The 143,196-nt window shown below is 47.9% G+C and overlaps 2 protein-coding genes and 1 long non-coding RNA gene across 6 annotated transcripts; all 3 read left to right on the top strand.

Annotated features, from left to right (window-relative positions):
• The first annotated feature begins 2,310 nt into the window (after positions 1 to 2,310).
• SLX4 (SLX4 structure-specific endonuclease subunit) lies at positions 2,311 to 49,134 on the top strand. Of its 4 annotated transcripts, XM_059716964.1 has the most exons (16): positions 2,311 to 2,458; positions 4,856 to 5,066; positions 17,326 to 18,070; positions 19,800 to 20,063; positions 20,852 to 21,029; positions 22,693 to 22,908; positions 23,520 to 23,734; positions 24,521 to 24,834; positions 25,977 to 26,244; positions 30,224 to 30,312; positions 35,348 to 35,494; positions 38,614 to 38,783; positions 40,253 to 42,762; positions 45,460 to 45,562; positions 45,855 to 46,352; positions 46,899 to 49,134. In XM_059716964.1, the coding sequence occupies exons 3-16, from the start codon at positions 17,713 to 17,715 to the stop codon at positions 47,233 to 47,235; spliced, it is 5,667 nt and encodes a 1,888-aa protein (XP_059572947.1). In that variant the 5' UTR covers positions 2,311 to 2,458; positions 4,856 to 5,066; positions 17,326 to 17,712; the 3' UTR covers positions 47,236 to 49,134. The 4 variants fall into 4 exon arrangements, with proteins under 4 accessions (XP_059572947.1, XP_014457832.1, XP_059572949.1 ...); XM_014602346.3 differs by lacking the exon at positions 4,856 to 5,066; XM_059716966.1 differs by lacking the exons at positions 2,311 to 2,458; positions 4,856 to 5,066 and adding an exon at positions 6,635 to 6,939.
• An 854-nt stretch (positions 49,135 to 49,988) lies between these two features.
• On the top strand, positions 49,989 to 91,890 carry LOC109283718 (zinc finger protein 345-like). Its single transcript, XM_059716727.1, has 4 exons — positions 49,989 to 50,031; positions 51,357 to 51,746; positions 71,016 to 72,122; positions 89,065 to 91,890. The coding sequence occupies exons 1-4, from the start codon at positions 49,989 to 49,991 to the stop codon at positions 89,994 to 89,996; spliced, it is 2,472 nt and encodes an 823-aa protein (XP_059572710.1). The 3' UTR covers positions 89,997 to 91,890.
• A 4,613-nt stretch (positions 91,891 to 96,503) lies between these two features.
• On the top strand, positions 96,504 to 118,236 carry LOC132244690 (uncharacterized). The gene is made up of 5 exons (XR_009456427.1): positions 96,504 to 98,844; positions 100,203 to 100,327; positions 101,130 to 101,546; positions 109,923 to 111,099; positions 115,652 to 118,236. It is a non-coding gene; the product is annotated as an uncharacterized LOC132244690 (long non-coding RNA).
• The last annotated feature ends 24,960 nt before the right edge of the window (positions 118,237 to 143,196 follow it).

Genomic DNA, 143,196 nt, shown 5'->3' with positions numbered 1-143,196 from the left:
CATTTTTGTACCCAAATTACAATTAGAAACAGTAACAGGGTATTTAAAAGCCGGTTAATAAAATGCCTCTTTTTGTTACAGTAAGAGCATCAGTCATTTTGCTGAAATCCAGTCACTGCAGCACTCAAGATAGATATAAAAATTAGCTTTACTTGTCACTAGCTTGGACTCCTACTTTATCCATATTAAACTTTTGCAAAAGTCCTAAGCTTTCCATTTAACACTGAACACACAAACCAGCATTCAAAATGCAGTTCCAATGTATGGAAAAGACCAGTGCATCAGTGGTGATTATGAAAAAATGCAGTGAAAAAGAAAAGTCTAAGCTAGTGATAGGTAAAGCTAAATTTTATACCCATCTTGAGTGCTGTAATGACTGGATTTTAACAAAATGGCTAATGCTCCTACTTTAACAGAGAGGCATTTTTTGTCTCATTGCAGAAGGATTTCTGAACTAAACATGGTAACAAGGCTAGCAGCTATTTTTTCTATTTAACCTAAAGAAGGGACAAAAAGTGAAAAATCCAAGATGCTTGTGTAATATTTAGAAAGTTTTGTTTGGGCTGGTTTAGTTTTTGCAGTATGTCAGTTCCTGAAAATTCAAGACAGTTATACAACTGAAGTTTCACCTTGGAACTTCAGTATCTCCTCCAGTATTTTTGCGTGTTTATCAGAATATTCCTCTTAATCCAACTGCTATGACTACAACATAGCAGTTTGTGAACTGTCTCTTACATTTTAAACATATGGTGCAGTCACTGGATATGTACATAAATGAAAGCCATTTAGAATGTTGCCACTATAGTCTCCCCATAAATGGTCTATCCAAAGAAGCAGAGATTCTTTTAAAAGTTAATTGGTGTTTCTTTGTCTAGAGGTGGGCTTTACCTTTTTTGCTGATTTTTTTTGTTCCTGTGTACTTCTTCAGTTGACGTGTTGCAGTGAAACCCAGTTGTCCAATGTGATTTCCCTTCCTGGCCAGTCTTACAGGAATGTCCAATGTTACATTCAAAGCACTGAGAAAATTCTGAAGCTACTGCAGGAGGCTGAAGCCTTGAAAAGCAGTTGACCTCCAGTGGCTGAGAGCCTCAAAAAAGGAGCCAGGCAGGCCAAATTCAGCCACGTGCCTTATTAATATTAGGCAATTAATAAATGTAACACACGTGGCTCCTAACATGTTGCATATATTGTTACACACATAAATTTAGACTGGCCACACATTCAAAGTAATAACACCATAAAAACATCTATCCAGTTATAAAAAAAACCAACCAGCTACGAAGTTAGTGCCTGAAAGTGTATAACAGCTTTACAGCTGGTTTCTTTCCAGCTTTAAGTTGAACGTGTCGCAGGGCTGTAGCATTTTAATTTCTGCTTAGATTTGGATATTCACTTGCAGGTTGCTGGTGCTGTCCTAAGACAGTCCACTCCACCCTCTGGGACACATCTACTGCTCATTCAAAGATGAAAGAACATCTGTTATTCATAAGATGGCTCCTAGCATTTTTTATTGGTCACAGGTGATTAGCACAAGCCCTAAAGCAGGACCTAGACTTCCCTCAGTTTAGCACCACAGCTGTGTCTTCCTGTGGCAGCAAACAAAAGAGTAAGTCCAGGTTGGAAAGAAAGCAGGTGGGACGAGGGCTGTCCTCGAGGCCTCCTGCAGACATTGTTTCCTGGGAGAATCGCTGCTCTCGCCGGGGAAACCAGAAGCCTGCTGAGTTCAGGCTTGTTTCTCCTACTAAAAAAGGCGGCTCTGGGAGAAAAGCGGCCCGGGAACAACCAGGATTTAGTCACTCCGGGGAGTCTCTCCTGGGACAACAAAGAAAGTACAGGCTGCTCGCCCTGTCTCCCGAGTCCCTGGCTCGCACTTCCCTCGCTCCCCGCTCACGAGCGCGGACCTGGCCCCCGCTGCCGCTGCTTGAGCCGGCAGTGGGGGCGGGCTTGAGGACAGCGGCTCCCGAACGGGGCGGCAGCGGCAGCAGCAGATGCGGGGGTGGTTGGGGCCGAGCTGAGGAATCGGGGCCATGAATGGGGCGTGCGGAGGAAGTTTGGGAAGCGCTGCTCTACGACTCGCTCCGCGGGCTGGTGGGGCCGGCCCCGACCCCACACGAGCCGCGGCCCCGTCCGGCCCGTGGGCTCCGCGCGGCCCGTGGCCCTGCCCCGAGCAGCCGTCACTATGGCAACTGCGCTACCAGCGGGCTACTCCGCACCCGGCACGGCTGCTGCCGCCCGCGGGAGACTTGTGCGCATGCGCACGCAGCCGAACGGGCAGCAAGACCCGAAAGTGGAAACGGGCCTAGCTCAGGGTTGTGGGATGCCGTCTTGGCTCTGCGCATGCGCACAGGGCTCGGCGTGGAGCTGCGCATGCGCCTGGGTTCGAAATTGGCCCTACCCTATGGTTTGGCCCGCGGGGCGCGCGGGAGCAAGGAGTGGACGGACCCGGCCCGCCGAGGAGGTCAGAGCTGCGGTCGGGGCGCGGGGAGCACAGGTGTAGCGTGGGGGGTGCTTTGCCCTGCCTCGCCCGACTCTGCCCGCCAGCTACGAGGGTCGGGCGCCCCCCCCGTCCTGACTGGAACCGTGACGAGTTCCCACGGGTCGGCACTGGGCAGCGATGTCATCGTCGCGCCCAAACACCTCATGTCTGTGACGTCACTCGCTGCCAGCTCATAATGCCGTCACTGGATGGGAGTGATGTCAGTGTGGTATCAGCGCGGGCTCGCTGGGATGGACCGTTGTGAACCCAGCAGTAGCTTTGCAGAGCACAGAATTTTTTTCAGTTACTTCTGATTTTTCATGCCAATGTGTCACAAGATTAACCTCATTTAGGTTGATTGTTGAGATGTGTAGGTCCCAGCTTGATGAACCACAGCAGTAATACTGTGGGGAAAGCATTAGTATGTACAAAAAACTAAGAACTCAGTTTATATATTGACGGGGCAGCTTGAACTGCTGATGCCTTTGTATATTATGTCAGTATAAAATTTGATGATGTAGCCACATATGCAAACTGTGTGCATTACTCATCACCCCATCTCAGAAGGGTACTGCAGTTTTGGGATGCAAGGAGGTTAAGAAAGAAAATTAGAGCCCTGGAAGCACTCTCAGATGAAGAGAGATTGAAAGGATCGTGCCCCTTTATCATGGGATATCATAAAAATACAGTAGAGTGTAAATTATCCTAACACCAAGTATTCAAACACAGGATATGCTGCTTACCTATATAGTGCCAGGGAAAAGAAAGACAACTTTTGACTGAGGAAAAAATTGAAATAATCAAACAATTGCATATGTATTGCAGGTATTCTGCTTATAAATTTTAATTTAATATGTGTTTCATTAACCAAACACTTTGATTCTTATGAGCATGTTTTGATCCCAAATAGTGTGATTAATTGACTCTCCACTTAGTAGGTTGAGCCTTAGGAGTTAAAGGTTGAAAACTGATGTTTTATGATGCAATAACATTATCCCTTAATTTTCCCTATGATTGGCGAAATAGATTGAGCTCCTTGGCTAGGGACAGAAATTACACATTAACTGGTATAAGTGATAGGAATCTGATTCATATCTGTAACCCAACAGAAGTTCAGTCCACATAGATCACTTTCAAAATGACTGAAACCAATTTAAAATAAACCTGGATGGATGTAGTGTCAGACTTAACATATTCAGGTTAAATTGGTTTATTGAACTTGTCCTAGATCCCTTCCAGATTCAAGTTCACTCTCGGTCCCCCAGCATCCCAGGATACATTGCATCTTCCCCTCAAACCTCCTTGCAGGGTGGGTGGGGTAACCTTGGCCCAAGCTGTCTACTCCAGCTGAGCAGGGAGGCATGCTGTAGTGCCCCCCTTGGCTTCTGGCTTTGGCCACTGCAGGCACGTGGCTGCATTTCCAGAATCAAAAGTGAATGTCTGTTCACTTGCTTATTGGTTCAATCTAAACAATTTAGACTAACCAGTGAAGACTGAATTGATTCAGCCGCTGGCTTTTTGACTGTCTGTACTTAGCCCTTAGGTCTCCCATTTTCATAGATTCATAGATGTTAGGGTCGGAAGGGACCTCAATAGATCATCGAGTCCGACCCCCTGCGTAGGCAGGAAAGGGTGCTGGGTTCAGCTGACCCCAGCCAGATGCCTATCTAACCTCCTCTTGAAGACCCCCAGGGTAGGGGAGAGCACCACCTCCCTTGGGAGCCCGTTCTAGATTTTGGCTGCTCTAACTGTGAAGTTCTTCCGATATGCGCAGTCTAAATCTGCTCTCTGCTAGCTTGTGGCCATTATTTCTTGTAACCCCCAGGGGCACCTTGGTGAGTAAAGCCTCACCAATTCCCTTCTGCGCCCCCATGATGAATTTATGGGCAGCCACAAGGTCACCTCTCAACCTTCTCTTGTGGAGGTTGAAGAGGTTCAGATGCCCTAGTTTCTCCTCGTAGGGCTTGGCCTGCAAGTCCTTAACCATACACGTGGCCCTTCTCTGGACCCTCTCCAGGTTATCCACATCCCTCTTAAAGTGTGGCGCCCAAAACTGGACTCAGTACTCCAACTGTGGTCTGACCAGTGCCCAATAGAGGGGAAGTATCACCTCCTTGGTTCTGTTTGTCATGCATCTTATCTGCTGGTGCATGATAAAGTGCAGTTAGCTTTTCTGATGACTTCATCACACTGACAACTCATGTTCATCTTGGAGTCCACTAGGACTTCGAGATCCCTTTCCGCTTCTGTGCCACCCAGCAGGTAATTTCCTAGGCAGTAGGTATGCTGGACATTTTTTCTCCCTAGGTGCAGCACTTTGCATTTCTCCTTGTTAAATTGCATTCTGTTGTTTTCTGCCCATTTGTCCAACCTGTCCAGGTCTGCCTGTCATTGTTCCCTGCCCTCCGGTGTGTCCACTTCTCCCTATAGTTTTGTATCATCTGCAAACTTGGACAGAGTACACTTCACTCCCTCGTCCAAGTCACTGATGAAGACATTGAAGAGTACCGGTCCAAGGACTGAGCCCTGCAGGACCCCACTGCCCACATCCTTCCAGGTTGATACCGACCCGTCCACCACCACTCTCTGGGTATGATCCTCTAGCCAATTTGCCACCCACTGGACTGTGTAATCATCCAAGTCACAGCTTCTTAATTTGTTCACCAGTATGGGGTGGGATACCGTATCGAAGGCCTTCCTGAAGTCTAAGTAAACTACCCCTACTCCTGCGTCCAGGTGTTTTGTAACCTGGTCATAAAAAGAGACTAGATTAGTCAGGCATTATCTACCTGCTACGAACCCATGCTGGTTTGCCCTCGGCATAATTTTTCCTTCTGGGCTCTCACATATATGAGCCTTAATAATCTTTTCAAAGACTTTACCAAGGATGGAGGTGAAACTGACTGGATTGTAGTTGCTTGGATCCTCCTTCCTCCCTTCTTGAAAATAGGGACCACATTGGCCCTCTTCCAGTCCTCCGGGACCTGGTCCGTGCGCCACGAGTGCTCGAATATTCTTGCCAGTGGCTGTACAATGATATCAGCCAGTGCCTTCAGTACCCTCGGATGGAGCTTATCTGGGCCTGCCCACTTAAACACATTCAGTCCTTCCAAGTGACTCTGCACTATCTCAGGGTCAGCACTTGGTGGTCTGGCGCCCTGCTGTTGTCTCTCTATGATCCCATTTTGAGACTTGTCTTGCTCCTTGTTTAGGAACACTGTGGCAAAGAACTCATTGAGGAGTTCAGCCTTGTCCCCCCGGCTGTCACCAATTGCTTTTGCCCATTCAGTAGTGGTTCTATACCGCCCTGGGCCTTCCTTTTACTCCCTATAGATCTGAAAAACAATTTTTTGTTATCCTTAACTTGGGATGCCATCCTCAGCTCCATGGTAGCTTTGGCCTTTCTAACTGCCTCCCTACAACTGCGAGCTGAGGAGGCATACTCCTCTTTAGTAATTTCTCCCTGTTTCCACAGCTTGTATGCCCCCTTTTTTGCCCTTAGGCTGCTCTGGATTTCTCCGGTTAGGCAAGGAAGCCTCTTAGCCCCTTTCCCCCTTTTCCCCCACATTGGGATCATCTCCCTCTGTGCCCAAAGGATCGCTTCCTTAAGGCACAGCCACCTTTCCTGGGCTCCCATCTGGCCAAATCTCTTACCCTGTAGTGCGTCGTTGGCTAAATGCCTGAGCTCGCTGAAGTCAGCCTTCCTAAAGTCTAGTACTTCCACCCTACTAGTTACCTTTCCCACTCAACGCCTTAAGGTGAATTCTGTTATTTGGTGGTCACTGTCCCCCAGGTGACCACTGATCTGTAGGTCCCCTACCATGTCATCCCCCATTGGCAGTACCAGGTCCAGTAAGGCAATTTTCTGTTCCTGTAATTATTTTAGTGGCTTTTCTCAGTATCCCTCTTTAGTTTTTCAGCATATTTGTTGAGTGCTAGATGCACATTTAGAGTAGCAGTTGTACCACCAGTAAATACAGAGGTAATAACACTTCTCTAACTCTGCTCACTGTTCCCCTGTTATACTTCCAAGAAGCATGTTCCCTCTGTATATTATTGTGTTGTGCAGGCAGCTTGCATTCACCTGGTTTCCTGTAACGATCTGCACATCTTTTTCAGTCACTGCTTCCCTGGATAGGTTCTAACATCATATAGGCATGGCTTGTATTCTTTATTCCTAGATGTGTAACTTCTACTTGGTGCATTGAAATATAAATTAATGCCTGTCCCAGCTTTCCAAATGATTCAGATTGCTACCTATCAATGATATATCTTCTTAAATATTTGCCAGTTCCCCAGTCTTTGTCACCTTCATCCTTACAGTGATTTTGTGTTTTCCTGCAGGACAGCAGTAAAAATATTGAACAGCAGTAGGGATAAAAATTGATCCTGATGGGACCCCACCAGAATCTCACTTGTTTGATAATGATTCCCCAGTTATGAATACATCTTGAGACTTATCAGTGAGTTAGTTTTTTAATCCATTTATTGTGTGCCATGATGTTTTTTTATCCTTCTAGTTAATTAATCAAACTATTTAACAGCACCAAGTCACATGCCTACAAAAATATAAGTGGATTACCAACACTGTTACCTTTTATCCACAACATGTAATTTCATAAAAAGATATCAAGTTAGTTTAACAAGGTTTCCATAAAACCTTGTTGATTGGCATTATTTAACTGAATCCACAGTGACTTTGAATTTAAGATGATTTCCCAAACATTAGATCCTGTACATGGAAAATGATAATTTTGTTATCATTTTCCATGTATAGAATCTAATTATCGAAGGGTTAACTTATATTTGGGCCTCCCACTGCTGCAGGGCAGTGGGGCCAGGGCTGCATGTGCTGGTTCCTGCCTGTACCGCCGGGGGGGGGGCCCGCAGGCGTGGACGCGGCGCTGGGAGCAAGCGAGTGTACAGGAGCCACCAACATCTAGGCGGTGCCCCAGGGCCAGCACTGGCGAGGCCCAGAGCAGGGTGGCAGGAGGGCGAGGCACGGCTGACAGGGCACTATGGAGTCAGGCTGGGCTGCACCAGCAGGGAGAGAGGGGATCCACCCAGTGCTGGGCCCCACCAGCGCTGGCCCCGGAACACGCGTTGGCTGCTGCATGCTCGCTCCCAGCCCTGCGGTACAGGCGGGGACCAGTGTGCACAGCCCTGACCCCACGCACCCCATGCTCGCCTGTCTGGGTGAAAGGATCTCGGCTGTTGCTGGCTCCTGCGCTCCTGCTCGCTTCTGGCTGCGTGACCGGACCGCAGAACTTACCAGGAGCTGTCCCGGCCCCGAGGACTGGGGCAATCGGCTGTGGTCCTCCCCTCCCCTGCCCTGCCCTCCACTCTTACCTGAATTTCCCACTCCAGTGCAGGCATGAGCAGCCCCACGGTCCCAGGCCAGAAACCTCTACTGGGCAGGGGCTTCTGGCTGAGGCAGCAGTGCCTGCTGTGCCTCATAGGAGCATCCGTGAGACTTCTCTATTGACCTTGCTGTTGACTGGGGCGAGGTGTACTTCCCTCCCTAGAGATGGGTGTACTTCCTCTCTAGCAACTCTACCTGTGGCTGGCACCCAGAACATGAACTGAGTTCAATTTCTTCCATGAAGAAAATAGTGAAGTAAATGATTAGGGGCCTCAGGAAACTTTCTTAGGATGAGAGATTAAACAAATGGGAATAGGTGAATAATGAAGGGGACATGACAAATAACAAATGATTTAGAAAAGATGGATCCAGGAGCAAATTTAGTTTTTACTGTCTCATAACAGAATAACAAACAGTGAAATTAGGAGGTGCAAATTTAGGAGGGATGAAAGGGTGCTTTCTTCTGCATGACATGACTGACCCTGTATGTGATCTCAAGGGATCCCGGTTTCCCCTGATAAAAAATCGCGCTCTGTTAAAACCCCCCAAAATCCGTGATTAAAACGAAAGCCCTCACAGCCCTGTTGGTGCCCATCACTCCCTCCCCACAGCCCCCTAGCTCTGTTCCTGCCCCTCACTCTCCCCACTCCCACAACCCCCCTGGCCATACCGATACCCCTCACTCCCCCACAACAACCTCTCAGCCCTGCTGGAGGAGGCTGTCAGCTGGCAGGGCTGTGAGGCCAGGGACCCGGGTCTGCAGCCCCCCACCTTTGGCCGGAGGCAGCTGCTGCAGCGAAGTGGAGCCCAGCTCCCTGCATTGCTGCCTGCCTACTGCAGGCTCGGGTGGTGGGCGGTCTGCTCCCAGCAGCAGCGCGCACTCTTGGAGGCCAGGGGGCCCTGTGCTCCCCACATATGTGTGTGGGGTCTGGCGCTACCTGCTGCAGTCTCCCATCCTGCTGCACTCCCCCAGGGCCTGCACAGCCCAGCGTGTGCAGCCCAGCACTGCAGGGAACAGCGGAGCAGCACAGGAAGCTGCTTGACGAAGCGTCCCCTGCCTGCACAGCTGCAGCAGGGGCGGCAGCGCGGGGTTGTATACAGGAGATGCGGGCAGTGCAGAGCTTGCAGCGGCAGACAGCTTCCTGTGCTCCCTGCCTGACTGCCCTCTTCCCACTCCCTCCAGCCTGCAGAGGGCTCATCACAAAACTGCAACATTCTCGGGTTTCTCTGGTAAAATGAGAAATCCACATTTGCCTCTGGTAAAAGGTAACATCCACGGTTTACTCTATTTTTCTGTGGAAAATGGAAAACCTGGATCCCTGGTGATCTCATAGCCCCATGTTAAGTATATTAGGTTAGTGGAACAGGCAAAGTCTCCAATTGCAAAATCTGGCATCTTTAGAGCTGTGTTCCCCATCTTGCAAATAGTTGTTACAAGAAGGAGTACATAACTGATTAAGTTTTACCTTTCTCCCCTTTCTTCCCTGGTTCTACCTTGTGCTCTTGTTAATCTTTCCTTGTATGACATCCCAGCATGTGCTTTTCTGATCATGTGAGATCAGTTATATTAGGGCTGGAATGTAAGTGCTGCTGTTTTTATTTTATGTTGCTAGTTTGCCTGGTTTGGGAATAATTTAGGATTCCAAAAGAGAACAGACTATAATACTTAAAAGAATCACTTTGCAAAACCTATGCCGTGAGGTGAAGGCAACATTTTTTTCAGGCCATGCCACAGAGGTTCTAAGATTCATGTGATAGCCTCAGCACAATTCACATTAGGATGTCACATAGGACAAAAGCCTGCAAATCAAGACTCAAAACTGAGGAATATAATAAGAGAGATCTAAGTCAGGTTTATGTTCTTTGTGCATCTCACCCAGCGTGTGTGGAGCATTGAACATAACAAGGTGTTTCAGAAAGTAATGGCAATTTCTAAACAAAACCATTTTGTGTGCAGTGATCATCTACTTGCCCACATTACTTCTCTATACATAGTCATAATGTGTGCACTTGACAGTGTTCCCTATTGCTGTGTAGTTTTCCACTTGTTGCACACACAATTATTTTATTTTCAAATTGCTGTTACTTTCTGAAGCACCCTTGTATAATGTAAAAGAAAAGGTGCTGGATTTGTTTGGTATTTGGAAGTCGCCATTAAATAATGTAACAGCAAACCTATATGTGAGTTCTCTTTGAAACCTCAAAGACTTCAAAGATTCATTTTTTTTCTCCATCCTGCCATTGTCTTAGAAGAAAATGAGCAATTGATAGTGATTACTGCCTGCCACAAAGTTCTGTCCAGGAAAATAAGTTTATAAACTGGTCACAAAAAAAATTATTTTCTGTCTAGCAGAAAATGTCTGTAAGATTTTCAGTAAAGTCTGCAGGTTTGGGAGACTCCTTTTAAAATACATAAATCTATTAACATCTGTAATTGCTTATAGGAAAGACTGAGCCATGAAAGTGTGCAACCAGCATTCCTTTGCCTTGCATGTGTGAAGCCAAGTCATTTGAGAAAACAATCCAGCTTGTGTTTTTCCTGCATTTTGAGTCTTTTGCTGCCTAGAACTTTACTGGAGAAATTAAGCCACAGCTGCTGCCATTCCAAAGGAAACAGTTTGAGTGAGGATTGACAGAAATAGAATTTTGGGGCAGTATAAAACCTCCTATAAAATGGTCAGGCCTATATAGGAGGGTGTAAATTGACCAGTAAGGTCTCTAGATTTTATTATCATAGGCAGTTCATTGTCACAGGCAGCAACAGTGTATTTCAGGTAGAGGTGGTCTACCCATGTCAGAAAACCCATGTTGCCAATCTGGCAAGTAGCATGTGTAGCTGCTATATTGGAATTCAAGATGGCTGCCATGAATTTACATTTTGGTCAATATTTAAGCCCCCAGTATGGTTAGAAAATTAATTCCAATGATGAAACCAACATTGTATGCACCAAGGAGATAAATTGTAACATTTTCCATCGTGGTAACCATATTGGATTCTAAGATGGCTCCACGTTTTGCTCTTGGCCACAGCAGCTGCCAGGTTCCTGGAGGCAGAATTGCAGAACACCTGACATAATAGTGCAGTCATAATGTTCGGTCAGGCATTGTATTATAAAGCAATTGTGTGGGCTTAGCCAGGAGAGACTAAAGGAGTAATCATTTGACTGGGAGGTTGCCATATCATCATGGTTTACCTAACAGGAATTGGTTGCATTTCGGTGCTTCAGAACTTGAAGACTGTCGGACAGAAAGCAGGTTATTTTCAGAAAACACTGCTACGAACATAATGAAAGGAAAATTGTACAACTGTGCTAGCAGAGCACACAAAATAACATTCAAAGCAATATGGCATATTTTGATAAATGAATTCATTGTGTGGTTGTCCAGTTCAAGCAAAGGATTAGATTATGATGCTGTTGACCAGCTCTAGTAGCATAGCTGTTGCATTCAGAAACGATGACTTCAAAGAGGGAAGGAATGTGATGAAAGAACTGTTAGTGCATCTGCTAATGACTTAGGCAGACAAGGTTCCTTGGTTGAATTTGATATCTTTTATTAGACCAACCCAAATAGTTGGATAATAGTTATTAAGCAAGCTTTCGAGTTCAAAAACCCTTTGTCAGGCTAAGGAAGTTTCAGCAGTTGGTGTGTGTTCTTCCTGGGTGGAATGAAAAGTAAAGAAGCCAGGGGCTGGGCTGGGGAGTCAGTTGCCAACCTATACATCTGCTAATGACTGTCACTCTACTTCCAGAATGTGTGGAACACTCCCATTAAGGTACATTCAAGTACTGAATAAATTATTTGGAAGTAATCATTACTCTCTTCTGCTTCATCGGGGCTGAATGTGAAGGAACCTGGCATGAGCATTTATGTGCCTTTGAAGAAATGCTTCTGCTGATAGCTGTGCATGATCATGCCAGTTACACAAAATGGGGTCCAGTATATCTTGCATGTATGAAGGATTTAGAAAATTTTGTTCTTATGGTGTATTCTGAGTTTGTGGAAGGGGATTCAGTGTCAAGACATCTCCTATTTGTAAACATTTCAACTGACCAGGCAATAGTGTATGTTAACAAGGTTTGCAAAATGCCGGTGGCATAGTAAACACAATGAATCAGCTAGAGAACGATAGGAGCTGAACTGCAATTAAGGAAGTCACCTAACTGAGTAAATCAAATGTTTGGGATCAATAAAACAATATATTTCAATCACAACAAAAGACAAAGGACATGACTGAAATGAGATTACAGTGATGTCAGGTTGTTACGAGAGCAGTTTGAAAGGCTCTGCTTGTTTAAGCTTTCCATCAATGAGCTGTTACGCGTTTCTGCAGGAGATGTTGTGCCGAAAGATATTGCATTAGACATTCTGAATGCACGAGATAAAGGAAGAGAAATCGTGAACACCATTATCCAGAAATGTTTTACTGCAGATACTACTGAGAGCTGCTATGCAAGTATATCCAAAGCATAACTGAAAACCTTTAAGGATGTAAAATCAACTGTAGGACAGTTCAGCAAAATAAAACAGAATGCAAACGAGATCCAGCAAAGGCTACTTGCGATGGTTGCAGCAGGTAGAAGGTTTGATGTTCACTCCCTCCTACAGCAGAAACTGTCTGGATACCTACCCTCAGTCACTTTTTAAACCTGACAAATCACTCAACATGGCCGACAAAGCAGCCTTGTCATGGATCTTGATTGGAGGTAAAGCAGTAACTGTTCTGCCAGAAGCTACATCCGAGAAATCAGCTGCTATTATCAATGGCATGGCTCTTGTAAAGAGACTAGAAAAGCTGAAAACTGCATAAACATTTGGAGATTTGACCAATTCCTTTGTGCAGCAAGTGTTTGCCAATTATGCCAACACATGCGATTGAGCTGACATTGTCTTCTATCGCCACATACCACCCTCCATTAACGCAGGCACAAAAATATTAAGGGCTCAAACTACTAGGCCAATTCGCAGAATCATTAGTAGCAGATCTCTTCCAGTATTGGCATCATGGGATAGTTTCACATCCTTACCAGCAAACAAAGAAAACCTAGCTAATTTTCTAAGTGAAGACCTTGTTAAGCAATCATGCCAATGTTTCCAAAATGAATGAGTGCTCATTGTTGGTAGTTTTGCAGATGGAAAAGCAGAGCACTCTGGCTCATCTGACATTTCCCACGTGTATTCGTATCAAGAAGAGGCAGACACAAAACTGCTCTTACATGTTGAACATGCAGTCGGTCAGGGATACTCCTCTCTAGTATTCCCCTGCGATGACACAGACATATCGGTCCTTTTATGGCATAAACTTGCATCTAAGGTTTGGATGAAGAGAAGCAACCCAGTAAGATCCATTCCAGTTCATGATATTGTGTCAAAATTGCCTAAGCCAGTCCTTGCATCTTTAATCGGAGTTCACAGCGTCACTGGTTGTGACACTGCCAGCTGGTTCAGCTGGCCACGCTAAGAAAACTGCTTGGAAAATGTTCGTTCAATATCCACATCTATTGGTAGGTCTAGGAAGTAGGCCTGATGTTAATAAGGATTTGTACAGTTGTGCCGAAAAAAAGTTTTTTGTGTAGCTGTACAAGTCGTCAACATCTTTGACAACGCTTCTGGATGTAGGGTGAAATTATTCCATCAAGGAAAAGCTCTGAATAAACTTTCATCTATATACAACTCCCTTGTGCGCCATGTACATACAGGCAATAATCAAAGTCTTAGGTGGCAAAGTGCGCTTGAACCTAATCCACCATTGCCATCACCTGACCAGAGTGGTTGGCAAGTTGCAAATGACGGTTACATGCCTATCATAAACACACTTGAACCATTGCTATCAGAATATCTTCAGATAATGAGCTGCAAGTGCAAGACAGAATGCCAGGGAATGCCAGGGTACTTGGACAAGCCGGTTAATGCGCTCTGCACTCCTGGCTGCGATTGCTATGTGACAACATGTTGCAATCCATATTTTAACCATGGGGATTCAAAACGGATTCAGAAACAGATTCAGGTGATGAAGAGCTCTAAAAAACTGCAATTATCCACTGTATTAATATTATATAAACAGTTGCATTACCATTGGATTAGACTATTACATATTCCTATTTAAAAACCCCAGAATTCTCTGATTAAAATCCAAAAATCTGTGTTTTTCCATGATTAACATTAAATGTTACTAATATATAGATATCAAACAAAATGTTTTATTTGTATATTTACAATTTTAAAGCAGTATGGAAGCCTGCCAGTGTCTCGAATCATTGTAATAAAAACATTTTAAATACCTACATATTTTGGCATTTGATTTAGATTTTTTTTTTTTTATCATGGAAAAGTAGAGTTGCTCTGGCTCCCTTTGCTCACAGAACACAGGTCCAGCTGCGGCTGTGCCCCCTCCCACTCCCTGCTGCTTTGTGGCACTGAGCAGCCTTGATATGTCAGTGTCCCTCACTCCCGACCTGCAGCCCCTGCCTACCCACTTCTTACTGCCCACCCGCACACCCTAGCCCTCCTGGCTCTCCCCACAAGCCCCCCTGAGCTCAGGCAGTGTCACCTGCATCCCCTGCCCTGCTCCTGCCTGCCTAGACAGCATGACCCGCACCCAACCCACAGCGCCCTCCCTCAGCTCTGGTGGTGCCCTTCATTCCTGACCTGCAGCCCCCTGCCCCCTGAGCCCCACTGGAGGGTTCCCCTAGCTGCCCTCCATCCCCAGCCCCCCTAGTGTGTGGTGGAGGGAACCATTGCCCCAATGTATGCCACTAGCTCCTGGTGGCTGGGGGGCAAAAACCACAATTTTAAATATGCTGTGGTTTTTGCCTCCTGACCACTCAGCAGCAAGTGGCAGGACACAAAAACCATGGTCTATTTAAAACAGTGGTTTTTGCCTCCCAGCCATCCAGAGTGAGTGGCATGTGGCAGAGCCAATGGGCTAGTCAGCCAATCAGTAGTGTGGGGCACATGGGGAGAACTCCAAAATTAAAGGAGCTACGGCACCATGAGCTGTGCTATGATTTAAATCAGGTGCTAAGGAGATGGGGGGGGCACAGTGCGGGGTGGCACAACTCTGTGCTGCTTCCGCCCCACTGCTGCCAGGTGCTGGCTCTGGCTGGGCTGCAGCCTCCTAGCAGCCCTCCCCACCTGACCTCCTGAGCAGCCCATTGACCCTCCTAAGAGCCTTCTGGCCACTGTTAACAGCCCCCCAGGAACTCTCTAGCGGCCCCCCCCACTTGGCCCACATCATCCCCCTGCCTGTGGGTGTCGGGGGGGGGGAGGGGGGCAGCCAGGCTGTAGCCTCATGCGCTGCACCCCATTGTTGGTACAGAAATCTGAGGGGGCATGTGCCCCTCCCCACATCTCCCCTGCATATTGCCAATGGACTTACCTGCATGGAGATGCTCCCACCACCCTCCCTGTCTATATTGTTGGCTGGGAGTGTGTGCATGCACACATGCATGTAGTACCCCCTGCCCTACAGCCTCTGATCACCCTCCTCCCGCTGCTTCCATTCCCAAGCAGGTCCTTGTGGGTTGGAACTCTTCTAGCCTGCAAGGGAAAATGTGTTGCGGGGGGGAGGGTCTTCTCCTTTAAAGGGGAAAATCTTGGGGGGGGGGGAAGGGATTGTGTTTTTCCACATGAAACTAAATCCAGATCCTTGCTAGTAATGAACAAAACAGTAAATTTATGGCAGCCATGTTGGAGTCCAATATGGCTACCATGACAGAATGTGATAGTTATCTTGGTTCATGCAATGTTGGTTTTGTCATTGGAATATTTTCTAACTCTACTGGGGACTGAAATATTAACCAAAACATGAATTCACAGTGGCCATCTTAGATATGGCAGCTACTACCCTCACTATTTGCCAGATTGGCAACATAACTTTTCTGACACAGGTAGATCATCTCTACCTGAACCATGCTATTGCTGCTTGTGACAATGAGTTGCCTACAGGGCAACACCTTTACCCTTTTTTTCTTACCCTACTAATAGCAAATTAGTGAGCTAGGAAGAAGGCAATCAAAAATGCTTAAAAACAGAGACCTAGTTTTACTACTACTTTGGGCTTGATCACATATCCATCTGGAAATGTGTGGATTATTCTTCTGAATAATCCCTGAGTCACGCTGTTATTCTTACTATAAGTGACATGAATTTACAAAGGTGTTTTAAAACATCTCTCTCAGCATTAAGTTTGTGCACTTTGTGTGCTTGATGGTACTTTGTAGTAGTTGTCAAAAGTGTTCCCTCTAAGGAGTAGTGGTCTGTGAGCGCGCCGCTTCGGTCCATGAGCGTACCGCTGCTTTGGTCCCAGAGCCGGCGGAGCAGTTTCACCCATGCTTGCCCATGCATGCAGTGGCAGGAGCTGCCCTACCCCCATCCCTGTGCCCTGCAAATGAGCTGCTCACGGCTCCATCCCACACCCGGTACTGGCTGGGGAACTGCTCCACTCCCCAGCCCTGATGCCATGTGCCTCCTCACTCCCTGAAGGGATGCAGGGTGCATAGCAGTTCCCTGGAGCTGGGGGAGCCCGCGGAGCAGTTCCCTGGAGCTGGCAGAGTCCACGCCAGCCCTCAGCCCTAGCCCCCGTCCCTGTCCCCGCCTTTTCTCGTGGAGGAGCCGCTGCCTGCCCTGCATGAGGAGTGAGGAGCTTACCTTCGGTAAGTGTCCCACACCGGCCCTGGTGTCTCCGGCACGCTCTGCGCCCAGCTCCTCTCTGGGCGGGTGTGCATCATTAAAAAGTTCGTGCACAGCCAGGTTTTTAATTGTGTGCGGCTGTGCACGTGCGCAGCTTAAGAGGGAACACTGGTTGTCAATGTACTGGTTTGCTGAGTGCTTTCCCCCAAGTCTCAAGGAGATATTTGCCAGGCGTGACACTGGCTGAGCTAGAGCTGAGTGTGAGCAGAAAGCATGAGGTTTTTGCTTAAAGAAACAGAGGGTGGAGAAAGGATGAGTCTATTTGGGCTCATCCCAAAGACCCTTCTAAGCACATGCCCTGAGCAGAGGAAGCCTTATGCATTTCTTTAAATTTAGGAATTTTTTTAAAATGTCAGGCTATACTGTTGAAGAGTGTTATGTCAAAATACTACTTTCATCTGAGGAGAAAAGTGCATTTTCATCTGAAATGTGTTTTTTGTTCATACCCTGTCCTGTTCCAGTCCTGTTTTTTTGTTTGTTTGTTTTTAAAAGCCAGGCCCAAAAGCCTCTAATTCTGAGCTCCAGCCAGTTCATAAAGTGGGAATCACGCTTTTGTGTCTGGACTAGTTCTGCCTGATATCGGTAATTTACTTTGCAGTGCTTTTGTCTCAACCCTTTTCAGTCCAGATGTTTTTTCTGTAGTTAAGTAACTCTCAGCATTTGGTGTAAAATATGGATTTTATCTCACCTCAGGGTTTTGCATGGATTCCTTAAAACTCTGCCATAACCATTTCCACATTGGGCTGCATAGACCACCCCATACCTTTTTATATTTGTTTTTTTTTTCCTTTGTTAGATGCTGTGAATTCTCTCCTGTGAAGATTACTTATATACCATGAAGGAACTAGGACCTGTCTGGAGAGTGCTTGCATCTTCTACAACAGAGTTCACCAGAGCAAAGGTGGCACCTAAATATGAATGGTAACAACTGGAGTGCTTGAAGATCATACTCAACCATACAGCTAAGCTGTAAATGCAGAGGAAAATTAATTATTGGAGCAGCCAGGAAAGTGCTTATCCTTGGGCTTGTTGGAGCCTGGAGCATGCAGCTGTTATGGATGGTGGAAAGGACTCCTTGAGGGCTCTCACTGAGCAAGGGGGGCAAACTCAAGTTGTGTCTGCTGCTTCACCACGCTTCCCACACACTCAGTCACACTAAATCCAGGCTGAGCGCTGTGAGCTAATGGATGAACTAGATGATGATTTTAAGGAACTTTGTACCAACCTGTTGAGTAGGGTGAACAAAAAGAGAGGAAATGCTGAGGGGGAGAGGAAGGTTCTGAACAGGACAAGGAACATGGCAACAAGGAGTAGGTTAAAAAAGACCAAGCCAGCAGCTAAGAGCCAAAGCCAACCAAGCATGATGATGACCTGGCCAGAATGCTTGGACCCCCACAGGCAGGCACTAACACCCAAAAAGGAAGGTGAACCTCTGATCTGTGGAAGTGAAGGGACTGCTTTAGAAGATGGATGTGGAGGCCATCTCCCCGCCATTCTGTTGAATGCTACAGCAGCTAACTGTAACCAGAACAGCCTGGCAGGTAACTTGTCTGAGCTTCATCTCCTTCCCTTGTTCTGAAATATAGTAGAGAATAGCCTGGAGCAGTGTATTTCTTTTAAGCACATAGCCTTTGAGCTGGAAAATAGGCTATGCACTTACCCAGAGAATGCACTTACCAGAACTTACTGAATGTAAACACTGCTCATGAAGGATAGACCACTGTCCCTTTCAAGGGATCTCATAGCCAGTTTCATGGCTGCCATTAGAAACCTTGAAATGAGGGGAGATGACTGGAGATAGCAGTTGTGACACTTTCTCCCCTTGTTTTCAAGGCTTCTAGTAACATGCCTCTGAGAGCTGCTTTCCCTTTACTGTTTCTAGCACCAATTTTGCAGTTGAGCACAGTAAAATTACATTACAAAGTAGTGGGGCTGAAAGATGCTTAGGCACCTAAGTGGGTTCTACACTTAACTGACATGCAGTTAATCAATGTTTGTTCTAATGTAACCAAGAGACAGACAGTTGGGACTGGCTTTGTAGTTAAGCAAATTATGCACTTACCCAGTATACACACAAGTAGAGTACATGGTACTGGAAAGACTCTAGTATTCATCTATTTCATAGACATTAGGGCTGGAAGGGACCTCGGAAGATCATCGAGTCCAGCCCCCTGCCCCAGGGGCAGGAAGTTAGCTGGGGTCATAGAATCCCAGCAAAACATCCAAATTTCTCTTGAAGGCATTCAATGTAGGTGCTTGAATCACCTCTGGTGGCAGGCTATTCCAGACCTTGGGGGCTCAAACAGTGAAGAAATTCTTCCTTATGTCCAGCCTGAAATGGTCTTGCAGGAGTTTATAACTGTTTGACCTTGTCATCCCTTGGGGCGCTCTGGTGAACAATCGTTCCCCCAGATCCTGGTGAACACCTCTGATAAACTTATAAGTGGCCATCAGATCGCCCCTGAGCCTGCACTTTTCCAGGCTAAAGAGTCCTGTAGTTCTCAGCTTGTCGTCATAGGTCAACAGAGGTCTTTTGAAGTTCGAGTGGAGCAGTGTATGGGGCAGTCGAGGAAGCTCTGGTTGTGCATTTGCTAACTCTGCTGGTATGATCCCCTGTACTTTGGTAATTGGGCTGAAGCTCCTGAGAGTGCTTAGTAGCTCCATTGTGTGGTGGGACAGGCCTCCTCAGTCAGGTGAAGTGTAGAGACAGGATGATTCCCCCAGGTGATGACTGGCAGTGTTGTACTGAAGCGTTGGCCGGGCACCTTCCTCTGTCTGTTGCATCCTATTTCCCATCCAGAAACCCTTCATTCCTGCTGCTCAGTGTCCTTGGGCTCCATGACTGGTAGAGTTTGAGAGTCAGATTCTGACATGGTGGAATTTGCAGGAGGCAAGATGATCCCCTGGACTGGGATTCACATGACTGGGGTTCTGTTTCTTGCTCTGTTGACCTCAGGCAAGTCACTTACCCTCTTTGTGTTTTTCTCCACTTGTAAGATAAGGAGGTCAGTGTCATTAACCTTAGCAAAGCACCTCTGATTGAAAGTGCTAGGTGAGAGCTAGGGTTATGATGATGACTATGTGTGCGCTGAAATTGTGCACCTCTTTCCTACAGAATCAGCATGGTGTGAAATCCAACATTGCTTAGACTGCTGCTGATTGGGGGCATCTCTGATACCCTCTCAGCAGGCAGCAAAGCTACATTGCTAAGGCAGATGTGCAAAACCTAGAGGGCACTAATCATTAGGACTGTTTTTTCTTTCTCCCCAGACTGTGTCCTGAATGGCAGCTCCCAAACAACATCATCCTTTCCTGCTGCAGGAGAACCAGAAGCCTCAGCCTCATCCCCTTCAAAGACATTGCTGGTTTCAGGATCCAGGGTCCGGGTAACAGAGTTGGTGTTGGAAAGGATGCAGCAGTTTAAGCGAGTAGCTCCAGAACAACTGAAACACACTTCTGACAAGAGCTTGCTAGAGCCTGTAGCTGATGAGAAGATCCCTGATGCAAACCAGGAGAAGAATGATCTAGGGAATGGTATGTCCTATTATCCAGAGGAGTGTGATCTAGTGGGTAGAGTGACATACTAATAGATAGCTCATAATTCCTGGGCCTTAGTCCTAGCTCTGCCAATGGCTTGCTGTGTGACCTTGGTTAGTTCACTTAGCCTTTCCCTCTTCAGCTGCCTGTACTTTCCCCACAGGATTGTTATAATGTGTAATTAGTGTATTTGCCATAGCATTAGATCCATGAGGGGATGGATCTAATGCTAATTTAAATATCCAGTTGGAAATTTAAAGGCTTCTGGGAAGCACAAATTCCCTTCAGGGTCAGTTCCCCCGCTTATCTTTCCCAGGTAACGATAGAACTAAACACTAATAGTGCATAAGCCTTATGTAGTAATTTTGATTAATAGATCTCAAAGTATTTAAAGTGAACTAGTCAGTCCTGTACATTTTTTTTTGTGTGGGACCATTCCAAACCAAGTTTCTCTGGGCTCTCTGTGGAAATTAAAGTATCCTTGGGTTTTACATAAGAGCCCTGATTTGTCCCAGCAGCCATAGTGAAAGTTCACTGTCTCCTCCACTGTAATTCATTAGCTACTTGCTACCCTCTGCTCCAGAGGTGACTGTATTTCAGTGGTGCTGTGAGGATTACTTTGCAAAATATTATGAGATGCTTTAGAATTGGAGGTACCAGAGAAAGTTCAAACTTAACTTTTAAGTACTATTTTAATAAAATAGTAATTTTTGCATATAGCAAATCCTGGTCTTTTATAACAAGAGCTTAGTGATCTGTTTGAAACAATCTCTGTTTCATCCTAGGAGTCAACCCAGATCTGCCAATGATGGAACAAGATGTTGCTCTGGCATTGACTGTCCAGCAGGAGTTCAAACAGGAAGTTCCTAGAAGTCTGGAAGAGTCAGGATTATTTTTTTGTCAAATCTGTCAGAAGGACCTCTCAGCCATGAACTCAACACGACGGGAGCAGCATGTTAACAGGTAAAAGGCACCCTCTCTTGCCTCCTATGCTAGACACACCTAGCTTAGCTGTTATAGAAAGGGTAAAAGCTGAGGCTGTGATTAACCTTCCAAGTGTAAAGAAACAGAAGCTACTGCAGGGACACAAAAAGAACTGACTTCCTTTTGCCGTGATTTTCCCTGGTGCATTTGTCATGTCTAACAAAGTTCGAACTGCACCAGGTGGAGGTGCACCAATACATTGGTCCGATATCAGATCGGCACTGATATAAAGAAAATTGACTGTATTGGAAATCGGCTTTTTTTTGCCTGTTGTGGCCAATAATGTGGCCGATAAATGACCTGTGCATGCGCACAGCCACAGCTACAACATGTAGACAGCAAGGAGCACAGCCCAACAGCATGGAGAGCTGCGTCTGGTTGGTAAGCCCGTTGTGGAAGAAGGGGAGGGGGAAGAGAAGGGGAGCAGGGGACGGGCAGATCAAGGCCCCCACAGTGAGGGGAAGGGAGTGGGGCTGGGGCTGGAGCAGGTGCTGGCCAGCTGGGGCAGGGCAGGGTGTGGGACTGAGTTGCGGCTTGTCTGGGGGACGCAGGAAGGGGGGTGGCAGCTCCTGCTGCTGCGTGCGCCCCAGGAGGGCATGGGGAGATGTGCCCTCCAGATCTGTGCAGGGCAAGGGCGGGCTGCCGCTGCAGGCTGGGGCCAGGGCTGCGCTGGGCTGTGCTTGGGGCAGGCATCAGCGCTGGGAGGAAGGGTTGGGGGGCTTATGGCAAATTCTGAGGTGGCTGCATCCCCCCCCAGAACTCCCCTCCCAGCACCACTGCCATGTACCCTTAGCACAGCACAGCCCAGCCCCTTGCTGGAAAGAGCCCAATGCAGCCCCAGCCCGCAGCAGCAACCCACCCTGTCCACGCAAATCAGGGAGCATATGCCCCCTGTGTCCTCCTGGGGTTTGCGCAGTGGCAGGAGCTGTCCCCATGTCCCCCGGATGAGCCGTGGCTCTGTCCCATGCCCTGCCCCACCCCGGCTGGGCAGCAACTGCCCCAGCCCCACTGCCTCCCTCACCGCAGGGGCCTTGATCTGCCCCCGCCACACGCCCATTCCCTTCCCTTCCCCCTCCCCTTCCACCACAACAGACTTACCAGCTGAACAGTGCTCTTGGAGCTGCCAGCCTGCGTATTAGAAATCCGATAGGTATCGGCCAATATGACTCCTTAAAAATCTGCTATCAGTATTGGCCCCAAAAATCTATCAGTGCACCTGTAGTACCAGGACCTGCACTTACCTGAAGCAGCAGTATTTTGAGGACAGAAGAGATTACTTCTTTCAGAGGCTGATTTTTGTTGAATGGTGGCTTCAGAAATTGATCAGGCTGTTGGGTTGTTAGAACTTTCCTTGAGAAAAAGATTATGTGATGAGATAATGATCTAGTCAAAAGCAGATACAGGCATACATTAAGTATACTTTTAACATGCCCCAGTACATTATAACCTCTGCATACATGTTTTCTGTCATTTTTAGGTCATAGCTCCTAGAGGGGGGAGGGATTTGCAGGTGTGTTAGACTGTTTTTTTCTCCTCAGGTATAAGATCTAATTGTACCAGCTCTTCTTCAATGTGGTTTAAAGGCATTCATGTAGGTGGATTATAACATACTAATAAGAGCAGCCCTTGCTGCCTTCCACAGGTGTCTAGATGAGACCGAGAAATCACAGGTGCCCTCCTCCAGTATCTCACGTGTCCCTGAGTGTCCCATCTGTGGGAAGCAATTCCAGATACCCAAAAGTCGAGCCAGTCACTTGAAACACTGTGCTGTCAAGATGCAGGTCCCTCCCCAGCTGCTTCTCCAGGCAGTGAAGTTGCAAGCTTCATCCCTCAGTGAGAGGCTTCCTCCAGCACCCAGGTGAGATGAATCAAATAAGAGATATTAGTTGCTTCCTTTAGTTTGAGAGATATCAACCCCACCCACACATATGTGAACTCTGTATAGGTCCAAGGAGAGTGCACACAGTGCCTGGGCTGGGAATCCAGAGGAAAGCAGGCAGGCCCAAAACCCAACCACTTATTTGGAGAAGGTGGTTGAATTGAAGGGAGCACACTGAAGGCAACTGTGGTGATGAGCTTGATGGAGCAGTTCACTAATGAACCAATAGAGGTGAAACAGGGATTAAATAGTCTTGCACTAATATGTTGGAGGTCAAAGATATATACAGTAACTGAGGTGGTAACAAAAGCTGAATGGTCTATTTGAGTTTATTAGATTTACTGGAGCTTATGCTTTATGCTAGTTCTACTGAGCATCCTGCCTTCCAAAGCTTCAGTTATTTTGCTCATGGCTATGTCAGGGAATACACACCCTGTACTTGACAAAAGTAGGGAATATATGTAAGAATTAGGGACACATGGGTTTCCTAATCCTGGAACCAGGAATTTCTCTAAATAGAACAGCTGGAGGGTGTGGCATGCCTTGTCTCTGGTCCAGTCAATTAAAAAATGTTGCCTGTTGCATTTCAGCACTCAAGTCAGCAGGTCAAAGAGAAAAGATGGCTCCAAAGAGCAGGCAAAAAAAAAGCCAAAGATGTCCAAGGCAGAAACTGCGGATGAGGATGTGCTGGTTGCCATGGCAATGTCCCGATCTCTGCAGGAGCATGAAAAGCAGAAACAAGCAGAATCTGTAACAGGTGGTAAACTGGAGAGTGCTCTGCCAATCAAGTGGAAGCCAGGATCAAGTAGGTGCTGATGTGACTGAATAGCCAGCAATTAGAGGACCAAAACAGTCTGTCCTGGGCCAAAAACTTACTAACATGCATGTGAATGGCCACCGTACCTTGAAATGGTTTACCCTAGCAGTGCTTAAACCACTGATTCTCACCCATGATCCTTTGAAGGGTGCTGGAAGGTGTGAGGAGATGAACAGAGCTGCTATGATTTGCACTTGGGAATCAGCTTGGGTACTAGAAGCTTGCTTAACTTTGTTAGTGTCATGCTCTGCCTGGGATAATTAGCCCTGCTGAGAAGCAGAGTATATTAACTTAGATGAATGGCTCAACAACATGGCTTCACTGTTTCTGGTACCCGAGCCAGCTCAGGTATCTCTGTATGGTTTTGCATTGTGCTATGTGGAGATACCCAGAGAGGTAAACAGTGAAATCTGCTGCCTGGGGCTATAATTTTTTTCAGCAGCCAGGGCCCCCAGCTGGTTGTTGCATTGGCAGTTTGACATACAACTGGGAGATGGCTGTAACATCGATAAAATAGAGCAGATTGCATAGCAAGTTAGGGCTTAGAGAAATACCCAGCATGTGGCAAAACAGCGCACACTAGGAGCTCTAGTCCCTGGCTGCTGTTTCTCTGTAATTAAGATGCCATTGGCCTCAGGTGGTCTTGTAGAGCTCTGCCTATAGACTGCATTTTGGCTTCTTGCACCTGCAGCTCTAGGAGGAACTGCTCTGCCATGCCCCTGTACACAGTTCTGTAGGTTATCTCAGATTTTCTGTCTCTCTTTTTTTTTTAAGAGAAAAAAAGTCGTAAGAAGCTCCCCCTTGCACCTCCGCCATTGTTACTTCAAGATCCAGAAACATCCTGTAAACAGATTCAAGACCGGGTGGCCATGCTGCTCACTGAGGAGGTAGAGTTCTCCAGTACCCCTCCACTCCCCTTCAGCAGGATTCTGGAGGATGAGCCAGAGAAAACAGAGTGGCTTCTGCCATTGCCTAAAGATAAGCGCTGCCTTTTGTGGGAGTTTAGTGCTTTGACTGGACCCTGTGACCCTGAAACCTTCTACACAGCAGGATTAACCCCTCCAATTTTACCTTGTAAACCTGTGCAGGTGAGGAGTCCTATTCCTTTTCTCTACTATTCACTCACATCCAGGTGTTCACCCACATCTAGGTGTTCCCCTCCACCTTGGGCATTGCCACCTTCATGCATTTGCCCACTCTGTGGCTGCCCCACAGGCACCACCCCTGTCTTTCTATAGCCAGACTTTCTGTTCTTGAACTTCCAATTTGGAAATCTCCTTTTGGAACTGAAGACAAGGCACCTGAAGCTCAGTGTAGATTGTTTTTTCTTTTACATTTCAGAAAGTGAGGCTATGTAAGAATGAAGGGTTGTGAGTTGAGGGTTTCTAACCTATTCGCTGTGAACCTAGCTGAGGTTCACTTGATCAGTTTTTCTCTTGCTATATCTTCTGTCTACCTGAATAATGGTTCCAGAGCATATGGAGCTAAACTGTTCTCAGTTGTGACAGATGACAAAACAGGGAGAAGTGATCTCAGGTTGCAGCAAGGGAGGTTTAGGTTGAATATTAGGAAAAAACTTTCTCACTAGGAGGATGGTGAAGCGGTGGAGCAGGTTACCTAGAGAGGTGGTGGAGTTTCCATCCTTTGAGGTTTTTGGGGCCTGGCTTGACAGAGCCTTGGCTGGAATGATGTGGTTGGGGATGGTCCTGCTTTGAGGAGGGGGTTGGACTAGATGACCTCCTGAGGTCCTTTCCAACCCTAATTTTGTATGATTCTATGATTATGTTTAATCATCCAGCCTGGAATTAGGTTACAGCTTTGTTTTGTGAATAAATATATCTATATTTCAGAAAAAAATATGGCAAACATGCTTTGTGGTTATAAAGTACAGGACTCAAATGTCAGCTTTGCTAAATCTAAGGTTGCTCACATGACCTTCACTCTGCCCTTGGCCCAGTATGTGTTAGAACACAATAATTAATCTCATAGTAATTTTGTCACAGGTCCCCTGTCTATTTTGTTGCACATTATTTAGTTAAATGATGCATAGAACCAGAGAGAACTCCTTCAGAGATCTCTCATATTTCGTACTTATCCCCCGAGAGGGATAATTTCACTTTTCTTCCTTTCACTTGTGCATCACCTTGAGTTTAATCCAACCACTGAGCCATTCCTGAGCTATGTGAACACTTAAGACAAGAACAAGTTTATTTTTTGTTTCCCACTTCAGAGTCAGAAGTCAGAGACTGTTTTTTCATTGATGGGATCTGACCAACCACAGCTAATCCAACAACCGCCTGTCATCAGTCATCTTGCTCCTGCAGAACTTGGAAACAAGCTTTCTGATGAACCTCAAACTGGCCCGGGTGAGGACAGCCCCAGCCCCAGCTGCAAGGATGTTCAGATTCTGCAGGACTTGATTGAGCTGGCTGGGGAAGGACTCACTCTCACCCAGTGGAACCATGAAATTCACCTCTCCCATACAGAGGAGCAATCAAGTAAGTTTTGGCAGTTTTGGTCTGTACTTCTACACTGATCGTATTGAATCACATTAGCCAAGCAGAACTGTGCCTGCTCAAGACTGGCCCAAGCAATGGCACGTGCACCTCCTGAGAGCTCCAGTGTACCCCCTGACAGGCCGCGTTCGCCACTTAAGGAACGGGCGGGAGGACAGGCGGGAGTGCTGTTGGGCCCCCCCGCCCCGCGAGTGCTGGCTGGGGAGTGGGCTTTGCAGTTGGCCGTGGGGGGACCTCTTCCCCTCCCCAGTCGCTGACTTGGGGGGGGGGGGGGGGGGGGGGGTTGGGGCATGTGCCGCCCCCCCCCCCCCGACTAAAGTGGCACCCATGGGCATAAGAGAGGCTAGGCCAGCATCTGCAGGGAGTACTGTTGGCTATTGCTCTTCCCACTGGTTCCTGAGGCTCTGGTCCTCATTGTTCTCTATCATCTGCCAGTTTTTGACACATTCATCTAGGTACTTTTAAGTGGATTAATTTTTCTAAGTTCCCAGTTTGCCTAGAACCCCTTTAACATGGTGTCCATTTAACCATATTTACTCAAATCCAAGATAAGATTTTTTCCCTCAGTTAACAGGGAAAAACAAGTCTTGTCTTGGATTTGAGTAACAGTGCTCTGGCTCTACACAGACCTGACTGGCTTAGGTCTACTGCTTCTGGGGCTGCTGCTGCTACTGTTTAGTCAGCAGCCATGGAGTTGCAGCAGTGCAGCGAGTATTGGTCAGGAGCCAAGGCTAGGGTCTGAGATTGGGTGCTAACATGGGTTTGGGATCAGATGGGGGGAAGGGCAGCAGTGAAGGTCAGGGATGGGGGATATGGGCAGCAGTAGGGGTCAGGTATTGTGGGGGGATGGGCACCAGTGTGGGTCAGGGATTGGGGAGAAATAAGCAGCAGCGCAGGTCGGGGATCAGGTAGGGGATGGACAGCAAGGTGGGTTGAGAATCAGGTTGGGGATAGAGTAGCAGCATGCATGGGAATGGGGCAGCAGAATGCACTACTGATTGGGTGGGGGATCAGGGAGCAGTGCAGGTCAGGGGATGGGGTAGCAGCATTGAGGAATGGGACAGCAGGACATGCTGTTATCCCATCCCCTGACCTGCTCTACTTCCCGATCCCCTGACTCATGCTGCTGCCTCCACCCTATGACCCATGCTGCTGATCAGCAGGGATCCTGGTTTTCTCTGTTTAAAAATCCAAAATTCTCCAATTGAAAATCCCAAAATCTGTGTTTTTCCGTGATTAACATGAAACACCACTATATATAGGTATCAGTTGAACACAATGTTTTGTTACAATTTAAAAGTAGTTTGGAAGCTTACCAGTGCCTTGATCATTATAATAAAATAAATTCTAAATACCTATATATTTTAGCATTTGATGTTGTTTTTTTTTATCATGGAAAATCAGAGATCCCCTGGTCTCTTTGCTCACCAACATGCAAATCCAGCTGTGGCTGTCCCACCCACCACTTTGTGGCACTGAGCAACCCTGATATGCTGGTGCCCTACTCCTGCCAATGCTATTGCCCCTTGAATCCAACCCACAGTCCCCCGTTGCCACGAATGCTCCTCACTCCCAACTGTCAGCCCCCTGGTTCTGCCGATGCCCCTCATACCCAAGCCATATTCTGGTGCCCCCTCCGGCCATGCTCCTGACCCACTGTCCCCTGGCTCTGCCAATGCCATTTACTGCCAACCCACATTCCCCTGCCTCCTCTGCCCATGTCAGTGCTCCTCACTCCCTACCCGCAGTCCCCCATCCCTGCCGGTGCCCCTCGCTCCTGACCCACAGCCCTCTGGCCCTGCCAGTGCCCCTCACTCCCAAACACACAGCCTCCCACCCACCGAGCACTACCAGAGGGGGCCCTTCACTTCCGACCCACAGACTCCTGCCCTCCCCAGCCCTGCTAGAAGCTGCTCCCCGTCCTGCTCCGCTTGGGCCTGCGTGGACTTACAGGATGGTGATCTGTGGTGACATAGTGGGGACAGCCTCCAGCATGAGGTGCATGCTGTGCATCTCATGCGGAAGCACAAGAAGCAGCTGAGGCACCACACACCACACTCCATAGCAGCAGCATGAAGTGGAGCACAGCTCTGGCTCAGGCCATGCTGCAGGCAGCAGAATGAGGGTGAGGGGCTCCAGGCAGTCTCTGTCCTTCCTGGGCCAGAGTGGTGACTGGCTTTTGGGGGCAGCAATGGAGCTTGTCCAGCCCCAGTGTGGGCTAGAGGAAGAAGGAGGGGATGCCTGTGGCACCTGGCTGCCCCACTCCCTGCCCCTCCACTTTCCCCCCCAAGCAGCATCTCCTAGCCACCCTGTGCCTCAGAGCATGGGCACCTCCCCCACCACGTCAGCCTGGCCATGCAACTCACCGCCACCCCTAATGGACCCTTCCCACCCCCTTCCCCCACTGGGGGGGCAGGTGCCTCTGGGCATGCCCTGCTGGCAGTAATGTGGAGCTGGGCTCACTGGCGGTACTGAGCACTGCCTCAGACCTCCCCTGCCCTGATGCAGCCCCTGTGCCCAGACACTTTCACCAAGCACCAGCAAACATCCACCCCACACCCCCTCCACACACATCTGCTCAACACACCTCTCTCACACACACACACACACACACGCCCATAGTTCCCCAGACGGTCCCCAATCCCTGGCCCTCCAACCCCACTCCCCCATAGAATTACCTGTATCCAGCTGCTGGGGCTGCTCTCACCACCCTGCCTGGTTGTATGCCAGCCATGTGTATGCACGCATGCACATGGTGCCCCCTGCCTCCAATTGCACCCCCCCCAGCCCCAAGCAACCCCTTTTGCAGGCTGGAAGGTTGCCAGCCTGCAAGGGGAAACCCACGGTTTCCTGTGTTTTTCTCCTTTAAAGGGGAAATTCCACATTTTTCCATGGGAAACAGAAAACCCGGATCCCTGCTGATCTGGTAGGAGTGCACAGCTGGGATTTGGCAGCAGCATGTGTTGAGATGCGGTGGCACCACACACTGCTACCCCTTTCTCTGACCTGCACTATTTCCCAATGCCTTGGCCAATGAGTAGTATGTGCTTCTGCCCCATCCCTTGACCTGCACTTCTGATTGGGCAGCAGCACAAGTTGGCTGGGGAGGCAGACAGCAGAGTTGGAGGCAAGGGGGACTAGTGGCAGGGGGAACAGGGAACAGGCAGCAGGGGTCCAGGCATGGCAGGGCATACTTGTAGGGGAGCAAGGTGCAAAGGTCAGGCTGCTTGCTCTCCCTTCTCCCCCTCTACTCCCCCATAGGTGGGGCAAAATTTAAGATGACCCTCCAATAATTTGATTTTATACATGGAAGACTAACAAATTTATAATTTTCCATGTGTCAAATCTAATTATTGGGGGGTCATATTAAATCCAAAGTTGTCTTGGATTTGTGTAAATATGGTATTTTTAGTATTCCTTAAACAGCTTCCTAAAGAATTTTCTACTCAGGCAGAAATTGTGTTGTATCTGTGATTTATGTATAGGTAGTGTTTTTAATTTTCTCATCCAAACTGCTGCTTGGTATTGTTGAACATGTTACACTACTGCTAGACTGTTTCAGAGGGGACTCAGCTTCTCTAGTGACTGATGTAATTGTGTGCATGGACCCTGTGTGAGGAAAGCCACATTCCAGCTGCAAATGTAACTGTGTACCAGTTTATGTAGACTAAGATTTCTTCTGCCCATTACATTCTGTGCACTCTGAACTACCAGAGAACTTGGTCTGTTTGAAATCTTGAAATCTTAAATTCCGGGCAAAAATCAGCAATATGTCACAGCCTAACACAGAAATTCCTTGTTAAGAATGGAGAGGAAGGCTGAAGTGCCAGGACTAGTTCTAGCCTGCCTGGCTAGAAATCACTGGTTGGGTTATCTGTACTGCAGAGGTACTAGTGGAAATGTTTACTTTGTAGTCTGTCTCACACAGGAGTTGTGTTTGATTTGTGTTTTCTTCCTTAAGGGAAAGAATCAGCGCCCACAGATATTCCACTCAGTGGCTTTGTCCCTCTATACACAGGAAAGAGGTGCCAGAGAAGCAGCCATCACAGAGTAAGGACAAATCCTTGTTTAGTTCTCCATATATATATTTATGGTTGGCAGAAATATGTAAGTCTGATGCCAAATGCTTTCCTTCCATGTTGGTAAAAGGATAGTGGTGCTGTATAGGAAAAGATTTAAAATAACAGTAGGCAGATAGAGATGATTGTGGAAAGAGAACCAGTTCATGTACACAGTGTGCTTGGGCTCCAAGTATTTCAGGGCAGAAGTGGTGTCTTCTTTCTTGTGTGTACTGTGCCAAGCTAGACAAATGATAAGTAAATGGATTTCTGCCTGGACAGACTGATTTACACCAAACACATGCTATCTGGTACAGAAGCTTATAGAGGAGATGAAATGCTGGGAGATTTATGGGAGAGCATCATTTTGTGAGGGCACAGCATCCTCAGCCTTCTGGGAAACTCAACACAAAGACGATAGCTGGATGGGTCAGAATGTCCTTTGAGACCTGCTGCCTACATTTCCCTGCACTCCCACAGGGGTGATCAGTGCAGTGCCATGAAGAATGCAAATCACAGATGGTTCCCCATCAGACCTGTAGTATTTCAGAGATCACAGTTTACCCTCCAGTGAGCACATCTACACGTGCAAATAACGTGGGATCAGTTTACTGTAGAGTAAATTAGTCTAGAGTAAACTGACCCAGGCAGGCATCTACACATGCTGGGTCTTGGGAGCAAGTTTGCTGCTCATGGCAGCATTCAGCTCTTGCCCCCGCTAGCTCTTTACTGGCTCCTGACACAGCCAAGGAGAGCTCTAGGCTCTCCCTGCATGCTAGTCCAGGGGTTGGCCGGGAGAATGGGGCCAGGAGACAGCTGTCTCCTGGCAGGGACTGGGACTTTGCACCAGTGACCGCGAAGCTGGTGCTGGGAGAGAAGGATCTCCCAGCCTGGATCCCCCACCTGTGGGACTCAGGCTGAGAGATAAGAATATCCCAACCTGGGCTTCCCTACTGCAAGGCTCAGGCTACAGGGTAAGGATCTCCCAGCCTGGGTCCCACAGCCATGGAACTTGGACTGAGAAAGAAGGGTTTCCCAGCACCAGGACCTGACAAGCATCTCCCGGCCTGGGTCCTGCCACCGCAGGGCTCAGGCTGGCAGATAAGCATCTCCTAGTCCTGACCCCGCAATCACAGAGTGGGGGCTGGGAGCTCCTTACTGCTGGGGCAGGGGGACATTGTCCTTGCACCCCATTAGCAAGCAGCTCCTGGGGGCAGGAAGCTCAGGGTCAGAGTTTACACATGTGCTACTGCACTGTTGCTAATCACAAGTAAATTTGCTACTTGCTTTTGCAGGTAGCAAATTTACTTACAATTAGAACCATTTACTGCGCAGTAAGCATCTGCATTTGCTTTACTGTGCAGTAGAGCATCTTGTGTAGACACACCCACTCAGTGGCTTTGCCTTGTAGAAGCATAATTAAGTACAATGTGTGTATATCTTTGTAGGGGTTCTTAATTCTCAGCAGTTATCAAGATAATCTACTTTATGTGGTGGAAATTTACTTTCTGTTATTGAGTTGTTGCCTGTCATGGATGAGTCTCAATTTTCAAGCTAAATATGTTTTGGAGATTTGGGATGAAGAGGCCCTTAACAGACTAGAGAGGCCCTCAGGGGGGATGTGAGAGTGGTGTCCAAGCAGTTAAGGCACTTAAATTTTATTTAGGCTTTTCTAAAAGATTGAGGTGCAGGTTTGACCTCCCTGGAAAGTCAGTTCTCTTTGTGAATAGGGATGGAGCAAGCACAGCAGGCTTTCCCATGTTCTGCTTGCTGCCAGTCTGCCTCCAGTCTGAATGGGGGAGACCCTAACTATTGTATGCAGGGAAATCAATTTCTGTGGTATTTGGCCTCGCTGCTGATGTGCTGGCAGTTACTGCTGGAGCGTTTCTGATGTAAACACCTCTTCACTCAGAACTGGGTTTGGACCCAGCTGTTTGCTTTGTCCAAGCCATGGAACAGTAAGGAGAAGGATTCCAGTTCTAATAAGTTTCCTTTTTTATGGGGAGGGAAGGCGTGTTTGATTCATGGTTTCAGCAGTAGCAGGAAATGTGACATCAGTGTGCTTTGCTTGCTGGCATCCTGAGGTACCATCTTGCCCATCTTCCTTGCCAAAAATAAGAAAGCAAAAAAATCTGACTGTTTTCAGCCTTTGCTTCCCACCTTTCCCTTGCAGCGTGGACTCAGGTTGCCGCAGTGGCACATGAAGCCTTCTTTAGTCTACTCTCAAGTCCTGAAAGGCCTTTTCAGGTGTGTGCTGATATTTCAGTACCAATTGATGTTGGACACCCTTGACTACATACTGCATTGAATCAAACATAGGTTTCCCCAGTCCTCTGAGCTCATACAGAAACCTGCTAACAAAGTAAAGATTGTGTTGTTCCAGATGGAGCTTTATCTTGTGTAGACAGGAATAATATTTTAGTTTCTGAAGCTACAGTAGGTTTAAAATGTATGAGATCTTATGACTAGGGCTTCAGGCCTAATCAGATTCCCAGCTGGGCTTGAACGGTGCTGAATCCTCTCATCCAAAGAACTGGCCATGGTTAGAGGCACAATACCAAACTATATGGATCCAGTTTTCTGGAAGGTCTGATGGTCCGAGACAGCTCCAAGGCAGAAACAAAATTTAAGACATTTTCTTTTTCTTTGAACATTATGCTTGTGAAAAACACATGATTGGCAGCCCAGGGGAATGAATTTCTGTGCTCAGAATAGGTGCAACATAGGAGGTAGGGGTATACTGATAAAGATTTTCTTGGTTGATACCGATGATTAACCAACTATATTGGCTGATGCCAATCTGATAACTGTTATTTAGTAATAGTGCAAGGTATTTCAAACTACTGACATAAATAAACCTTTTTTTGTTTGTTTTGTATTTATAACACACACACACACATACACACATCTCCTGTTTGCTCTGGCCCTTGATGAGGAAGGCAGTGACCAACTTATTCCCATTCATGTCACCCTGTCACCCATGGCTCCTACCTGCAGCCCTGCTCCCCACACAGCCTGTGCTGCCATCCTGGGCAGGCAGGGCAGACCCTCACTTGAACAGTAGTGCCAGGCACGTTTGGAGCCCAGAGCACGCCACTGCCTCAGTGCTGGGGGACCCCACCCTGTGCAGCCAACCTCCCATGGCCCCTGGGGAGAAGTTGCTTTTGCAAAGGCACCCGGTGCCCAGCAGAGCAGAATGTCCCTTGTGCGGCATCTTACCCCACCTGTACGCAGCCGAATGTCTCTGTGGCAACCCCTGCTGCACGCGCGCCATTTCTATGGCAGTGGCAGCAGGAGCTGGTAACAGTCCCTTTGTTGCTGAGTGCAACATCATGAGACTACCCCAGCACCCCCTCCCTCCCAGTGCTCGCCAGAACCTGTAGTCTGCTGTGGGCTAGGGCTGGCGATGGGGCATGGGGACTGGACCACGCTTGCCAGAATAGTCCAGGCACGCGGCTGTATTTGTCAGCTACAATGACCAAAAAAACTGATAGCCGATAACATAATTTCTCCTTTTATTGGTGGCAGTCCGATAGCCAACTGATATATCAGTGCACCCCTAATAGCAGGCAGCAAAGTAAGTTTCCCTCATGTTGCCCTATCAGTTTGCCACAGTTCTGGCCTGGTAGCATACCCATTGGCCATGTGAAGGCAGCTGATCTTCCAGTTTCCTCCAGCTAAGACTGCCAACAAAGGGTCTCATTGCAGCTCATAGTAATGGTATTTTCTTATGAATGACTGGGCGCATCTATGCAAGAAGCTACATTACCATAACAACAAGCTACTATGCCTTAGCTTGTTGCTACAACAACATAGCATTGCTGGGCATGAACTGTGGCAGCAATTCTACTGTGCAGCAGCAACTAAAAATAACGATGCAGTGACGGGACTGCACAGTAACAACAGCTTAAGCAAATATTAAATGACTGTGCAGTAACAACTCATCTTGTTTGTTCCTCATACTTCTTACATTTGTATACATAGATCAGAAGTATTTTGCATTTTGACATACTCATTTCCCTCTTGCTGTCCTGTGGCTCTCTTGCCCTTCCCTGATTTTAGCTGCTTCTTCCACTCCTCTTTCCTTTGGATTTTTTTGCTCTGTTGCTGGAAGGTTTTGTTCACCATCCCCCAAGAAACTAAGTTTAAAGCCTTCCTTACTAGGTTGGCCAGATAGTGACCAAAGATGCTCTTCACAGTTCTGATCAGATGGGTCCTGTCTCTTGATAGCAGTACTCCTCCCCAGAACATCTGCCCGTTGTCAAAGAATCCTAAAGCCTTCATGTTGACAGTGCATTTTCAGCCATACATTTATTTCCATGATGTGATGGTCCCTGCCTGGACCACCTTCTTCTACGAGGATTGATGAAAATACTACTTATGCTCAAAACTTTTTAATCCTTTTTGTAATCTTCTCTGATCTGCTCAGTATCATTCTGGTGGTATTATTGTTGCCTACATGGACAAGCAGGGAAGCATAGTGATCTGAGGGATGGATGAGCTTTTGCAGTCTTTCTGTGACATCCTGAATACAGGATTCAGATAGACTGTACACCTCCTGGGACCCCAAATCCAGACAACAAATTGATGCTTCTGTCGACACAGAAGGGAGTCACCAACCGTTGCTGTTAGGTTTGCCCACATTGCAGTTGGACTCATCTACCCTGACAGCGTTGAAGCTATATAGACTGAAGGCGCTCTAAAAACAGCTATTTGTCTTTCTGTCTTGTGTCCACCCAGTGCCAGAGCAGTTGAAGTAACAGATAGACAAGTGTGACTCCAGCTGCAGCATAGTAACTCTGAAGTGCAGAAGTTTTTGCTAGTTGCCTCTCGAATTCATCATTGCTGGCTTGAAAGTGAAATTTAACCCAGAGTAAGATTTGCTTCAAGGGACAAGCTAACTCCCTTCAAACTATGGTCCAGAGGACAGGAACACTGACAAATTGGGTTATTCCCTCTGCACTTGTCAAAGAAATGACCTACAGTGTCACCAGTATTTTCCTCTCTCCTTTCCTTCTTTGTTCTAGCCTTTGCTCCAGTCACTGGCTTTTGATTTTAGTGGAATGGTCAACAATCCCCATCTAAGTGACATCCAGTTCCAGGTCGACTCTGGGGAAGTTCTTTATGCCCATATGTTTGTGCTATATGCACGGTGCCCACGGGCAGTGGAAATGGTAAGTATAGCTGAATGTGTATGCTTTTGTATTTAAATGTGATGCTTGTTTGCAGTGTTACCTTTCTCTGCCTTCTGACAGGGTGGCCTCCTCTGGACTTTTGACCAGAAGGTGCTTTCCTCATAGCTAGGATGAGATAAATAGCCAAACCAACTCCGGTCTCAACAGTCAGCGCCGCTCCAGAATCAGCAGAGGTTGATAAAGGGCCCTCTGACAGGCATCTGTGGCCCAGCCATGACTTTTGGTCTCCTTGCTAGATGAGTCCAGGAGGCAAGAGTGCTGGTGTCTTTTTGAGTGTGGTAGTATGTGGGAGGTGGGAGGTGGAGAATGAAGCCTGCCCCCAGCATTCTGCCAGCAGTTAACACATGAAGTTCTAACTACCTGTTTGGTCTCTGGTTTTTCATAGTCACCCAACACAAACTATTATGTCAGTCAGGTAAGCCCACCTTGTCTTTCTCCTACAGTGAGGGAACTTAAAGTCCAGGGACCAAGCAGTTGAAAGTTCTTAGCTACATTCTTGCATAAACTTCATGAGTAGGGTCAAACCAATATAATGCCTCCCATGCCTTCATTCACTGTTGAGATAGCAAGGCTGAGCTTGCCAAGGCAGCTGCAGTGCTCCACATGCTCCCCAGTAGGGTTTGGTGTCAGGCAATTCTCAGCATGATCCCAGTAGCACTCCCACTAGCATGACAATGGGTGCTGACCCTAATCTATACTTGGTGCTACTTGGCAGCCCCTAGAGCAGCTTTTCAACATGGCTTGGTTTACTTGAATACTGTCATCTCAAGAAGGCCTGTGTACATGTGTCTGCACAACTTTGGTGTGTCCTACCCAGCTGCCCCTGTTCATACATGCCAAACTCAGAAATGTGGTGTTGAAACTACTCTGGGTTGCTCTTGAGCTCTCTGCCTGTGATGTACTTGAGACAGGGAAAATATGACACAGGGGTGGGCAAAATACGGCCCACAGACCAGATTTGGCCTCCAAGGTATGTTATCTAGCCTGCGGTGAGTCCCTTGGTCCCTCCTAGCCCAGGCACAGGGAGCAGCTTAGGCCGTGGCACATGTGGCCAGTGCTGCTACCCCTAGGCACACAGCAGGGCTGGGGCGACATGGCATCCAGACTCACTTCCTAGCAGCCCCAGTGGCAGGAGCTCCTTCTAGCTGCTGCTGCCAGACCCAGCTCCACTGCCTGGGCACCCCAGCCCATCCACTCTGAACCGACAACTGGGGGTGGGACCCACGTGGGCAGGGCGAATGGCTGGGTGGATGGGATGAGGCTGCAAGTGGGTGGAGAGCTGTGTTCAGAAGTGGGATGGGCAGGCGAGACTGGGATCACAGGGTGGGATTGTGGGGCTGGGGCTGGGGCAGAGCCATGATCTGCTGCCCACGCAGCCCTGCAACACACAAGTTCCACAGGCAGGGGCATGTGGATAGCAAATCTCAGCTCTTCCCTGGGCCCTGACCCTGCGCTGTCACTGCCAAAAGAGCTCGAACCCAGACTCAGCTCCCTGCCTACCCGTAGCCCTATCCTATCCTCCTGGCTGCACGCTCTACTTGGCTATACAGATGCCAGCCAGTCTCCAGACCTCAGTACTGCTAGGCAGTGACAGCATGGAGTCAGGGCTGGGGAAGGGTTGCAATCCACTCTCCGCATGCCCCTGCCCACAGAACCGGTGCCCATTGCAGGGACATGTAGGCAGTGGATCCGGGCTCTGCCACAGGCCCCAGCCCTGTGCTCAGTGCCCTGCAATCCCAGCCCTGGCTCTGTTTGCCCCCCCTGGTCCTGGATGCTACACCGTCCCTACCAGTGACTCCATCCAAGCTGCCTGGCCAAGCGTGGAGCAGAGCCACTTAAGGAGTTTTGGTGAGCTGTTGCGGAGAAAGGGGTGCTGTCCCAGATTGGAGGCAGGGGGTGCTGACCAAGCTTGCAAGAGCTCACCAAAACTCCCTATGTGGCCTGTGGACCCAAATAATTGCCCACTCCTGTGTAAGGGGGTTGTTCGCAGAGTGGCTTCACCACTGCATTTTCCAGTTTGGTATGTATGAGTAGATTTGGGCATGCTTCAGAGGGAGGACCCCTGGCAGCACCAGGGATGTGGTGTAGATGCATCCTGTGACATGACACTTTTATGAAACTAGAGACAAGGGTTAACCCTGTGCATTCTGAACTAGGTGAACTTCCTTTTATTACTTACCTGTACCCCAGTTTTGCAACCTTTTCTTACTTGGGTAGTCCCATCAGCTGTTTGCATGGGTAAGAACTGCTTGTATATATAGTAGGAGTTGCTGGATCAGGTCCCCATGTTATATGTTTAATTCCCTCCATGTGGTTATTTTCCCTTGGGTTCTATTCTGCAGGGCATTGTTTCCCATATGATCTATTTATTGGCCAAGAGGGTGTCGTTAGGACCAAGTCTCCCATTGTCAGAGACCTTGAGCCATTGGGAGTTAATGGGAAGAACTGAGCCCCTGTGTTTTTCATTTGTGTGACATGTACTTCCCTAAGAGAATCTCAGGGAATGCAGTAGGTGCAATGGGTGCAAAGAGCATGGGAGAGTGTTGTAATTGAAGAAGCATCTTGACAAATGCAGGTGGATCCTCACAGGTATTATTCAAGTTACCAAAGATATAGAAGTAGTTGAACAGATCCTCCTTTCTGTTGTCCCATAAAAGGAGTATGAGTGGTCAGTCAGTGCAACTAAGGACAGGTAAACTAAAAACAACTCAAAGGCACTCTTTTTCACATGGTGTTCTTCTTTCAGTCACCTTGTGAAATCACTGTTTCAGGAGGCAACTGGTTTAAAAAAGGAATTGGAAAATGCTTATAAGTCTTAGCAATGTGTGGTAGTTATATGGAGGATGGAATCAAATGTTGTGCAGCTATGCTACAGGGTGTAAGCAGGTGACTGCAGAGGACAGGAAGAACACTCCTGCCACCTTGCTTTAAGGCATTGCATATATGATCATCTTGCTATCCTTGTGAAGCATCTAGTACTGGCCACTTCAGTGGATGACAGGTCTGATCTGATCAGGAAAATCTGGTTCCGAGTCTCCTGTGCCCATCTCTTGCCAACAGATGACCTTGCTTTATTTTTCATATCCTTCCGCTATCAGGCTCACAACGAAGGTTTTTTAGTGGAAGAAGATGGAAATTTGCAGATCCGCCGAGTGCTACTGAGTGAAGTGACAGCAGAGGCAACGTATGCATTTCTACGGTACCTCTATTCTGCTGATTCTAATATCCGTCCCCATGTGCTCTCTGATGTGAGGATTCTTGCAGCCAGGTTTGTATATTGCATCCTAACCACTGATCCCACGTTAGATTTATTTGGAGTCCAAATTCTTGTATTTGCAGCCAGGTTTCTGCAATTATGACCGTCCTCAGGTTGCATTTGTTTAAGTGAAATCTTTTTGACGTAAATGTTCAATGGGTATCAGTGATTTGTTGTTATTCTGAGGACACTTGAATCTTCTTTTTCTGGTTTGAATGGATTCAATGAACTTCTTACTCATCTGCATGTTTTTCTTATGAATGTGCTAACAGACGCATCACAACTCTCATCTTCTCACTGTGTGTCTCTGCCAAGTATACCTGCTTAGTATTACCTGCTGCTAGGCTCAAGTTTTACCACTGTTGGCACAAGTCATTGCACCTGTAGGGGAAACAAGCCATTCTGTTCTGCTCATAGTGTTCGTAGTAGCATTTGGTCCTGGGACCTCCCACAATGGCTGATCATGACACTATAATACTGGGAAGTAGTATGTTTTTCATCTGAGTGCTCAAAGCACTTCACTAAGTAGTCCCATTAATTCTAGCAAGATTTGCTGTGGGAAAGAAAATAGTGTGTATAATACTGACTTACAGTATTAGTCTTACCATCATTATGTGACTCTCCAGCTGCAAACCTTTAAAAATAAGGACAAATTAAACAGAATCTGTCAAATTAAAAATCTCACTTCTCTCCAAAAGTTTTAACCTGCTAGTGTTACAGATGAACCTTAATGTGACTGACACTCAAGGAGATGAGAGAAAAACATACTCTTTATGTTCTGTGCATTTCACAATACTTTCCTCTGTATTGTCAACCGGTCAGCAAGTTTCCCCTTATAATTTATGGTTTGTTCATTGCACTGGGAAAGAATCTTTTTTCAAAAATTAATATATAATTGTAAAATAATGTTAGGAACGGGATGTAGAGAAAGGTGTATGTCTTCTAAATTTGATTCCTCAAGCATTGTTTCTAATCCAGTTTCTAAATTGAGGCCTTATCTTTACTGTGATCTAAGTCCCCTTTTATAACAGTGTGGTAAATGCATACCCTTAATAGCATTAGACTTTCTCTGCTATGGGATTGTCTGTGCTGAGTCTGCTGGCTTCTGTTGCAGACACTAGTACCTTCTCAGCTGAAGTAGTCTAAGGTAAAGACTGAGTCAGGAAAAGCATAAATGGGATCCTGCCTCTTGGGAGGCCCATTATTTGCCTCCTGGTCTGTTTCTGGGAATTTTAATTCTAGTCAGGTAAAGGTCTTTAGAGTTAGTCTGAGAGTTGAGTTGTTGGGCTGGTGCTTTCATATGTGCATCCTACTAGAAGAGGGGAAATCTGACTGACATTAGATTTGAACAGATGCCTGTCATGAAAGGCATGCACATGACTCTCATGAGGAAATCTGCATGAGGGCACTCATATTGCATCCAAATAGTGGAGCAACATCGAAGGAGAGAAAACAATAATCTTTTCATTGTATCATTACAGGTTTAGTGTAAGTGAACTGATTGCTATATGCGGAAGCAGCCCTGGAGAGAACCAGGAACCATCTGGGGTGGATTCAGGAGAGGAGCTTTTCTCTGTGGGGGATGATGAGGATTGTGAGAATAGAGCTGAGAACTTCCAGGAGCTCTTGAAGTCAATGTGGATAGATGAAGATGAGGAAGAAATAGCTTTGCTGAAACCAGAAGGTGAAGAGGAGGAAGACCATGAGAAAGTGGATGAACAGGAACTTGAGGAAATCTATGAGTTTGCTGCTACACAGCGAAAAATGGCTCAAGACAAGCCACAGGAGGAAGAATGCACAGAGAAGAGCATTTACAGTGAATCAGAGAAGGCCCAAGACATGAATCAACAGGTGGATGACAAAGGGGGGAAGGTATTTGAATCTTCCTCAACATGTAGCAAGATTAAAGAATGGAAGGGAAGTATTAATCTGGGAAGATCTAGGTGTGATTTACCTACGCAAGAAAAGAAAATCCAAGGTCCAGATAGGTGTGAGGGCATGAATGTTACACAAATCACTACAGTGCACTGCCAGGATGAGTCTTATAAGTGCAGTGATAATGCCATGTCCTGCAGTGCATTCTTTGGTGAAAGACGAACCACTAGAACACCCAGAGTTTCCAGATCATATCAGGCTTCACAAAATGAAGAGGAGGAAGATCCCTGGGAAAAACTGTTCCCTAGTCATCAACACAATGTAGCCCTTGATGTAAGTTATGAGCACATGTTTTCTGCAACCCAGGGAAACTACTGTGATCCTGCCTCATTGAATGAAGATATAAAAGACCCTGGAGAGACCAACAGTGAGAAATGTGTTGAAATTAATAACTCACCAGTTTGCCATCAGCCACAGAAAGGCCTTGAGTCGGGCAAGAGCAGTTTCTGTCACAGTCCTCTTATTAAGCCATGCACACCTCTTTTTCCTGCTATTGGTTCATCCCCTTTGTCTGCAAAATTAAATCAGACTTTATCCAGAGTATATACAGGCATTCATCCTATATCAACACCAATAAGAGATCTCTCTCGTGATGATGTGCCCTTCTACAAAGCCAGTGAGCAGAGTGTTGCTTCAAGACACGAGAACATGAAGAGAAGAGTTTTTCCAGACAGATCTCCCTGCATTGACTTAAACAAGAAAAAATCTCTCTCACCATCCTCATCACAGATTCTCAAAACTCAGGATGCCACATCTCACATGAACAAAGAACCTGATATTATTGTTTTGTCAGATTCTGATGAAGAAATTGAATTAAAACAAACAAAAGAAGAATCAGATTCTGGATCTTCCTTGAGGGAAACAGAAATTTCTAGGAAATTGGATTATATCTGTAAAAAAGTAGAGCAAGATCCCAAGGTGCCAAAATCTGAACCTGTATCAGTTGTTGACAAGGAAGTACATCAGAGGCTGTCTCAAGTCTCACTTGGAATTCAGAATGAGGTGCATAGTAATGCTGTTGCAGAGGTGTTGCCAGAGACGCATGTGAACAGCTGGGCAGGTACCTGTGTTGACAGCAAACTGAATCTGAATCTGAGCTGTGGGAAAGAGTACAGTTGTGAGGAGAGTTCTAGCATGGATGCATCATGGCTAGTGCCAGGCACACCTCTTTTGAGCGAAAGCAGAAACTGCTCAACACAGACCCAAGTTTCAAGCATGAGAAATTTGAATCATCAGGGATCCACGCACAAAACTGAAGTTTTAGTGGTAGATAATAATAGCCATAAGCCTTCTAGGACCATCATAAGCAGTCCTGAACCAACTTCAGGTGGGTTGCCAGTGACTTTGTCAGAAAAACCTTTCCATCTGGACAACTCAGTCAGCAAAAGGAACTCTTCCGGCAGCCAGTTGGGTCAGTGTTCAAAAGACTTTCTGCCCATTTCTCCTGTGCCTACAAGTTCACTCTCCCCTAACTGTGCTAGTGTAAAAGAAAAGTCTTCAGAAAGCCCTTCTTTAGCCAGACAAGTGCCTCCATGCCATAAGCAGTCTTTGGCAAATAAAACAGACATTAGTGTGGTTGAGGTAGAGGACAGTGAGGAAGAAAAAGATGCAACTCCATTTTCACCAAGTAGCAACTTCTTGCTGGGTGATGATCCCCCAGTCCCAGTTGATGATGCCTTCTGGGATGTTGAATATCTGTCACCAATCAGAGAGACCAGCAAAGAGCCTGAGAAGTCTGATTGTGCAAATAACAGCACAACCAACAGTAAAAGTGACCCTAAAGAGGAACAGTGGAAAACCCCAACAAGACTCCTGGAAGTCAGAGGTAGTACCCCTCTTAGAGGGAGTCCTTTTGACACACGAAAACTTTTGTCCTGTGACAAAAAGAGTCCTGTTGAGACACGGCCTTCAGTGGGTAGTAGGTTAAGCTTTTTGGATTCCAAAGTCTGGGACAGTTGGAATGGAGACGAAGATGATCTCCCAGAGGTAATTCCTCTCACACAGAGGCTGTCAGCTGCAGCTGCTGCCCAGAACACAGAGCTACTAAAGACTCCTCGTAAGTACTTGTATTAATCCCTTAGTACCTCTGTAGGCTGTTTCTTATTTGGTTAATAATTTTACATTTCTTTACATTTGCATTGCTCTTTCATCCAAGATCTAAGAATATTACTTAGGACATGATGGATGAATCTACATGTGCTATTAGCATGTAGCAATAAACTCCAGTGCAGTTTGGGCCGGAGTTTATTGGTCCCAGGCTCAGGGTTTACACATGTGCATGAGACTGCAGCACACTGAACCAGGACAGAGCAGCTCCAGCTGGCAGGGGGTCTGGAGAACTCAGCCCCTGCACTGTAGCACCCTCGTGCCCCAGCTAGCCCTGGTCACTGTCTACACATGCGTTTTGGTGCATGTAAGTACTCCACTGTAGGATAGATTCATAGATATTAGGGCTGGAAGGGACCTCGCAAGATCATCAGGTCCAGCCCCCTGCCTGAAGGGCAGGAAGTCGGCTAGCGTCAAAGGTTCCCAGCAAGATAAGCATCCAAATGTTTCTTAAAAGTGTTCAGAGTAGGTGCTTGCATCACTTCTGGGGGGAGTCTAGTCCAGGCCTTGGGGGCTCGAACAGTAAAAAAGTTTTTCCTTATGTCCAGCCTAAAACAGTCTTGCAGGAGTTTGTGACCATTGGACCTTGTCATCCCTTAGGGTGCTCTTGGTGAACAGGCATTTTCCCAGATCCTGATGCACACCCCTCATGGACTTATAGGCTGCCACCAAGTCACCCCTGAGCCTGTGCTTCTCCAGGCTGAAGAGTCCCATGGCTCTCAGCCTCTCTTCATAAGGCCTGTTCTCTTGATCATGCACGTTTTTCTCCTCTGGACTCTTTCAAGCTTCTCCACATCCTGAATTGTGAAGCCCAGAATTGGATGCTACTCCAGCTGCGGCCTCACCAAGGCCAAGTACTGTGGAAGGATGACATCCTGGGTCTTGCGAGAGATGCATCAGTCTTGCTAGAGATGCAAGCCAGAGTTTTGTTCACTTTGCCAGCTGCAGTATTGCACTGGTGGCTCATGTTCAACTTGTGGTCAATCATGACCCCCAAGTCTCTTTTGGTTGTGGTGCTAGTGAGTGTAACACTGCTGAGCCTATATGTGTGATGTGGTCTTTTTTCCTGAGGTGGAGCACCTTGCATTTCTCCATATTGACTGCCATCAGGTTTTCATCCGCCCACCTTGCAAGCCTATTGAGGTTGGCCTGGATCACCAGCCTATCCTCAAGTGTGGATATTCTTCCCCAAAGTTTGGTGTTGTCAGTGAACTTGGCCAGTCCACTTCTGACACCAGAGTCCAGATCGTTTATAAAGACATTAAAGAGTACAGGTCCAAGAATGGAGCCTTGGAGGACACCACTGGTCACCGAGTGCCATGTTGATTCAGTTCCATCAATTACCACTCTCTGGGTCCAAACTCAGAGTCAATTCCCCAGCCATCAGACTGTAGTGTAGTCGAGGCCACAGTTTCCCAACTTTTCCACGAGGACATCGTGGGACACCAGGTCAAAGGCTTTTTTAAAGTCCAGATATATGATATCAACCTCTTCCCTTTTGTCCAGGTGAAAGATCACCTGGTCATAGAAGGAAATGAGATTGGTCAGGCAAGACTTACCCACAACAAACCTGTGCTGGCTATCCTTCAGAATGTCTCCTTCTGTTAGCCTGTCAAGAATGATGAAAAAATTATAATTTTTTTCAAGATCTTTCCAGGGATTAAGGTCAAACTGATTCCTGGAAAGATCTTGGAAAAGAGACTACTTGTCCTGGACAGTACTATCCTACAGCAGTGTTAATTAGTTTACTACGCCCTAATACAGGCACAAGTGTAGATGGTGATGCTTTACTGTGGAGCAGCTCTGCAGTAAAGCACACGTGTGATAGGGCATTAGGAGGTGGATGTCACACCACTTCCCTTTGACCTCAGTCTGCAATGTAACTTTGGTCTCCAGAAGTTTAAGACTCACTGGAGCATCTACATGTGCCCCTACAGCGTTGTTGTTACTGCACCGTCATTTAGTACTTCTTTTTGGAGGTACTAAATGACAACGCAGTAACAGCCTATACTGCACTGTGCTGGTGGTGTATGGTTATTTTTAGCCATTATGTCACCATAGCAACACGCTATACCAAGGGAGCGCATTGCTGTAGCGATGTAGCAGCAGTGTCATGGTTTTTGCCTGCAGACGTTATATCAACTGAGGATCTTTATGACCAACACTTTTCATTTATTTTAAATCAAATTGTTTTATGCTTTAAAGCAGCAGTTTCCAATCTGCAGTACGGATACCACCAGTGATACGCAGACAACCTGTCAGTGATACATGTTAACTGATTGATTATAATTACTTTATATGACAAAAATTTGCTAGTGGTACTTAAAGTTGAACTGAAAAATGTGCTGGTGGTACTTATATCGTTTTAAATTGGCAGTGCGCAATCTGTCGGAGTTTGGGAACTGCTGCTTTAAAGTAAAACACCCCATGAAAAGGGTGAGTCCATAGATAAAACCTATCATTGAAGCTCCTGTCTTTTACAAACAAGATGTAACTGGTCAAGTGCTTTGGAAATCATTGCAGGAAAATGGTGCCATAAAAATTACTCCTATGTGACCTTGTAATACTTGTCACTTAGACCAGACTGTAGCAACTAGTCCAAGAACTGTACAGATTTATTCTAACTAATAATTTCATCCTGCTACAGAGCCTGTCTGCCCAAAGAAGAACCTGCCTCCCAAGGTTCCAATAACACCAATGCCAGAATACTCCATCATGGAGACGCCAGAGCTTAAGAAGGAGTTGAACAGGTTAGTGTTACTTCCACAAACGCAAACAGTTTCTTAATTTGCAGATACCTGAGGGAAGTGCCTTGACAGAGAAACCCTTGTACAGCAAGAGATAAGAGCCAACAATTTGATGGGGCTCCAGGAAGTGTTATTTGAGATCCAGCTAATAGTGCTAATGCCTGGACTATAGCCTCCATAGTGTAATTCCATTCCCTTCTCTAAGCCATGCTGCAGTGCCAGTAGTGTGGGACATCACCACGTTAGCCTAAAAGTACTGTATTGTTTGATTAAAATTCTGCCTTTTATATTTTAGATTTGGAGTCCGTCCTCTCCCAAAACATCAGATGGTGTTAAAGCTGAAGGAGATATTCCAGTACACTCACCAGGTCATGGAGTCCGATTCAGAGGATGAAATCTCATCCTCCCAGCCCCGCTTGTGGAAAGCAATTGCCAAGCATTGCAGCCCATCCGAGGCAGATGGGACTGCAGTGAGAACAAAGAGTTCCAAAGCCTCAAGCGGAGCGAGCAAGCAGAAGATGAGTATTTTGGTCCCTTCCTTGCCCGTTCTGGGGAGCAATGATGACAACTTAATGGACCCCTCTACAACAAGTTGTGCAGCAGCTAAGATGACTGCTGAAACCAAAATCCATGCAGGAGATGCCAGCAGGCAAAATGAAGTAACTCTGTCTCTTGCTGGATCTCCAGTTAAAGGTTCTCTGGCAATCAGCACTGATGAGCAGATGCTCTTAGCATCACATGAATCTACATCGTCTTCGGGGGATGGAACGGACCATTCCTTTGGGTCACAGAGGTAAGACTAAAATAAACTACTGAAATAGCAACAGAATTGTAGTCATTGGTGTGGGATAGGATGTGAACCCCTGCAAACTACAAAAATCCTTTTATCGTTATCGTTTGTCCTTTATCATTTGAGGCTTTGGTGACCCACATGAGTGCCTTCATTCTAATTCCAAGTGAACTTTTATCAGATCACAAAAGTAAGTTTGATATCATTTGCTGTGGCTGATATTCTGTTGCTTGGTAAAGGGTCTGTTTACTTCAGGGGCACTCGTAGAGTTATATGTGGGCCCAAGACTGCAATAGCAGAGCCACAACAGACCTTCATGACAAAGCTACGCACAAAAGTAGAATGACAGCAGATGGTGCAGGTCAGCAGGGAGAAGCAGCAGCAGGGGATCACAGGACTGGAATAGAGGAGGCACTGGCACAGCTGAGAAGGGGAAGCTTGCAGAACGTGGGCCCTTATTAAACCTGTTCTGTTAGACATTTACATTCACGTCCATGAATGCCTTATTCCCTGACTCTTCCTTGCTCTCTCACTTGCTCTTACTTTCAGTTCGTCTGCCAATGAATTTGAGACCTGTGCCCTTGCATTGGAAGAAGATGATAATGAGGGGGTCCCAGCATCTCAGACTGCCACTCAGGATGCAGATAAACAGGAGGCAGTGAGACGCTACATCCATTCAAACCCAGCTCTCTATCGGAGGATACTCTTTTATGAGCCCTTGGAGCTGGCTGAACTGCAAGCTGAGTTGAAGCAGAATGGCATCAAGATTGGGCTGGGAAAGCTCCTGGATTTTTTAGATGCTCACTGCATTACCTTTACCACAGCTGGGGCACGGAAAGAGAAGCAGCAACATAGGGGTAAGAAAAAGAGAGGCAAACGATATTAAATGAAGCCTCTTCTCCTCTGTCCAGCCATTTCTGCACACATGCATTTCTCCTCTGCAGGGTCTAAGACTCTTCTCATTGTCCCTAATGTCCAGAACTCTTTCAAGACTTGGTTCTAGAGGTGGAACTTTTGGAATAAACCAGAAACCTCACTCTGCCCCCTTAGAATTTTCTGAGCACATGAATTTGAGCTGTTTGTACAAACCAGTTAGTGCATTGCTCCCTCTTGTGATGAGTTGCTCAAATAGCAGAGATTGGAGGTTGGACTGGACCTCTTGAGAAGCAACCATTCCCACTGACTTGCAGAGCTGCTCATTCTACCCCATGCCTGCTGTGTCATCCATTTCACTCCTTAGCACAGAGTTAGCATGGGTGTTCTGCCTGTTTTTTCTCTTCTTTCTTTAGGCTCTTCTTTCTTTCCCCTTCCATTTCACTGTTTTTTTCCATCACTAGCCTTTTCCTTTCAGTTCTGTCACTCTTCTCTTGTCCTCCCTCTTCTCTAAAAGGTTGTATTTTAGCCATGCTTTTAATCTGTGCCTTTACAGGCAGACCATCCTGAATACTACTTCCCAAAGGTCTCACTCAGTGCACTAGTATTGAAATGAGATCCTGTCTACATGACAGAAAATCTTTAGGTCTTCAGGAAAAGCAGGCCAAATTCCTTTGAGCTCCATTGTCCCATGGTAGATATCCTACCATACTAGAAGGAAAGTTTCTGTTGCTCTGACATGTAAAGCATTGAGAACGGGCAGATGTGTTTTAGAAAAAAACCCCATGGTGTTTTCAGTTGTTGCTTAGTTTCTCTCAGTATGAGATTTTGCTCTACTGATTGAGGAGTGGAAATTAAGGAGCAGTGTAGAGGCAGTATTGCTTAGTGGGTTAGTTAGGGGACCTAAGGTCTACGCTGGTTCATTTTGGGGTCTTTGGTATATTGGGCACAGATTCCCAAGTGGCTACAGATTTTGGATTCCCAGATTGTTGGCTGTCTCTCTTTAGGTATCTAGGGTTTTATTCCCAGCAAGTACTAAGCTCTTGCAAATTATGCTGGCTTCAACTAGTATTTTGGTGCTTTGCACCTCTGAAATCAGTCCCTGGGAAAGCAGGGCTCCTTTGAAAGTTTGTCATAACTTCCCTGCTTCCCCTGTGAAAAAGAGAAATAAGAGTTGCTCTCTCTTCTAAAGGATTTTAGCTGCTTAGATGAAAGCTGTTGTAGATAGAAATGTGGCGTGTTAAAGAGCTGTGTTGTGGAAAGTACAAACAAAGAGACTGTGCTCCTATATGGTCTAAAGGACTTCTTACTCTATTGGCAATGGTTACCAGGAATCTAACTGCCTTCTTGTATTCAATACATTGGTAAGGACCTCAGAGATTTCAGGTCTCAAGATTCAGTGGTGTGTTTTAACATGGGTGTTGGGAGCTCCAGGCCACACCCCTGTGATAAAGAGAGAGAGCTGCAAATGGTACGTGGATTTCTCTCAAGTTGCCAGCACGGCCCAGGCCAATCTTATGTCCCTGACAGCGAGATCTTACTTGTTTTAAGGAGACAGATGTAATGAGCACTAGAAACCTTCTGTACCTCATTACTCATCTTAAATGCGTTTCCACGTTGGCCCACAGCCAGGCTCTTGGCTATATCTGTGATTCTTGGGGAAGTCATAGACCCTTAAAGTTCATCTTTTTTTATTTAATCTTTTGAGATCTGCTGACTTTCCAGGCTTTGAAATGATGCAAATACAAGGGCCTTATTTAGTAACACAGGTACAATGGTAAAAAGAAGCCAGACTCTTCAAAAAAATATGATGTGAACTTTTGTAATATATAAATGTCATTTATTTTTGATACCATATCATCTGGGTTTTATCAGATGTGTCTTATGTGCAATAAAAATCATTTGTAAGAAATGTCAAGTGTAAACTTTCCTCACAGGGAACATCCAGTCGAAAGTGCATGCTTAGTTGTGTTTTGAAATCTTGGACCCAACCTGAAGTTACAGGGGCTTCTCAGCAGCATCCCAGCATGTCCATTATGCTGGCCAAAGACCCTGGGGGGGAGTGTAGTTAGGAGAGGAAGGAGCCCTGGGACACTCTGGGCCCTGAGCTAGGTGAGAAGCTGGGGAGAGCTGTTGCAGCAGCAAATGGGGGGCCATTGGTGATGTCTTAGACCAGGACTACTCAACTGGTGGGCTCCACATCCACCCACAAGGTTTAACATCCAACTCCTGGTCTGGGTGCTCTCCTCCACTGTTCTCCTTCTGCTGCCACTGCAGTCTCCAGGCTCCTGCTCCCTTTTGCTTCCATTGCCTGACCCCACCCATGGGGCTAAGGCAGTGTATAGGCTGAGGGAGACTGTGGCTGGAAGATTCAGGGGGACCCTGCGTGGTGCAGCTTGGTGGGGAGAGAAGCACATGGCACAGTGTGTGGCCCACCCGGGGGGCGCGTGAGACCCATTAAGTGTGTGGCCGGGGGCCTGCAGCCCCGGGGCATTCAGAAGTTGGACAGTCTTGTCTTACACCTATGAAGAATGCTGGACTGGGTATCTGAAGGCAAATCCAGCTGATACAAACAACCTAAAACTAGGGGTGCCCAGGGGCAGGGCTGTGGGATGAGCCCCTTTGCCAGAAGGGGACATGCTAAAAAGTACTGGGTGAGGATTTCAATCTGCTGGATCTTAAAAGTGGGTAGACAAACAGTGGCCAGCACAGATAAATTGGAGGGTGAAGTCTTTGGCTGCCAGGTGCTCTTGAGTCCCATACAGCATGTGTGAGAATGAACGGTTGTGGAGCATCTGGTACAGAACAGGTTAGGTGTTCCCTGTTGGTGGCTGTGGATAGCTTCATACTCTGGGGCTGTTAATACACCTCTCTCAACCTTCACATGCACCTCATTTCTCCCTCCATATTCCTGCCCTATTTACCCTTTCAAAACTGCACACAGGGTGAGGGGAGGGAAAAGGAAGTGGACGCACAAGAACCATGGTGATTTAGGTTAGCCATTAAGATATGCCCTCCCAATTCATTAAGACAACTCCCAGTTCAGCTGATTTGCTACCCTTGCCCTCCAATCTCTTCACTGTAGTCACTGTTATTTAATCCCTGGGAGTTTTCTGTCTCGTATGCCCCTCCCTGACTGCTCAGCTACTCCTTTCATGAAGACAGGAAAAGCCACGACTGGCCTGCCTGCCTACCCTTCTGCTAAGATTTGTCAGGAACAGACAGACAGATGCTTGAGCCTACGTTGTTGCTGATGGGGATGTCAGACTAACAGCTCCATGAAAGGAAAAGATCTCGAAACATTCCCAAAACCCCCACAGGGATTGTCTCCCAAGCATTCAGATTTGTATAGTAACCTCAGTCTGCTCTTATGACTTCCTGCTGTAAGACGGCTCTCCACATCCTGTTCTGTGAGTCTTGTCTTCTCAGGCAATGTAACCTGCACACTCTATAATGAACCCAAAAGCACAGAAATAACTGTGGTCTTCCCATGGTTCTTGGCACTGGCTAAATGACATGAAAATAAGGTCTGAGGTGACCAGAACGATTCATCTAAGAACATGCTGTTGAAAAATTGGTAGCACAGGGTGAAGTCCAAGTTGTGGAACTAAGCACCTGTCAAGATGCTTCATGGTGCTGGGCAAGGGCTCCTCGCCCTGCCTGGGGCGTCCTGGCATCCTTGTGAAGTGAGGAAGCTCCTTTGTGCCAGGAACCCAGACTAGCCCTGAGTCTGGTTTGCAAGCACCAGTGATGTGGGTGAGAATTAGCTTCAGGAAATGTTTCTGAGCCAGACTTGCTTATCTCCAGGAATTACGTTTGTGCGGGTCCCTGCGAGTAGCTTGACCCTCTTGTTCTAACTCGGCGGCAGCTCAGCTTGACCCGAGCTCGTCAGACGGGCCGACGGGACACAGCGCCCCCCTCGAGGCCCGGCCCGGCCCGGCCCGGCTCCCGCGCACGGCGGCTCCTCTGCGGCAGCCCGGGGCGGGGCGCGCGGCTCTGGCAACAGCGCGTTAGAAAGTTCCTTCTTCAGCATTGGGCGACAGGAGCCGCTGCTGTGATTGGCCGCCGCTGTCACGTGAGTGCTCCTAGTCCAGTGCCGGAAGAGTTCGAGCCCTTCGCCCGCCCCCGCCGCAGTGGCCGGCTGCCCCCGGGGCCCAGGGCCGTGCGCGCTGGCTCCCGAGCCGGACCCCGCAGGTAACCGGGTGCCCGCGCGAAACGCCGCCTCCTCTCCGCGCGGGCCGCCGGGCAGAGCGAGTGCGCCCGGGAGCAGCTCGAGCAGGGGCCGGGCCGGCAGGAAGCAGCGGGCGGCAGCGGGTTCCTGCCGCCCAGACCTCGCCGGCAGCTGCGGTCCCGGAGTGGGGAGCGCGCGCCCCGTCTGCTCGCTGACTGCGCCGCTGCCGCTGCCCTTGGAGAGGCTCCCGGTGCCTTGTGCCCTGCCCGGCTCGGACACGCAGTGGAAGTGTCGTGCATGTGTCCTGGGGCATTGTCCCTGGTGGGAAGTGCCAGCGCTGCGGGGTCAGAAAGGTACCGGGTAATTTCCAGCAACGCCAGTAACACGTGAAGCTAGCAATAGGCCCCGGGGAGAATTGAACGATAAAACGGACGGAAGCCTCTTGTGAAATCTCCCTGCTTGCCCCTGTCAGCATGACAGGCTCCACAACAACGTCCTGCTCACTCCAGGAGCAGGGCTGAGAAGCGGCTGGGGGGGCCCAGCTCAGGGAGCCTCTGCTGGAGTGCTGGAAGGGATGGAGCGGGGAGATGGGAGGGGAAGAGTAGACAAATGATCCTAGGGTAGGTTCAAAATAGGGACTGATGTTTAGACCCAGACAGAATACAGGGGCTGAGAACAGAAATCGGGAGCAGCCAGATATGGAACAAACCTTTATAATGTCCAGTGACTAGGATTTAGCATTTCTCTTTCTATGACAGGCAGAAGTTACCGGGAATTGTTTCTGGTGAAGGAGCATGAGCAGTTATAGTAGTAGCAGTAATAACCCTGTGCTCAAGAGGAGTGTTTTGGCTGAACCTCGCTTCCCAGCCAAGGCCTAAATGTGGCAGGCCCGTGGCCCCTTTGGGACAGAGGCAGTGTATGGCTCAGAGGTTTATGAGGCTGACACTGCTTTTGAACCAACAGACTTGGTCCAGTAGCTCCAGTAGTAAAGCATCCAGCATGCTCTGAGGTAAAATAGTTGTGTCCTTGTTATGAATCTCACCCATGGGGAAGCCTCAACTGCTTGTGGACTCGCATGCTTGAAATGAACTCTCATGACTAGGTCTATCATCCTGAAGACAATAGCATGCTTGTAAGCCTCTTTACCTCACCTGGAACACTGGCTTTCATATGTATGTATATGTATGTATGTAAGTTCGCATAGTTGATCCTACCTCGGAACAGGAAATAGATTAGATGACTCCCCTATGGTCCTTTCCAGATCTATTTTTGATGATTCAGAATGAGCAGGGTGAGTGCATGTTATGCTTTTTTTACTAGGCAGAAAAGCCTCTGAAATCAAGCACAAGTTGTAGGTACATCCACAACAGAATGTGCACATGGCCAGTTACTTGGAGGAGAAATCCATTTTTCCTTTTTATTCCTGATCTTCTTTCTCTCATCCCACAAACTTGGCACTGATCAGTCTTTGGAGAGACAGGACTGTGGTCCAGCTGTGATCAGGATCTCTTTTGCAAGCTTAGCCACAGAATTAAGGGACAGTTACAGTTCCTTTAATCATTAACCTTTTTACACACCAAATTAAGCTACAGTCACAATTCCCAGTGATCCTCCATTCTCTCTTACCAGGTAGGGTACTAATACCACCCGAGTCAGATTACTGATAAAGAAGCAAGCAACAGGTTAGTAGCTTAGTCATTTATTGTTTATACCCCAAAGCACAAGACTAAACACTTGTCTAGCTATCCACAACAACATCATATAGATTTTCACTTTTGTGGGCTGGGAAGATTCAGGAAGGAAGAGGAGGATGGCACATAGATCTGCTGCACGTTGTCTTAAATTTGCTGAGGTTGCTAAAATCCACATCCCTCCCCCCCAGTCTACACCCAATATTTAGATATGGCTTATTTTAATAAATATTCAACTAATAAGAGAGGTACTGTAGAATCTTTGTGGATAGAAACCCCATGTTTCACTAGGAAAAAAGTATCAATACATCTAGGGAGATATTGACCCCCAGACCAGGATGGCAGCAGTGAGCTAGAAGTGCTAAGGGAGTTGAGAGAAGTTGTGACAGCAGCAAACACAGTAATAATGGGGGACTTCAACTATCCACAAATAGACTGGGTCAATTAACAGACCAGGATGCAAAGACCAAATTTCTTGTTATAAATAGGTTTGGCAGAATTTGATTTTTTTTTTTTTTTTTTAATAATGTTCATGGCTAAAATTTAATTTTTATTTTTAATCATTTCTTTCAGATTTTATTAATTTTTTTATCAATATATATCAATTTAAATTTTCATGATTACATGCCCAGCCTGGGGTGAGAAGCAGCTTCCTGCTCCCTTCGGGCCCCTTAGAGGACAAGCCCTGCATGGCAGGTACCAGGAGAGGGGTGGCCTGGCCCCCTGGGCCATGGCCTTCCACCCCTCCATCCAGTGCAGGAACAGAGGACTGGAGGAACACCGGCTGAACCCAACACTGGTGGAGCCCATTGGGGTGGGGGTGGCAGGACAGAATGCAGAGGGAGTCTGTGCAGGGTCCCCCTCAGGATTGTTCTGCTTGTTGGGGGAACCTGTTATGACCTCCTCTGTGTCAGGACCACAGGGTGGGTTTGGCATGGTCTCTGAGATGGTTTGCAGGGGCACAGGAAGAGACTCATCAGGCACCCTGATGGTGTCAGTGCCCTCCCCAGAGCCCTGGCAAAGTGGTTCTTCTCATTTGGGGTTCACTGGCATGAGGGCTCCCACCTCCCCCAGATGGTCATAGGACAAGGGCTCTGCTGCCAGACCCACCCCAGGGGTGGCCGAGGCCTGGGCCTTGGCATTTGCAATGCTGGGGGACAGGTCTTGGTTGGCAAGTGGAGGGGGGGTCTCCTTCATGGACTCCTCTCTGTGATGGCCTGGCTGTCTTGGATCTTCTTCCACAGAATCAACTCTTTTTATTTTCCTAGGGGATGGGGTGTCTGGTGCAGCTTGGGAAGATGGGAGTGGTAAAAGGGATGTGTTCCAGTTTTTAGTGGGCTGGAGGGAGACCTCTTCCATGTTGGAGGGCCTGAGTTGCACCAGGGCCTTCCACTTTGCTTTGGTGGTGGAATACTGCCCAAAGAGGACCAGCACCCACTCAGCCATGGGGCAGTCTGCAGGTGGATCAGCTCCAGCGAGAGGGGGCAGCATGGGACTGTGCAGGGCGTGGGGTACTAGCAGAAGGTGCAGAGTCAGGGGTGGGGGTCACCCTGCTCCCTCCCCTCTTCTGTCTGTTCCTCCCCCACCTTGGGACCTGTCAGCGACTGAGGTACTAGGTCCCCTGAGCTTGCGGGGGGGCTTGGTGCTGCAGCTAGGGTGCTAGGGGTACCAGTAGTGAGGCACCCTTCTCTGGTGGGGGCCTGCAGTACCCCCCCCCCCAGTTGTTGGTCATGGGGGCACTCCTGGCACAGGTGCCCTAGTGTTTGGCTGGGGCTGGGCAGGCTGGGGCCTGGGTGGGGACACATGAGAGAAGGGGAGGCTCACTGCTGGCTTGCTTAGCCTGAACACCAACGGGGATGGGAGAGTGGGAACACAGGACTCGTACGCTGGGCAGAGAGTCAAGGTGACCGAGCCGGATGGACCTATGGTCAGACCCAGTAAATAGCAATTCTTATGTTCTTATTGGTTTTATTCCAAGTGCCTTGTGCCACTGAGACTTTGGAAATTGGACCAAACTCTTTTTTCTATGGATTTGGAAGAAGCCTACTAGTTGAGATTTTTGTCCTTGAGAAAATTACAGTTCTGGAAAGGGGGAATTTCCTATCTCTTTCCCCCATTGTCTGGGAATGCTGCTTCCATGTTTCTTTCACTTTGCTGACCTGACTAGTTGTAACATCTGCAAAGATTCATTCTGAAACAGTCTTTCAGGCCTTCTGTTTTAGCCACTCGTCTGCAGTTTATCTATCACAAGCCCCATGAAAATGGCCAGGGCAGACAACAGGTGGTTTTGGTGCTAGACTCCTCCTTTTTCTCAGTGCTCCTGGATTCACACCTCCAGAACCTCTTTAAGTCCTCATTTTATTTATTTTCTATACAGGACCTACATTTTCACTTTGCATATTCAGTTTAGAGAGATACTGTTATTTCAGTAGGATTATAACTGATTCCATACAATTCAGTTCTTATCAAAGAGCAAAAGAGCAATTATTACTTTTAAGCACTTATCTAAAAGCAGTTATTTGGACTTGGCCAAGCCTAATGTTAATGGCCCTGATTGATAGATTCTGTTCTATTTTTCCCAGGCTATTGCATGCGGCTTAAATTTAAACTTATTAGTTGCTTGGATTTGCTTATATACAAGCTTAAGGACATATTCATGACTTAGGTTTGTGTGAGGTCCACAGTCTCTACTTATCAATGTGGCTTGTCAGTCAATGACCATGTCTGCAACCTCTGCCACATCTTGTTTAATATTTCTTTTCCTGTCTCTGCTCTCTGTTGCTTTCTGTCCATCCTGCTTTCCATCTTTGAATTGTGCTCTCTTCTTTTTCCCCTTTTTCTCAGTTTTTCCACCCCCGCTCTCCATTCCTTTACTATCGTGAACAGAACCTGCTAACAATGTCTCTCACTCAAGGCCCCAAAAGAGCCACTCCTGTCACAACCCACTATTTCAGTAGCCCTGTCTTAGAGTCCTAGGTAAAGGGACTTGGGGTTAGCCACAGTGGTCCTTGTATTGCAGAAGGTCTGGAGTAGCTGAAAATGCTTTCTCTGATTCCCAGAGAGGAAAAGAGTGAAAGTGGGAAGACAAGAGCTGGCCTCTCTCTTTCCCCATGTTAAAGAGGAAGGGAAACACTGATTCTCATGGTCCTTTGAGGTAGGGGTTGACACTCCCCTGCTAAAAAGATGAGCAAGAGTAGGTGGTTTTAGCAAAGAGTAGATCACTGCTCCTGTTGTGCAGCAAAACTAGATCCAGGCCAGTCAGTCACTGCACCCAATGAATTCCTGGGGGCCACTTTTAATAATGATTTAGTCTGAAAGGTCCAGGAGCTTGTCTGAAAGATGGTCACTGTCCATCTCTTTTGGAAAGGAATTTCAGGAGCACTGCACTGGTGTGGATCTACCTCGACCTACTGTTTCTAGAGGACAGAGGTTCTATGAACATAACTTGTGTACAATCACTCAGACAATATTGGGCTGGTTTTGTTCTCTTACAGGTTAGAAATGGCAAATAGCTTATTAGCTTATGTCTCCTGGTGTGTAATGATCGCTGGACCTCCTACAGGGGGCACAGCGCACTGCTCACCTCTTTATGACGAGCTATTTCTTGTATGTTCAGGCGGACTGTAATGTGCCTCCAGCAAAGAAATGTTAGGTATAAAATATTGGCTAATTCTTCATAGAAAACAGTTAAGATATTAAAACTTGAATAGAGACTGTCACATCTTAGCTCACTGGGCTGAGAAGCAATTAAAATAAATCCTGATCTTGCTCACTTGTCTTTTACTGAGCAGGCTTTTCTATTCCCAAACCTGTTATGATTTCTTGCATGGAACAAGAAGAAGACCTATAGATTCCTGGTCTCCAGGACTCTAAGCAAAGCATGGTTGTGAATGGTACATGCATAGGTAGGGAATAAATTAAACTGTCTGGGAAACTGATAGTCAATGGAGTGAACAATCTGCATTTGCCCAAATGCCGCTGTATGCTCCTAACATCTCCAGTGAACCACAATGTAAAGACATAACTATGGAATCTGTGCTTTTGTGTAAAGGGAGTTGATGAAATGTGTGTTTGAATTGTTTGGTATTTATGTGTTGTCTGTGAAGCTTATGTGGCTGGGCCTTGGGTCTCTAAACTGCCCAAGTGAGAGGTATGTTTGTATGACAGTGAAGTCCACTGGGCTGAGACTCTTGGGTCAGTGATCTGTAATAGTGTTTGAAGCATCTCTGTAGTTAATCTTTCCCTATTAATGAGAGCATAGATATGAGAATCAAGACTTGCCATTTGTTAATTGCAAAGGAGGACTTATAAAAAGTAAAATGGACAGAGAATTTGGTGAGAGACGTAGGGACAATATAGCACAGTGCTGTTCTTTAGAGTGAAAAATACAAGTTATAAATGCAAGAGTATTATGAAATGATTTCCCAAATCTGTATTGGTGATGATGCATGTTAGAATTCAGGGCACAACTTTACATGGAACTGTGCAGATTATGAGACTTCCAGGATCTTGGAAAGGGAGATGGAGAAAAGTCCAAGTGATCTTTTTAGAGATGTTCCCATCTGGATGTGCAAAAGTCCATGTGGCTACTGCACATGTTCAGTAGGGTACACTCTGCCCAGACAGGTATGTGCCTCTGTATGCATCTATCTAGCACAGGGGTGGGCAAAATATAGCCTATGGGCCTCATCTGGCCCACCAGGCCATTCTGTCCAGCCCACAGGCCCCTAAAAAAATTTAGAAAATAAATACTTATCTGCCCCTGGCTGGCTGTCAAAGATGGCAGGAGACGGGGCAGTAGGACCCAGGGGAAGACACGGCAGGACCCAGCAACAGCAAGGTCCACGCGGCTTTGCCCCCACCCCTGCTCCCCCTGCCTAGCACAGGCTTCTGGCCTGGGACCATGAAGTTGTTTGTGCCTCCCTGCACGGGAGTGGGAAATTTGGGTAAAAACATGGGGAGGACTGCGGGTGATTGCCTCAGTCCTTGGGGCCAGGCCAGCTCCTGCTGAGTCCTGTGGTTGTGGCCAAGCAGCTGGGAGCCACATGGTGCAGGAGTGGCTGGTGGGAGGGCAGGAAAGTGGGGAAAGCAGCAGCAGGTAGCTTGGGATTGGGAGTGAGCAGGTATGCGGGGCTCCCTCTGGTGTCCTGGTGTCAATGCTGGTGGAGCCCAGACTGGGGCAGCAGGAGTGCGTGGTGTACACTGGCAGGGGGCTATGGAGCTGGGCTGGGGTGCACCAGCAGGGAGAGAGGTGAGCTGGCCCAGCTTCATAGAGCCCCTGCCAGCTGGGACCCTGCACTCCTGCTGCCCTGCTCTGGGTCCTGCCGGCACTAGCCCCAGGACACTGGCACAGGCCCCGTGCTCCCATCCGGCTGTCACTGCGCTCCACGCACCCACTCACTCCCAGTCTCCCCCACCCCACAGTACAAGCGGGGACCAGCATGCTCAGCCCTGACCCCGCTTTCGCCCATCTGAGCTGAGCAGCAGCAGCATGGGACAAAGTTTCTGCCCAGCTGCTGCTGCTGCTCAGCCTGGATGCTGGTGCAGGTTGTGCAGAGTCGCAGCTGCGCGCTCTGCTCCCCACCACCAGTGTTGCATGCCCAGGGGCAGCAGGACATGCCACAGCCAGGTGGTGCAGAGCGGGCACGGGGTGTGCTGGGGCTGTATGCTGGTGGTGGTGGTGAAGAGGTGACATAGGGCACTCAGGCTCTGGGCTGTTGCAAGGCGGGGGTGGGTGCTAACTTGCTCAAGGGGACATGTACAGGGGAGCTCCCATGCACACCCCACATACCCTCAAACCCTTCCTGCAACCCCCACAGCTACACCCTCCCTCCCTAAATATCATATACACGCATATCCCTGCACACCCCAGACACTATACAAGAGTAAGACTGCATTTTGAGCTATTATGCAATCACTTCTATACATACAGCACAAGCACACACACATCATGACAAAAATATTTTTTTTAAATTAAAATATATCATTATGGATGTTTGATTTGTAGTAGATAATTTGTTGTTTTTTTTCCCTAGTCTAAGAAGGCAAACCCTCTTCCCAAAAGAAGTACTTCCAGGAGGAAGGGGAGGGACTTCTGGGCCCAAGATGGTAACCAGGGCGCGGGACACCTATCAAGGGGAAGGGATACGCATGTTGCCAAAACTCGTTAAGGGGCCCTCTGCCCAAAATAATTGCCTGCAAGTGTGAGGCCTAGAAATGTAACCTAGCAAAAAGTGGGGTTAAAAAGGCCCTCCCAAGTTTTAGCCCTTAGTGCAGTGCAGGGGTCAGCAACCTATGACCTGCAGGCTTGATCCTGAAGCAACAGGGGGTTTTGGCAGCAATCACTTTCCCCAGCCACTGTGGGGACAAGTGCTGGCTGCAAACACTGTCCCCAGGCCACAACGGGAAAAGCAGTGGTTTTGGACACTTTCCCTGTTTAGCAACTGGGAAAAGTGGCAGTAGTGGCTGGATCCTAGTGCCTGCCTTCTGAGGGCCAGCCCACTTCTGACTCAATTTGGGTCAGTCTGGCCCTCAGCCTGAAAACACTGCTGACCCTGGTCTAGTGGTTAGGCCACCTGCCTAGAGAATGGGGGACTCAGATTTTAGGATTTGAAGCTGTATCTCCTGCTTCCCAGCAAAGTGCTCTAACCCCTGGGCAATGGGTCAGGCATTGCTTCTCTTCAGCCCTCCTGTTAAATCTGAGCTACTGCACATTTGTTCAGTATTCAGTGAATGGAGAGCTGTCGGGAAGCTTCTGGCCCATTGGGAGCAAGGGTGCAGGCTAAGCCCCTGGTCTCCCTCCCTTCCAAAGCAGCAGCCATCTCAGTGAACCACACACCCTTTCACTTGTTCTTTTACTCCTAGCCCTACATATCTTCATTTCCTGGCTGCACAGGGATCCAGCTTCTAAAGGAGAGATGCAGAATTCACTGGGTAATGCCAGGGTATGGACAGATGTAACTTATCTGCTTCAAAAGGGGATGGAGAGTTGCTACTCCAAAGCATGTACCAGCTGTTGATCTGTAACTTTCACCTTTGCATGCTCTTGTTGTGAAACAAATTAACTAAACTGTAAATTTAACCCAGAATGAAAGAGCCTTAATAGTTGCACTAGTTCTGCTAGAGGAGAATTCTAATATAAAAGCCTAAGTCTGTCTGTCTGTCATGCTTTATTCACACTCTGATTAGCTGACGGAAACAGCCAGAGTGCTCCAAGTGTGGGGGAACACCGCCGTGATTCTGAAGCTGCACCAAGGACCGGGCAGAGCGTGGGGGAGCAGAAGCCAGCAGCGCTGGCCTTGGCTCCCCCACCCCGCTTCCTGCAAGAGGCAGAAGAGCAGCAGCATGGGGCGTTAGGTGGCGGCACTCCATCCCAGCCCCCTCTGCCCCCCTCCACCTCGTCATTCTTGACAGGCAATTGGTTAGTACAGACATAAGTTATTAGATCAGAAGCATGTTTTTATAACTTCATAGGAATCCATTGTAATGAGTACAGTTGTTCAGCACCCTACGGTACTAAGATTTTTGTAAGGTATTTGCCTTAGAATGGCCCAACACTGAATGAAAAATTATCAGAAAAATATCAATAGTCAACCAATAAATACACAACACTTGTAGATCTCAGTGGTACTTATTGACAGTCACCATTGACTGGGTGAGTAGGATTCTGCTAGTCAACATTTTCATCAATATTGGAAGGTAAATATAAAATCAGCACTGATGAAACATAGGGAGGACATACGGATTGACAGTGTGATGAATAATAATGAGGACAGGACAGAGTTACAGAGCAACCTGGATTGCTTGGTAGTATGGGCCTATTCAAACAAAATATATTTTACTACAGGCAAATATAAAGTTAGACATCTTGGAACAAATAATGCAAGCTATATCTACACAATGGGAATTGTATTGGAGAAAGCAGAGCTTCGATATAGATTCAAGGAGTCACAGTTGAGAAGGAACCCACTGTGAGTTCCCAGTATGGTGCTGTGGCAAAAAGAACCAATACAGTCCTTGGATGTATAAAAATAAAAAGCTTGGAGGTGTTTTTTCTTCTGTATAGGGTATTAGGAAGGCCAGTGCTGAAAGACTCTGGGCAGTTCTGGTGTCTATATTTTAGAAAAGATGTTGAAATATTGGAAAGGATATAGGAAAAAACCCCCCACAAAAAAGATTCATGGTTTGGAGCACATACTTTACTGTGACAAGGCTTAAAGACTTAAACTTTTAGTTTTATAGAAAAGAAGACTGCTTGGTGACATAATTGTGTATTGTATAAGCACCTCCATAGGAAGAAAATACCAGGAAGTAAAGGATGCTTAAATCTAGCAGTGGAAGTATGAAGGAAAAAAAAAAAAAGACATGGTTGAAATCTAGAGCCAGACAAATTCTAAATTCCAAATACAAGACACTTTTTTTTTTTTTCTGGGAGAGAAATTAAGCATTGCAGCAAACTGCTAAGGAAGGATTTCCATCTCTTAATACAATAGTTTAAATCAATACTGGATATGTTTCTGGAAAATATGCTTCAGTCAGATACAAATTACTGGGGCCAATGTAGTGGTGTGGATTAGGGAATGCAAATCCTTCAACAGATAGGAAAGGGTTAAAGCAGGGGTGGGCAAAATACAGCCTGTGAGCCAGATCTGGCCCATTAACTAATTGCATCCAACCTGTGGGTGGGCAGCTGCAAAGTCATGGGATCCAGCCTGTGGACAGCAGGTGGCTCTGGCTGCTGCATTGTGCCAGGTGGGTGGTCACGTCTGCAGCTTACACTAGCTCCTGCCCCACACACGGGAAGCAGCACCAGGGGCGCACCGGCATCAGCTGTGGATGCTGTCAGCAAATTGCTGCTGGAGATTGGGAGGACTGCCTGGGACTGCAGCTAATACAGCAACATCACCTGTGGACTTGGGCAGATGCCCTGATCCCTAGCGGGAACCTGCTGGCTGCGTCCACAGTTGATGCTAGCACTGCTTCCAGCATGCAGGTTGGGAGCTGGCGTAAGCTGTGGGGATGTGCTGAAAGTGAAGGACAGTTCAGGTGGGAGGGAGGAGAAGGAGGAGGGAGAGAGAAGCAGCCCTGCTCATCCCCTGAAATAAGCTCCTACCTTAGCTTTTGAGAAGACTATGCATGGGAATAAGGCCACTTTGTACAACGATAGCAGTTAGTCAGCTGAGCAGAAGGTGGAACTCCATTAGAACTTCTGAGTGAATTGCTTAGAGGTATTGAAACTTAACTGCAGGCAGTTGTGGACAGTTTGTTAGTTGATTTGGATTAATTATTGTATTGTTTTCTGGTTAGTTGGAGCCTCCTGACTAGAAGATAGGACAGACACTGAACATTTCCACTACAACTCCTGTAAGTGATTTTTCCTGGGCTGCCAAACTGAACTGCAGATTGCTGAAGGTTCTTTCAAGGAAGAGAGGCTGCTGCTGTCTTCCAGTGTTTTAGGTAGCTTTCCATCTTTAATAGTTCCAGAAGGGGTAGACTCCAGAAGAACTCGGCCAGAGAGCTGAGTTTCTCGCACCTTAGAGGTATGCTGACAACTACCCACATGCTGAGGACTTTAGACCATGTGACTGCAGGGTTTGGTCACATCCCAAGGGAGCACTGTGGGATACAAAACCACTGGCAGGTCCTGGGGGCTGAATTAAATGTAATGACCTGTGTTATAAAGGAGATCAGCCTAAATGAGCTGTTTGTCTCTCTTAGCTTTAAAATTTCTGAATGTATGGACTCTTCTGTTTTATCTTGCCACTGCTGCAACCAGTATTTGTCATGTTCTTATAGGATTCTAGGGAAGTAGAGCTAGAAGAGACCTCATGGGGTCATCTAGTCCAGCCACCTGCTCGAGGCAGGATCATCCCCAACTAAACCATCTGAGGCCAATGTTTGTCCAACCTGCTCTTGGAAATTCTCAGGAATGGAGATTCCACAACCTCTTCAGGTAGCTTGTTCTAAAGCTTAACCAACTTCATAGTCAAAAAGTTCTTCCTATCTCCAACCTAAATTTCCTTTGCTGCAGCTTGAGGCCATTGGTCCTAGTCCTTTCCCCTGTGGCTACAGAGAAAAAGTCCATTTCTGTTCTTTCTATTGTCCTTTAGGTATTTGAAGACTTATCAGTTCCCTCCTTAGTCTTTTCTTCTTCAAACTAAATAACACTAGCTCTTTCAGTGTTTCCTCATAAATTATGCTTCCTAGGCCTCTTATGTTGTTGCTCTCCACTGGATTCTTTAGTCTGTCCACATCCTTGAAGTGTGGGGCCCAAAACAAATTCATTAAGCATACACCGGATCCCATTATACAAATAATTTATTAAGATATTGAACAATACCAGACCCAAGACATTGTTCTAGGGAGCTCTACTTGATACCGCCTCCCAACTAGACATTGAGCCATTGATGACTACTAATTGAACATGATGCTCCAACCAAGTATGTATTCACCCTAGAGTTGTTTCATCTAGTCTGAATTTCCTTTATTTATTATCTAGTCCAGGGGTGCTCAACCTCTGGCACATGGGCCAGATCCAGCCTCCATGGGGCTCTCCATGAGCCTGGAAATTTGACAGTGGGGGAGCAGTGGCACTGCCCCCATGTTGCTAAATCTTCAGACCCAAGAGGAGCCCCAAAACCCATGCACTGGATCAAGCACCTGATCCTAGCAGGAAGGGCCGAGTGGGGGTGTGCTGGGCCCCAGGACCCAATCCTGGTATATGGGGGCAGAAGGGGGCAATCCTGAAATGGGGGGGGGGGGAGGTAGCGGGGGAGGGAGTGATGGATCCCTGGCACCCAATCCTGGTGGGAGATGTGTGGTTCTACCATCCCCAAGACCCATCTTGGCAGGAGTAGATGGGAAGGATAGTGCTAGATCATTGGGACCCAGCCCTGGTGGAACTGGGTGGTGCCGGACCTCCAGGTCTCCATTCCAGCAGCAGGGGGCAGGAAGGGGTGGTGCCAGACCCATGGGACCCAATCCTTGCATGTGGGAGTTGGAAAGGGGTAATATGAGGCCCAAGGGCCAGATCTGGTTTTCAGACAGGCCTTAGAATTGTAGAAAGTTAGGGTTGGAAGATTCCTTAGGACATCACCTAGTCCAGCCCCCTCCTCAAGGCAGGACCATCCCCATCTAGATCATCCCAGTCAAAGCTTTGCCTAGCTAGGTTTTGAAAACCTCCAAGGATGGAGCTTCTACCACCTTTCTGGATAACCTGTTTGAGTGTTTTACTACCCTCCTAGTGAGAAAATTCTTCCTAATATTTAACCTAAACTTTCCTCACTGCAACGTGAGACTGTTGCTCCTTGTTCTGTCATCTGCTACCACTGAAAATAGTCTAGATCCATCCTCTTTTGAGCCCCCCTTCAGGTAGTTGAAGGCTGCTATTAAGTCCCCTCTCAGTCTCCTCTTCTCTAGACTAAATAAGCCCAGTTCCCTCAAGCTTTCCTCATAAGTCATGTCCCCCAGCCCCCTCACCTTTTTGTAGCCCTCCCCTGGACCCTCTCCAATTTGTCCACATCCTTTCTGTAGTGGGGGGCCCCAAACTGAACAAAGTACTCCAGATGTGACCTCACCAGTGCTGAATAGAAGGGAATAATCACTTCCCTTGATCTGGTGGCAGCACATCTACCAGTGCAGCCCAGTATGCTGCTAGCCTTCTTGGCAACAAGGGCACACTGCTGGCTCATATTCAGCTTATTGTCCACTGTAACCCCCAGATCCTTTTCTGCAGAGCTGCTGCCTAGCTAGCCAGCCCCCAGCCTGTACTGGTGCATGGGATTCTTCTGTCCTAAGTGCAGGACTTTGCACTTATCCTTGTTGAACCTCATGAGATTTCTTTTGGCCCAATCCTCCAGTTTAGCTAGGTCACTGAATCCTAGCCTGACCCTCCAGCCTATCTACTACTCTCCACAGTTTGGTGTCATCTGCAAACTTGCTGCGGGTGTGCTCTATGCCATCTTCCAGGTCATTGATGAAGATACTGAACAAAACCAGCCCCAGGACGAACCCCTGGAACAGTCCACTTGATAAACAGCTGTCAACTAGACATCGAACCATTGATTACTACTGTCTGAGCCCGATGTACCAGCCAGTTCTCTATCCACCTTACAGTCCATTCATTCAGCCCATACTTCCTTAGCTTGCATGGGAGACTCTTGTGGGAGACCATATCAAAAGCCTTGCTAAAATCAAGGTACACCACATCCACCAGTCTCTGCATATCCGCAGAGCCAGTCACCTCGTCATAGAAGGCAATCAGTTTGGTCAGGCATGACTTGCCCTTCATGAATCCATTCTGACTGTTCCTAATCACCTTGTCCTCCAAATGCTTATAAATGGATTCCTTGAGGATCTCCTCCATGATTTTTCCAGGGACTGAGGTGAGTGTGACTATTCTGTAGTTCCCTGGATCCTCTTTTTTCCTTTTTCTTAAATATAGGCACTGTGTTTGCCCTTTTCCAATCATCTGGGACCTCTCTTGATTGTCATTAGTTTTCAAAGATGATGGAAAACAGCTCTGCAATCACATCAGCCAACTCCCTCAGCACCCTCGGGTGCAGCTTTTCTAACTAGTCCCTAAGCTGTTTTTTCACTACTGAGGACTGCTCACCTCCTCCACAAACAGTGCTTCCAGGTGCAGTAGTCTGGGAGATAACCTTGCCTATGAAGACTGAGGCAAAAAAGTCATTGAGCACTTCAGCTTCTTCTGCATCCTCTGTCACTAGGTCTCTTCCCCTATTCAGTAAGGGACCCATGCTTTCCCTGACCCTCCTCTTGCTAGCAACATACTTGTAGAAACCCTTTTTGTTACCCTTCAAATCCCTTGCTAGCTGCAACTCCAGTTGCGCTGTGGCCTTCCTGACTTCATCCTTCAGGACCAAGCAATGCTCTTATATTCTTCCCTAGTTATTTGTCCAAGTTTCCACTTCTTAAAAGCTTCCTTTTTGTAATTTAATTTACTGAAGAGTTGCCTGCTAAACCAAGCTGAACTACTGCCATACTTGCTAGTCTTCCTGTGCATCAGGATGGCTTGTTCCTTCAGTCTCAGTAAGGCTTCTTTAAAGCAGTGTGTCTCAACCCGCAGTGGTGGGATGCAAAGGTCGTGTAGGTGGGACTTATCCAAAAAAGTGGCATTCCTGAGAAAGGTAGGGGGCCTGCAGGCTTGAGATTCTTCAGGGAAAAGTGGAAGTTTTGATTATGTCATAACCCATTAGCACAGAGTTTCTTCTCCTTATAAAAATATAAAATCTTACATTTTATATTTTTTTGTGGGTAATGGATCCGTTCATTCATTCTGGCAATGAAACAAATAAGCTGTCACTTTCAGTCTCAGAGGAGAATAATCTCATTGAGTTAGCAAGCGATCCAACATTGAAAGAATTATTCAGGAGTCTGCCTTTGGATACTTTCTGGCTTAAAGTGAAGACAGAATATGAACAATTTAGGGAAAAGCTATTAAGAAACTGCTACCCTTTTCTTCCACATATCTTTGTGAGCAAGCCTTCTCTGTCATGGCAACTATAAAAACAAAGGAAAGAAACCATCTTCAACTCAAAGCAGCTCTTCAAGTCGCTATTTCAACTGTTACCCCAAGAACTGACATGCTTGCCAATGAAACACAACCAAAGGCTTCTCACTAGTGACTAAATTATTATCTCATTTCTGCTAAGAATTTTTTTTTTACAATTATAGCAATAAAACTTATTTTCAATAAAAATTAAAAATTGCAATAATTTTGATGTCCTTAAAAATTTACGTTAGTCATTAATATAATACTAAAATGCACGTAAACATAAAGTACAGCCAGCTCTCCTGGACTCCTCTCCCCCTCAGACTGGCTTCCCAGGGGATCCTGCCCATGAGTTCCCTGAGTGAATCGAAGTCTGCTTTTCTGAAGTCCAGAGTCCTTACTCTGCTGAACTCTCTTCCTTTCCTCAAGATCATGAACTCAATCATCTCGTGGTCTCTGCTGCCCAAGTTGCCATTCACTACTACATTCCCGACCAATTCTTCCCTGTTGTGAGCAGCAGGTCAAGAAGAGCATGGCCCCTAGTTGGCCACTCCAGCACTTGCACCAGGAAGTTGTCCCCAGTACAGGCAGTCCTTGACTTACAACATTTTGAGTTACAACGTTTTGCACTTGCAACATTTATAAATTGACACCCTGTTTCAACTTTATGACATCAGTTTCGATTGTACAACGCTTGATCCAATGCAATGCCACACTAGCGAACAAGTTCGCTACATCACTCATCTCCCTGAAGAACATCTGTCCAAACTTCCTTGGACGCTTTCTTTAAGAAAGCAGGCAAGACTCCTGAGAAGACTCCAGCCAAGAACCCTTTCAAAAAGTCCAACCAAGAGCCTTTCAAAAAGTCCAGCAAAGTCACCTCAAAGAAGTCCTTCCTAATCAATATAATTGCTGTTTACAATATAAATACATTAATGTAGCTATATTACTCATCTATAATTGGTCGAGTACAAAATTTTGGGGTATCTTTGGTGAAAATAGGGTATCAGGCCTTGGTTCAGGAACCAATCCCCCATTTATAACATTGTTTCTTATGAGAAAATTGGTTCCAAGTCACAACGTTTCGACTTAAGTTGTGGTTTTCAGGAGCCAATTGTGTTGTAAGTCCAAGGACTACCTGTACTCTCCAAAAACTTCCTGGATTACCTGTGCGCTACTGTGTTGCCCTCCCAGCAGATGTCAGGGTGATTGAAGTCCCTGATGAGAACCAGGGCCCGGGACTGGAAAACTTCTGCTAGCTGTTTGAAGAAAGCCTCATCCACCACTTCTTTGTGGTCTGGTGGTCTATAGCAGACCCCCACCCTTATTGCGCTCCCTTCTGACCCAAACCCAGAGACACTCAACAGGCCTACCTCCAGTTTCATATTGGAGCTCTGAGCCATCGTATGGCTCTTTTACAAAAAGTGCAACTCCTCCTCCTCTTCGTCCCTGCCTGTCCTTCCTGAACAGTTGTACCCATCCATGACAGTGCTCCAGTCATGCAAGCTCCTACCAAGTCTCTGTTGTTCCAATCACGTTATAGTTCTGTAACTGTGCAAGGACTTCCAGTTCTTCCTGCTCATTTCCCAGGCTCCATGCATTTGTGTACAGGCACCTGAGGTAACTAGTCAGTTGCCCTACTTTCTCATCTGGCTGGTGGAGCCAAAAAGTTGAGCACCCCGCTCTAGACTGTATTTCTTAACTTGTTATCATCTAGTCTGTATTTTATGGTAGATACCTCTCGGGACTGCTCAACCATCTTGACTGAATTCAAGCAGAAAGCTCTGCCCTTCTTCATTCTTTGCCTGTTATTTCAGATGTGACACGGGAAGATTGCCCCCTTGTCCCTTGTTTTGCAGAATATTCAGCATTCAGCTCATGATTTTAGTCCTGCTGGTGTCAAACTCAGCATTAGCCAAGATTGTGAGAGCTCAGTAGCATGGATGGTCATCTTATTGCTTTTTTTAACCGCACTTGCCCAGTAGGGCCTTCTAGGCACTGCCATTAGACAATGCAAAATACAGTAATAATTTCAAGAAACCCAAGTGACTTATTTATTTGAGTAGAGTTGGAATGTTATTGTAGCCATGATGGTCCAGGAAATGTACAAGAGGTTTTTTGTGATATATTTTATTGGACCATCTTTTAGCTGGAAAAGGTGTTGGGTCAGCAAAAGAAATAGACATGGACTGAGGTGAACAATGGAAAATAGCAATGGTTTGCATTTGGTCACTACCATGAAAAGGATCAAACTTCGCCTTTTTGAGGGGAAGGGGAAAGCTGTTCCTTGGGACTTCCCCAAGAAGTGACCTTATTCAGTCTCCTTCTCCTGCGAGGACCCTGTGCAGCCACATTAGTGTGGCTTCACAAAGGGCAAGACTCTGGCTTTGAGACCCTGGCTCTTTTCAGTCTCTGACTTCCCCAGTGATCCCTCACATCTCCAATTCTGGGAGCTCTTTCTTTTTGGTCAGCTCCTGACAAGAAGGGAGTGTTTTTTTTCTTTTAAAGAGGGGTATCAGAGTGCCAATTGTCTGCAATAGCACAGCAAACTCTGCTCCATTCATTTCCTCTGTCCTCATGAGGACTTTACTCTCTTCTCCCTGGAACTGTTCCTTTTCTTGCTGTCCATCCTGGGAACTTCTCTCTCAGAGCCTCCCTTTTCTCAAGATCCGCCAGCTACACTTCAACAAAACACTTACAGAACTATAGTCTTAACTTGGGGACAACCTCACCCAATGCAATGGATCATTATGTCATGGGGAACCTATCAGAGAGCACTCTCCATGGCCTGCTGTCAGGCCTAGACTGCCATCTGGCCCTGAGGTGAATATAGATGACCTACGCTGGGAACTATTCACAGTAACAGATGCTCACACTGAACCCCCACCAAAATTGTTCCGAGCAAGAACTGCAGACTAGAATTTAGCTCACTGAACTTCCTTTGTTACAATCACTTGAGGCATAGAGGATGCCCAGGAAGGGGGAGCAAAGAATGGTGCTCAAATTAGCTCCAAAGACAAAGGAAATGAAGTTGAATGGGTAAATTATATAGAACAAGAGTAGAACTAGCCCAGGGCACAAGGGCTACCACAATTATTCATCATGATGACGGTGGCAGTTGTAGGCCTGAGGGAGTAAGTCCAGGAGTAGCAGCAGTGGGGCAGGCTCACTGCTAATAGACATGTTCAGTGGGGCCACAGGCCCTGGGTTCTGTGGCACGTCATGTCCCCCAACATCCAACGTCCACAGGTGGCCCAGTGGGCTATATAGAGTAGCTCCACAGATTGGATTCAGCATGGGCCATATGTTTGACTCCCCACCCCCCAATGTAAAAAAAGAATACTATTCAAAAACTAGAAGGATGATTATTACCTGTGAAATGCAAAAAAGTTAGCAGCAATAGTAAGTAGATTATCATGAGTCATAAAGCCATTAAGTCTGTGTTCAGGCCATTGTTTTTAGCATTCAGCAGAGGTATAACTGTTCAGTATTTTACCCTGCGCTGTTCTGTGCCACCTATACTGCCACACTCTAAGCTGCAGCTCTGGCTCCAACAGCAGCGGCAAGGTTGCCAACCCAAGATCTTTTTTATTTTAATTTTTTTTTTACTGACAATTTGAAAACTTTTTACTGATGACCAAACTTTTTTACTGGAACATGTTTTTGCTGAAATATATTTTACAAAATATAAATGTAACCCTTTTGCCAGGCCCTGGGCAAGGTCTGGGTTCAAATTTAGGGTTTAACACTAACCATAGTAAAAAAAAAAAAGTTTGGTTGTCAATAAAAACTTTTCAGAGTATAAGTTTAAAAAAAAAAAAAAGCATTGGGTTGGCAATCCTGCTTTTCTGCAGGCAATGTTCTATACCATACTGTCCGTACCCCAAGGGTCCCTTACTCACCATCAGACATTGATGCTCCCAACTGCAGCCTGCACCATGCTGCTCCCCCCAGCCCATTTCCAGCCTTACTCCTGCCAGCCCCACCCTCCCATGCCAGCACAGACCCCCCAGCAGTGTTACAGGCAAGATATGGGATACCACAGCAGCAGTAGTACATGGCTGGGGAAGAGGGACTATAGAGCTCTGAGAGAATGCCACTTGCAGGATGCTGCACTGCTGCTCAGACACCAAGTGGTGTTGCTCTGGCCTGTGTGTTTTAACCACTTGCCTCTGATAAGGGATCTTTAGTCAAGCTCCCAATTCCTTAGTCTTTTACAGATGGCTCAGTAGTTTTGGGTGGCCCTTAGTACAACAGCACTCAGGGGCTATATGTAACAATGGAGGTGAACCTGTAACAATGGTAGGTACAATACATTCATACAGAAAATATGATTTTCAGGTTTTCTCTTCCAGTCCCATTTCCTAAAGTTTCCTTTCTTTCCAATGACTCATCTCTGCTTTCTCATTTTATTGCAGCAGGTGATGAGATTCTGTATGAGCATGAGAATGAGCACCTGCACCAGGACAGTCCTGAGTCAGTGGAACCAAGTGACACATTATCAAGCATATCCCAAGGAAATATATCTCAGATTCCTGAGCAGGGCAAAGCTGATGGTCCTCATTGCAGGTCAGAAAGACTTCCAAGAGCTCTTCCAGGGAAGAGTCAAGGTAAAGAAAGTGCATGCAAGGGAGATTTTAGGCAGCTGCCAGATATTGTCCAGCAGAGAAACTCCACAGTGGAAAGACCAACAATATGCAATGACTGTGGGAAGAGCTTCAGGGTGAGCTCCAACCTCATACAGCACCAGCGAATCCACACAGGGGAGAAGCCCTTTGGCTGTGGTGAGTGCGGGGGGAGCTTCCGGCAGCGCTCGCACCTCATCCAGCATCAGACCAAGCACACAGGGGAGAGGCCTTATGCGTGTGCTGACTGTGGGAAAAGCTTCACTGTGAGCTCGAACCTCATTCGGCACCAGATCATCCACACTGGGGAGAAGCCCTATAAATGCAGTGACTGTGGGAAGAGCTTCATAGGGAACTCACAGCTCATTCAGCACCAGAGGATCCATACTGGAGAGAAGCCCTATGAATGCTGCGACTGTGGGAAGAGCTTCAGTGTGAGCTCTGCTTTGACACGACACCAGAGGATCCACACAGGGGAGAAACCTTATGAATGTTTAGACTGCGGGAAGAGCTTTAGTCAGAGCTCTGACCTCATGAAGCACCAGAGAGTCCACACAGGCGAGAAGCCCTATGAATGTGCCCAGTGTGGGAAGAGATTCTGTGTGAGCTCCCATCTCATCCAGCACCAGAGGATCCACACCGGGGAGAAGCCGTATGAGTGCTCAGACTGTGGGAAGAGTTTCAGTCAGAGCTCGGACCTCATGAAGCACCAAAGAGTCCACACAGGCGAGAAACCCTATGAGTGCACCCAGTGTGGGAGGAGCTTCAGCTGGAGCTCAGCCCTGATTAAGCATCGAAGGATCCACACAGGAGAGCGCCCCTATGCCTGTGGTGCCTGTGGGAAGAGCTTCAGTCAGAGCTCACACCTTGTTCAGCATCAGAGGATCCATATCGGAGGGAAACACTAAGAATGGGCTGAACACAGGGAAATGTTTTCCTTGCAGAGGAGCCTTGTAGCTAGAAGCTGGCCATGTTTCTCCCCAGGTAGCTGTGGGAACTGCCTTGATTGTAAAGAATAAAAAGAGCTCTAGGAAAAATATAACACATTGAATAGCATGAACAAAAACGGTAGTGTAGAAAAAGGAGTCATATAAAGGCCAGGTATATAAGGAGCCTGTGCCTGGAGCCAACAGCAGTACCAGGAGGTGCTTGAGGCCTGGGTCATTTGGGGAGGGGGAGGAGAAAGCATTTTGTGTAAGCAGCGTGGTGAATCATTTGGAGTAGATTCAGATAATTTGCAAAGAAACTTTCACAGTCTAATGGGGTTTTTATTGGGATTGCAGGGGGTAGAATGAGAAGATCTGCTAATGATCAGAGGTTAGGGTGGAGAGCCTAGTGTTAGCTTGTCTCTGTGATCTCAGGTGACTTGCTTCACCTGACAGTGCCTCAGGGTGACTGTAGACATGCAAGATGCCTGCTCCGACACACTAATTGCAGCGTATCGAAGTAGACTCTATTAATCGAGTCTGCTGGAGTGTGCTGATTAACACGCACCAGCAGCCTCAGCATCTCATGTTTTCAGTGTCCCCACGCTTCAAAATGGCGGCAGGGGCTCTTTAGCTAAAGCTTGTCGAATGAGCTTTAGTTAAAGTGCCCCTTGACATTCAGGATGCTGAATGCATGAGACACTACAGGCACTTTAAATAGAGCAGCTGCTGAGAGCCACTCTAAAGCGCCCTCCACCACCACCCCCAGAACATGTGTAGACACCCTCAGTTTTCCTGTTTGTAAAGCAAAGATGGTCATAAATATCCACTTTATAAAAAAATTAGACTATTTCATTTCACTGTAACTGAAGCCTAGAAATATCAATAAAAATTGGGGCCACATTAAGTTAGGTGTTGCACAAAGAGGTCTCTGCCCAGGATTCGTAGTCTAAGGAACCAGGAATGGATCCAGGTTCTTTGTGTAGGATTCTTTGTTATGTATAAAATGAGTCTCACTTTGCAATGAACAAGTGATTTTCTTGGAATGATGGAATTAGGAGAGTTAATTTTCCTTTTTCTGTAGACCCATGGACCCTCTCTCTGGATATTTAGATTTCAAGGAGCATTGGCGCTTAATTCTAGTTTAAAAATCATTGACTTTATTATCTTTAAACTTCTCAAAAAATGTATCCAAGGCAATGATACAATGTGTGCGCGTGCTCTAGGTTACAGTTTACAACAGTCCAGGAATATGAATACACGTCTTTATGGAGTAACCCCCACAAGCGCTGGGCTTTTCTATGCTGAGCTGATAGAAGTTTATAGAGAGAAATGGGGAAAAGAGTAAGTTGCTGTTAACTGAAAGATCTCTCTAAAACAGGCAGCTTGTGGGCTACATGCAGCCCATGGGTAATTAAATCAGTGACACTCAGCCAGGGTGCTGCAGTACCCTAGGGTGTCTGTAGATCCTTTCAGGGGTGCCATGCGGTTGTTAGCACTGCTATGTGTGACAGTTTGATTCACAAGATAAACCCAAAGAATTCCTGGTGTTAAATACATTCTGACTGATTGTACTCTTTCTGAGTTATTTGCAACAAAAGAATTGTTCTAGTATTTTTCTGTAGTCAAGAAATGAATGAAAACTAAGAGCTGGCAATTTCTGAGGGGTGCCTTGAGTCTAAAGTGAGGTGCCTCTTTTAGACTCAAGGTTCAGAACCACTGGGTTAGATGATAGCCTGCAGAGCCTGGAAATTCTGCAGTGAGCAAGTGGTAGCAGTGTTGAACCCAGCAGCTGTCAGAGCCTCTGTGTTAGCAGGGACAGCAGTGGAGGAGGAGCGGGGTTCTTAGCACTGCCACTGCTCACCCTGTCGCAAAATGGCTGGGCTGAGGGTAGGGGGTGCCTTTTGGGGGCAGAGCAAGCAATGGAGATGCAGCCAGTTTGTTGAGGTTAATGCTGCTCCATCCTGCCCAGCTGCTAGAGTTGAGTTTTGTGACCCACACGAAGGCTTGGGGGCTTCTAATCCAGCCTACCAACCCAAATGAATTGGACAACCCTACTCTAAAACATCTTACATTTTTTGAGTGGAAAACTTATTCTTTGATTTGTAAATGTTAAGATTGCAAGACATGGACATTGTATTTTCCTCATTTAGTGTCGAATTTTAATTGTGTCAGTGACTATAGTAATTCTTGCCTTTTCCCAGTCTTCAAAGTCTGCTTTTACTAACCTAGGACAAAAACCTCATTTTCTTATATTTATAATAGAGAAATTTAAAGTAACTTTACTTTCTTTGCCCTTTCAAGCGAGGCATGAACTTCAGCTGCTCCCCTAACCCTGAAAGTTATGTTGACAGCAGTGTTATCAGCATGATCCTTTGAAACAAATGCGTTAAAAAACAGGAGCCAGGCTAAAGAGCCTTTTTCCCCCAGTTTGAGGAGTTGAGCATAAATTTAGTACTCATTTGTCATAAGAAACTTTCAAATAAATCTTTGAAAAATACGAATGATATGGACAAAGAACTGCAACTATGGAAGATGGACTGAACAGCACAAATTATTCAGTGGCTACCTAGTGTTTCTCTTTGTACACACTTATTGACAAGCTTGATAATATTTTCAGTTAATAAGCAACTGATGATCCTTCTGGATCTCAGTGTGTGTGTGACAGGTCACCAAGACCTTCAACACATATATTTAGGTTGGACTACAGGAGTGGTGGCTCCCCAGACCTTCCATCTCCCTTTTAGGGCATTGAGACAGAATCCATGACTGCAGTAATATGCATGTCTGGGATTCAAACTCACAAGTCCCACATGGTAGACAAAGATTCTACCACTGAACCACAGCAGCAGGATTGCAGCTAGTAACCAAGTGAAGATTTTGTGTTCATTCCCATGATTCGCAACTTGAGTGTCATGTGATCTTTCTAAGGGTGATGTGGGGTGCCATGCAACATTAGCACTGTTAAGTGTGCATACACCTCCACCTTCCCAAGATAAACCCAGAGATTTCAAACAGAAATCCACAGGAACATCCTGACCTTCCTGAAAAATATGTTTCTGGTCATACTGATTTTCATGCACTGTAAGAAATGAGTTCATTGTAGGGGGGAAGCGGGGGGCATGTGCTCCCCCTGAGACTGGCGACCGCAGGTGGTCGCCACTCGCCACCCCTGCTGACATCAGGAGGCAGCAGTCGTTCATGGAATTAGTGTTTGAAATGGTGTGCCACTAAATTCAAAAGGAAAGTGCCTTGGGCCTAGAAAGGTTGAGAACCACTAGCTTATTCTATACAAATCCCTTGTTCACCATTTGAAGAAAACACCCCTCTGTGACTGGTCACCAGATCAGGTGACATTTACTTGCTCAGGGCTAGGAGAAAGCCTCCCTCGCTGTGATTTGTTATCCCAGCCACATGACAGTTCTTGTTGCAAGAAAATGTCTCTCTGTGATTGGTTAACACTGTCACATGACCAGGGCTACTGCAGCTGCTGCTGTCTGCTTTTTTCCCCAGAAGCCAGGGCTGGACAGCTGTTAGTTCCCCTCCTCTCCTCTGTCTCCCTTCTCTTCTCCTCTGCTAGGGATCTGCCAGGGAGGTACCTTATTTAAAGATCCTATTGTTACCAGCCAAGCTGGGGATTGTCTCAGACTCTAACTAGCAACCTAGGGAAGCCCTGGACTCTGCACATGCTAACTCCTGAGCCGGAGACTCCAGGTAATTGAGAGAACTCGGGAAACATAACTATGAAAAGACCACAACCTCCCATGTTTCTGCTCCTTGTTTGTCTGCAAGTCCCAGATCTGCTGGCTGTACTGACACACACAGGAGCTGATGCAGCTGTGGGAGAGCTGATGCCCCCGGAAGTGGAACAATAACCAAGTCTACCAGTTAGAGGAGATGGGGGAGGGACAGTGAGGGAGAGACAGGCTAAAAGAGACAAGCTTCTAGATATGTGCTATGCAGACCTGCAGCAGCATCACTGCTGGGTAGATTAGTCTAAGGGAGATGAAGGAAGTGCCCTGTATCTTCCTAGTTAGTGTGTGGTGAAGTGATGCTCTCAAGGAGGTTGGCAGGAACCTGTCCTCCAAACTGTAGCTTCTGTTAATTCTTCTCTTTTATAGTGATTTGCTCAGACCCTGGAGTGGAGTGAGGATTCTAGAGACATCCTGATGCATTTAGTTTTCATGGAAGGTGTTAGGTCTAAGTAAAGTGTAGTTTCCAAGCTCATTAGGATTTCTGTACCAAAAGAAAGAGCCACTGGTTTTAAAATGGGCTGCAACTCCTTGTGAATCTTCCCCAGTTAAGCTGCTTTGAGTAGATGTGATATCTTTTATTAGACCAACTGCGTAGCTGGAAAAAAGTTCTTGGCAAGCTTTCGGGCACAGTCACCCTTCTTCAGGTATACATGGCTACAACCAAAAACCCAGTTAAGCTTAGCATCCTGACAAGCTTCAGAACAACATCCATATATCACCCCAGATCACAAATCTCCCTCGATCAGGCAAATTAAATGAATGCAGAGGGCCTGATGCAGAGAACTACTGAAAAGGATAAGGAAGCAGTAAATTCAGGGAGGAAAGAGGGGAAAAAAATAGAACAGTGTGGCCATCCCTCTTGCAATATTTGGTAATTTCCTTATAGTTTCAGCTTCCGAGGCCCTGTGATTATAGAAGAAGCTTGTATGATTATATAGAAGCTTGTATGAACAATAGCAGTGTTCTAGCTCTTACAGTTTGTGGCAAAAAGATTAAAAACATAACTCCTAAAAGCTGAAAACCGAGAGATTGGAGATTTAAGTTTTAAATTATGATTTTTCATCAAATCATAATATTCAAGCACTTCGGTTAGCAATTCTTTAATGAAGCATAGGCAACTGTGCAAGACAGTTGAGTGGGAGCAGACTATTAGCCCTGAACAGTCCTGTTTCAGCTACAGCTCTTGCTCCAACAGGTCTGTGCTCTAGTCAGGGGTTTCCATAGCCCTAAAGAAATTGTATAGGAAAGACTATCCCCTCCTTTGGGAAGGAAATTCAGAACCTGCTCACAGGTGTTAATCTTCCTCCATCCAGAGTTTCTGGTGTGGAGAGAAGTGTAACATAAAATTGTACTCACTTGCACACATGGGATCATCGTTTTCTTCACTATTTTTGCTCTCTGATGAGCCATGATCACTTTGCTGGGTAGAAATAGTACAAGGAGCTGCTTATTGTATTCTTCTGAAGTCTCAGTTTTCAACTGACTTTCTCAAGAGCTATTTCCCTTTCATGACCTCTCCTGTAGAGACAGTCGTTGCATGTTAAAAATTTGGAGAGTTCTTTGTAGTGAGCATTCAGTCAAGATGTGACAACCCTGATCTTGTCCATTTCTGTCCTAAGCAGGATTTCCCATTACTAAACCAGACATGATCTCTCGCATGGAACAAAAGGAAGAGCCATGGGTTCTCCGTGTCCAGGGCTATGAGGAAAAAGAGATTCTGAATGGCATGAGAACAGGTGAGGAATGAATGAAATGTGGAATTCCTGCAGCCTCATTGTGAGCTGCCACCATTTTGTCTTGTTTGGATGTAAACACTATTATAATTAGCATGTCCTCTTCAAGTTTTTGCAAATGTGTATCCCACTCAAGGTATGTGTGTACACAGCTCATGGAAATGGGTTCAGAATCTTTAACCAGCATTGGTCTGTGGGATCATATCTGCATCCTGCATGTTCTTTTCCTCTGCACCTAATGGCGTAAGAGGTGGAGTGGTCACAACTATCGTTCTTGTCACAAAAAAAATTGGGCTTCTCCCCTGCAGTATTTTGCGTCTCTTAACTCTGTATAGTTTGTCAAAAATTTTCTTTTACCCAAAACGTATCCATTATGTTCTTAATATGAGAAAAGGCTTTTTTTTTTCATATTTTTTCCAGGGCGTTGATCCATCTTGAAAGGTGGATCAAAATCCATAGGCTTTAAGCCTTGTTGATCTTGTTGTGAACTCACCAGTGGCCAGAGTTGTTGCTTGCACAATAGCTATGTACCTGATGGATGTTCATTCTGCCAGACTTCACCAGGAACTAATTTGTTGAGGAATACTTGTCTGAAGCTGTTTCTCTTGAAAAAGCCAGGAGGGCCACATTCTACCCAGAAGAGTATACATCTGGCTCTAAAAACAGGCTTGTACCCCTGAAATCACATCAAGCTGGGGGGGGGGTTATGAATCAGACTCAACCCTGACCAGCAGTATTGACAAGATATCTGACTTGACCTTTCTTGATTGACAATCCGAAGCCTGTTAAACCAAGCCCAGCACCACTGGGGGTTCTTGGTCAAAATCTGATAGTGCTTCTTCCGCACCATAGCATAGCTAGTGAGTTTCAAGTACCAGTAAAGACTCTTGGCACAGACCTACGCCCCTAAAGTGAAAAATCTAAGAGGCCTCAGAAGAACCAAACACCTGAATTCTCCTAGTAGCCACATGCTAAGCATTCTCAGGCAGCAGAAGCTAACGAAGTAGGGCTGTCTACCTGGTACCTGTTCTCATCTCCAAGGTCACTAGTGAATAGCATCACCACTGATATTTAAACAGTACCAATACTAGTGCAAATCCTCTAAAAATAAGCACTCCGTTTTGTCTGCTTTGCCCAATCAGCCATATTTTTAACAGTAACCCTTGAGCATAATTTCATAGTAGGTAGGGTCGGAAGGGACCTGAGCAGATCATCAAGTCTGACCCCTTGCCATGGCAGGAAAGAGTACTGTGGTCAAACGACCCCAGCGAGGTGTTCATCTAGCCTCTTCATCTACCCCCAGGGTAGGAGCCAGCACCACTTCTCTTGGAAGTTGGTTCCAGATCCTAGCCGCCCTGACAGTGAAGTAGCACCTCCTGATGTCTAGTCTAAATCTACCCTCTGCCAGCTTGTGACCGCTATTTGTCCCTCCTGGGAGTGCTCAGGGGAACAGGGACTCCCCCAATGCCTGCTGGTCCCCTCTGACTAGTTCGTAAACGGCCACTAGATCCCCCCTCAGCCTTCTCTTGTGGAGGCTGAGCAGGTTCAGGTCCCTTAGCCTCTCCTCATAGGGCCTTCCCTGCTGCCCCCTGATCATGCGAGTGGCCCTCCTCTGAACCCTCTCCATGTTGTCCACATCCCTCCTGAAGTGCGGTGCCCAGAACTGGACGCAGTACTCCAACTGCAGCCTGACCAATGTCGCATAGAGGGAGAGGATCACCTCCTTGGACCTGCTTGAGATGCAGGTCCAAGGAAAAAGAGCATATTAGGGCTCTTTTTCCAAAACTTCCAGGAATGACTGTTCCTTCAATTCATCTTTCTGTCTCTCTTGCATTCCTTGAAGGATTCCAAATATTAATACCACATTATCAGGACAGAATCTTTTTAAGTCTGAAAGGTAGGGTTGATGAGAAGTTCTTATTGTAGCTAGCAACAACCCTCCGGCAACATTCCCAGCAAGAAATCTTTATTCCTAAAAATAAAGCACTTTTGCACTCAGTCATTCTGCTCCAAAATCCAGACAGGAAGTCTAATTAAGATCCTCTTTTGGTAGCGTTGGAGTAATATTGGGGAATGGGGTAATGCAGGCACTAAGGCACATGGCTGATAGTGTAGTGTTCAGATTCCAAAGAAATCCATGAATACTCCTAAATACCTTGTTCAAAGGCCATAGGGAAAGGAAGGAGTTGCATATAGTTCAGGAAAATATTCAAGCAGCAGTGATATCTTTTCTTTGGAACAACTGCGTGGTTGGGAGAGATTTCAGACAAGTTGCTGGGCATAGAGTACCCTTCCTCAGGTTAGTTCTTTGTGCCCAAAAGCTTGTCCAGAATCTCTCTCAACCATACAGTTGGCCCAGTAAAAGATATCACCCTCCCCTCTGAAATAAAAATCCTCTTGCTGCTACACAGAAAGGTGCAACTAATTTCCATCCCCTTTGGATGTCACCTTTCCCTGTTCTGCCAGCCTTGAACTGGAAGAACTACAGACAAATACATAATTAAAGCCATCTCCTATGAGTGCCCCATACCGTTCTTGTCTGTGTCCCTCCCCTTTCCTTTTCCTTCTTCAAGGATCCTTTTAATATAAAGTGAATAAGGGAAATGTCATCCCTATTACACAGAGCAGCCAAAAAGGATTTGCCTCATATTTTCAGGGAAAGAGGTTTCTAGTCTCAGTGTTCCTGATCTCAAATCAAAAAGGGAAGATTGCACATATACATGCACAACATCACATGGTATCACTAGGCTCCATCACCCCCTTTTTTAAATAAGTTTTTTATAAGTTTAACATTGGGTTGTAATGCTCGTCCTCCATCCTAGAGGAAATACCCATGACTCAGCGTGGCACAGTCATAAGTACAAGGTTCTGTCAGTGGGTCTCTGTTTTCTTGGATTTTCACAATATGCCTGTGGTGAGAGTTGCACACAAGGATTCAGGGTATGCACATGCACATGTACCTATATCTAAACAACTGACTCATCAAAGGAAGTTGCCATATCATACAGCTTCAGTCCTTAATCACCCCTCATAGTCAGCATAGTAATCCACAGGAGCCCTCAGGACTGAAAATCAGCAGAAGCTTATCATCTGGAAACTAGTTCATCAAGGCAGTGATCTCCAATCTCAGAGAAATTCCATCAACTAAACTAGCCTGCTTCATACTACTAGATCACATGTCATCCTGAAGCTATGTGTTATTTGTAGCCAGATTTCACCTACATCTTATACAAAATCATAAGAAGCACAGCAAGACACTGGCTTGGCTAAACAATAATCTCTTCAGTGGTTTGAGATGTATTACTAAGGATGAGAATAAGACTATAGTACAAGCATGTAAGGGAAAAATCAGGAGGTCAAGCCAGAAACTGAGATACAGCTAGCAAGGGCATAAAAGGAAATAAAAATAAATAAACCCTCTCATAAGGTCATAGAAAATTAGGGTTGGAAGGGATCTCAAGAGGTCATCTAGTCCAACCCCCTGCTCAAAACAGGCCTAACCCCAACTATATCATCCCAGCCAAGGCTTTGTAGAGCCAGGTCTTAAAAACCTCTAAGGATGGAGATTCCACAATCCCTCTGGGTAACCTGTCCCAGTGTTTTACTACCCTCCTAGTGAGAGTTTTTCTTACCTAAACTTCCCTTGCTGCAACATGAGACCATTGCTCCTTGTTCTGTCATCTGCTACCACTGAGAAGAGTCTAGCTCCATCCTCTTTGGAACCTCCCTTCAGGTAGTTGAAGGCTGCTATCAAATCCCCCCCTCAGTCTTCTCTTCTCTAGACTAAATAAGCCCATTTCCCTCAGCCTCTTCTCATAAGTCATGTGCCCCAGCCCCCTAACCATTTTTGTTGCCCTCTGCTGGACTCTCCAGTGGGTGCATCTACATATCACCCTACAGTGACGTAGTGATGCGATATGGTGCCATATGGCACACTGCGGCAACATAGCAATCATGTGGGTCTAAATGTTATTGGCAGCTATATTACTATAGCGGCACGTTCCCTGGTATAGCACACCACTACAGCCACATAGCAGCGAAATCTAACTGCGCACCATGCTTTAGTACTTCCAAAAGGAAGTATTAAAGTACAGCGCCGTAGCAATGTTGCCATATGGCGATGTGCAGACACCCAATTTGTCCATATCTTTTCTGTAGTGGGCATCCCAAAACTGGACACAGTACTCCAGATGTGGCCCAATCAGTGTTGAACAGAGGGGAATAATCACTTCCCTTGATCTGCTGGCAGCGCTTCTACCAAAGCATCCCAGTATGCTGTTAGCCTTCTTGGGAACAAGGAAACACTACTGGGTCATATTCAGCTTATTGTCCATTGTAACTGTCAGTGGATCTGTACCGGGTACCCCCGAACCCCACTATTCTCACCTGCCACAAGTTCGATCTTTAAACAAAATGGGGGGAGGGGGAGGAGATATTATTTACACAGGTACCCGCAGGAAGGATCACGCTGATTCGAGGTCGGATATAGGTGCTTTATTACTTAATAAGTAATAAATTACTTATTATTAAGTAAGGCCGTTGGGCTTTTCAAGGAGATAGCCTCTGCGAGGGACGTCGCTCTACCAGTCCTGTCGGCGTATGTGGGTGAGTCCCCCCTTCTGGATTTTCCTTGTAATCCCTTTTTTCATCTGGCTCCTTGCCTACTTCTCTCACCTGTGGACGTGCCCGAAGGCAACTTCTTTCCGGTTTTCTCCCCATCTTATTCTTCCTTCTGGAGCCTCATTGGCTGTCTAGGGTGTGGCAATTATCTTCAGCTGTTGATCTTTCTCAGTAACAGAGTTGCAGCCGTGACTCTGTTACAGTAACCCCCAGGTCCTTTTCTGCAGAGCTGCTGCCCAACCAGTCAGCCCCAGCCTGTACTGGTGCATGGGATTGTTCCATCCTAAGTGCAGGACTTTGCACTTCATCCTTATTTGACCTCATGAGATTTCTTTTGGTCCAAACCTCCAGTTTCTCAAGGTCACTCTGAATCCTAGCCCTACCTTCCAGTGTATCTACAGCTCCCCCCAGCTTGATGTCATCTGTAAACTTGCTGAGGATGCACTCATCCCATTTTCCAGGTCATTGATCCTTCTTTCATATGACAAAAACAGTGGCTGTATCTTTATCTTTGTGACCTTTGGCGTTTTTGTCAATTCAGAAGCTCTTGTCCATCAGAGACATTACCAGGGATCACTACGTAGAAGTGGTTCTCATCAATCCTCCAGGTCATTGATGAAAATGTTGAACAAAACTGGCCCCAGGACCAACCCCTTAATACCAATCCACTTAATACCAGCTGCCAACTAGACATTAAACCATTGACTACTACCCTCTGAGCCTGATGATCCAGCCAATTTTCTCTCCACCTTACAGTCCATTCATCCAACCCATACTGCCTTAGTTTGCCTGCAAGATTGTTGTGGGAGATCATATCAGAAGCCTTACTAAAATCAAGGTACACCACATCCACTGGTCTCCCTGCATCCACAGAGCCAGTCATCTCATCATAGAAGGCAATCAAGTTGGTCAGGCATGACTTGTCTTTGGTGAATCCATGCTGACTGTTCCTAATCATCACCTTCTTTTCCTCCAAGTGCTTAGAAATGGATTCCATGAGGATCTCCTCCATAATTTTTCCAGGCACTGAGATGCAGCTGATTTGTCTGTAGTTCCCTGGATCCTCCTTTTTCTTAAATATGGGCACTATATTTGCCCTTTTCCAATCATCCGGGACCTCTTCTGATCGCCATGAGTTTTCAGAGATGATGACCAACAGTTCTGCAGTCTCATTAGCCAACTCCCTCAGCACCCTTGGTTGCATCCCATCCGGCCCTATGAACTTGTGTATGTCCAGCTTTTCTAGATAGTCCCTAACTTGTTCTTTCACCACTGTTGGCTGCTCACCTCCTCCCTAAACTAAGCTGCCCAGGAGCTGATCTTGCTTGTGAAGACTGAGGCAAAAAAGGCAATGAGCACTTCAGCCTTTTTTGCATACTCTGTCACAAAGTTGCCTCCTCCATTCAGTAAGGGATCCACACTTTCTCTGGTCCTCCTCTTGCTACCAACATACTTGTAGACACCATTCTTGTTACCTTTCACATCCCTTGTTAGCTCCAACTCTAATTGTGCTTTGACTTCCAACACATACATGATGATTGTGTCAGGCCTTTGCCAGCAGTAGGTATTTGCACATCTAACAGTGCTAGTATTGCATGGAACCTTACAGCACATTTAAAAGGATCTCATGGAATCCCAAGTTTAAGAATCACTGGCTTAGGGTAGGGAAAAAACAGATTCGAATTTTACTTTTACAAGGTGGATATTTTCAAATCAGGAGAGTCATTCTAGAGTACTGAAGACGTTGGTTAAGGTAACTTCAGAGTGAGCTCTGAGATCATGGAGATCAGGTGTGGCCCCACGTAACAGGAAACCCTTACCCCAGGGACTGGCAAAATACAGCTTATGGGCCAGATCCAGCCCACCAGGAGATTTAATTCAGCCAGCAGGTGGGTGCCTACCAATTCACTGCATGCAGCCTGGCCCTGGGTTGCCCCTGCTGTACTCGCATGGGGCTGAGCCCTGCTCACTCCCATGCAGGCAGCACATGCTGCACCCCCACTCTCACCCGCAAGGTGGCCCTGACCCTGGCCCTGCAGGTAGGGAAGCAGTGGTTGGCGGAGGAAATGATGGCAGTGGCAGCGATGGGCGGCAAGGAGGAAAGTGGCGGTGGAGGAAGTGGGGGAGTGTTAGCACAGGGAGGGTGGTGGCAGATGAGGGTGGTGGAAGTGGCAGGGGGGAGTGACAGTGGCAGTGAGGGGATAATGGTGGCAGTTGAGAGCAAGAGTGAAACAGCAACTGGGTGGGGCACGGGGCCCATGCTGCTGCCCTAAGGGGCCAGCGGGGAGCCAGGGCAGACCAGCGGGAGTACAGAGTCCACCTGGCTCCATTGCACAGGGCTCACATGTAGTTCCAAGGTTCTCGACCCAAGCTGCATGCCACTGGAGGGAGCCCTGCATGATGGAGCCGGTGGCCCAGTCCCACTCACTGCTGTGCGCAGGTCATGGGAAATGGCAGTGAGCTCTGTGCTATGGAGCCGGCTGTCTCTGCCCCTGTCCCTGCTGCTCCGGTTGAGCCCCATGATCTGCACTGCTGGCTTCATTGCAACCAGCAGCACAGTGCTGGGGCTTGTGAGCCCTGCATGATGGAACTGGTGGCCAGGCCATGCGCAGTCCTGGGGCATGCCAGGACCATGTACCACTGGGGGGTTCTGCCTGCTGCTGCTGCTGGCTGCAGGGGCTGTGCACGGTCGGGGGGGCATACTTGTAGGAGGGGGCCTACAACACTGATATCCCCAAACCCACCCGCACATACCTACCCCCACACCCTCCCCCACATCCCACATGCTCACACACCCACAGCCCCTCACAAACCCATACCCAGCCCCCACATCCCTCCCCCACAGTATACAAGAGTAAGACTTCATTTTGAGCTATTGTGCAATCACCTCTATAAACATGATGCAAACACACACAGATCAGGACAAAAATTTTTTAAAATAAAATTAAAATATGTTATTGTAGATATTTGATTTTTAGTATCTTTTTTTTTTCTGGTTCCAAGATGGCAAACCCCCTTCCCAAAAGGAACACTTCCGGGGGCAAGAGGAGGGATTTCTGGTGGCAAAGGTCACGGGTGGGACCTCTGGCCCCAAGATGATGATCAACGGAGTGCAGGCACCTGTGAAGGGGATGAGCTACCTCTGCGGGCTTCGACAGCTTAACAAAACTCATTAAGTGGCCCTTCAGCCAGAATAATTGCCTACCCCTGCCTTATCCTGTTACAGCGAAGCAGAATGGTCCCTTGTTCTTATGAGCTGAACAAAGGCAGCCAGTAAGGCTGGGGTAAACAGTCCTGTGAGCAACTCAGGTTACTGGACTGTGACTAGAAGTTAGGACTCTGGGCATATAATCTCTGATCGAAGCCAGAGCAGGGCAGTCTGGCCCTGCAAGCTGCAAAGGAGGGAGCTCCTGGCTAGGGAAGCTGTAAGAGTGTGCCAGATGGACTGCTGAGCTGCCTTGGGACTGCCACTAAGACAGAACTCAGAGCGGGGGTAATGCTGGTGCCCAAGGGCAAGCCCCAAGTGGTTGGTTGCCCACCCCGAGGCAAGGTAGCAACAAACGCAGAGCAGGACAGGGCTTGAGGCCAGGGGGTTGAGCACCCAGAGCAGGGCAGAGCTTGAGGACCATGGGGTCCAGACCCCGGGATGGGCAGGACTGAAGTCAGAGGCTGGAAGGCCCAAAGCCCTAAAAGGGCAGGGACTGAGGCCGAAGGCTCCCAGCACCTAAGAAGGGAGAAGACAAAGCTGGGAACCCTGAAGTTCAGTTCACTCAGTGAAAGGAAAAGGGCAGAAGCTGAGAAGGCCAAAGCCCAAAACAGGAACAGCAACAGATGTGCTCTAAGACCCTCAGGTAGCTTCCCTCCTAATAAAGTTTAACATCAAAGGTGCGGCAGGTGAGACCAGGAGATAAGAGAGTACCTGAAGAGTTAGAGCCAGGACAGGAACTGCATGGCCATTGGGGGTGTTGCAGTCACCTCTGGAGCATGAACCTGTTACACCCCAGAATATTGAAAAAAATGAGTGAATATCACATTCATATTCAAAAAGAGGAACAAGGAGGCCCCAGAGAATTGCAGATTGGTCAGCCTTACCTGAATACCTAATCAACCTAATATACCTAATGGATATGCACATGGCCGCCAGGCAGCCTGGAGAGCAGCTCCTGCAGCTAAGTATGATGTGGGGTAGGCAGGGGGAATTGAGGCCCCCATAGGAAGGAAGGGAGGGAGTTGGGCAGGGGATGCTGCGCAGCTGGGACAGTACATGGGGCTTGAGGCCCAGGGCTGGAATGCGTGGCTACAGTGGCTCAGTGGTGAGAAAGATGGAGCTGTGGGCAGCTCATCTGGAGGGCAGGGGGGTTGGGGTTGGCTCCCTGCCGCTGCACATACTCCCAGGGGGGACATGTGCCCCTCGTATCTTTGCGCAGGGTGGGAGTGGAGGTGGGTGTGGACTGCTCACTGCAGGCTTGGGCTTCCCACCCTGCTGCCCTCCCCTGGGGCTTCTGCAGCCCAGCAGCTGGGACCCGGCATGGCAGAGCAGACCAGGGCGGTTCCAAGCTTGGTGCCACTGCTGTGAGCCCCACTCTGCCCTGCCAAAGCACCGCCTGGCAGCAGTGGGGGTGGCAGCACAGGTGGAGGGCACATCGCCAGAGTGGTGCAGGACTCACAGTGGCAAGGAGCTTCCTTGCCTGGCCTCGCTCTGTCCTGCTGTGCTGGGTCCTAGCTGCTGGGCCATGGAGGCCCCAGGGGAGGGCGGAGAGCCTAAGCCCTCAGTGGGCAGCCCACACCCACCCCTGCACATACATCTTGGGAGCATTGGTACCCCTGCTGGGGGGCCTGTGGGTGGGGAGTGAGGGGCCTGGACCTGCATTCTGGTGAGCTAAGGGGGGCAGGGATAGCTCTGATTTTCCATGATAAAAAATCCTAAATCAAATATCAAAATTTATAAGTATTTAGAATTTATTTTATTATAGTGATTAAGGCACATGGTAGGCTTCGAATTGCTTTAAAATTGTAAATATATCAATAAAATATTGTGTTCAATTAATACCTGTATATATAGTGGCATTTCATTTTAAATGCAGATTTTGGGGATTTTATCAGAGATTTTGCTGGTTTTTATCAGAATTTGTCATTTTTTTTATCAGAGGAAACACAGATCCCTGCTAATGAGCATGCGCAACAGCTGTGTGGAAGCTTGTGCATCCACACTGCACATGGAATAGGATTACAAGGTACCTAAGTGCCGAGCCAGCCGTTATGTGGCTGGGTAAATGCCATTTGGGTGTGCAAGGTGAAATAGGGTTCTGCCCAAAGTGGCCTTTCTTCTGTGATAGGACAGGCATGAGTTTATGCAGGTCACATTCCTTTTCTCTTGGAATCTAAGTCTTCATGTATTTACTTTGATTTCTCTACTAACCAGAGTGGTAAATAAGATTAGAGAGGATGCAGCTATGATAAACTGCTCCTGTTCAGAGATTATCTCCAACTTCTGGCTCAGCCACCAACATTACTTCCAGATATAAAAGAGAGAATATCTTAGAAAAGTATGCAAATACTCCATCCGGACCTAAAATTGCTATTTGATGGTATGGACATTGGCTAGCTATAATCTACTGGTAGAGATTATTCCACACAGGTAGAGAAGTAAGTGTTCTACAAGGGAAGTTTGCAACTCAAAATGGAAAATATTCTCTGCGGGAGAGAACCCCCTTTGGAACCCAACTTCAACCCTTTGGAAGCTCCTATCCTCCAAACTCTACTATATCCAACAGTAAAGACTTTCTGGATTCTCCATTTTCTTGGCATGCCCACCTTCTTGCTTAGTCTCGTTCAGTATTTTTCTACCATACTTTTTTATGGATTCCTAAAACAAGAGATTTACTCATACAACCCACAGTCAGCAAGCACCCTCTGAAGGAGTCTGCCTTCCTGATGGCTATTGCCTTAGCCAAAAGAGTCAAGGAATGGACTTTAACTCTTCATTGTGGCTTCTAGTGGTTGCTATAAGACAAATCAAATTAAATAATTATGATTAGAAAGAATATGGTCACCTTTGGCTTTTTATTGAATATCTTTAAATAAAATAATCCTCTGGCAGAGCACGCTTGAACAGAATACCCTTATTTTTTTTAATTCATAAAAAATATTGTTGCCTGAATATTTCTGGTCCCTTGTTTATTGAAAATCTTCTACAGGGTGGGCCTGAGATACACTATCATTTCTGACATCTTAGGGGTTATCTTCACCAGAGCAGCCATGTCCCACAGTCTGGCAGGGAGTCAGCATATCCCACCCCCCCAAGCCTGCAGGCACACTCCAATGCTAAAAGTGTACTGGTGAGGCCACTCTAGGCTCATCCTTTAGAGGCAACTATCAAATACTCTGGAGAGCAAAAACTCAAGAGCAGCCTCAGCTTCAAGCACTTGGGGGTTACCTGTTAAAAGAGAATGTAGTATATATTAATACAGAAATATGATGGGCAGATTATGTCTTTTTTGAGTTCCCTTCAGTGACTTATGTCAGAATTCTCATTTTATTGCAGCAGGTGGTGGGATTCTTAGTGAGAATGAGGAGAATCCCCACCAGGATGACCCCAAGTCAATGGAACCATATGACACAGTATCAGACGCATCCCGAGGTGGTATTTATCAGAGCCCTGAGAAGAGCCAAAGCTGTGGTCGCAGGCGCCGGTCACAAAGGCTTCAGAGATCTCCTCCAGGACAGAGTCAAGGCAAAGGAATCGCATGTCAAAGACAGTTTAGAAAACTTCCAGACATGGTGCGAGAGAGAAGTTTTACAGCAGGAGGGCCAACAATATGCAACGACTGCGGGAAAAGCTTCAGGGTGAGCTCCAACCTTGTACAGCACCAGAGAATTCACACAGGGGAAAAGCCTTTTGGGTGTGCTGTGTGCGGAGGGAGCTTCCGGCAGCGCTCGCACCTCATCCAGCACCAGAGAATCCACACGGGGGAGAGACCATTTGCATGCACTGACTGCGGGAAGAAGTTCAGCATGAGCTCCAAACTCATTCGGCACCAGATCATCCACACAGGTGAGAAGCCCTATAAATGCAGTGACTGTGGGAAGAGCTTCACAGGGAACTCACAGCTAATCCAGCACCAGAGGATCCACACAGGAGAGAAACCCTACGAATGTCACAACTGTGGGAAGAGCTTCAGTGTGAGCTCAGCCCTCATTCGACATCAGCGGATCCACACAGGAGAGAAACCATATGAGTGCTCAGACTGTGGAAAGAGCTTCAGTCAGAGCTCAGAGCTCATGAAGCACCAGAGAGTGCACACGGGCGAGAAGCCCTATGAGTGCGCCCAGTGTGGGAAGAGCTTCACCGTGAGCTCCGCCCTCATCCAGCATCGACGCTTCCACAGGGGAGAGAGACCCTATGGATGTGCTGAATGTGGGAAGAGCTTCACTGTGAGTTCCCACCTCATCCAGCATCAGCGCTTCCACACTGGTGAGAGGCCCTATGAGTGCATGGCCTGCGGAAAGAACTTCCTCTGGCGCTCAGCCCTTCTCCGGCACCAGCGGGTCCACACAGGGGAGAGACCCTATGCGTGCACCGAATGTGGGGAGAGCTTCCGGCAAAGTGCGCACCTCATACAGCACCGCAGAGTCCACACGGGGGAGAGACCCTACGCATGTGCTGACTGTGGGAAAGGGTTCACTGTGAGCTCTGCTCTCATCCGGCACCAGAGAATCCATCAAGGAGGGAAATCCTGAACACAGGAAACCCTGCCAGTCTGATATCCTCCCATAGAATTTGCCCAGGGCTACAAGACAGGGGTGTTTCTCCCACTAGATCTGCCCTATTCATGGAGAAAGAAAAGTGTCTCATTGAGAACAGGGCATAGAGGGTTGAGTCAGATGCAGAGAAATGGCTATATGAGCTATCTGGGGTGTGCAAAGAAATGTGATGGAAGCCTGACAAGGATCAGGAGTTGCTGGGGGAACGGATAAACTGGAGATTGAGGAAGAACAGATACTGTGAAAAGGGGGGAGACATTTTGAGACAGTATTAATAAAAACACTTAAGAGGAAATTTGAAATTCTCCTATTCCTCTGTCCACACTGTGGATTTCAGACAGTATATAATGGGAGTTAATGGGAACATCTTTTAAGTAAAGCAGATTTCATTCTCAGACTGCTCCCTTCAACTCAGTGGCTTGGTACCCCTATCTGTAAAGCTCAGCAATAGTAATAATGGGAACCATCTTTACAGAAGGATGGGAGTATTAAATTCATATATCAAGGTAGTGCACAGAAACCTCAAGAATTTTGTACATTGTGTTCTACGCAAATCTGTTTATGCAGCCCTTGCTCAGAATTTAGCTTTTCCTCTTGTTGTTATTAACTAGGATTTTTTCTTGACATTATAGGCTTTGTGGGTTTTTTTCTTTTTTCCACAGGGTGCACTTGTGTTTCTTTTTTATTTTTCAATCAGTTTTATTCCCTTCCTTAAAACACTACCTTTATTATTTTTTCAAAATTCTTGATCAAAGCATGCTTAAGACATCCAGTCTCCTTCACGTATCTGAGAGATTCCATATTGTCAAACAGTACGTCATTAGATTCCCCTAGTTATTAGCTCTACACAGCAAAAATCATCTTGATTCTCTATATCCACCCCATTCACCAAAGCTTATGAACATCAGGAATGAGGAGTACACGTGAGTTCAAGAGCTGCAGAGGGTAGGCAGCCGTGCACTAAAGCATCCTCATGCCCCAGCCAGCTCTATCAGCAACTGCACATGTGCTACTGCATACAAAAGACACCACTGCAAGACAGTACTTGTATTTACAAGTACTAATCTGCGGTGGAGTTAATTAGTTTCCTGTAGCCTCATAGGGCTGCATGTGTAGATCTTAAGACTTTATTGTGGAGCTAATTAGGCAACTCTGCAGTAAACATCTCAAGAAGATGCTCCCACTGTGTCACTTCCTTCAACCATTACCAACCTGGAAGCTAATTACAGTGTGCCAGTTGCTCCAGACCTTTCTTGTGTACTGAGCTGAATTGCATATATTTATGATAGTGGGACCTGAAGTTGCATACCTTCTCTAGTGACTCCCATCCCCAGTAGTCTCCAGGCACTTAACAGTTACTCTTCCCAGCACTCTCTGAGTTAGGAAACAGTTATTCCCTATCAACATATGATAAAATTGAGCCAGGAAAACAAAATGGCCATACACATCAATATAAGTGCTGGGACAGAACTCAGGAATCCTCTTGCTTGAAGGATTTTGGACGCTAAGGGCTACATACACTCGTTCTGCATATGACAAAGTGTTGAAGAATCTGTTGATGCAGCACAAGAACCTTTGGCAATTACTTCAAGCATTTTGAGTAATGGTGAGGTGTCCCATTTGGAAAGTACAAAAATGTTGTTTATTTTGGGACAAAAAGGAGGAAAAAGCCAAAGAAATAGACATAGATATTTCAGTGGCTGAACCTGACAAAAAGCTGGTGCATTTAATAAATGCATTGTAAGTGCTTAGGAGTAGGTTGAAATAAGGTGATAAATGCTGTGGGTTTGCCAGCTACAGATAAGCTAGCCTAATTTTTCCCTCTGCAAGGATAACAAGCTTAGGGAATAAAAGAAACTCAGCAAGTTTACTCTCATGGCTTCAGTTTCATAGCTTTGTAAAGGGAAAGTTGTTTTCCATGATGACAGATGACAGAATAAGAAGCAGTGGTCTCGAGTTGGAGCAAGGGAAGTTTAAGTTAGATATTAGGAAACACTTTCTCACTAGGAGGGTGAAGCACTGGAAAAGTTTTAATAAATTTCATAGATTTCATAGACATTTGGGCTGGAAGGGACCTCGGAAGATCATCGAGTCCAGCCCCCTGCCCCAGGGGCAGGAAGTCAGCCCCTGACTGATCATAGGATCCCAGCAAGATAAACATCCAAATTTCTCTTGAAGGTGTTCGAAGTAGGTGCTTGAACCACCTCCTGCATCAGGCTATTCCAGACCTTGGGGGCTCGGACAGTCAAGAAATTCTTCCTTGCATCCAGAGCCTGAAACGGTCATGCAGGAGTTTATAACCGTTTGACCTCGTCATCCCTTGGGGCGCTCTGGTAAACAAACATTCCCCCAGCTACTGGTGAACGCCCCTGATAAACTTATAGGTGGCCATCAGATTGCTCCTGAGCCTGTGTTTTTCCAGGCTGAAAAGTCCCATAGCTCTCAGCCTGTCGTAGTAAGGTCTGTTTTCCTGACCTCTGATTATGCACGTGGCTCTTCTCTGGACTCTCTCAAGCTTCTCCACAACCTTTTTGAATTGTGGAGCCTAAAACTGGATGTAATACTCCAACTGTGGCCTCACCAAGGCAATGGGAGAATGACATCCTGGGATTTGCATGAGAAGCATCCCTGAATGCAAGCCAGTGTTTTGCTCGCTTTACTAGCTGCAGCATCATATTGAAGGCTCACGTTCATCTTGTGGTCAATCATGACCCCCAAGTCCCTTTCATCTGTAGTGCCAGCCAGCGTAGCACTGCTGAACCTATAAGGATGCTGCAGGTTTATCTTCCCAAGGTGAAGAACCTTGCATTTTTTAGTGTTAAACACCATCAGGTTCTTGTCTGCCCATTTCCTGAGCCTGTCAAGGTCAGCCTGGATCACCCTCCTGTCCTCAGGTGTGGATGCTTTACCCCAAAGTTTGTTATCATCAGCAAAGTTGGCCAGTCTGCTTCTGACTCCAATGTCCACATCATTAATGAAGATGTTGAACAATATGGGCCCAAGGACAGAGGCTTGAGGGACCCCACTGGTCACAGGGCACCATGACGATTGACTTCCGTCAGCCACCACCCTCTGGGTCTGACCACGGAGCCAGTTCCCCAGCCAGCGGATCGTGGTGGACCACAGTTGGCCAGTTTTGCCAAGAGGTAATGGGATACCAGATCAAAGGCTTTTTTGAAGTCAAGATATACAACATCAATCTCCTCTCCCTTGTTCAGGTGATAGGTTGCCTGGTCGTAAAAGGAAATAAGATTGGTCAAGCAAGACCTACCCACAACAGACCCATGCTGGCTATCCCTCAGGATGTTGCCATCAGCCAGTCCATTAAGAATGGCCTCTTTGATAATCTTTTTTAAGACCTTCCCTGGGATAGAGGTCAGGCCAATGGGCCTGTAGTTTGCCGGATCCACTTTCCTCCCTTTCTTGAAGATAGGCACCACACTGGCTTTCTTCCAATCTTTGGGCACTTCACCAGAGTGCCAGGAGTTCTCGAAGATCCATGCCAGGGGCTGAGCTATGATGCTAGCCAGCTCCTTGAGTACCCTGGTGTGTAGATTGTCAGGGATGGCTGACTTGAAGATGTCCAGTCTCTCAAGGTGTTCCTTCATGAGGTCAGCATTGATGGAGGGCAAGGAATCTCCCTCACGTGGGCCTCTCTGTCCCATAGCGGACAGGGGCGTCCTGTGGGACTGATGAAAAACTGACGCAAAGTACCCATTTAATAGGTTGGCTTTTTCCTGGGCATCAGTTGTCAGTTGTCCCATCTGGTTTAGCAGGGGTCCAATGTTGCCCTTGCTTTTTCTCCAGCTCCCCACATATCTAAAAAAGGACTTTTTATTGTCCTTGATATTTGTAGCTAGTTGGAGTTCCATCGCAGCCTTGGCTTTTCTGGTTTGCTCTCTGCAGGTCTGGACCAGTGCGGAATATTCCTCCTTGGAGGTAGAGCCCATCCTCCATCCTTTGTAGGTCTTTCTTTTTAGCCTCAGGAGGTCTAGTTCCCTGGAGAGCCAAAAGAGCTGCTGCACCCTTTTGCTGCCTTTCCTCCGAGATGGAATAGCATTAGCTTATGCATCAACGATCGCTCCCTTGAGGAGCAACCACTCTTCCTGAACTCCTCTCCCTTCCTGAACTCCCCTCCCCTTGGGGTCTTGGTCCCTTAGGGCCTCACCGATAAGCCTCCTGAGCTTGTCAAAGTCAGCTTTCCTGAAGTTGAGGAGTTCTGTATTGCTGACTGACTTGCCAGCTTTACGGCAGATGGTGAAGGTGATCAGATCGTGGTCAGTCACCCAGCTTCCCATCAATTGTTAGGTCACTGATTAGGTCATCCCTGGTTGTCAGTACCAGGTCGAGCAGCGCTTTACCTCTCATTGGCCCGTAGACTTCTTGTGTCAGATATAGGTCATCCATGCATGAGGAAGCTTTGCGACTGCTTGGATTTAGCCAAGCGCTCTTCCCACAAGATGTCTGGGTAGTTGAAGTCTCCCATGACAACCATGGACCGGGATCATGCGGCCTCAGCCAATTCCCATGCAAACTCCTGGCCAAGCTCTTGACTTTGTGTGGGAGGTCTGTAACAGACTCCCACCATTGTGTCCCCTGTGCCATGTTCCCCACAGATTTTAACCCAGAGGGTCTCCAGTCATCCACCCTGGTCGCCAGTATCGGCTTGCAGGGACACGTAGCTCTCCTTGACACAGAGAGCTACACCCTCGCCCCTTTTGTCCACTGGATCTCTCCTGTACAAGGTATAGCCATCTATACCCATGGTCCAGTCATGGGTGGAGTCCCACCAGGTCTCCGTTATCCCTGTGACATCGTAATTATTTGTTAAGCAGGAGGACAAGTTCCTCCTGTTTATTCCCCAAGGTCCTGGCATTCATGTACAGGCATGCAAGTGTCCCCTTGGGGGCCCTTGCCTTGCCTACAAATTGTTCCAGGGCTGGGGCAGGGGTGGGCTCCCTTAAGTTCCTTGGCCTGCTGGGTTTGCAAGGGTTGCTCAGTGGGCCAGCAGTGGCAGTAGTCCCCCTGCCCCCCCGGCGGGCTTAGTTTAAAGTCCAGTGAAGCAGGTCAGCCGGTCTGGCTGAGAAGAGCCTCCTCCCCCGGAGACAGAGGTGGAAGCCGTCCCCTCCCAGCAGCTCACTGCCTCTCTCGCCAAAGAGCAGACTGTGGTCATGGAAGCCAAAGCCTTCCCGATGACACCAGCGCTGCAGTATTTGGTTTACTACCTGGATCCTCCTCTCCCTCCTCAGCCTGTAGCCCGAGCCTGGAAGGATTGAAGAAAACACTACCTGCATCCCCAGGCCCTTTAGCCCTGCTCCCAAATCCCTGTAGTGCTTCATGATTCGGCTGGGAGCGCTCTGAGCCGTGTCATTGGTGCCCACATGAATAAGGAGCATGGGATAGTGGTCAGTGGGCTGGAGGAGCTTAGGGATCTTCTCCGCAATGTCTCAGATACGGGCTCCAGGGAAGCAGCAGACTTCCCAGACTTAGGGGGTCAGGGTGGCAGATTGCCCCGTCATTCCCTTCAGGATGGAGTCTCCCACGACCAACACTGCATTTTGTCTTGGGGAAAGTGGGGGCAGTAGCTACAGTACAGCCTGTGTTGCCCGCGGGAGCTGGAAACTTAGCAGGATCTGCTGGGGCTGCAAGAGGTTCATACCTGTTGCAAAACTCCAGTGGTGGGGGGACCCTGGTGCAGCAGGCCTTGGGGCCCTTGACCACCTTGGTCCATCCCCTTGGCTGGACAAAATAAGAGGTCCCTGAGTCCTCCCTTGTCCTGGAGGGAGACCGTGGTCTACCCTCTATCTCCTGGGGGAGAAGGTCCTGGCAGTAGGAGTCAATCTCCTGCTCGCAGTCCCTGATGGTACGCAGTCTCTGGACTGTGGCCTGGAGCTCCTCCAGCTGGCACACTAGAGACCCCAAAAGGGAGCAGACCTCACAAGGGGAGGTGGCCATGCTCCCAGACCCCAGAGCCTGAAAAAGAGAGGCAGCCCCCACAGCCGAGAGCCAGAGGCTCCGTCTGCGTGGAGCCTGAAACCAGGGGCTCTGTCTGGGTAGAGGCCTCTGAGAAGCCAGAGTTGGGGCCGCAGACCCCAAGAGGGCCCTCGGGTTGCGGTGTGTGCCCATCTGCAGCATGCCACTGGTAGGCTGGCTGTGGCTGGGACTGCCTTCCTTAGGGCGCACGGGCAGGGCCTCGAGGCCTCCTGCGCAAACTCCGCACTAACTCCGGCAATCAAGCATGCCTTTTTGTGCAGCCTGTTCGCAAGGCTCCGGTCATGTGGCTCCCTGGGGGGCTGGGCGAAGAAGGGGCTGGGGCAGGGTGAGACCCTCCTCGGCCTGCTCATCTGCCTCCACCTGCTGCCTGGGGTTAACCCCCTCCCACCACAGGCCCCGCTTACCTCCGGCTGTGCTGGGGGTTGGCGGGGTGCTCTGCGGCTGCTGGGGGTCACTGGGGGGTTTCAGGGGAGTGGGGGCACAGTGGGCTTTCACCCGCATGTCTCTCGTCACTTTTGGAGCCTGTCTGTTTTTTTTTTTGCTTTGGTGTTCCCTTTTAAACTGCGCGCATGCACAGTGGGCCCGCTGTTGGGGTTATGCTGTTCCTGGGCTAAGGGGGACCCTGCCCAGGATTTAGGGGACCCTGCCCCAGCAGAGAGGGACTGCTAAGTACCCTCTCCCCTTCACTACACTTTCCCTGGGGGGCTGGGCTAAGTAGGGGCTGGGGCGGGGCGAGACCCTCCTCAGCCCACTCAGCTGCCTCCTCCCACTACCTGGGGTTAACCCCCTTCCACCACAGGCCCCACTTACCTCCGGCTGTGCTGGGGGTCAGCGGGGTGCTCTGCTGCTGCTGGGGGGTCACTGGGGGGCTTTGGGAGAGCACGTCTCTTGCCGCTCCTGGAGCCTGTCTCTGGTTACTCAGAGAGATTGGAGGGTTTTAAGACCCAGCTAGACAAAGCGTTGGCTGGGATGATCTACTTGGGGATGGTCCTATTTTGAGCAGGGGGTTGAACTAGATGACTTCCCAAGGTCCCTTCCAACCCTAATTTTCTATAATTCTATGATATCTCAGGTCCTGGATTCATGAATGAATGTACAGTAGAACTCAGATTTAACATACCATCCCCAGGCCAGAAAAAGCACATTATACCTAAGGTACATTAAAGCAAGACTAATATTAAGATGCTGCCTCAGGGCCTGGAGTGGGGATAGAGGCAGGAGGGGGACAAAAGCTGGGCTCAGGGATCAAGCACTGTTACAGATTCCTGAGGTCTGTACTGCCAATATTGTGGACTCCCAGGAGCTTGGCCTAGTCTAAACTGTTAGGAGTATGGCCAGGGACATTTATATCTGTAGGATATGTGGAAGGCACCAGCTTCTGTATGTATAGCAAATCCACTATAGTGCTTCAGCAGGGTGGCAGGGAACAGTGGCTAGCAGCTTCTCCGCACAGGTCTGCTGTTACCTGCCACCCTGCTTCCCTCTCCTGGGGCCTCCGGAGCCTGGTGGGCACAACCTGGTGTGGCAGGCAGCAGCGGAGCCGCGCAGGGATCTCCTCACCACTGTTTGCCCCCCGCTCCCGACCCCACCCCAGTGACGCGCTTCCTACATGCAGGGCTGCAGTGAGGTCAGCGGCATGGGGGCCGTGCCCCTCAAAGCACTGGAGGTGCATCACCAGGGCAGAGGTGGGGAGTGGTGGCAAGGAGATCCCCATGCAGCCCCACTGTCCCCAGCCATGCCAGGTCACGTCCTCCAGGCTCCAGAGGCCAGAGGACATGATCTGGTGTGGCTGAGGACAGTGGGCAGTGAAGCAAGGTGAGAGCCCACAGCCTGCGCCTGCCCTGAGTACAGCTCTGGGGGGTGCAGGTCCCCCCTGCCCCCCAGGAGTGTGTGTGGCAGCAGGGAGCCGGCTCTCCCTCTCCCCCAGACAACCCACCCACAGCCCAGTCTTTCTCCCTACTGGGGACCTGCAGCCATGCATTATGGGCCTGGGCCCCATGCCCCACCCAGCTGGGCAGCATCCTCAGCCTCAGCCCTGCCCAGCTCCCTCTCTCCCCACATACCTGCTGGAGCTGCTCTGCAGGCTGCCTGGGGCCAGATGCATGCCCATGCACATGGCACCCCCTGTCTCTCTGCCTTCCTCCTGCTCCGCCACAGCTACCTGCAGGCTGGAACTCTGCCAGCCTGCAGGGAATTCCAAAATGGAAAAATCCACAGGCTTCTCTTATAAAATGAGAAATCCACGTTTGCTTCTGGTAAAAGGTAAAATCCGTGGTTTACTCCATTTTTCCATGGGAAACAGAAAACCTGGATCCCTGCTAATAAAATATGTATGTATTCCTAAGCAACAGCAGTCTGGCAGCGTTGTCATTCTTTAATTGATGCTGAAGCCTGATTTTAAAACCTACCTCACCTTAACTTTACCAAAATGACCCTGATCGCCCACCAGATTACCATGCCTGGACAGAATTTGCTGAGAAGTTAGGGACACAGAAGAGGAGCTTCTCTACTTCTCTCTCCCTGGTCCCTTCCTATAAGGGAAGGAGGATCCAGGGAACTACAGGCCAGCCAGCCTCACATCAGTCCCTGGAAAAATCATGGAGCAGGTCCTCAAAGAATCTACTTCTAAGCATGTGGATGAGAAGAGTGTGATTAAGAACAGTTGGCATGGATTCACCAAGGGCAAGTCATGCCTGAGCAACCTGATTGCCTTCTATGATGAGATGACTGGCTCTGTGGATGTGAGGAAAGCAGTGGACAAGATATATCTTAACTTTAGCAAGGTTTTTGATACCATCTCCTACACAATTCTTGCAAGCAAGCTAAGGAGGTATGGGTTGGATGAATGGACTGTAAGGTGGATAGAAAGCTGGCTGGATTGTCAGGCTCAATGGGTAATAATCAGTGCCTTAATGTCTAGTTCAGTGTTTCTCAACCCATGGGCCAGGGCCCAAAAGTGGGTCACAAGACTATATAAAAGGGTCGCAAACAAACTTAAAAAATGTATCAATAAACTTTAAAAATGGATTCTCCATCAAAGGAGAAAATTGTGGGAAACCGTGGCTTTTCCCTTGCAGACTGTCAGAGTTCCAGTGTGCAAGGGGGCTGCCTGGGGGCCCTCCACGTTCCACACACCCCTCTCTGTCCCACACACCCACCCCCTGCCCCACACACTGGGGGCAGCAGGTCGGGAATATGGGGCACTGGGTCAGGACTGGCCAACTTTGTTTACAAATGGGTCCAGGTACAAAAAAGATTGAGAATCACTGGTCTAGTTGGCAGCCAGTGAAGATATTCTGCTCTGTTCTGCAGTGGTCAGGCCACCTCTGGAGCACTGTGTTTAGTTTTGGGACCCCCCCACTACAGAAAGGATGTGGACAAGTTGGAGTCCAGCGCAGGGCAATGAAAATAGTTCAGGGGCTGAGACACATGACTTATGAGGAGAAGCTAAGGGAACTGGGTTTATTTAGTCTGCAGAAGAGATGACTGAGATGGGATTTGATAGCAGCCTTTAACTACCTGAAGGGTGGGTCCAAAGAGGATGGAGCTAGATGGTACTGAGCGGTGACAGATGACAACAAGGAGCAATGGGCTCAAGTTGCAGCAACAGAGGTTTAGATTGGATATTAGGAAAAACTTTCTCACTATGAGGGTGGTGAAGCACTGAAATGGGTTACCTAGAGAGATGGTGGAATCTCCATCCTTGGAGGTTTTTAAGACCCAGCTTGACAAAGCTTGGGATGATCTAGTTGGGGCTGGTCCTGCTTTGAGCAAGGGGTTAGACTAGATGACCTCCCGAGGTACCTTCCAACCCAAATTTTCCATGATTCTATGATTTTCTTTGGCTCCTAATTTCAGACCATCAGATACTTGTTTAGTTGGCCTTGAGCAGAGAGCTTCTTGTGGATGTATTTTTGGGGTGTTCCCTCAATTACACTCTACAACAATACAGGGAGCTGGATGTATTCATATACAGACTAACACCTGCAAGCTCCAGAGTTTGTCTGAACAGTGGCTGACCTGCTCCAGGGAAGTTGGGGTTATGGTGGGAAAGGACGCAAATCCTGTACAATAAACAGCCCAGCAGATTGAACCATCTGACCTCTGAGGGTAGAATGGGGCAGGAAAACCCCATTGTGGAAAGCAAAGATGTCTGGAGCCAAACTTTACCTGGTTTTTTTTCCCCAGCTGAGCTCTCCAACCTCTTTCATGTTCTTCCGTCTTGTGAGTCCTGTGGAGAATTTCAGATTTTGTGCCAGGAAAAAAAAATGGACTGAGTGATGTCAAAGACCTGCTGGAGCTGGAGCCAGAAGGTGAGCAGCAGTGGTGACAAGGGAGGTGGTGGGTAAGAGGCTGTGGGAGGTGGCAGGCAAAGGGGGAAGAGGCAGCAGGGGGGTGGGAGTGGCTGTGGCTTTAACTCCAACCCTCGATTGGGGCCAGAGTCATAGTTGCAGCAGTCACCTGTCCCCCATCCACCTTGTACTCAAATCCAATGTGAGGGACTTTTTTCCCTGCATGTTAAATGGGTGGGGAGGGGCTCATCTTGAATTCATGTAAATGCAGTAGGAATCCATGATGTCAAAAACATTCTGACTCATTGTGGTCTTTCGGAGTTCTTTGCAGCAGAAAGACTGCTCAATTATTTTGCTGTGGTCAAAAAACAAGGGAAAGCTAAGAGCTGGCATTTTCTGATTTGAGCCTGATGAGGGGTGCCTTTAGTCTAAAAAGGTTGAGAAGGACTGATCTATATCATGTATGGAAATCCCAAAGAACAGCCTCTCTTTCACTTAGTTTAGGAATTATTCACAAAAGCATTTTATCTTATCACTGTGGGAATGGCTACATGCATCAGTGTCCTGCTGTGTAGAAATACCTCTGCTAGCTTAAAATTAGCTCAAGTGATATGCCATGGTAATACAGCTCTGCTATCACTAGAACCCTATCTAGCTCATGCTGATTCTATTATCTAACAATCCATGATCTATCTGTGATGTTAGAAAGGGGTCAGTCAGCTTATTATTGCTCTTACACAAAGTCTTCCAGCATGTGGAGATCTCAAAAGCTCCAACTTGCTTTTTTCCAAAACTTTCTTGTATGTGTCTGACTTTTCTGTAGGTATTTCTTTCCTGTGAAATATTCCCTCAGCAAAGAAAAGGATGATGTGTTAAAACATGGAGAGCTATTTGTAAGAAATAAACAGTGAACATGTGACAAGCCTTCGTCTTGCCCATTTCTCCTCCCCTAAAGAAGATTTCCCGTTCCCAAAACTCGCCTGATCAGCTGCATAGATCAAGAGAAAGAGTTCCTATTCCTAGGGCTACAAGGAAAGACATTTCTCATTGGCACACAAAAATCAAATAATTGAAAATGCCATCTATAAAAGTAGCATGGGCTACTTTTAATTTGACCTTATTCTGTTTATGCTTTATAATACAATCTTTAATAACAGAGTTACTTATTTTTTCCTCAGAACTTCTGCTTCATTAAATGCATGAAACTGAATCACAAATAGACACAATTAAGAATCCACAGGTAACTTGGAATCAACCATTTTCTAACTGTAGAGTGCTTGAATTTACACCTAGGTTTTAACATGGAGGGGGTTTTGTATGCAATATATTTTACATATATCAGATGATTTTATTATAATTCTTTGTCTTCCTATATAAACATATACATTTTATGTTGCAGACCTTTACAACTGTGCATATAATTTCTAGGGAGACTACAACATTGTAAAACAATATTATTAGATTATTTAATTTCCCAAATCTTTGTCCAGAATGTACAAAGCTTTACATCAGCAGGAGAAAAAGAAGCATGCAAAGAGCCATTTCTGAATGATTCATCATATCTTTTTGCTAGGACAAGGATGCCAGCACTATATTTCAGCACACTGTTTACATTATTTGTCTCCTGATATTTTGCAGTGCTTCTACACAAAAAATATTCCAAATAGTGATTCTCAATAGTTCTACTGGTCAATACGAATAGAACACTTGGTGACGTAGCTACAGTTTTGCTGTAATTCCAAAAGGTGATAGTTCTTATTATTGTCCAGTTTTGAAAACTATGCATCTCCATTCAGATGTATGATTATGCTGCCCAGAGATGGCCTTCTCCAGCATTTCCATTTAATTATGCATTTTAGTGCAGACTTGTCCAACATACGGCCCGCGGGCCACCATGTGGCCCGCCAAGCCGTTTTCTGTGGCCTGCGGTGCTGTGATGGGAAATGAAGGTAAACACAGTTTACTTTTGTTCCCACCCCTTGTCCCTCCCCCAGCCCTTTAGCAGCTTCCTAATGGCTGCTGAAGGGCTGGGGAAGGGACAAGGTTCCCACACGCACCGCGTCAGCTTGACGTTGCCGACGTGGTGCATGTGGGAAGAGGAGTAGCCATGTGCCTCTTGGGACAGGATGAGCCCAGCCGGAGCAGCAGGGGCTCAGCTGCACTTTCCCCCTACCTGCACCGGTCAGTCCCGAGCGGCACACGACTCCACTGCTGCTTCTGGATGATGCCGACCCGGGTGGGTCTGTCCCATCTGGAGCAGCATGCAGCTGAAGCCAGATTCCCACGTGCTGCTGGGAATGGGAGGAGCCCGGCCAGGTCAGCACTGGCCAGCAGAAGTGGCGGTGGAGCCATGCGCCGCTCGGGACTCACTGGCATAGGCAGGGGCAAAATGCAGTTCAGCCCCTGCTGCTCCGGCTGGGCTTGTCCTGTCCCGAGCGGCACATGGCTCCGCTGCTGCTTCTGCTGACCAGTGCAGACCCGGCTGGGCTCCTTCTGTCCCCAGTAGCTCGTGTGAAGCCGGCTTCAGCTGCGTGCTGCTCGAGATGGGATGGACCCAGCTGGGTCAGCACCGACCAGGAAAAGTGGCACGCAGCTGAAGCCAGCTTCTCACGTGCTGCTGGGGATGGGAGGAGCCCAGCCAGGTCTGCACTGGCCAGCAGGTTGGTATAATGTGACCAGCCTATGGCTGGGGAGGGGTCAGGCTCCCTAGATCTGAGACCTGATGTACGCTATGGCACAGAGACTCACTCTGGAACAACGTGCTAATAAACTTGTGTCTATACCTGCCAGGAACCCAAGTAGCAGGTGGTTGATACCTGGTAAGCTCATGTGAGTAAAGACTGCTTATTGCTTTCTGTCTGGCCTTAAAATGTTTTTATCCTACTAAAATATGCCATACTTTCTGAGAGTCGTTGCCTCTGTATGAGAAAGCAGAATCATAGCCACTGAACTGAATTCATGCCCCTTGGGAATAATCACAATTCAGCAAAATGGGCGGGAAGGAAAAGCCGGAGTTCTAAGTGTGCACCCGGAAAGAGGCCACGAAAGAGTTAGAAGCACAACCTTAGAACCAGGACAGCCATCCGGTGACGGCAGTCCAGGAGGCATGATGGGAATCCTCTACTCTCATGAGATTTAGGAAAACAAGAGCACATGAGAACAACATGTAGGCAGAGACAGTGTAGGGCCTTGGAGTCATGTTAATAAGTGAGGACAACTGTGTTTCCACTCTGGTCAGTGACGAATTGTGGATACATCTTCACTAGCTTCAAGCCACTCAAACCTGCTGCCAAAAAATAAGCCCTTCCTGCCCACTTACACTTTACCTGCTCTGAACTGGAAATGAGCCAGTGAGGGCCCTTCTAGGGTGGTCCAAAGACAGTAGAAGCAGATCACACACAGAGAGTGAGAGATGTTCCCAGAATGTCCTCACTACCACATTTCTTCTGAAAAGCAGGAATGTCCTGAGGTTCATTTAATGTTTGTAAAATGCTTGGAGAGCCCCACATAGATGCACTGCATAGAAATGCAAAATAAATTTTGACTTATTTGGTTGGCACCTTGGGCTGAGATTTTCAAAGCTGAGTCAAAAGGCCAACTTCCATTAAAATGAATGGGATTTAGAGGGCTCCAAATCTTTTATGACAACTTTGTAACATGCCTATCTATCCCTTTTTGCAAATCTCAGCCATAGTTTGGAAGCTCAGCCAAAGAACATAAGAGCATAAAAAGTGCCATGCTTGGTCAGCCCAATGGTCCATCTAGCTTAGTATCCTTTCCCGAACAGTGGCAGAGGTGGGTGCTGTAGAGGGAGAGTTTTGAACTGGTTAGACCCATTTCATTATCACTTCCTGCAACTTCATTGGTGTCAAATGTCACGTGATACCGCTTCCTGTGAGGTCTTTGAATGTAGCTCGCCGGCCCACTGGGTGATAAAAAGTTCATGATCCAGCCCCACATTCAAAAAGGTTGGACACATCTGGTTTAGTGAATAGCTACACATGTACTTAATGGTATTATCTTTGTCTTGCACTGTGTGGTTTACTACAAGTAAAGATATCTATAACAGCATTTCCCAACCTCTTGGCTCCAGCAGCACACTTACTGGGCCTCTCCCATCCTGCAGCACACCAGCCAAATGAGGAGGAGCGGGGGAGGGGGGGCTGAGCAGCTGGCGCGGATTGGGATGAGGATTGCCCGGCTGAACACAGATGCAAATCACTGGCTGGAGCCATACCCCCCATCTGTCGGTATGTTCACGGTGGCAGCACGCAGGGGACATGGCTCCAAGAAGCAGGGGGCGTGGCTCCAGTCCAAAATTCCACAGCACACCTGGAAATGCCTCACGGCACACCAGTGTGCCACAGCACACTGGTTGGGAAATGCTGATCTATAGGGAAATTCTTTATTACTGTCTCAAAGTATTTTTCCTCAGTTGTTTTTCTGACATGAAAGAAAATGCTTAGATGTTCTTTATTTACAGATGTTATGGTCTCAACTCATTGTAAATGAACCTGAAAATATATTTGTTTACAAGCCTAAAAATACCTAAGAATACCACATTGTCTTTTGCCAGCACAGGATGAACCTTATTTTTCATTATTGTCAGATTTTTTTGGCCAGTAGTTGTTACTGCATCACTTTGTATTTAATGAGCCCAAGAAGAGTGGCTTCCCTTTTTCATACATTAAAGTCTTTCTCTTTGTTGGCACTAGTTTAATCTTGTTCAGGAACAGAGGTGTTGTACTTTTTCATATTATCTTACTGCACCCATCTGGCCTCATGGAGGCGCTGTCTTGCCACTCTGGAGCATGCACCGGGTGCCAGCTGCAGGGTGTGTTCCAGCAGCCTTGGCGCTGGGTCCCGTTCACCCTAAAGGAAGCTCCACTACTCATCTGCCACGACTTGATCTTTTCCTTTAGTGCTAGGGTTCCTTCTCACAGCTCCTCGCGGGTCAGGCACTGCCCTTAATTTTCTCCCTTATACCCTGGCCATGCGCTAACCCTCAGGATGACCTGGCATTGGATTGTAAACTCGCTCTTCAGCTGTTTCCGTCTGCCTCTTCCCCTTGCTCATCACCTGGCCTCTTCCCATGCAAGACACCCCCCGGGATATTGGACCAGCCCTAGTCGAAGTGCCGGGTCTTCCTTCCCTACACTGCTGCCTGTTGTGCTGCTTAGACTCCTCCTGGCCTGAAGAAGCTGCCCTTGACCCCTCTTTCTGCTCTGGGGCTCTGCAAAACTTAAAACAATTTGAGAGAGAGAAAAGAAAAGGAACAGTTGGGGTGTGGGGTCTTCATAGATTTCATAGACATTAGGGCTGGAAGGGACCTCGGAAGATCATCGATTCCAGCCCCCCGCCCAAAGGGCAGGAAGTCAGCTGGGGTCACAGTATCCCAGCAAGATAAGCATCCAGTTTGCTCTTGAAGGTGTTCAATGTAGGTGCTTGAACCACCTCCGGTGGCAGGCTGTTCCAGACCTTGGGGGCTCGGACAGTCAAGAAATTCTTCCTTATGTCCAGCCTGAAACGGTCTTGTAGTAGTTTATGACCATTCGACCTAGTCGTCATCCCTTGGGGCGCTCTGGTGAACAAACGTTCTCCCAGTTTCTGGTGGTCACCCCTGATAAACTTATAGGTGGCCATCAGATCACCCCTGAGCCTGCGCTTTTCCAGGCTAAAGAGCCCCAGGGCTCTCAGCCTGTCATCGTAGGGTCTGCTTCCCTGACCTCTGATCATGCGCGTGGCTCTTCTCTGGACTCTCTCAAGCTTCTCCACATCCTTTTTGAATTGTGGAGCCCAAAACTGGACGCAGTACTCCAGTTGCAGCCTCACTAAGGCTGAGTACAAGGGGAGAATGACGTCCCGGGATTTGCTTGAGAAGCATCTATGGATGCAAGCCAGCGTTTTGGTCGCTTTACTAGCCACAGCATCGCACTGCAGGCTCATGTTCATCTTGTGGTCAATGATGACCCCCAAGTCTCTTTCTTACATAGTGCTAGCCAACATAGCACTGCCGAGCCTATAAGGATGCTGCAGGTTTTTCTTCCCAAGGTGGAGAACCTTTCATTTATCGGTGTTGAACACCATCAGATTCTCGTCCGCCCACTTGCTGAGCCTGTCCAGGTCAGCCTGGAACCCCCCACCTGTCTTCTGGTGTGGATGCTTTGCCCCAAAGTTTGGTGTCATTGGTGAACTTGGCCAGTCCGCTTCTGACTCCAGTGTCCACATCATTAATGAAGATGTTGAACAGTATGGGTCCAAGGACAGAGCCTTGGGGGACCCCACTGGTCACAGGACACCACGATGAGTGACTTCCATCAATTACTACCCTCTGGGTCCGACCACGGAGCCAATTTTCCAGCCAGTGGATCGTGGAGGACCCAAGGCAACAATTGGCCAGTTTCTCCAAGAGGCGATCGTGGGAAACCAGATCGAAGGATTTTTTGAAGTCAAGATATATGACATCAATCTCTTCTCCCTTGTCCAGGTGATAGGTCACCTGGTCATAGAAGGAAATGAGATTGGTCAAGCAAGATCTACCCGCAACAAACCCGTGCTGGCTATCCCTTAAGATGTTGGCGTCGTCCAGTCCATTAAGGATGGCCTCCTTAATAAACTTTTCTAAGATCTTCCCCCGGATAGAAGTCAGGCTAATGGGCCTATAGTTAGCCGGATCCACTTTCCTCCCTTTCTTGAAGATAGGCACCACATTGGCCTTCTTCCAGTCTTCGGGCACTGCACCAGAGCGCCAAGAGTTTTCAAAGATCTGTGCTAGAGGCTGGGCTATGATGCTCGCCAGCTCCTTGAGTACCCTGGGGTGAAGATTGTCAGGGCCGGCTGACTTGAAGGTATCCAGCTTCTCAAGATGTTCCTTCATGAAGTCAGCATCAATGGAGGGCAGGGGATCGCCCTCACCCGGACATCCCTGTCCCATAGCGGGCATGGGCGTCCCATGGGACTGATGAAAGACCGACACAAAGTACCTATTTAATAGGTTGGCTTCTTCCTGGGTGTCAGTTGTCAGTTGCCCCATCTGGTTCAGCAGGGGTCCAACGTTGCCCCTGCTTTTCCTCCGGCTCCCCACATATCTGAAAAAGGACTTTTTATTGTCCTTGATGCTCAAAGCTAGCTGGAGTTCAGTTGCAGCCTTGACTTTCCTGGTCTGCTCCCTACAGGACCGGACCAGTGCAGAATAATCCTCCTTGCAGGTGACTCCCATCCTCCATCCTTTGTAGGCCTTTCTTTTTAGCCTCAGGAGGTCTGCTAGGTCCCTGGAGAGCCAGGGGGGCTGCTGTGCCCTCTTGCTGCCTCTCCTCCGAGATGGAATAGACTTAGTTTGTGCATTGAGGATCGCTCCCTTGAGGAGCAAACACTCTTCTTGAACTCCCCTCTCCCCATGGTCAATGGTCCCTTAGGGCCTCACTGACAAGCCTCCTGAGCTTGTCAAAGTCGGCTTTCCTGAAGTCAAGGACTTCCATGTTGCTGACTGACTTGCCAGCTTTTCAGCAGATGGTGAAGGTGATCAGCTCGTGGTCGCTGTCACCCAGCTTCCCATCGATCACTAGGTCGCCGACTAGGTCATCCCCAGTAGCCAGTACCAGGTCGAGCAGCGCTTTGCCTGTCGTTGGCCCATAGACTTCTTGAGTCAGGTAGAGGTCATCCACGCATGAGAGGAAGCTTTGCGACCACTCAGATTTTGCTGAGCAATCCTCCCACAAGATGTCCGGGTAATTGAAGTCACCCATGACAACCATGGTCCTGGAGCATGCCGCCTCAGCCAGTTCCCGGGCAAACTCCTGGTCAAGCTCAGGACTTTGGATGGGAGGTCTGTAGTAGACTCCCACCATTGTGTCCCCTGTGCCGTGTTCCCCACGGATTTTAACCCAGAGGGTCTCCAGCCGTCCACCCTGGTCGCCAATATCGGCTTGCAGGGACGTGTAGCTTTTCTTAACATAGAGAGCTACACCCCCGCCCCTTTTATCTACACGATCCCTCCTGTACAGGGTATAGCCATCTGTACCCGTGGTCCAGTCATGGGTGGAGTCCCACCAGGTTTCCGTTATCCCTATGACATCGTAATTATTTGCATTGAGCAGGAGGATGAGTTCCTCCTGCTTATTCCCCAAGCTCCTGGCATTTGTGTACAGGCAGGCAAGTGCCCCCTGGGGGGCTCCTTCCTTGCCCACAGATTTTACCAGGGCTGGGGCAGGGGTGGGCTCCCTTAAGTGCCTTGAACTGCTGGCTTTGCAAGGATTGCTCAGCGGGCCAGCAGTGGCGGTAGTCCCCCCGCCCCCCAGCGGGCTTAGTTTAAAGCCCGGTGGAGCAGGTCAGCGCGTCTGGCTGAGAAGAGCCTCCTCCCTAGGGGAGAGAGGTGGAGGCCATCTCTTCCCAGCAGCTCACTGCCTCTCTCACCAAAGAGCGGGCTGTGGTCATGAAAGCCAAAGCCTTCCCGACGACACCAGAGCCGCAGTCTTTGGTTGACCACATGGATCCTCCTCTCCCTCCTCGGCCCATAGCCTGAGACTGGGAGGATCGACGAGAACACCACCTGTACCCCCAGACCCTTTAGCCCCGCTCCCAAATCCCTGTAGCACCTCATGACCCGGCTGGGAGCACTCCGAGCCGTGTCATTGGTGCCCACATGAATAACGAGCATGGGATAGTGGTCTGTGGGTTTGAGGAGCTCAGAGATCCTCTCCACAATGTTCCGGATGCCGGCCCCCGGGAAGCAGCAGACTTCCCGGGCTAAGGGGTCGAGGCGGCAGATTGCCCCCTCAGTCCCCCTCAGGAGGGAGTCTCCCACTACAAACACCTTACGTTTTGTCTTGGGGAGAGCAGGGGCGGGAGCTGCAGTTGGGCCCATGTTGCCTGCTGGAGCCGGCAACTCAGCAGGCTCTGCTGGAGCGGCAAGAGGTGCGTACCTGTTGCTCAGCTCCGGTGGGGCAGGGGCCTTGGTGCGGCAGGCCTTAGGGCCCTTGACCACCGTGGTCCATGCCCCTGGCTGGACAGAGCGGGAAGTCTCAGAGTCCTCCTTTGGCCTGGAGGGAGACTGTGGTCTACCCTCCGCCTCCCGGGGGAGAAGGGCCTGGCAGTAGGAGTCTATCTCCTGCTCGCAGTCCCTGATGGCACGCAGTCTCTGGACTGTGGCCTGGAGCTCCTCCAGCTGGCGCGCCAGAGACCCCAAAAGGGAGCAGACCCCACCCTCACTCACAGGTCTGGCATCTGTGGCTCCCAAAGTCCCTCGACACCGTCCTCCTTGCCCAGCTGCTCTGCTGGGCTAGTGTGCTGCCTCCTTCAGTGGATCTGGGACTCCTCCATCAGGTCCCTCCTTGACTCCTTCCTGGGCTGCCGACATGACATGGCCTGTGTGCAGCCCAGGGAGCAGCCTCTGCTCCTGGTCCCGGTGGTGCTGCCCCTTCCATTTTCCTACCGCCAGCTTTTAAATCAGCCGGGTGGTGATTTTTGCTGACATCATCAGCCAGCGCCGTTCCCAGCTGGCAATAAAAGCGGCTGATGAATCGCGCAGGCAGTTCATCTCGGCGCTGCTCATCCAGCTCCGTTTTTCCTAAAAAATGTATGTATGCCTGCCTTTAGGGCTTTTCTCTTTCTTTTCTAGATGGGTTGGCCCTGCCTTGGATCCTGCCACAGGACAGTGTTCCAGGGCCTCTGCTTGTCTTTCCCTGAGACACAACACTCCCCTTAAGATGCGTTGTGGCGTTTCGAGTCTTGGGCCTGGACTCCTACCTTGTATCCATCACTGCTTCGTTGTCTGGTTTACTGTATCTGGTGTTCTGTCTTTGGTCTCGCACCTAAATAAGAAATCCCCCATGGTGTTATTTTTCCCTGGGTGATGTATTATTTGCAATTTGAAAGGCTGCAGGGCCAGGGCCCACCTGGTTATTCAGGCCTTATTAGTTTTGGCCCTGCTTAACCATTGGAGGGGTGCATGATCTGTTATAAGCCTGAATTCCCTCCCCATCAGATAGTAGCGGAAATGCTCCATGGCCCACTGGATCGCTAAACATTCCTGCTCTATTGTAGCATACTGTGTCTCTGCAGGGAGCAGCTTAGGACTCGCGTACGCCACGGGTCTTTCAGTTCCAGTGTCTTCTTGGGTCAGGACAGCCCTTAAGGATGTCTCTGATGTATCCATAGTAGTATATAGGCTCACCGCCCTTCAATGCAAATGTGACAGGTTGGCGGGACCAGAAGTACCGCCCCTTAGCCCTGCCCCCTTTAAACGGTGCATGACATCACTAGCCCCACCCCTGACCTCAGACACATTGTGCGTGACGTCGCCAGCCCCACCCCCTAACTCCAGTCACGTGGTGTGTGACATCACCAACCCTGCCCCCTCCCCAGTCACATGGTGCATGGCATCAGCAACTCCACCTGCACCCCCCGTCATGTGGTGTGTGACATCAGCAACTCCGACCCCACCCCCCCAGTCACATGGGGTGTGACACCACCACCACATGGTCCATGACATCAGAAGGACAGCCCACGCAGACCCCCAAAGCCCACCCCCTCATGCTGCAAGACCCACCCTAGACCACGTGGTACAGTTATGACCTATCAGGTCCCAAACTGCTCTTGCCCCTCCAGAGTGACCCTTGAGTTTGTCTGAGATTGTGCTAAGACAAGCAGAGGCAGACATGGAGGAGATTCAGGAGTGTGAGATGGGTGCCAAGTTTACCAAAACAAGACCAGAGACCGTGACAGAACTCGAGCAGTCCATATCAGAGCCGCCTGTGGAGAGCATGGACAACTCTGTCCCAAGGGACTCTACTGAGGTAACTAATTTAGATGATTTTTGTGGGAGTGATTTTCTTGTAAAAAAGTAATGTTGTTGCAAATGTGATTGTCCAGAGCAGTGGTGTTCAACATACCTGATCCTGTGGGCCAGATGAGTAGTGTGGAGCCAGTCCACAGGCCAAATTCTGCATGTGGGGTCAGCACGCAGGGTTGGTCTATGGGTGTTGTCCCACGTGCCAGATCCTGCTGCAACCCAAACCAGCACAATCTGGCATATGGGGCTGTGCCATCCAGTTCACAGGGCTTTCCATGGATCTGGAAATTTTGCAGCAGGTGAGCGATGGCAGGGTTAATTGCCATGTCTCTGGGATTCACGCTTCCCTGCTGCCAAATTTCTGAACCTGTGGCTCTGCAGACTGGATCACTGGTAGGTTGAGCAACCCTGGGCCAGGGAATATGTGACCAGCAGGATATTTTGGTAATATTTTTTATTGGACAAATGTATAGTTGAGAGAGATGTTAGGCAAGAATTTTAGCACAAAATGCCATCAGGTGCAATTCAAAGTCCTGACTGAAGACAGCAATGTCATCTATGTAAGCCATGGCAAACTGCTCACATTCTTGTAACAGGTTATTAATCAGTCTTTGAAAAGATGCAGGAGAGTTGCACATACCAAAAGGTAAAACTGTAAACTCATACAGTCCCACAAGTGTAGTAAAGGCAGACTTTGCTATGGTGTCCAGATCCAGTGCCATTTGCCAGAATCCTTTGGACAGATTGAGAGTAGAGATGATCTTGGCTGGGCCCGGGCGATCAAGCAAAGAGTCTGTCCTAGGTATAGGATAAGCATCAAGGGTGGTAATAGCATTCAGCTGCCTATAGTCCACACAGAACTGGATGGTCACATCCTGCTTCCGGACGAGTACCACCGGGCTGGCCCAGGGACTCATTGAAGGATGGATTACCTCTAACTCTCTTATCTCTGTGAGCTCCTGCTTTATTTCTAGCATCACCTTCGCATTAACTGCGTGTGGTCTGGATTGGATAGGGCGATGGCTGCCCGTGTCCTTAGAGTGTTTGTTTTACCTGGTTTGTTGGAGAACACTGTCTCAAAGTCCTTGAGTGCTGCGAGTAGCTTGTCCTTGTCCTGGGAGGGCAGATGATCTGGCAGGTGGAGCTCCTCTATTCCTGCCTCTCTATCCCAGTCACCATAGATGACTGGCTACTCTGGGTCCTCAGGTGCTCCTTCGGCTGAGGAAATCCAAAATATCACATCACCTCTATTAAAGTATGGTTTAAGCATGTTTATGTGCACAATTTTAGGCTTTTTATCTGACTCGCTCCTGACCACTACATAAGTCACATCATCCAGCCTGTCCAGGATGACATGAGGACTTTCCCAAGCTTCTTGCAGCTTGTCTGTTTTTAGTGCCAGGAAAACCATGACCTTATCACCTTGTTCAAAGGTACATAAGTGTCCTTTACATCATACCAGACACTTTGCTTCTCCTGGGAGTCTCATGCTGTCTTCATCATGTCAGTTAGCTTCTGATGAAAGCTGAGCACGTACTCTACCACAGAGGTCTTAGTGGAAGTGATTTTGCCTTCCCACTCTTTTCTCACCAAATTGAGAGGACCCCCTAACTTGCCTTCTGAACATCGACTTGAACGGCAAGAACCCAGTGGACTCCTGGGGTATCTCCCGGTAGACAAAGCACAAATGCGGAAGTTTCTCATCCCAGTCATTGGGGTTAGAGTCCACATAGGCCTTTAGTATACCTTTCAAGGTCCCACTGAACCTTTCTATGAGCCCGTTTCTCTGAGGGTGGTAGACTGTGGTCTTGAGGTGTTTCACCCCACAGCACTCCCACAGGCACCTCATCACCTCAGCCAGGAAGTCCCCACCCCTGTCTGTCAGGATCTCAGAGAGGAAGCCCAGCTGAAAGAAGATCTTGGTCAGGGCTTCAGCAACTACAGTGCCTTGGTGGAGGTCAAGGCAATTGCCTCTGGGTACTGAGTTGCAAAATCCACTAGAGTCAGGATGTATTTCTTCCCTCTATGAGCCTTATGCCTCAGAGGGCCCTCAATGTCTATACCCACTCTTTGGAAGGGTTGATCAATGATAGGGAGGGACTGTAGGGGAGCCTTTCTCTTGTCCCCACTTTTGCCCGTCCGCTGGCATGTCTCACAAGATCTGCAGTAGTCCGTCACATCCTAGGCAATCCTAGGCCAATAAAAGTTCACATCCGTTCCCTGCCCATGTGACCAGCACAAGGTAAATCATGAGCCATGGAAAGCAACTGTTGTCTAAACTTAAGAGGTACTACGAGCTGGCGACGGGGCTCCCAGGTCTCAGCCTGGTTCTTCGGTATCCACAACCGATAGAGGAGTCCCTTATTCCAGACCACCTGTTCCCTGTTATTTCAGGTGAACTCTGTCTCCTGAGCCATCTGCTGGAGTTCCTCCAAGCTGGGGTCCTCTAGAAACTCCTGCTTGAACTCCTCTTGCCTGGCTAAGCAATCAGGAATGAGTTCTGGTGCTCCTGTTAGGAGTTCACCTTCACCCTCAGGAATGTCCTTTATATTTTTTTTCTTTTAAACGGAGGGGGAGGGGGCGCAGATTGAGGCCCCTGTGGTGAGGGAGGGAGTGGGGCTGGGCCAGGTGCTGCACAGCTGGAGCAGGGCATGGGACAGTCACATGCAGGGGGGTGGGGGGGATGGCTCCCGCCGCTACGTGCACCCCCAGGAGGGCATGTGGTCTTGTTCTCCTGGATATACGCGCACATGAATGACCCATGGCCCCAGCGGCTGTGGAGGCATGTCAGCAGCGGGAGCTGGGTGGCAGCAGCAGCAGCAGCAGGAGCCCGACAGCAGTCAGCGGGGGAGCTCCCGCAGACACCGCTGGTGCTGGTGGCGGCAGAGGGCTGGACAGGGTGGCGAGTGCTGACCCTTGGTTGGCGACTACCTGCAGCTGCTGCCACCAATGGCGGCAGTGCCTTTTTATAGGGGGTGCACTGCCACGCTCAGGGGATGCATATGCACCCCTGTGCACCCCCTATGCATCACCCCTGTGTGCGCAGGGCAGGGCGGGCTGTGGCTGCAGGTTGAGGCTGGGGCAGCAGTGGGCTCTTCCTGGCAGGGGCTGGGCCAGGCTGCACTTGGGGCAGGCAGAGGTGGCACTAGGGGAGGGGTGGGAAGGCTATGGCAAATTCTGAAGTGGCTACAGCTCCCCCTGTAGCCCTGCTCCCATAGGCCCCTGTGGTGAGGGAAGGAGTGGGGCTGGGGCAGGCACTGCACAGCGGGGTGAAGCGTGGGATGGAGCTGCAAGCAGCTTGTCCAGGCAGTGCAGGGTGGGGTGGGGGGCGTGGCTCAGGCCACTGCATTCATCCCAGGAGGGCATGGGGGGGTCATACTCCCGGATCTGCATGTGGGGCAGGTTGGGGCTGGGCAGCACCAGGCTCCTGCCAGTGGGGGGGCTGGGCTGTTCTCGGGGCGGGTGGTGGCAGCACTGGGAGTGGGGCTGCAGCCACTCCAGAATTCACCATAGCCACCCACATCCCCCTCCTAGCATTGCCTCTGCCCACCCTGAGTGCAGCCCAGCCCAACCCCTTGTGGGAAGAGCCTGGTACCGCCCCAGTCCCAGCCCACCCTGCCCCATGTGCAGATCCACAGGCACAAGCCCCTCATGCCCTCCTGGGGGTGCATGTAGTGGCGGAAGCTGCCCCCCACCCACCGCGTGCAGCTCAGTCCCACACCTGCCCCAGCTGGGTAGCCCCTGCCTCAGCCCCAGCTCCAACCCCAGTCCCTCCCCCACCGCTGGAGCCTTAATCTGCACACCCCCCCACGCCCCTTCCTCCACAACAGGTGACAATCTGGCTTGACAAACACCTGGCTGGGGTCGCCTGACCTTGGTCCTCTTTCCTGCCAGGAGCACGGGGGTCAGACACAATGATCCATTGGGTCCGTTCTGACTCTATAATCTATGAATCTATGAAACAGATTTAGCAGCTGGACCTGGCTGCTCTCCACATGGTCAGACTGCACTCCTGGCTGCCCACATGCTGCGCTGTGGCTGCATGCATGCACGTGGTATTTATCAGCCACATCTGTTCTGCATACCCCCTACAACCCTTTTAAGTACCCCTAGGGCTATGCGTACCCCCCCAGTTGGCAACCACTGATGTAAGGAATTACTGACCAAGTAAAGAGCAGCTGAGATATATAACTGGAAGGCAGGCAGGAAGGAAGATTTATTAGAGACCTGTGTAACTTGCTGTGCCTGTTCTGAGTTCCCCGCTTAGGCTTTTCCTGCCACCTAGAGCTAACAGCGGTCCTGTGAGCTGACAGTTTGCCCCGAGCACCAGTTATCTAGACCACCAATGCTTCTCATCTGCCACATCTTTGTTGGAATTTTAATCTTGAAGATTATTGTTACTCCCTGCTCAGTGGTGTTGTGCTAGGGTGACTTGTTAGCACAAGGATATTGGGGCTCCGCCTCCCCTACACCTCACCTAATGCCAACCCATTGTTACTCTGGTGTTGCACGGACGCAGTATTGTTATCAGTCATTGTTCTCATCTTGACTTGTAGGTCCGCCTCTGTCCTCTCTGCCCTCTCCACAGCTGGACTTCCAGGTCTCTTCCTCAGATAAGTATACTGATTCCTCCGAGTCAGTTTGTGGGATCAGCTCCTTACTGGGAGGCTGCCACTAGCTATCTTTCTGGTGATCTCCGCTCCCACTGCAGCCTTCCTTCAATTGCCAGGGACCTCTGTCCAGTCCCCCTGTTGGCTTGCAGCGTGGGGCTTTTATCTCTGCCCTGCTGCACCTGCTGGCAAATCGGTGCTGGCACATACTTACAAAGTGCATCCACGCCTGCACTGGGTTTTTTTCTTTGCCCCGTCTCCAGGCTCCTGTTGCCTGCGGCATGGGATGCTGCAGCATTGCTGGTCAGTTTCGCGGTGCAGCGGACCTGCTGCCACTGCCATGCTCGGGGTTCTTGACAGGCTGGGTTGCTACCAACAGGGTATGCAGTGTGGCAGTTTCACCCCTGCTGCCCCATTCCCACAGCTGTGTGTGTTGTGGGGTTGCTGGTGGTGCTCGCGGTGTGGTGATCCTGGCACTGCCATGCTCCCACAACTCGGCGTGCTGTGATGCCACTGGTGAGCTCTTTGGCATGGGGATTTTGCCGTTGCTGCTGGGTCCTTGTGGCTCAGCGGTTCCCTTGCCCCTGCCCCACCTGTTATTAACTGTAGAAGGGAACTCAGCAACTCATCTAGTCCAACCTCCCTGCAGGATCATCCATATTCAAACCATCCTGTAGAAGTGTTTGTCTAATATATTCATAAAACTATAAAAAAGATCATGAAAGCTCTTATGTGTGTTTCTTTTTATGGCATAATGAAATATTGTTTGAGAATGAAGCATTTTTAAGAATGTGTGGGGTGTTTTTTAGATGAACCAGGACAAGGAAGCCATGCATGTGGAAATCCAGCACATCAGAGCAGACTTGATTGATCAAGTTTGCTGGAGCATGGAAATTGACACATTCTGGCAGCCTTCCACGTCACATATATCAGCATCCCCATGCATCCCTGCACTAAAAAATGGTCGCAGAACACTTTGAAATAAACACATTTGATGATTGTGGAAAAAACTTATCTCTGCCAGATGAGGAGCAGAGCACGGCGAAAGTGAAACCACAGCAGGCGGAGCCGCCATGGGAAAAAGAAAAGAAAAAAAAAACGGCTGAGCCAGAAGGAGCCGGGACTGGCTCCCCTGTTGGTGGGGGCACACTTTATGGTGGCGTGCCAGGACCGATTGGTCAGCCAGGCCCCTGGAGCTGGGATAAAAGACCCGGCAGAAGACCAGCGGGGTGGACTGGAAGTGAGGTCTTCAACCGGCCCAGAGAGGCCAGAGCAAGAACCTAGTCCCAGTGAGGGGACCTAGTGGTTGCCCCAGGAAGGGGTTTCTGTGAGAGGTCTGGGCCAGAGAGAGCCTGAGGATTTACCCATAGAGTCTCTGTGGACAACAGATGAGCACAGCATGGACTGGAGTCTGGCAGGACCAAGTAGGACAAGAAGCCATACATGACTGACCGACGGCAAGTACCAAGCCTGAAGACAGGGCGACACACCGGGAGGCAGAATGGCAACAAATCAGGGTGACACATAGACGAGGAAAAGGGGGCAGTAGGGAGCACTCAGGTTAAAACACCATCCTGATCCTATGGCCATAAATTCAGAGAGCCGGAGCACCAAAGCATACAGTATGCCAACTCCAACAATACAAGTGACGACATCTTTGGTTGATGTTAGGCGGGGTGTAGGGGAGGCAGAGCCTCAAACAGGAAGAACAGCTGGGACGACCAAAGGGAGGCACCAGGAAGGATGGGACTGAACATCTTCCTCCCAGTTAAAATTATTTTTCATCAAAGACATGGCAGGCGAGACCCGCTGGGGGACTGACCGAAAGTCAGCCTATTAACAGAACTGTTTCTTCCTAAAAGCCATGGCGAGGTCAGAGAGGAACCCCCATACTTGATGCCCAGGTGAAAGGCACGGGAGATTACAATAAGCTTTAATTCAAAGTGCCCCGCCACCATTTTTTCAGCACAGGGACATGTGGGGATGCGGGCACTTTTAATTTGCGTGGCTTGCTATTAAAGCACCCAGTGCCGCATCCCAGAACATGTGTAAAAATGCCCTTTACTCTGTGCTGTGTATGGAAAGTGTTTTAAATGCTATCTAAATGCTATTAGTGCAATAGGTTATGCCATGAATTGCCTGCACCTCACAGAGAAACATTTAGCTCAGGGTATAGCAATTTTAAACACAGTTCATATTGCTGAAGACCCTACATGGTTTGATCACTGAAGAATATAAGCCTCTGATACCCTATATGGAATGTTTAATTGGGACTAGAGATTATAAAACCCTGCTTAAGAGAAGGCTTTAGCAAAAACAGTTATAAAATGTATTTTTATGGATGTTACCTTTACTTTTTTTGGGGGGGGGGGGGTGAATTAGCCCTGTGAGTGTGTTGTAAAAATAAAACCAACAAGACTTAGCAGTTACTAGAAATTATAAAAGCCCTTCTTAGGGGAAGGAGGTGCTAGCAATAAAAAGCTGTAAATATTATACATATTTGATGGGAATAAAGACTGTTTTAAAATGCATTCTCACTGGCATCATGCACTTGCTTCAGTTTCTTGGGGAGGGGGAGGGAGCATGTTGTAAAAATAAAATCAGTTTATGTAACTAGAAGCAGGCATGGATTAGCTATGTAACTGTTTTAAAGATAAAGCTAGCTTATGTAGCTAGAGGGTCTTAACTTTCATTTTTATTAAAATAATTTTTAATGGTAACTGTTTTAAAACAGAGCTTGATATATGCATATTTGGAGATACAAGGTTTAACTTTATGGAAATATTTTTAATGGTAACTTTGTTTTAAAACAGTTTGGTATATATTATTTTTACTTTATATGTGTATACACAATAGTTTACTTAGTATATTATTTTATTTTTATTACAGAGGGTTTAGCTGGTATGAAAACTACATGCAATTTTACCACAGTAAGGTAAAAAATTATTTAAAAAACAGAGGCGTTATTTGTGTCTGTGTTAATATAAGTACATTAAGTTATAATACCGCCTGTAACTGGGTTTTTTCAAACAGAACTCCTTATAAAATAGAAAAACAGAACAAAGGTATAGCTTTGTGTCTTTATTCAGTACTGAAAGACACATTTTCTGAAATAAGCTTTTGAATCTTTCTGCGTGTGCTTCTTGGAGACGGAGGTTTTGGGTTGGAGCTGAATTAGTTCTATAAGTGTAGAGATTATCTATAAACATTAAAACCCCAGCGAAAAGCCACCTAGTCCACATACACAGCCTGTTCACAGGCCTACAGAATGCTTTCATGGGCTTCCTGACCAGGTTCAAGAATCTCAGGCTGTCTTTGGGCTAGGGGGCTGCTCTATTTAATCTCCCCCTCCTCCTCAGAACTATCACTACACCTTCTTTGCAGGCATCTGACAAATCTTGGTGGTAAAGCAAGGAGAAAGGGGTCTTACCAGCATGGTGTAAGAATCCATATCTGCTTCTGTCTGCCTAGCGCAGTCTCAGAAAAACACACAGTCTGCTTTGGAAAACAGAGTGGGGTCTTGAAGCCTAGCCCCCACCCTTCTCTTTCTAATTGGATTCAGTGCCATTCTTCGGCAGGTCTGAGGCCTCTGAAACCTCCCACTGATTGGTCAAGGGTGGCGGGATGGGTTGTTAGAGGGGTTACAAGCCCCTGCTACCTGATAGGTCATGTAGTTTAGGGTGGGCTATGTAGGATGAGTGGCGGGTTTTTTGGCCGAATAGGAGGCCCTTTTGATGTCACAGTCCCTGTGATGGGTGGTGTCAGACACAATGTGGTGGGGGCCTAGGGTTGCCTACTCTGACTGGAGCTGTTCCAGTTTTTTTTTCCCCAACATGATGTAACATCATTAATATGGGTGCATCAATAGAGATTTTTTGGACTGATACCAATAGCCAATTTTTAACAAGCCATATCGGCCAATACCAATCCGATTGGAGATATGCAGACAGGCAGCTTGGAGAGCAGCATCTGGTTGGTAAGTCTGTAGTGGGGGAAGGGGCAAAGGGGGAGGGAAGGGGCATGGGAGGGCAGATCAAGGTCTGGTGAGGGAGGAGTGGGGCTGGGGCAGGGGCAGGCACTGAAGAGCCAAGGCGGAGCATGTGACAGAGCCGTGAGCAGCTCATTCAGGGGGTGTGTGGGGGGAGGCAGCTCCCACTGCTACGTGCACCCCAGGATGGCATGGAGGGCATGTACCCCTGGAGCTGCACAATGCAAGGACAGGCTGCCACTGCAGGCTTAGGCAGGAGTGGTACCAAGCTCTTCCTGGTGGGGGGCTGGGCCAGGCTGTGCTCAGGGTGGGTGGCAGTGGCGCTGAGAGTGGGGCTACGGTGGGGGGCTGCAGCCACCCCAAAATTTGCTGTTGCCCCCCTCACTGAGTGTAGCCCTGGCCCAACGCCCCCCACTGGGAAGAGCCCAGCACCACCCCTGACCCCATCCTACAGCAGCAGCCTGCCTTCACCCCACGTGCAGATCTGGGGGCACACCCCCCAATGCCCTTCTGGAGTGAGTATAGCGGCGGAAGCCACCACCCCCTTCCCGCGGCCCCCGAATGAGCCGCTCATGGCTCCATTCTGCACCACACCCCAGCTGTGCAGCACCTGCCCCTCCCTCAGCCCCAGTCCTACTCCCTCCCTCACCAATGGGGGACTCGATCTGCCCCCGCCACACACCCCTTCCCTCAAAACAGACTTACCAGTCAGACCCGGCTGCTCTCCATGCTGCTGGGCTGTGCTCCTTGCCACCTCTGTGCTGCACTGTGGCTGTGCACATGCATAGGGCATTTATCAGCGACATTATCAGCCACATCAGCCAAAAAAAAGCCAATTGCTGATACTGTCAATTTTCCTTATATTGGTGTCAATCCAATATGGATCCATGTATCGGTGCACCTCTAGTCATTAATTATACTGCTTAACCTGTTTTCATAGATTCGTAGTTTGTTAGGGGCGGAAAGGGACCTCAGAAGATTATCGGGTCCAGCTCTCTGCACCAGGCAGGAAAGACAGCTAGGGTCAGGTGATCCCAGCAAGGTGACTGTCCAGCCTCCTCTGGAGATTTCCAGGGTAGACAACTGCACCACCTCTGAAGGGAGTTTATTCCACAGTCTTGACATTCTAACTGTGAAGACATTTTTCCTAATGTTGAGCCTGAAACAGTCTTCCACAAGTTTGTGGCCATTACTCCTGGTTTTCCCCAAGGGTGGCCTGGTGAACAGTTGTTCACCGAGCCCTTGATGTACTTCCCAGATGTAGCAGTAAGCTGCTACCAAGTCCTCTCTCATCCTTCTCTTTTTCAGCCTGAAGAGTCCCAGGTTCCTCAGCCTTTCCTCATATGGCTTGTTGTGCAAGTCTCTAATCATACGGGTGGCCCTTCTCTGGACTCTCAAGTTTTACTACATCCTTGTTAAAGCACAGTGCCCAGAACTAGACATGGTACTCCAGCTGCAGTCTCACCAATACTGAGTAGAGCAGAAGAATCACTTCCTTGGTTTTGCTGGAGATGCATTGATTGATGCATGCCAGACTATTATCTGCCCTGCTGGCAACAGCGTCACACTGCCTGCTCATATTCATACTGTGGTCTGGTATTACCCCCAGGTCCCTTTTGTTCATGGTGGTAGTCAGTTTGGTGCCACCAAGCTTGTAGGTGTGCAAGAGACTGTTCATCCTCAGGTGGACCACTTTCTCAATGTTGAACTTCCTCTGGTTCTGATCCACCCAACTTGCCAGCCTATTTAAATCCACCTGTACCTGTAGCCTATCTTCAATCATGACCACTGACCAGGCTTCCCCATAACTTGGTGTCATCCACAAACTTGACCAGTGAGTTCTTCACCCCCACATCCAAATCATTGATAAAGATGTTGAAAAGTACTGGACCAAGCACTGACCTCTGTGGGACACCACTGGCCGCTTCTCGCCAGGATGACACATATCTGTTCATTAGGATTCTCTGCATCCTACCCTGCAGCCAGCTTCATACCCATCTGACTGTCTTGCAGTTAAGCCCACAATCTTCCAATTTTCTTGCGAGAACATCGTGCGATACCAGATCAAAGGCTTTTTGGAAGTCAAGGTATACAATGTCAACTTCCTCTCTCTCTTATTCAGGTGGTGAGTTACCTAATCGTAAAAGGAGATGAGGTTGGTAAGACAAGACCTGTCCGCAAAAAAGCCATGGTGGCTGTCATTCAGAATTCTACCTTCTGCAAGCCTATTGCACATAGACTCCTTAATGAATTTTTCCAGGATTTTCCCTGGGATAGAACTTAGGCTAACTGACCTATAGTTACTCAGGTCCTCCCTCCTCCCCTTCTTGAAGATGGGCACAACACTGGCCTTCTTCCAGTCCTCAGGGACCTCTGGAGCACCACAAGTTTTGGAAGTTTTGCTAGGGGCTCTGCAATGACTTTGGCAAGCTCCTTCAGCACTCTCAGATGGAGTTCATCCAGTCCTACTGACTTATATATGTCTAATTTATTTAATTGATCACACCTACAGCAACAGTAGGAAGGCAGTCATTCCTGCCCTGTTCATTCTGTACCCTATCTGGCATGATTTGCCCCTTGGCCCAGTGAAATACTGAGGCAAAGTAGACATTCAGGAGTTTACCTTTTTCCTGAGTGTCGGTAACCAGATGTCCTGAGTTGCTGAGCAATGGCCCCACACTCCCATTTTATCTTCCTGTTCCATACATACTTAAAAGAGTTTCTGTTGTTCTTGATTCCCATTGCTAACCTAAGTTCAGTTGCCACCTTGGCCTTTCTAATTTGTTCCCTACAAGTGCAGGCTGTTGTTGTATAGTCTTCCTTGGGGCCTGTCCCCAGCTTCCATTGTTTGTATACCTCTTTCTTCTTTCTTAAGTGGGCCATGATTTTCCTGTTTAGCCAAGAGGGCTTCCCAGCCTTTCTGCTACCTTTTCTTTGCATGGGAATGGACTTCCTTTGTGCTTCAAGGATCATGTCCTTAAGGAATGACCACACTTCATGCATACTTTTCACCTCTGGTCCCTGGTCCCGCAACACTTCCCCAACTAGTGACCTGAGCTTGTTGAAATTTGCATTTTTTAACATGATGGCTTCACGGTCACTGTCACGCAGGCTACCCTCTATGTTTAAGTCAGTCACCAGGTTGTCTCCTTTGGCCAGGACCAAATCTAGGAGAGTGTTACCTCTGGTTGACCCATGCACCTCCTGAGCCAGAAAGAGCTCTTCGATGCAGGTCAGGAAGGAACGTGATTGGTCCAACTTGGCCAAGTGTTCCTCCCAAGAGATGTCCGGATAATTAAAGTCACCCATGATGACCACATGGCCTCTGTCAGTTTTCGGGTGAACTCTATATCAAGTTCCTCCCCCTGGTTTGGTGGCCTGTAGTAAACACCTACAGTTAGGTCTCTCTCTCCATGTCAATCTTCCCACCCCACCCCCGCAGCTTGACCTAGAGGGTTTCAAGCCATTCTTCTTTGGAGCTGATGTTGGCCTCCAAGGAGATATACTGCTCCTTCAGATAGAGAGCTACACCTCCACCTTTCTTCCCTACCCAGTCCCTTCTATGAAGGGCGTAGCCCTCTATGGCTATGCTCCAAACATGTGAGGAACCCCACCAGGTCTCTGTAATCCCTACTAGGTCATAATGCCCACCAGAAAGCAAGTTCCCCATACTCTTGGCATTAGTGTACAGGCACCTGAGTCCTCCTATTGAGATCCTCAACTTCCTGTCCTGATAAAGAAGAGATATTCCCTCAGCTCCCACAAGAGTGGCTCTCCTAGTGTCCCTATCTACGGAGCTTTCTTGTATGTTGGTCCCTGGCCAAGCTCCAGTTAGTGTTTCCCTGTCCTGCAGCAGTCTTAGTTTAAAGCCCTATCTAGAAGATAAGCCATCCTGGCCAAGAACAGGGCCTTACCTCTCCACATGAGGTGGATGCCATCCCTTCTCAGGAGTCCTCAGTCCCTGAAGTGCGTGCTGTGGTTGAGGAAGCCGAAGCCCTCTTGGTGACACCACCGTCAGAGTCATCAGTTGACTTCCTCGATGCATCCTTCCCTCTTAGGACTGTGGCCTGCAACTGGGAGCACAGAGGAAATGACTACCTGGGCCCCCAACTCCTTGAGCCCAGCCCCCAGAGCCCTGTAGTCACTCATGATCTGGTCTGGATTACTCCTGGCCGTGTCATTTGTTTCCACATGAATGAAGAGCCTGGGGTAGAGGTTAGAGAGCTGGACTAGCCTGAGGATCCTCTCCACAACATCTTGGATGCAGGCCCCAGGGAGGCAGCAGACCTCATGAGCTAGGGGGTCCAGATGGCAGAGGGGACCCTTGGTGCCCCAAAGGAGGGAGTCCCCCACCACCACCACCTTACGCCTCCTCTTGGGGGTAACAGCATGCTGCTTACCTTCCTCCTCCTCCGGTGTCACCATTGGAGTCTCCTCATGCATGGGGAGGGAAGCATACCTGTTGTTCAGGGCCAGCGGAGGAGCAACCCTGGTCCTACGTTTCTTGGAGCATGAGGTGACTGCTGTCCACAATATGAATCTCCCAGATTGCTTTCAATAGTCACTGGGAGATTGATGTCAATTCTGGTAGACTCCCAGCTAATCTGGAAGGGTTGGCAACCCTATGGGGGCTAGGAATTCTGGGACCAACATGGCAGTCAAAGTGGCCACCAAAATGGCAGCCTAAGGGACAGGGTATCTGATGTCATGCACCATGTGATGTGGGGGTTGAGAGTGGGGTTTCTTATGTCTCACACCATGTAAGGGGAACAGAGGTGGACTTCTGGTTCCAAGATGGTGGCTAGTCCCAAGATGGCAGCAGGAGGCAGGGCACTTGTTAAGTTGGTGGAATGTGTGCCCTATATACTACTAGAGACCTAGAATGGGGAGAGTGAGTACTGCACCTTTTAAAGTACCTTTCAAAGCAATATGCAAGTTGGCTGTGCTCAGCTTGCTCAATATACAGCAGATTCTGATGATCTCATTCAATCAGCTATTAGATAAAAGCATCAACAGGCCCTGCTGAAGTGTACATGCTACACAGATGCTGGGTGAGCCAGGTCAAACCGATGCAATTCCTCTTCCGGTATTGTGCTGTGTTGTTTTTTTCATGTCTATCAGCGCCCTTAGTTTTTAAGACTGATAGATTCCACTGTCTTTGTAGTGTGTAGGGGCTTTTTGGCGCTTTTTGAATCAGCTATTAGATAAAAGCCCCAAAACGCCCCACTGAAGTGTGCAAGCTGTACAGACGCTTGGTGAGCTGGGTCAAACTGACATGATTCCTCTTCTTGGCATGTGCTGTGCTTAGTGCTGGGGGATGTCAAGCTGCAAGTAAAGCGCAGTTTTGTTTTGTTTTTTTCTACGTCTGTAAGCACCCTAAAAGTCTTCCCACAGAAAAGCTGTGAAGAAATGATCCAGACCAAGTTAAAAATAGGTTCCCCTACCCCTCTCTTGCAGGTTCATTGTAATGTGTAATTGCCTGTCTATGTGAGTGAAATGGAATGTAATCTTTACTCAGTTTGTCAGGCCCTAATCCTACCATTCTCCTACATCTCAGCCTGGCCTCCATCACTCTTCTGCTGGACACATCCACACATGCCTAGGACTGTGCATTTGGTACTACGCAGTCATTTAGTACTTGCTTTAGCTTCAGGAGGTAGCTTGTTGCTACAGCAACATAGTGTCAGCATCATAGTTTGTCTGCCAAAGCTATGTCACTGTAGCAACAAGCTATGTTGCTGTAGCTCATTGCTATGGCAACATATTGTCTCATGTAGACCTGACCTGTAGAAATATGCATTCAAGCAGAAATGTCTTTCACATACACCTAGGTATTTGCTCTTTTGAGATGCTCTTTCTGCTTTCTCTCTGTGAGCTTAATATGCAGTTCAAACCTAGAGTGGAAAAATCATTTCCCTTCCCTTTGAAAGCAGCGCCTGACCACCCAAAGCTGTACTTTTCAGGAATTGGCATTTCCCAGTGAAACATTTTTTGCCTCATCTCACCAGCTCTAGTTTTACTCCCTGTGCTAACAACTCCAGGCTTCTGCTGAGAGCTGTTATACCAGTGCTCTTTACAACAGTGGATTTTCATTTTTGGTTCTCTCTTTCCTTGCATGTCACAACCTTCTTTTTGAAACTTGATTAGGAGATCAACACTGACTTTTTTTCAGAAAAGGAAACTTTAATCAATAGTATTGTTCCACAACTACCCTTGCATTATATATTATGCATTTGCTGTTTCTCTTCCCCATCCTTGGCCCTACAATGATTCTTCATTTAGGCATGAACAGTAAACCAAGCTGCTAAGACAGGGGCAGGCAATTATTTTGGGCAGGGGGCCGGTTACTGAGTTTTGGCAATTCATTGAGGGCCACATGATAGGCAGCCAGGGGCAGATAAATATTAATTTTCTAAAGGTCCCGTGGGCCAGATATAATGGCCTGGTGGGTCACATCCAGCCCCTGGACCTCATTTTGCCCACCCCTGCACTAGGAGAACAGACATCATGTTGTTCTGATTATGCCCCAATGCCTCAGAAGAAAGCACTCTCCTTCCCTCCGCAAGAAGCTAGTACCACAGGTACAGCGGCAGTACAGCTTTGGCTAAAAGCAGGAAGGTTAAACCCTGCAGTAAACTGCTGCTGCTCGCTATATTGAGGAACAGCAAAGGGCACCAGATAGCAAGGAGAAAGTTTTTGTGTGCTAACAGCTGAAGTGGGAAGAAAAGGGGACAGTGAGGTGGAAACAATGGCAGGGGACAAGAAAGGGGAGTAGCAGTCTTCAGATGCTTAAAGTTACCATAGCGAACCCAGGATGACCAAGAATTTAGGACTGTGATTTGCCTCGCTGGCTGTGCCAGCTGCTATATCCTCCAGGCATTTTGAAGCACAGTCATAATCACTATTCCACTCTAATAAGTGTCTTCTTGTAAGGGGTAACAATAAGAGTCACATAGCATTCTTTATCTTCATCTGCTTATAGTGCCCCTACAATGAGCAGATGGGGTGATTGCTACAAGTAAGAATGAATGAAAACTGATCTGGTATCAATTCCAGAAAGACACAAACCTTTGGCAATACATTTTAACCTCCCTGGATATTCTATTGCTGACCTCAGATTGGCTGTTTTTAGACAGCAAAACTTTAAAAAACAACTTGAACAGGAAATTGTGGAACAAGATATCATCCACAAATGGATGATGGATGTCTTAAGTCGGGTCTAAAGTCTTAAGTTGGGTCTAAACCAAGACTATAGATTCTTATCCCATTGGAGTAGCTTTTAATAAATTCTATGTCCCTCAGTAGGTTAACTTGCTTTGTTTTTTGGGTGAAGTTACATGTTAGACTTACACCATACTAATGGCACTTAGAACATGAGCATCTGCAAGTCAAAGCTCATTAACTTGTGTTAAGTGCCCTCTGAGCATCTCATTGTTACCCTACTTCAGGCAAGGGTAACTTCAGTTTGCTCCACAGAGATAAAATGAGCAATTTGCAAGCCTCCATCATACCAGGATGCACTGCTTTCCCCTCCCCCCCAACCAGAGTAGGGAAAGACCCCAGCTGTCCTGGCTCCTAGCCATCACCAGCCCTCTAATGGCAAGTCAGAGGTGTGCAGGCAAGAAATGGTATGAATTCAATATGCAAAAGCATGTTTAACACCACTTAACATTCCACAGATTTGGTCAGGTGTAAGTGTAACATGTAACTTCACTCTTTCTCTCTCTTGCCCAACTTGCCTCACTCAGCAGTGTCCTTTCTTTTTCCTTCCCCCCTTTCCTACCCTCCATATTCTAATCATTGCTTTTTATTTAGCAACTCTTCTTTCTGCAGTCTCTTAACAATGTCAGATGATGTAACCTGCTGCTTAGGAAAGTTTATGCTATGCATCTATGATGTAGTTAAGCTACAAGGTGCAAATCCACTCTGCCTTCTGCCTGACTTCAGACTAACATGACTAACTACCTCACTCCATTTTTTATCAAACCACATCAGCATCTTAACTGTAAGAAAAACTTCCACAACTGCATAAGTCATCACTAACTGCTATAAAAAATTCTCTTTACTTCTATATAACTAGGAAAATTGATGACAGATTTTATTAACACCAGGCTAAGGTTGCTATGGGTGATCTAATTTCTAGGACACTGAAATAAGATCATTTAGCCCTACACTTCTGAAAACCAAGAAACACAAGGTGCACACACCATCCTAATGCTGCACACGTGGACACAGGGCATCAGCCCAACTGTTGCATATTTTATGATTTGTGATTTATCATAAAAAGAATAAAAGTCAATTTCTGTCAATATTTACTCACACCTTGTCACTATTTGACAGTCACATGTTGAGCAAGTCCACTACTTTCTAAATTTCTGAACTACTGATACTAGTGAAACACATGAGCTGTATGGCAGTTTGTTTTAACAATGCTAAACATGATCCTCATCTCGTTTTTTCTTTTAAATCAAGGTCTTTCCTTGCATAGTTTTGAGTATGCATTGTAAAGGTTTGATGAGGTCTGTTTGGGCAGAAATAGAGAAAAAAAGCATTGAAATGAGCCATTAATGAATTGGAGACCTTTATCACTGCATCTAGATTTCCATGACAAGTAAACTAACTGATATTAACTAAGTGCCACACTTTAATTTTGTTTTGCTTCTTTAACTAAGGAGGATTCTACTAAAAAAAACAGTCCTACCCCTATAATTCATTCTACAGCCTTAGAACAAAGGCTGTCAACAAGCTTATGAGATTGAAATGGGTGAGACATTTCCCATTCAGCTGTATCCTACTTAGTTATTTCAGAACTTTTTTTTTAATTTAGCATCACATTTGTTAATGCTTTCACCTATAGCATAGTTGCTAGAGCTCACCAAACTATAAAGAATAGTGCATTTTGAATGAGATAAAACTCTTACGAAGATCCAGAGTGGATAAAAATCAACTATTTTTTTAAATTAAAAAAAATCTGATTTTTTTTATTTAAATCTGTTTTATTTAATTGTATATTTTTCTTTTTTTTTGTTAAGATACTTTTAAAACAATAAAATTATATATAGATATTTTTAATTTAAGATATGTTAAAACTCAAAGATACCATGGAATAGAGATGATAACTTCTAATTATATACAATTTGAGACAACATATTCATGTAACCTTTTTAGAAGTTTTACAAATAGTTTACAACAGGACATGGACTATATTAGGGGCCCAATCTTATGGGGTTCGCAGAGGCTCCTCTATAAATTAGTGAAGATTAAAGAAAACCACTTTACCCAATGGGACTCAGTGCTCACTCCAGAAGATCCCACGAAGCATCTCTGTGATGTTTAGTTTCAGTTCTCAAACTGTGGATTTGTCTCTCCAGAGATCACAGGCAGACAAGGTTCTTTGGGTAGATGTGATATCTTTTATTAGACCAATTAAATAATTGGAAAAATTGTCCTTTGAAAGCTTTTGGGCACAAATGCCCTTCTTCAGGCATAGAGAGAGCTTTCTGTGTCCAGAGATAACATCCTTGTTAACAGCACTATATGAAGACGAGATATAATAGACCTGATTACCCACCCTTCAGCCCTCCTGTCTCTCTGCAAGTTTGTGTATACATAGTCAAGCCCTTACCTTTCTCTAAAAATGCAAAGTTTCAAGAAGTTAAATGAATAAAGGATATCAAACAACAAGAATACACTTTTTTGTAGAAAATAATTATTAAATTGAGGCTGCCTGACCAGTGATTTAAATTGTGATTTAAATTGATTTGATTTTAATCAAACCCACCCTGTGAAGATCAAATCACAATTCCTTAAAGAAATATGCAAGGTGAATTTTTTAAAAAGGTACTTATGGGCACAATGTTGTTCATATGTTCATATTTCCATTTTAACTCTCAAAAATGAAATTTAATGTTTTCCTATATACAGGGAATGCAAACTCCATAATGGCAATACTATACACTACAAAGGCCAGAACTTATCCACTTAGGTCTGGAGCCATTTACTTTACATTTTTCCTTTGTTTGACATATCTGTTCCTGATAAATATAGCACCTTTGACTTGAAGAAATCCCCATCACCAGTCCTCATCAACTTCATCCCAGGGTACTAAAGGAACTGGCAGAGGGGATCTTGGAGCCCTTCGCAATATTTACGAAGTTGTGGGAAACAGGCAAGGTACCAGAGGGCTGGAATAGAGCTAAGGGGTAGCTAAGGGGTAGCTCTCCTTGCTACAGAGTTTATATTTCCAGAAGATGGCATGTTGTGCCTTCTGTCTTTTCTTTACCCTTTACAGTAATGGGGCCAATGGTCTCCCATTACACCAAACATCTGTAATGCTGATTAAGTCATGGGGGAAAGGGTGTTTGTTTTAACACTCCGTGACTTACAGTTCGTTTTGCTTGATCCCCATTCTCCTTGTATTTCTGGGCACTGAAAGGGCATTCTATTTCAATTAATTTTAGATGTTGAAAATAATTTATAGCTTGCCCCCTATTGGTTTTCTTCTCACATTTTTTTTTTTTTTTGCTGTACTCTGGTTCCACAGACTGTCTTCAGAACTAGTTTTCTTCCTCAGTCTTCATCCCAAAGCGTTGAATTACTGGTTGGTGGGTTTTCTTCACTATCCCTTGTGCCTCCTGAAGGAGGCAGAGGCAGGCAGCCACTTTTCTTCCTTTGGTTCTCCATTAGATGGCAGCACTGCCACAGGCTTCCAGGGGCATGTCCAGATGAGCGTGCACGTGCCTATTGCCCCGTCTCAAACCCCTTTGCGATGGGGCAAGAGGCACGTGCGGGAACGAAAAAGTGTTCCCTGTGTTGCAAACTTGCGGGGGGGGGGGGGGGTGGGAATTAGACCCCTGGATATCTAGGGGTTTAAAAAAAATGAAGTTTAAAAAAGCAGGGCAGGGCACAGTCCCAGAGGCTGGGTCCTCCACAGAGATGCTCTGGCTGCCAGAGCGTCTCTATGGTTGGCCCCTTGCCCTGGTGCTGAACACACAACCTGCCAGGCAGTGCAGCACCAGGGCTCCAGTGCTGGTAAGGGGTTGGGGGGGATGGAGGAAGGGGGAGGGGACTATGGGGGGGGGACCCCCACCAGCCCTGCCCGCTCCCCCAGCCCTGTCCTGCCTGGCCTTATCTCCTGCCTGCCTCCCTGAGGCCCCGACCCATGCTCTACCTGGCCCCATCCCTCCACCTGCCCCCCAAGCTCCCCTGACCTCTGCTCTGCCCAGCCCCAGCCCTGCCTTCCCCCCAAGTCCCCCTCACAATCCCTGCTCTGCTGCCCACATGGCAGTAATGCCACACAGAGGCCAACTGTGTAGCCACAGCCCACTGGCAGGTGGCCCAGAGGGGCAGATGCCTCTACCGGCTGTGCAGTTCCCATCCAGGTCTGGCAGGTGTGCAGCAGCCCCCACTGCCAGACTGCTGCAGTGGGTAGAGGGAGCAGGGAACTCTCAAGGCTCCTTCAGCAGTCTAGCTGGCACAAGGGGTAGTGTCCCCAGGTACCAATTGGCCGGGCCCCAAGTAGTTCCTGAGAGCGAGTAGCCCTGAGCTACCTACTGTGTTTTCACGCATATAGCCCGCCCATGTGTATAAGCTGCACCCATGTATAACCCGCGGAAAATTGTATTTTTGTATATTAGTCCGTGTATATGCCACACCCGTGTATTCCCTGTGGCAGCATATACATGGGGAGGCGGCACAGCCCAGCCCGTCCTGGCCCCGGCCCCGGCCTCCACGGCAGCAGCGACACAGCCTGGCCTGCCCAGGCCCAACGGGGAGGCGGTGCAGCCTGCTCTGGCCCCGGCCCCGGCCCCGGCCCCTGTCACAGTGGTGGCACAGCCCGGCCTGCCTGGGCCCAGTGGGGAGGCGGCACAGCCCGCCCCGGCCCCCGCAGCAGTGGCGGCGGCACAGCCCGGCCCCGGCCCCAGTCCCCACAGCGGCAGCAGCGCAGGTGCTGGTCCCAGGCTCTAGCTCCCCTGGCTGCAGATCCAGAAGGAGCTAGGCAGGGTTATTTTGCCCCATGTGGCGCAATTTGCTTCTCAACAAAGTCCATGTCCAAGAATGTCCGCTGAGGCAAAAAGCGCTGGCTCAAACTGCTTCTATTTGAGCTGCTGCAAGTGCCCATGCTTGCATGTGTGGACGCACCCCAGATGGCCTGGCTGTTCACAGGAGTACTCTTCCTAATGCTTTCTCCAGCCCAGATTTATATATCTGAGGTTTAACCCCTTCCTAAACACCTATGACTTAGTGGGGCTAACAGAGACCTGGTGGGATTCATCCTATGACTGGGCGGTACATATTGAGGGCTATAGATTGTATAGAAAGGACAGGTCAGGGAAGAAAGGGGGGGGGGGTTGCACTTTATGTCAGTGAGCAATATACATCAACCCTCATCAAGACAGAATCCAAGGTTGAGGAAGTAGAAGGATTGTGGGTTAGGCTACATGGGGGGCAAGGAGAAAGGGATTTGGTGGTAGGGGTCTGTTACAGACCCCCACACCAAGGGGAAGAAAGAGATGCGGGGCTCCTGAGGCAACTCTCGGAGAACATAAACGCTAAAGAGGCGGTAGTCATGGGGGACCTAAACTACCCGGACATCTTCTGGGAGACGCAGACAGCAAGGTCCCATCGCTCACGCAGGTTTCTAACCTGTGTACAGGACCTCCACCTGACACAGGAGGTGCATGGTCCCTCTAGGGGGAATGCCATACTGGATCTGGTATTGGCAACAGGGGATGACATGGTAGCGGACCTACAGATTGGTAGCCATTTGGGAGACAGTGATCACCTAATAATAGAATTCAACATAAAACGGCGAGTGGGTAAGGTAACTAGTAGGGTGAAAGTGCTAGACTTTAGGAAAGCTGATCTCAATGCACTCAGGCAATTAGTCAAGGACGCACTGCAGAGTAGGAGTTTTGAAGGGATGGGAGCCCAAGAAGGGTGGCTGTGCCTTAAGGAAATGATCCTTCGGGCACAAAGCAAGATGATCCCCGAGCGAGGCAAAAAAGGGAAAGGGGCCAGGAGGCTTCCATGGCTGACCAGAGAAATCCAGGGCAGCCTAAGGGCCAAAAGGGGAGCACATAAAAAGTGGAAACAGGGTGAGATCACTAAAGATGAATATACCTCCTCTGCTCGTGCTTGTAGGGAGGCAGTTAGGTGGGCCAAAGCTACCATGGAGCTGAGGATGGCAACCCAAGTAAAAGACAACAAGAAATTGTTTTTTAGATATATTGGGAGTAAAAGGAAGGCCCAGGGAGGAATAGGACCTCTGCTAAATGGGCAGAAACAATTGGTGACAGACAGGGGGGACAGGGCTGAACTCCTCAACGAGTTCTTTGCCTCAGTGTTCCTAAGTGAGGGGCAGGACAAGTCTCTCACTGGGGTTGTAGAGAGGCAGCAGCAAGGCGCCAGACTTCCATACGTAGATCCTGAGATGGTGCAGAGTCACTTGGAAGAACTGGATGCCTTTAAGTCGGCAGGCCCGGATGAGCTCCATCCGAGGGTGCTGAAGGCACTGGCTGACATCATTGCAGAGCCACTGGCGGGAATATTTGAACGCTCGTGGCGCACGGGCCAAGTCCCGGAGGACTGGAAAAGGGCCAACGTGGTCCCCATTTTCAAAAAGGGGAGGAAGGAGGACCCGGACAACTATAGGCCAGTCAGTCTCACCTCCATCCTTGGTAAAGTCTTTGAAAAAATTATCAAGGCTCACATATGCGAGAGCCCGGCAGGGCAAATTATGCTGAGGGGAAACCAGCACGGGTTTGTGGCGGGCAGATCGTGCCTGACCAATCTAGTCTCTTTCTATGACCAGGTTACGAAACGCCTAGACACAGGAGGAGGGGTGGATGTCGTATACTTAGACTTCAGGAAGGCCTTCGATACGGTATCCCACCCCATACTGGTAAACAAGTTAAAAGGCTGTGATGTGGATGACTACACAGTCCGGTGGGTGGCGAATTGGCTAGAGGGTCACACCCAAAGAGTCGTGGTGGATGGGTTGGTCTCGACCTGGAAGGGTGTGGGCAGTGGGGTCCCGCAGGGCTCAGTCCTTGGACCGATACTCTTTAATGTCTTCATCGGTGACTTGGACGAGGGAGTGAAATGTACTCTGTCCAAGTTTGCAGGTGACACAAAGCTATGGGGAGATGTGGACACGCCGGAGGGCAGGGAACAGCTGCAGGCAGACCTGGACAGGTTGGACAAGTGGGCAGAAAACAACAGGATGCAGTTCAACAAGGAGAAATGCAAAGTGCTGCACCTAGGGAGGAAACATGTCCAGCACACCTACAGCCTAGGGAATGACCTGCTGGGTGGCACAGAGGTGGAAAGGGATCTTGGAGTCCTAGTGGACTCCAAGATGAACATGAGCCGGCAGTGTGACGAAGCCATCAGAAAAGCCAATGGCACTTTATCGTGCATCAGCAGATGCATGACGAATAGGTCCAGGGAGGTGATACTTCCCCTCTATAGGGCGCTGGTCAGACCGCAGTTGGAGTACTGCGTGCAATTCTGGGCGCTGCAATTCAAGAAGGATGCGGATAACCTGGAGAGGGTCCAGAGAAGGGCAACTCGTATGGTCAAGGGCCTGCAGACCAAGCCCTACAAGGAGAGACTAGAGAAACTGGACCTTTTCAGCCTCCGCAAGAGAAGGTTGAGAGGCGACCTTGTGGCTGCCTTTAAGTTCATCGCGGGGGCACAGAAGGGAATTGGTGAGGATTTATTCACCAAGGCGCCCCCGGGGGTGACAAGAAACAATGGCCACAAGCTAGCAGAGAGCAGATTTAGATTGGACATTAGGAAGAACTTCTTCACAGTTCGAGTGGCCAAGGTCTGGAACGGGCTCCCAAGGGAGGTGGTGCTCTCCCCTACCCTGGGGGTCTTCAAGAGGAGGTTAGATGAGTATCTAGCTGGGGTCATCTAGACCCAGCACTCTTTCCTGCCTATGCAGGGGGTCGGACTCGATGATCTTTTGAGTTCCCTTCCGACCCTAACATCTATGAATCTATGAATCTTCCCTGGGAGACTGTTTCAATTACCTATACAGCTTGCTGACAGAAAGATTGTTTGATTCTCCCCAAATTTTGTCTGTTTAATTTCAACATATCCCTAATTATAACCCTTATGCCTGCAATGGTCCTACTTTGAGCAGGGAAGGGAAAGGGGGCAGGGACAGAGAATGGGCAAACCAAGCAAGGAACTTTTCCTTCTTTTATACAATTGAGCAAGAGCCTTGAGGAACAGCAGTCACTGTGTACTATGTGCTTTATAGAGTTCAGAAACTGCCGTTTCACTTCCTTCAGAAAAGTTGTTGAAAAAGGGACATAGAGTAGGTGGGACAATAGCCCTGGGTCCCTACTTAAGGATCAGCAATAAGATGCCAAGGAAGAAAAATCTGCTCTACCCCAGCATCTGGCACAAGCTGCACACACTCCTGTGAGCAGAGTAGTCTCACAGACAGCACGAGTGCCTGGAGGACGGTTACTGTACGAGACAGTACCACTGGAAATGACCTGGTGGTTGTTGTATCATAAATACCTAGGAAGCCATAGTCAGTGAGAAGTGGCTGTACTAAGTGTTTGTTATGGAGATGATGGGACTGACTGCACTAATATATGTTAATTGTTTTTCTTTCACACAGCTCTTAAATGACAAAAACCAGCCAACCAACCAAAAATAACCCCCCAAAACAGGTACTGAGGATGCCATAATTTTTACTTATTCAAAACTGATAGTGCCATTACTTCCATACGTCTATTATGATGCTGTATCTGAATTGCTGTTAGTCAAAATGCCTTTTCCTGGGATGCATCTTTCCCAGTCTGAGCAGAGACAGAAAGCTTGTTTCTGGGAAGTCAGGGACTTGAATGTGACTTGTTTTTGTATGTATTCATTAGTCCATGACTTAATGCCAGTATGCTAATGTATTGCAGTCCATCCATATTGAAAAAACCAAAGCCACATATGCCAGCCAGACCCTTGACAAAATGTCCAAGCTGTTTGATTGATTCCCATACAGTAAAGAGGACTGACCTTGGCAATGTGATCAGCAGTTTGGATAACAGCTCCACATTCAAGCAGTGCTGAGTTGAGCCTTTCCCAAGAAGAGGCAATTCTGAAATGGCCAATCCCAGTGCATAATCTACAGTATTTTTGTGGGACATATCACATCCAGTGATTTAGAAATGAGAGGGAATAAGGATGAATGATTATCTCAGTGTTTGTCTTGCCATCTGCTGATGCATCACTGATGTCTGTTCGTACTCAGGAGTACAGACAAAATTATTTGCTTTGCTGATGAATGGGAGATAATATTTTAAGCCATTGAGGGGGAAGTTTATTCCTTAGCTTGTTGTGAAGAAGGTGCCAGATATGTGATGATTAGATACCAGATATGTGATCATTAAAAAGTCAGAGTTTAAAAATATGACTGGGAAGTAGTCACTAATTCTTGGTCACTGGGCGTCAAATATTAATGAGGCATTGATTTGAGCATCCATTTTCCTTAGGTGTGCATAGCTGCATGACAGAGATTTGATATCAGTAGGCGCATCCACAAAGGCCAGTGATGTGTTTTGGAGCATGGAGAGACTGGCCCCTCCAAAAGACACCACAAAGCCTACAGAGTAGATCCATTCATGCAGCTATTTTTCCTGCAGTTAGTTTTTGCACATTCTTAAATGTTACTGAGCTGAATGCCCAAGTATATAGGAGATGCAGAAAAAGAAACACTGTACCATTAGCAGTGAGCAAAAGGTTGACATGGTGTGCAATGATTATCCAAGGGAAACAGTGAGACAGTTTTCTGTGTACTGAGCTATATGTGCTGTCAATAAGAAATATTTTCCCAGGACTGCAAGGTCACAGGAGAATGTTGTCTTCATTGTTTCAAAACTCCTGCCTGTGCAGAATAATACCAAATCATCAGCATACACAAGTTTTGAATTTTTTTTTCTGGTAAGTTAGCAATATATGAACTGAATAAGACAGGAGCAAACACAGCATGTTGCAGAGTGCTCTTCTTCAGTGTGTGCATGAGACTCCATTAACCAGTGAACAGATTACAGGAACATCTAACTGGACAGAATGCCCATTATGAAGCAAACAAGCTGTGATTGACATTGGAGTTTCAGTACCAAATTGTGGTGCCATACTGCATTATGATCTGTGGTAAGATCAAGGAACATTGCCCTGCACTTTTTATTTGCTTCAGGGGCTGATTCTATGTAATTTGTAGCAGCATGTGTACAAGCCAGTCTGTTTTTTTCAACAAAATGCTTTTTGCTATTAGTTTAATTCTTCCAGGGATGATACTATATTTACTTGAAGACAAAATGTCCCTGAATGTAAGATGATCCCCCAATAATTAGATTCTATATATAGAAAATACATATATTTATTATACTGTTCCATGTATGGAATATAATTATTGGAGGATCATCTTAAATTCATCCCCCCATTACTGAAGGTGGTAGGGGGAGAGGTGATGAGGGGGGCAGTAATGGGGCAGGTGGTGGGGGGATAGATAGTGGGGGAGGCAGTAGGGGGAGCTTGTAGGTAGGGCAGGCAGGGGACAGTAAAGGTGCAGGAAGGGGTGGCAGCATTGGGGTAGGCAGTGTGGTGGTAGTGGGGTAAGCAGTGAGAAAGGCAGACAGCTCGCTCCCTGCTGCTTGTCCCCCGCACCTACCCACCATGGTGCCAGCCTCTCTTCCCCCTCCACCCACCCCAGCCTCAGGTTGCCCAATTCCCCCTCCCCTTTTTCCCCCCTCCTCCTCTCTCCATGTTGCTTCTGCCACCCACAGCCTCAGGTCTCTGCTTCCCTTTCTCCCATCTTCCCCCCAGAAGTTTCTCCCCCTCATACCTGCCCCTTACCCCCCTCTGCTTTCCTTTTCTCCACACCAGCATGCTCCGTCCCTGCTGCAACCCATGGCATGGAGCATGGCTCCAGCCCAGCCCTGAAGCAGTGGCATGGAGCCAGCACTGCTGTACCAGCCCAACACCCCCCCTTCCCTCCCCCGCATGCTCAATTGTAAGGCAAGGGGTGTTCCCTCCACCCCCCATGTTAAATGTGGGGATAGATGGACCTCGTTTTCTTATGGAGGAAATATGGTACGTTCCAAGAGTTTTGAACATAGTGGAGCACAGAAAAACTGGCTGATAGCCACAAGGGTCATCTGCAGTCCTGAGGGTGGTGACCTTTTTCGCCTCTTACACAAACCTCAGATCTGACAAGAGGGTCAGTGTCACAGGCCAGCTGGGCACTGTGAGTGTATCAATTTTATCACAGGCCAACTGGGCTGTTTGATTCAGTTTTGCATCAAGGAGGCAAAGTTGGGAGAGAAATAAAAGCAAATTTATTATAGCTTACACACACACAACAGTTAAAAGAAAGATAAATGTGGTAAGCAGATAATGCAGTATAAAAGAGCTAATAGTAAATAATAACAACAGATAATAACAACAGATAGATAGATCAATCTGTCGCAGGCCAACTGGGCACTGCAAGGGTATTAGCCACACTGGGCTGTTCAAAACAACAAATAGACAGACATGGGTTGGCAACTTATCGACAGTCCCTCAATGCCAGGTGCGCGCCAAGTGATTCCAGTGAAGTCAGGCGTCTCAGATGATTGACGCTGTCAGAGGGATTACTGGGGAAGGTCCCTTGATCAGGATCCAATCCTCACTCACACCGGGCGTCTGGGGTCCGGGTGTGGAACAGAAATGACTGTTCTGTTCGCTCCTTCCTGCTAGTTACCTGATGCATGTGCTTTTTATACCTAGTCTTATGTTAATCTGTTGGCCTCAGGGCCACTCACAATGTTGCCCTATAGCTGTTACCCTATGGGATTGAAAGGTGTTAAAATAATCATAAAAGGTTACTACCCAGACTTGGGTTTATCCAGTAAGCAAATTATGATGCAGCACCTTTAGGTTTGAAATTGACATGGCTCCGCCTAAATCCCAACCCCTTTTAGGCTTCATTTGAATATGCTTTCTTGGGATATGCTTTCTTGGAACGTGTTGGGTGTGCCAAACAGTTAGATTCAGTTTTTATCGCTAAGGCTGAACCCTGAGCAAAAAACCGTTAGGCCAGCTAATCTCACAACTACAGCTTTGCCTATGGGGCCCAGTCAGTTCCGTGAACAGTTAATTTATCATTTTGGTTAAACTTATGACAGACAAGTTACATTTGCAGTTTACAAACTTACAAGCTTATATTAGCTAATATTACCTGTTTAGGCAAAATACCAAATGCCTCCAAGAAGCACATATTATTGCTTATTAATCCCTCTGGTTTTGGCTGTCACAGTCCACCCCTTGCTTCTTTGGAGCATTTGGTAAAGCCTACAAATATGATTTCTGCTGGGTGGTGTATACATGGTTGGCAAAAGCAACGACATTTACTTTGGCATAGGTATTAGACTTAATTTTATAACAACAACATTTAAAGATTATATCGAATAATATGATTCCTATGACTAAACTTATTACTACTACAAACCAAGGAAAAGGAGCACCTTTATTAAAGGTATACATTTGCACAGTACAGACCACTTCATACCATTTACACAGTGGAGGAATATTAGTAGCACATTTAATAATTCTCCTTCCCTCTTGAGCTATGAGGGCAAGTTGTTTTCCTTTTCGGGCATCTTCTAACAAATCTTTAATGTAGGTCACTACTTCACCCCATCCCTTTAGCTGGGGCATGTCTACATCTTTAACCCAGGATTTTGGAAGACTTAGGTTAAGGGTGACACTTTCTAATTGGGTTTTCAGCCACACTAAGGTAGTTTCCTGGTTGTGAACATATAGGGTAGCTGATGCCCCTTGGAAATCTTGAGCCTCTGCACAACAGCTGGTGCAGGAGGTCCAAAGTGTGCTGTTAGGATGATATAGGCGGCCAGGACCTTCCCAGTGAACTCATTGAGCTAGGGTAATATAGGGAGTTGCTGGTAGGGGTGTCACACAAACCATGTTGGGGGGACTATCAGGCCACCCTCTCCATAAAGTTCCCAAGCCTATTAGAATGCCATTTACAGGGTACACTGGGGATTGGGCCAAATACTTGGGACCTTCAGGGGTTACAGTTTCCCAAATGGGATGATGTAAGTCCCAGTCCCACATGCACCCACCTCCTACTCCTGTTGTCAAGAGATGAGCAGTGGACCATGTGCCATTTGCTACCCTGCGTACAACGAAAAAGCATTTTGTCTTGTTACACCCCTCCCAGTGTATGCTCCACGTGTCTTGGTAAACTAACCGTTGGGCTAAAGCTGGGTGTGGTCCATGGTGCTCTAAGCCAGCAAGCCATTCTTTGTGTCTGAGATCACTCATTACCTGGGAAAAATGAAGGTCAAGTGAAAGCTGCACTTGGGCACAAGCAGTGCTCCAGGTTTGATTAGCATTGGCTTGGAAGGCTCCATGCATCAAAAGACGACTTATTTGTGCTGCTTTTCAGCCAATGGTTGCCACTAACTCATCAGTGTATTCTAAAGCCATGTTATCAATCATACCTCCCTTAGTGAGAAAACCTATGGCTCACCATAGATCCATGATTCCTTGGGTGTTTTTCTGAGATTTATCTATGTTCCACACTCCTGTGGCTGAATTGAGCCCATTCCACACATGGTCTAGGGTATCCCTCTTTTTCCGGGCAATTGGAGGCTGGGCTGTGGGTTGGAAAACAGTTGGCCAGGCCCAGCGCAGCATATTTTCTGCCAACCGAGTGCCAGCAGAACAGTTAGGAAATGCTGTTCTGATAAACCATTGCTTGGGGTTAAATGTGATACGGGCTTTGAACAAGGAAGCATTAAGGAGGACCAGAACCCTGGTTTGGGACCTCCACCAGGGAGTGGCGTTAGATATGCGACGTAGCGGATACACCTGTGGTAGCTCCTTTTGGATTAACAATGTACATCCCTGCTTAATGCAAAAAATGGCTAGGGGTTCTCCTGTTCAGGTGTTTAACCATTTTCCTTCTTTCTTTTGGGATTGGTAAATCTCCCAATCGGGTTGGTCGAAGGAGCGCATTCACTCAGGTGTGTCCCCATCTGTATACTGAAATGCACACTGCCCAGGTATGACTATGGCTTTGGTATCTTGCAAAAATGATTCTGGCACGGTGCCCCCCATGGACTTGGCCAGTTATTCTGGGTTGACCAGGGCTGTGCCCTGCAGATTTTCCCAGACTGATCGGTGATATGCAGTTATTGTGTATTTAATTCCGTGAGCGATCCCCCCTTCATCCATATGGCAGAACCACAAAATACCTGGAACATGGGACGTGTTAGCCACCCATTCCGTGGAGCCATTTTTAAACCACCACAGTACCTTGCTGTACCTCGAGGACCAGTGTATTTGGTGAGCTGTACACCATTGTGCCAAAGTGTCATCGGGCAGGGGAATTGCTGGAGCTATCGTCTCCTATGGAGGTGGGGTTGGAGGTTTCAGTCGCCTCCTTGGGCTCTGGGTGGTTGTAGAATTTCGAGCTGCAGGTGGGATTGTGGCAGTAGTCACGCCCAGGGTGGGCAGCACACCTGCAGGCAGAATATAACAGCACCAGGGCCACTGGAAGAAACCACAACAATCTCTCCCTGTCCCACACTCGTTTTTCCCAATTCTGGCATATGGGAGGAAACCAAGCAACCACCCTGTCCCACAGTAACATTGACAGATTCCCCCTTGCCAGTCCACAATCCACCGTCAGTGACTGAGAGGCCACTTTCGCACTTCTTCGATCGTGGCTGGGTGTTCCCAGTATCCCTGCGTGTCTGAGGCTTTGGCAGTGGGTGCAATCCGGGGCACAGGAGCACAGGAATGCCCCACAGTAATCAAACAGTAGCAAATGACCAGCAGTCCCGTCATAATGGCATTCCACCCCTTCATTATTAGGTGAGGGTGGTGGTGTCACTCTGGAGCACGGTGATGATTTCAGGCCATTTCAGGGCTACTATGGCTGTGCCCACGGATGGACCCAATCTGCAGGAACAAGAAAAAACGGACTCTGGCTCCCATTAGATGGATCCAACCTTGACACCCACCATGAGTTATGTATGTCCCGTGCCATTAGCACCCCTTCCCATTTGTCCCCCTGCGGATGCTTAACTACTACCTGGTCCCCTGCCTGGAGTTTCCCCCAACCACCCTTTGGCCGTTCCACTGCCGGCTTGTGGGGTCCACCCTGACCGAAGGCTTGCTGCATGGGGCTTCCTCCGGGGCAGGGCCGATTGTTGGCCCAGTTGACTGAGTGACTCAGGTGCAAGTCCCAGTCCTTGAGGGCTGGGCCAGCGGCCATTCGCAGGTTGCACTTTAGGATACTGTTGGCCCATTCTACTAGCCCATTAGATTGTGGGTGATAGGGAATGTGATAGGTCCACAGCACATGATGTCTTGCGGCCCATTCATAGACAAGATGATTACGAAAATTTGAACCGTTGTCACTTTGCAGTTCTATGGGAGGTGGGTAGATGGCTAGCAGGTGTCCTGTGCAGTGGCCTTGGCGGAGGCCCAGGCAAACATCATTCCAGTGACCATTTCTATGGCTACAAACGCATACTGTCACTTTCTGGGAATGTAGGGAAACGGGCCTATAAAGTCACATTGCCAAACTTACCATATTACCTTTCCATCATGTAGCGACAAAGGGGTAGTCGAGGCAGGGGTTAGTCGAGCTTTGACCTCCTGGCAGGTGATGCAAGAGTTGACTAATTCCTGCGCTTCCCTTTTAGTTAGGTGAATGCCCCAGGTGGCTGCTAGGCGAGCAGTGCCATCGCAGCCAGGGTGCCCATACTGCCAATGCAGCCATTCTGCGGCTAGCAGTCTAGGGGTCTGCCGGAGGGAGGGGCTGGGCAGCTTCTCTGGGGGTGATTGAGCCTCTGCTTCAGCAACAAGGGTTTCTGTGTTGCCTCTGGCTAGCTCATCCACTTGCCTGTTCCACTTTGCCTCAGGCCCCTCAGCCTTTCTGCTCCCATGCGCTGCACTGACATGCCGTATGTATAAGGGAAGGCCTCCCTGTACCATTTCCCACAAAGCTTCCCACTTTTCACGGCTCCAGATGTCTCTTCCCTGCCTTTTGAAGTTTTCCCTCTTCCACAGGGGTAGCCACTTGGTGCAACTCTCCACTACCATCCATGAATCGCAGTAAATATAAATGGGCCTTGTAGGGTGGCCTGGTCCCTCTACCAGTTCATACTTGGCCACATTGACTACAGTGGCTAGCTCAGCATATTGTGCACTTTGACCATCTCCCCCCAGGGTGAGTTGCTTACCATCCTGGATTCTTATGGCAGCCCCCCTCCAGGTACGACCTTTGGCTGAGCCGTCGATAAACCAGACCTCTATGTCCTCTGATGTTTCCATGTTGAGTGAAAAGGGCAGTGCTTCCTTGATGGGAGACAGCTCGTCTGGGCTGGCTGTGTCTGGGTATACGTTAATTATGCTCTCTGTGACCTTTTCTACTAATGCTGGATGTCCCTTTGGGGTCACTCGCTGAGCTTGA

The sequence above is a fragment of the Alligator mississippiensis genome, chromosome 13, assembly GCF_030867095.1.
Source record: "Alligator mississippiensis isolate rAllMis1 chromosome 13, rAllMis1, whole genome shotgun sequence".
Taxonomy (NCBI): domain Eukaryota; kingdom Metazoa; phylum Chordata; order Crocodylia; family Alligatoridae; genus Alligator; species Alligator mississippiensis.
Note: the sequence above shows the minus strand (reverse complement) of the source record. Positions and strands in the feature narration are given on the sequence as shown.

Coding starts and splice junctions, on each gene's coding strand:
- SLX4 (XM_014602346.3), top strand. CDS start 17,713: ATGGATGAACTAGATGATGATTTTAAGGAACTTTGTACCAACCTGTTG. Junction 23,735..24,520: donor CAAGTGGAAGCCAGGATCAA/GTAGGTGCTGAT, acceptor TTTTTTTTTAAG/AGAAAAAAAGTCGTAAGAAG. Junction 45,563..45,854: donor CTTAAGAAGGAGTTGAACAG/GTTAGTGTTACT, acceptor TTTATATTTTAG/ATTTGGAGTCCGTCCTCTCC.
- LOC109283718 (XM_059716727.1), top strand. CDS start 49,989: ATGTGTGAGAATGAACGGTTGTGGAGCATCTGGTACAGAACAG. Junction 50,032..51,356: donor GAGCATCTGGTACAGAACAG/GTTAGGTGTTCC, acceptor CCCCCGCCGCAG/TGGCCGGCTGCCCCCGGGGC. Junction 51,747..71,015: donor AGCGCTGCGGGGTCAGAAAG/GTACCGGGTAAT, acceptor ATTTTATTGCAG/CAGGTGATGAGATTCTGTAT.